The 144,179-nt window shown below is 42.9% G+C and overlaps 2 protein-coding genes across 3 annotated transcripts; one reads left to right on the plus strand and one right to left on the minus strand.

The window, feature by feature from the left end:
- Positions 1-3,948: 3,948 nt before the first annotated feature.
- LOC110488886 (protocadherin Fat 4) lies at positions 3,949-104,081 on the minus strand. Its single transcript, XM_021561327.3, has 17 exons — positions 98,358-104,081; positions 46,762-46,893; positions 41,366-41,627; positions 40,244-40,594; positions 37,858-38,780; positions 32,966-33,140; positions 22,804-22,984; positions 21,703-21,953; positions 17,119-21,465; positions 15,536-15,640; positions 14,945-15,252; positions 12,655-12,740; positions 11,802-11,981; positions 11,331-11,455; positions 10,969-11,186; positions 8,817-9,078; positions 3,949-7,087 (listed from the first exon to the last, which is right to left on the minus strand). The coding sequence occupies exons 1-17, from the start codon at positions 103,461-103,463 to the stop codon at positions 5,184-5,186; spliced, it is 14,916 nt and encodes a 4,971-aa protein (XP_021417002.2). The 5' UTR covers positions 103,464-104,081; the 3' UTR covers positions 3,949-5,183.
- On the plus strand, positions 48,857-52,597 carry LOC149978297 (uncharacterized). Of its 2 annotated transcripts, XR_016486301.1 has the most exons (4): positions 48,857-48,996; positions 49,585-49,771; positions 49,896-50,092; positions 50,204-52,597. XR_016486301.1 is itself a non-coding variant. In XM_090198442.1 (3 exons), exons 1-3 carry the CDS (start codon positions 48,987-48,989, stop codon positions 50,283-50,285), a joined length of 600 nt encoding a protein of 199 aa, XP_090054568.1. In that variant the 5' UTR covers positions 48,857-48,986; the 3' UTR covers positions 50,286-52,597. The 2 variants fall into 2 exon arrangements, 1 of the variants encoding a protein (XP_090054568.1); XM_090198442.1 differs by having other exon boundaries at positions 49,585-50,092.
- Positions 104,082-144,179: the final 40,098 nt, after the last annotated feature.

A 144,179-nucleotide genomic window follows, 5' to 3' on the forward strand; every position in this document is an offset into this window, starting at 1 on the left:
TCAAGGACATCAACCACCCGAGCCACTGCCTGTTCACCCCGCTATCATCCAGAAGGCGAGGTCAGTACAGGTGCATCAAAGCTGGGACCGAGAGACTGAAAAACAGCTTCTATCTCAAGGCCATCAGACTGTTAAACAGCCACCACTAACATTGAGTGGCTGCTGCCAACACACTGACACTGACTCAACTCCAGCCACTTGAATAATGGGAATTGATGGGAAATGATGTAAATATATCACTAGCCACTTTAAACAATGCTACCTTATATAATGTTACTTACCCTACATTATTCATCTCATATGCATATGTATATACTGTACTCTATATCATCGACTGTATTCTTATGTAATACATGTAACACTAGCCACTTTAACTATGCCACTTTGTTTACATACTCATCTCATATGTATATACTGTACTCGATACCATCTACTGTATCTTGCCTATGCTGCTCTGTACCATCACTCACTTCATATATCCTTATGTACATATTCTTTATCCCCTTACACTGTGTACAAGACAGTAGTTTTGGAATTGTTAGTTAGATTACTTGTTATTACTGCATTGTCGGAACTAGAAGCACAAGCATTTCGCTACACTCGCATTAACATCTGCTAACCATGTGTATGTGACAACTAAAATTTATTTGATTTTTGGAAAAATAACGTTCCCAAAGTAAACGGGATATTTTGTCAGGACAAGATGCTAGAATATGCATAGAATTGACAGCTTAGGATAGAAAACACTCTAAAGTTTCCAAAACTGTAAAAATATTGTCTGTGAGTATAACAGAACTGATATTGAAGGCGAAAGCCTGAGAAAAATCCAATCCGGAAGTTCCTCATGTTTTGAAAGCTCTGCGTTCCAATGCGTCCCTATTGAGCAGTGAATGGGCTATCAACCAGATTACTTTTTCTACGTATTCCCCAAGGTGTCTACAGCATTGTGACAGTTTTATGCCTTTATGTTGAAGAATACCCGTAAGCGGCTACATTGTGTAAGTGGTCACCTGATGGATCTCAGAGTGATTCCCGCGTAAAATACAGAGGTAGCCATTTTTCCAATCGGTCCTACTGAAAAACCAATTGTCCCGGTGGATATATTATCGAATAGATATTTGAAAAACACCTTGAGGATTGATTATAAACAACGTTTGCCATGTTTCTGTCGATATTATGGAGCTAATTTGTAATATTTTTCGGCGTTGTCGTGACCGCAATTTCCGGTCGATTTCTCAGCCAAATGTGAAGAACAAACGGAGCTATTTCGCCTACAAAAATAATATTTTATTAAAAAAAAAATTGAAAAAAAGAACATTGGCTATCTAACTGGGAGTCTCGTGAGTGAAAACATCCGAAGCTCATCAAAGGTAAACAATTTAATTTGATTGCTGCTAGCTGGACATAATGCTATGCTAGGCTATCGATAAACTTACACAAATGCTTGTCTTGCTTTGGCTGTAAAGCATATTTTAAAAATCTGAGATGACAGGGTGATTAACAAAAGGCTAAGTCGGTGTCTCAATATATTTCACTTGTGATTTTCATGAATAGGAAAATGTTCTAGTAATATTTATGTCCGTTGCGTTATGCTAATTAGTGTCAGTCGATGATTACGCTCCCGCATCCGGGATGGGGTGTCACTAGAGTAACGTACTTTGGTGCAAAGTGCAAATCAATCCCAGAACAACATCAAAGGACCTTGTGAAGATGCTGGAGGAAACAGGTACAAAAGTATCTATATCCACAGTAAAACGAGTCCTATATTGACTTAACCTGAAAGGCCGCTCAGCAAAGAAGAAGCCACTCCTCCAAAACCGCCATAAAAAAAGAGACTAGAAATGTCCTCTGGTCTGATGAAACAAAAATAGAACTGCTTGGCCATAATGACCATCATTATGTTCGGAGGAAAAATGGGGAGGCCTACAAGCCGAAAAACACCATCCCAACCGTGAAGCAGGGGTGGCAGCATCATGTTGTGGGGGTGCTTTGCTGCAGGAGGGACTGATGCACTTCACAAAATAGATGGCATCATGAGGATGGAAAATTATGTGGATACATTGAAGCAACATCTCAAGACATCAGTCAGGAAGTTAAAGCTTGGTCGCAAATGGGTCTTTCAAATGGACAATGACCTCAAACATACTCCCAAAGTTGTGGGAAAATGGCTTAAGGACTACAAAGTCAAGGTATTGGAGTGGCCATCACAAAGCCCTGACCTCAATCCTATAGAATATGTGTGGGCAAAACTGAAAAAAGTGTGTGCGAGCAAGGAGGCCTGCAAACCTGACTCAGTTACACCAGCTCTGTCAGGAGGAATTGGGCCAAAATTCACCCAACTTATTGTGGGAAGCTTGTGGAAGGCTACCCAAGTTAAACAATTTAACGGCAATGTACCAAATACTAATTGAGTGTATGTAAACCTCTGACCCACTGGGAATGTGATGAAAGATAATAAAGCTGAAATAAATCATTCTCTCTACTATTATTCTGACATATCACATTCTTCAAATAAAGTGGTGATCCTAACTGACCTAAGACAGGGAATTGTTACTAGGATAAAATGTCAGGAATTGTGAAAAACTGAGTTTAAATGTATTTGGCTAAGGTGTATGTAAACTTCCGACTTCACCTGTACATGGGAAATTGCCTCTAGTCTTGTTGGCGTCTCCGTCATTATCACTTGCTTGGAAAACAACTACTTCCAATTTCAACTTTGTTAACTTCATGTGGTGAATGTTGATAAAGTAGTCACACTGCACTGCTAAATTTACATTGTTAATCATGTGAAGTCATTCTAGACTATGAGTGTTGTCCATTTTCCGCTATTGAAATAACATGAACTGTATATATATGGTAACCAGCTAATGTAAATTATTACAAAAAGACAATGCTTCTTGGGCAAATATATCTACTTTATATAGTAGGACAATGCTCCCTTTATGAAGCAGCCTTGTCTCCAGGGATGGACTGGGACCAGAAATCTAACACACCGGACCATTTTTCCCCCTCACCGGCTATTTTGTTTCCTTGAGGCCCTCATGATTAGCAAGATTATGATTTTGCACACCAACATTTAAAAAAAAAGTTAGGCCCACTAAGGAAAAAGAAATACCATCCCATCTGGCATTTGCTGGTATTTATATTTGCCATCCGCCCCTGTCTGTCTCCCTCTCACCTATGGGGGTATGTCTCCCTTTCTAATTCACATTTAGTTAGAGGGGAGTGCATGCTATGCAATCTTCGACTCCTCTCTCGGTTTCATTTTGATACCCTGCCATGCCAATCTCACACAGCAAAGCGAGAAGGCTGCTGTGAGGTTTATTTGAATTCATCTTCTCTTGTGTTTACACGAGGTCCTTTTTCACTTACTATCATTATCCTTATGAGTGTTATTATTTCAGCATCGGCATGGTACAGCATTCCCAAGCAGTCTACGTCAACATTGGTCTCGGCAGGACAGAACCTCTCCAGGAGTCCACAGTAATCTACCAGATTTGGGTTGTCACTCTTCGCTTGGTTCATGGCTCCCCCCTCTCTCTCTCTCTCTCTCTCTCTCTCTTCGTGGCCCCTCTCTCTCGATGACGGAGAAGATAAGCATGTTACATACCAGATCACCAGGCTACAAAAAAATTGTTCTACTCAATAAGCCAGATGTAAATAATTGTTGAAAGCAATAGAGGGCCCTGCGTCGCTGAGTCCGCTGGATGTTGTGCTTGGCTGCCAGCACTGTGGCTCAGTTTCATTTAGGTCCTCAATGGCCTTTTAAAATGTTTTGTTCAATTCAGCACATGCTTTATTTAAACTCTACTCACAACAGTCTTAGAGTCCTTAGAGTATAAAATACCATACCACCCACATTAATGAGCTGCAATCTGAGCTCAAAAGGTGCCCCCCCCCCACAGGATTGCAGTGAGATTGCTTACCACATGACATGCTCACTTTGTATTGAAAGATACCTTTAAATAAATACGTTTTATTCTGTTATTGGCTTTTTACATGTACAAAGCGTAAAGTGTGTTATAGTTTTATCAAAAGTGGGAAAATACTGACGTTACATATGTAATAAATGTAAAAGATAAGTCTTCAATCTTACTTTCCCTGAAAGTAAGAACACACTTCAGCATGTGAAAATATCCATAAAACCCCATCTTAAGTCATTTAAGTTAATAAACAGTACAAAAAGTAGAAACCATACATTTAAAAATAATGCACAAAAACACTGACAACGATGACATCCATGATTTCCCATGAAAACAGAAAAATATACACAAGTTCATAGTCGTAGGTGGGTGGGGTTCACGTCATGACGGGATGGATCAGCTATCATCGGCCGAACCTTTTGGCTGGTCAAATAACACTCAGGCTCGGGGGATTGTGACCCAGACTATTCATCACAGAACCTTCCCTTCCCAACCCCGCCAACAGAAACAATAGTATCCTCAGCATCCTTAAATGTCTGTAAGGCAGGGACTTGATTAATCCTAGCTCTTGGAGTGCTTAGCCAGTCATCTGAGAGAACACATACAGCCAGAGAGCGGTTATCGTGCTTGGGTCATAACACTGGCAGGCCTCGATTACCGTGCAAGCAAAGTGGTGTGCTCATTTTTACACGAGGGCTGTATCTGGATGCCTAGAGGTGCAGTAGAATCATACACAAATGCTTCCTTTTAAAACATTTGAAATGGGACAAAGAAGACACAGGCCGGGGTTTCTATTGCTATGGCCTTTGGAAATTCTCTTGCGAGTGTTTCAACGCTATCGCTCATCTTATCTTTCACTGGTGAATGTGACAGACGTTTCGCAAAGGAGCGGCATTATTGGTAATACAGACCAGCTACATTTGATGAAGATCAAATTTAGCTTTGCAGTCATCAAATTTAATTCAGACCCAGGATTTTTGTTCCAACCATTCAGTGTTAATGTATAACACATAATGAGAACGCAGAGATGATTGTACAATTAGAGGTCTGGAAAGGACTGGTATACTCTTCCAAGGGGCTAACTCCATTAGAAGTAATATTACAGGTGTCATTTTCTGCTTTACTGCATTGAAGGTTGTCTTATTTCCACAAAGAAATTAGCGGAGACGGCTAGCCCAATGTGCTCTGCTTCTTATCTACATCGTCTTAGTTTCTCTTTTAGAGAACATACCATACTGTACAGGATTGTAATAAATAGTCTCATACATATTGCTCGGCCTCCCCTTCGTTCAGAATGGTCACTGACCCATCCCCACTGTTCATCTCAATGTTCATCTCAATGTTCATCTCTTTCGCTGCTGCGTTCTCCGGCAGCAGGGCCAGGTCCTTGAACACATCTACGTAATGGCCGAAGCCTGGGCCCCAGTTCAACAGGTTGTCCCAGTTGAAGCCCCCGGCTTGCTGGCCCAGTTTATGGGGCAAAGTGTAGTGGTCTGTCATCGGCGCCTGTGCAGCGGGCCCGCCCTCGGTCCGCCGGCTGGAGTAGCGCCTCTGCTTGAGCCGCCCGCCGTAGTCCTCATCGTCGGCGTCTGACTCGTTGACCTGCGACAGCTTGGGCACCCTGGAGCTGTAGGCCACGGGCTTCTCCCGGTCGTACTCCATCTCTGAGCAGGTGAAGGAGTCGTGGGAGTCGCTCTCAGATGATGACTCCGGGGCAGGGATGCCATCGGCTGGGTTGCGCACCCGTGACAGGGGCCTCCGGCAGTCCTCTTCAGACGAGGAGCGGCCGTGGTCGGCGCTGCAGATGCTGGGGTTGCGGGGCCGCGGCGTGTTGAGCCGCTCCACCTCCTCAATGGACAGCCCCACGGGGGGCCCCGTCTCCAGGGGGATCTGCTCGATGGGCTGCTTGAGCCGGCTGCCTGGCCTGGAGCTGTGGCCCCCCATAGTCTGGGGGCTCTTGCTGCGTCGGCCCAGCCGGTTGCCGTAGTTGAACATGGCTCCCTGTTGGCTCATCTCATTGTGGTGCAAGTCCAGGGGGCTGCCATCCCTGCGGGCCAGGTTAAGCTCTCTGGTGGGGGTGTTGCGGTAGAAGGACGAGGGCTTGGTGAAGGGGGCCGGGCTGTGCCTGGAGAGGGGGTTGGGCGTGGGGCAGGCTGAGTGGCTGAGAGGGGTGGACCTCAGGGCCTGGCTGTACTGGGGCTGGTAGGTGTAGCTGGTGGCCCCCAATGGCAGGGGAGACTGTCTGGCAAAGCCCAGAGGGCTGTGTCTCTGGATGGAGAACTTGGGCGTGTGGCTGCGGAACTGCTTGTAATGCTGGATGATGTCGGCGTCGGATGGGGCAATGCTGCTGGCGTTGTCTATGTCATAGTGTTCCATGTCTGCCTCAGGCATCTGGCAGGGGGCACAGGGGGCGCTGGGGATGGTCTCATTGTTGTGGGGAATGTCCGTCTCGTCGTATATGAGGTAGGGGTTTTCCCTCTCGATGATGTCAGGCTTGGGGTTCCCCTCAGGCTGCTTCCTCACCGTCATTTCATCACCGTACGGAGGGATGTTATCTGGGTCGTCAAAGGCCACGTTCTCACTCCCTTTTTTCTTCTTCTTCTTCTTCTCCTTAGGCTGCTTCTCCTCCTTTGGCACTTTGGTCTTGTTGCGGCCCTTGCAGTGGTTGCAGAGGATCAGACTGAGCACCACCAGGGCCAGGGCTGTGGCACAGCTTCCCACAATGGCTGGCACTGCCCAGATGGGCAAGGTAAGCTCCTTGGCTGTGGGGCTCGGGCTGCAGATGAAGCCGCCATTGTTGGCCGTCTTGCAGAGGGTGCCCTGAGGGCATTGAACCCCCAGGCACGCCACCAGGGTCTCGCAGGTCTTGCCAGTGTAGAACTCAGAGCAGACGCAGGTGTAACTAGAGCGGGGGCCAGGGACGCAGCTCCCTCGGTTCTGGCAAGGGCTGGAGGCGCATTCGCCGGGCGGGAGGCACTGGTAGGTGTACCACTGGTTGACGCACATCAGGCCATCCCAGCAAGGGCTGCTCTCACACAGGTTGGGCCCTCTGCAGCCAATCTTAACGGCTGAGCTGGTCTTGGAGATGGTGACAGCGCTGTGATCTCCACTGAATGGTAGATTCTCCCCATTGTACTTCACATAGGCCAGGCAGCCGTCAAAGCCTGCAGGAAGAATAGGAAGAGGTGTTCAGTAAACAGGAAGTAGTCCTGGACGGTTATTAAGACAACACAGTGGCCTGGAAGATCATAATTTCCGAATGGCACAAGTTTGATCGCTTTTCAGAATTTGCAATGAGGCTTGGATTGCCTACTTGTAATTAACAGGAACTGAAAGCTATAATCAGAACTGGGGGAATTTTGTCGACTATTGGTTCAGCATCGATTAAAATCTCAATGAATTTTCTCATGTAACATACCTCGACAAATCACATTCTCAAATGGGTAAATTCTGAGACAAACCAATATGATTATTTACTAAAACATGGGAAGTTGATGCCAGACAATCTACCTTCAGACCTTATATCGCTTCAAGACATCCATGTGGAAGAAATGTTTTGGTGACCAATTCAAACCTTTGCTTTCATATTGCCTCACAATGTCCCTCACAGATGTAAACATGGTTATTGAATTTATTACAATATAAATGTAAACTGTTTTGTCCTATTCATTATAATCTTACTAGTTGAATGCACACAGCTGCTTCGATACGCATATTGAGCGAGGGTCAGGTCTTATTTGGTGCAGGCGTGGAAACCGGGACCAGATTATCAGTGTGCTAGGCAAGGCAGCCTGCAATAGATCTGCGTGTTCAGAGCGTGTTTATTTTTAAATATATCCTGGACCTTGCTGTGTGAAAGAGGCCAACAAATCATTCAAATTGCTAATTTTTTACCATATTAGTCCAGTCCATAGTATTAAGTCATTTTCTTTCCCCTAAAAGTCAGACATTTTACAGCGGTGTATCCCTCCTTCTGGAAGCCCTCCCGTTCACCCTATCCAAACTATTTTCAAGTCAGAGTTGAGGACATTTGATACGTGATTTAGGCCTACCCAAAGCCGAGGTTCCAGAGCAAAGAGATTAAAACATGAAAGCATCAAAGGCGGGGCTCCCCCACCTAATTAAACTAGTTTCACATTAGTTATTGTCTAGAAATGATCCGTCAAAGAGAGCAACATTAACTCTCTTCCACTGTAAATATTTCACAGTCAAATATGTGTCCAATGTCAAAAACACAATTTACACTATCTCCAGTCAGCAGGACTGGAACACCACCTAATATGGTCAACAGAAGACCTTTTATTCAGTGAAAAAGGTATCTACCATTCACATACTACACTGTGTACAAAACATGTCTTTCCATGACAGACTGACAAGGTGAAGGCTATGATCCTTATTGATGTCACTTGTTAAATCCACTTCAATCAGTGTATATGAAGGGGAGGAGCAGGTTAAAGAAGGATTTTTAAGCCGTGAGACAATTGAGACATGGATTGTGTATGTGTGCAGTTCAGAGGGATAACGTGCAAGACAAAAAATACAAGTGCCTTTGAACTGGCTATGGTATTAAGTGTCAGGCGCACAAGTTTGAGTGTGTCAAGAACTGCAACCCTGCTGGGTTTTTCACACTCAACAGTTTCCTGTGTGTTTCAAGAATGGTCCACCACCCAAGACATCCAGCCAACTTGACACAACTGTGGAAAGCATTGGAGTCAACATGGGCCAGCATCCCTGTGGAACTCTTTCGACACCTTGTACAGTCCATGCCCCGATGCATTGAGGTTGTTCTGAGGGCAAATGGGGGGGGGTTCCAACTCAACTCGGAAGGTGTTCCTAATGTTTTGTGCACTCAGTGTATGACAATAACAGCAACTTCACATTTCACCAAATCACCTGATGCAATTTTCTGCTGGGTGGGGCCAGAGGGGACACCACCGAGGGACATGGTCAGGACATTAAGACCCCCAAAGTCCTGTGTGGGGTGCTGGATGAGCTTGAGGAGGGCTCCGTCCACGTGAAGGGAGGTGGCTGAGCCGTTTTTGAAAATCTGCAGGACGTGCCACTGGCCATCTGATAGGACCATCTCCCCCAGGGTCCTCTCCACCTTGCCTCCCACGCCCGCGTCAGAGATGTAGTGGACATTGCCATTTTTTAACTGGGGGGAAAGAGACAGAGATGAAGTTAGATGGATGGATGGATAGATACACATGTGGACAGATGGACGGACACAGACGGGCGGACACAGACACACGGACGCAGACAGATGGACGCAGACAGACAGATGCAGACGGGCGGACAGACATAGATACTGTATTGTATATGTTTGTTGAGAAGGAGAGCTCGGAGAAATGGATAAGCATGATTATATGATTATATGCTCAGGCTCTGATAATTCTCAACTCTGGGATGTTGTTGATGTTTCATTTCAGTTGGAGAGTTGTTCTTGTTTTTGGAATTTTATTTACAGTATCGTTACTGTAACAGGTAGGAGAGTTGATTGAAAACACATGTTCCTTTACAATAATGACTGTTGCAGTTAGGTTTGCAAAGGCAAGGTGTATTACTGGAAACATTAGAAGTTTACCAGTAAACTACCAGAATTGTGGTGTCTTTCAAGGATTTTACGTAATCTATCACAAGACATCTAGTGGCCCTTTTGGGTACTTCAGATTATCACAGGTGTCCCCAATAATCTGTGTCCCTCTGTGTGACCTTATCATGTAAAATATATGAAATAATTAAATAATACAAAATAGAATGACAAAGCTGTATAACATTATCTTATATATAAACCATCAACTTAGTGAATACCATTGGAATGAGGGTTTTAGCATGAAATGTCCTTTATAAAAATTGTTTTCCTAACTTTTATTCATTTTACTTATGTCAATATGTATTTGCAATGTTTTCGCATCAAACTGGCGGTAGTTGTGAAACAAGTCAATATTTGGAAATGAATACCCTGACTTGGTGATTTTTTCATTAAATAGGCTATTTCCTCTGCAACCATATGGTCTATCTACTAGAAACAACATGGACAGACATAGAATAAATGAAGACTATATATAAATACATATACATGTTTATTTGAAGTTATTCGAAATTACGATAGATGTCCATTGATTTGCTGTTAATTACCAAAGTCACTGAAGAGTCCAGGTAACTTTGGTAAACGACCAGTCACTTTGCAACCCTTGTTGCAGTGCAGAGGAAAGTGTTGCATGTGCCAAATACCAGTAAACCGGACTGATATTATTATTATGATCGTGTTATGTTATGTATGCAGGACCAGTTAATACTTTTACTTTCACTATGCATAAACTATATCCATACGCAATAGAGTTCATTCTTTAAAAGTAATGAACCAATATGACTTTCTCTTACAAAATGAATGTGTGCCAGGCATTGTGTATGGTCATCTCATACATTTCAGGAGGAATTGATTTTAAAGGTTCACGACAAAATCTGGAAAAGGAAAAAAATCCCGCGAGCCAAAAAACACAGGAAAAGAGATCTGGAGAACCAATTAAACTTATCTCTTTTACATGATTTATACTCCTGTACAAATTATTCTCATTTTCTAGGGTCACGCAGTACATTCAATATTGTTCTTTGGGCTGTATAGTAGTAGTGGTAGGGGGGATTCTGGGGGGCTGCTCTGCAATGGAAAACAACCAGAGAGACCCTCTGTGTCCTGGAGGAAAGGAAGGCCCTTGGGCAGCTGCCCCGAATCACTCAGAGCCTTGAAGTTTATTGCAGCAGATTGAAGGAGCGTATGGAGCGTATATATATGGGTAATGAGAGGAGGTGATGAAGACAGGTCCCCTTATAGCTTTGACTCAGGGATGGGGAGCTAAGGGAGGACTGTGTGTATGTGTGACATGTTTACGTGTGGATCTCAGGATGACGACCAAGTAGCAAATGGAGAAATTGACAAATATACTAACATGCCTGTATGTACGTTCACTTGTGCCTCCGGATGCTTTGGGAACAGCAGACACATTCTAGCATGTCTCTGGCATCGCTCCGTGGAGCCTTCCTTTACCTTGATGGTGGTGTAGTTGCTGCTCTCCTGGACATGGAGTAGGGTGCCACTCTTGCTGCGGGTGCGGAACTTGACCTCAAGGCTGCTGGGCCCAGAGAGGTCAGAGGGCAAGCCCATGAGGCTCTGGCGTAGCAGGACGTCCCGTTTGGGGCTCTGGCGCATGGCGTAGTCAAGCCGACCAGTCCCGTCCAGCGAGAGAGCCGTGTCGGCCGTGATGTCTATGAAAGAATGAAAAGCACAAGTCAGGGTAAATCAAAGGAAATGATACAATCTGCATCTGAGTGATGGTCAAATTCACAAGAAGTGTATGACTCAGACTGCAAGCACAGTCAGCCAAAACTCCCCTTCAAAGGGATTCTTACATTTCTCACAGTTTTTGCCGGTGAAGCCTTCCATGCATTTGCACTGCTGCCAGGACCAGTAGTCAATACAGGTGCCCCCGTGTCTGCAGGTGTTGGCTGTGCAGGCTCCCTCCAGTCTGGGACATCTACGGACAGACAGACAAGTCAGCCCCCATGGTGGACAGCGGGCCCTCTATAGGACCCGACAGATGCAACTCCTCCAATACAAAAACCATAAAAGACCCAGGGAATTAGCATATTAAAAGATCTGTCCTCGCCACTATTCACAACAAACTAAAAGAAAAAATCTCCATTCTACTATTAAAAAAAAACTGTACGTCTGCTATTTATATCAAAGATGGCTTTTCAGCGGTTCTTGAGGGTTGAGAGCTACAGAGAATGACCAGATATCGTGCTGGGAGAGTTTGGGGGTTAGGGGGTTGAGTAGGATGGAAGGATGTAGGAAAGAAAGAGGTAGGGAGAGAGCTAAACCTGTCAAGGATGCCATGGGATGCCAGGGCCTGACTGGGCTCCAGTGGGCGGCCGTTGACGGCGAACTCCATGATGCAGCCCACAAAGTCGTGTGTGGCGACCTGGCCACGGCGATGAAGGACGGGCTCTATTGACCTGACACCTCCCACCGAGAGACGGTTGGGCCCAACGTCCAGGATCCTGCGAGGAGGAGAAGGGGAAGCCGCTGGGGGTCAGCGCCTCTCACAACAACATGGCCCTACAGGGGTCCGGGCCCTCCGCAAATAAACTGCAGCAGACCCTCCTCATCTGCCAGATCACTCACTCAGACAGTCTCACACACAGTTCTCCCCCTATGGATTCAGACAGCTTTTCACTCTGGGCCTCTCACAATGCTAAACGATACATGTGATGTCCATGTATGTGTTTACAGACACTATGGTTTACACAAGCCAACGTGGATATGCAAGGGTTCATTGAGAACAGTCGACATGATGGATGGGTCCACAGACTGTTCCATTAGCAGAGACATGAGATATTGTTGTATTGTTGATATTTTCAACTTCCCAGAATGACAACCAATAGTGACCGATGAGGAAGTTTGTATAAATTGAAAGTGGCCAGAAAGAGCTACTCTGACAGTAAACAGCTTCAAATGGCATTATGTTTTTTTTTTCTCTCAAGGAATTATATTTATTTACTACAGTATATCATGGAAATAAAGTGCTATTTGCATCTGGAAATAAATGCTTCCCTTATTTATACCCAAAGTCTCTTCTACCGAATTGAGCCTTTCACTACGTAGTTGACCGCTGGGTGTACGTTGCCAGGATGGACTGTGTGGTAAGCTCTATGCAACGTTATGCGTTCTTACCAGTCAGTATGGACAGCCACGTTGCTCACAGCACAGTAGCCTGGCTCCTGATCGTCCCCACACAGGTCGACTGTCAGGGACGCAGCCTGAATGACGAGAGGAGCAGAGACACGGTCACGCACATGTTATTCTGCTTTGACTGTACAGCACACATACAACACAAAACAAATTACCACACACGTTGCACCTTCCTGATGGTTGTACCAGCACAGACAGTAATATCTTACTCAGATGAGCACTCCAGTTTGCAGGAAGACAGACAGACAACAGTAAATACAACTACATGACTGATTTTGTAAGTTACAATTCATGTTATTTTCGATAGCATACTGTATTTGAAACCGTCATTATGAAGACGCAGTAGACCTACATGGAAATCTAAAATTCCCTAAGATATGACCTTTACCGTTAGCCAAGGCTAATAATTGTTCTACTTTCTCTTTAATTCTGTGGTCTCTGAAGCTTGACTGAGGTGAAAAAACGAGGTGGCAGGAGAAATGAAAAGTGTGTGAACGTGTTGAAAAACCATGACAGCATGCTCCACATACACCAAGATCTTAGGTAAACACGGAGCGGCCTCCTCGGAACGTGAGCACAAATCATCCAAGAGATGCCAGAGAGCGTGACTCCACCATCCCTTCCTGCGCTAATTGCTAACACAGAAACGTACAATTTCCAATGCAAAAAAACAACAATGGAAAAAAATATTCATTTGTCTCAGGGCTTTGTCGCTGTTGCTGAAGGGCAAGAGCTACCCTTCGGCGCCAGATGGGCATTTTATTAATGCTTTTCTCTCAGATCAAAGCCCATGCAGCCAAACCACAGCCTACACACACTGTCAAGTGTCTCACATGACTGGCGAAGGGTTTTCTGGAGGAAACACCCTCTGAAAATGGATATAAAATGTGACAAAAGACCAGGAGCATTGTTTCTGTTTGTTTAACTTTCAGGTTACAGGGTAAACACCGCAGATTAGTGATGTCACAACATAAGAGGGCGGAAAAGTGTCACTGGAGAGCATCCTTTTCCAACGACCAACCCTCTCTGCTATTGTCTTCCATTCGCCATGATTATTTACGTGAGAAAGTCAGGTTCAAGACTCGTTGAGGATGAAAACAGAACGTGGATGCTGAAGGGTGCGACTAGTTGTAAATTATTTATGTGAGGCCTAAAACCACTCACAATGGGAAGGAATAGGATATAAGGCAAAAATAACCTTGAGAAGAACATTACAACAAATGTTGAAGTTAAATTGCAAATGACTGTATTACAAATGTAAGCTGCATTAGTGTTCTAAGTGGTCATACTCATAACTATTGCTGTTATAATATAGAGTATAGACAATATAAATGATGCTTGCTGTGGTGCAGCTTTCAGTTGGGTGAACTAGAATATGATTTAAATATAAACAACAGTGTCCTTGACTCTCTCAGTGTGTCCTACATTACTAGGACTATGACTGGTGTCTGGTTATCACATCTGCTCAGAATCCAAAAGTGGAGGAACTGAAAAATGCCCTTCACAGGCATAGCCGCGGGAAGTAGGGGTGCTGCAGCACCCCCTGACATATCGGAGAAAAAATACTCGTCAGCAGAGCAGAAAAATAGATAATACGCTCTGTTTTCGTTCTTATAGCTCGGTTAAGAACCTCAACATCGTAATTCCTCAACCTACACATCGCATTTCTCACTACACGTTGAGCACCTGTCTATCCTGTCACTCTCTCAAAGCTGACAATTTACTGATTTTGCCAGTTTCCTATGAAATCCCTGTGCATGATGGGAAATTACAAATCTGAAGTCCGGCAGGAGACTTATACAACTTTGGACAGGCTAGTAATTTTTTTTGCCCAACCACTGAACAACTGGCAGAGAAACAACTAGATTTGGAGCAAATAGAAGGAATTTCAGAGTCTGAGGCTATTTTGGAGGCCATATTGTAAATCACAACAAGCAATCAAATATAATTACAACTATGAAAACTATATGCAGAACTACCAGTGTGTGGGCAGTTTAATTATCATCTCACGGTGCAAAAAAAAAAAGAATATGAGGCCAAATTTGGACGCTGCTCTCAGCTATAAAAACCCAGGAGGTCATAACTGCTATTGAAACATAAACTTCTATATAGGCCTACATGTGGGGGCTTTAGAATGCTACTCTACATTTGTGCAATTATAGGTCCATAAAACCATTGACTTCAAACCAAATATATTTTCCAACTGTTTATGGTGCAAAACAAATAAAATCAGCTTGGTAATAAAGTCATATGTAACAAAAATGCTTCTCACCATTCCAGCTCTCCTTGCGATGACTGTGTGGAACTGTCCATCTGAAACTTTTATCATGGTGATTAGTTTATAGGTCCCGCTTCCCAAGTTAAACGAGAAGCGCATCCGTCCCTCAAAGATCTCCAGAGCCAGGAATTCCGCCTTGTCTCCGGTCTGGTTGTCATGGTTGTACATGAGGAGAGCGTTGCTCTTTAGTGTGGCGAACTTGATGTAGATGTAGTTGTTGTTGGGATCCAGGCTCGGAAACTCCATGTAGGAAAGCTCCTCAAAGCCGTAGCTGTTGAGTTCACAGTGTTTTCCAAAGACCCCTGAGGAGGAAAGGAATGAAAAAAATGAAACAGGGATGTCATGAATAATTCATCATACTGCATCTACAAAATCAGCACACAGCTGGGAATCTGTTGTCATCCGCTATCATAGACTAACCATAAGGGTATCATGCTTAGAAGAGAGAAACAGTTACACAACATACAGTATGTGAATAAATGTGACATGGAGACATGCTATCCACAGTGTCATGCTATCCCCAGTAATTTTGCCAATCGAGATAGTTTTCAATCACGTAGCAGTTTCCTCTAAGTTAATACTTACCAAATGGACAATGACAGTTATACCCATCCACTCTGTTCTGGCAGGAGCCGCCATTAAAACATGGGTTACACTCACAGTGATTGATGATGGAATCACACGTTTTTCCTGGGTTCACAAAACAACACAAATTAAAATGAACGAGGTGGGAAGACGTGGGGGCAAACACAGGAAGATGTGGGGGAAAACACAGTTCATGTTGTTTTTCTTCCTGTGGCACCCTGTCACTGATGCTTAAAACCACAGAGGGTCTACGCCATAGTTTCCCAAAATCAGTCCTGGTGCCCCCCGCTTGGTGCACGTGTTGGTTTTTGCCCTAGCGAAGCTAATTCAAATAATCAAAGCTTGATGAGGGGTTGGCTATTTAAATCAGCTGTGTAGGGCTAGGGCAAAAACCAAGACATGCACCCAGGGAGGGCCCCAGGACCGAGTTTGGGAAACCCTGATCCTAGGCTATTGTAATCTTATAAGAGTTTCTTCGAAACTTGCATGTGTGAAAAAGTACAAAAATATATAGAGATTTTAGAACTGTAGACTTCATTGGATCTCTGAAGCCAATGAACTAAAATATGATGAAAATGTGATGAATAACATAAGATAGTACGATAACAGACAGAACAAGGTATGCAAGGGGCGACACTGACAATGGCCTGCAGCTTTATGTATTTCTAAGCATTTTTAAGACTCCTGTACCATTAGAAAAATTATTTCACCACAACCAGGCATGGAAAATGGGAAGTATGGAGTTCAACGGGAGGGCATGCAAACTTCTGTAAGTCAAAAGGTGCAGTTCTTCAGGGGGGCCAGTTGTCTCGATGAAACGACAAGGTGTGTGGTCATTTGTTATGGTCATAATCAAAAAAGACAGTAATGACTGGTACTGAGGCAACATGTCTGCTGGTGATCATTGGAAATGTCTATCAGCCAATACAGCCAGCAGCTGATCAAACAGACATGATTCAAACTACTGTTCTCATTTATGCTTCTCCATGTGCACTCCCTTCATTAAGAGTAATATTTATCACATCATCAAATTCAAGTAGGGAGGGAGTGATTTACACAAAAAATAGAGTGGCTAATTATCTATAGTTCACTCAAGAAAAAATTTATCTTTAAGGATCTGGAAGGATCAATCTTTAATACATCCTAAACCTCTCAATGTTTGAACAAAAGAAAGATGAGCAGAGCCCTAAATATCAAAAAATATGCTTAAGTACTGTAGAAAGAAAGGCATGCAGAGGAATATGAGACTATATGAGACTAGTGAACTGTGTACAGTCCACAGTAAGGCCCTTTCTGGGGTCAGTTTCGCATCATCCTTTTTATTAAAGTAAACATGACAAGCTGATATGCATCAAAGCTGATACCCCCCAACTTGTAATCGTAAAACCAAACAGTTTTGGGTTTTTGGCAGTCAAGCCTGTATGCTAGGGTTACAACACCTCTTGCATTCGTTTGGAGGCAAATATTGTACTTGGACAAAAAAGTGTGAGTCATGTGCAGTGTGTGTATACTTGAGCCTAGCTGAACATCTGTGGTTGTGTTGCTCATAAAATCTAAATGGCTCCTAAGGCGGTGTACGGTACCTGCAAAGCCAGATTTGCAGAGGCAGTTGAATCCACCGGGGTAATTCTGGCACAGCGCTCCGTTCTTGCAGGGGTTGGAGAGGCATTCGTTGACGTCCCTCTCGCAGGCCATGCCTGTGAATCCCTCTGGGCAGGTGCAGGAGAATCCTCCCACCAGGTTGTGGCAGGTCCCGCCGTTATGGCACGGAGACGGCAGGCACTCGTCTATATCCATCTCACACAGCGCCCCTGCGTACCCTGGTCTGCAACTGCAGGCGTAGGGCTGATGGGGGTGGTTGGAGACAAGGATCACCGGGACACTATCCTCTGTCTTCATATCTGGCCCCACGCTAAGGCGCCTCTTGCAGCTGCCCCCATTTTGGCATGGGTTACGTGTGCAAGGGTCGTGATCCACTGAGTCTATCTGTACACCACTCTGCCTGTGCAGAACATCTTTAATGCTCTGAAAGAAGGTGGCAACTCCACTGGGGTTGACATACTGTCCGTGGCTTCGCTTTATGGCAGCCATTAGGAATGTTTGGTTGTTGAGTTCAAAGGCGCCATACAGTTGTACTCCAGTGCCAAGCCCTGCCAGCTGTGAGTTTGCGATACGGACAAAGCTAAGGTAGTGATTGGTGAGGAAGGTGGTAACCCCCTGGGTACGGAGGCGAATCAGGATACTATTGTCCACAGTGGCATTGGTGAACCCCACGAAGAAGACCCGGACGTTACTACTGACAGAGCCGTGGACCCCATCACTACTTCGGACAGCTAATTCGAATGTTCCGTCTGTTGAGCGGGCCTTTGAGTTGAGGTCACAGGTGCCTGTTGGGATGGTAAACAGACTGGATGAAGGAGGGGTCAAGGAGCAGTGGAAGCTGTCCTGGATGTCTGGGTCTTGGGGCTTCACAACCCCAAGGGATCCTCCGGGGAACATGTTTCCGAAATAGTGGATGAAGATCTCCACGGAGCGTGGCTCTGATGGGTTATCATTCTGATCGTTTACTTTTACGTGGACTGTTCCAGTTGAGGACATCTGAGGGACACCGGAGTCCTTAATCACCACAGAGAGGTAAAAGTCGCTGATCTGCTCCCTGTCAATCTCTCGATTGGTGGTCAGCACTCCAGTGGGGCTGAGGCTGAAGTAATTACTGGCTGAGCCCGAGATGAGCAGACTGTATGAGAATGGACCTTGATTGGGTGACAGGTCTGGGTCGGTTGAAGTAAGAGTTGCGACATCTGTCCCAGCTCGTTGGTTCTCCATGACTTCTGCACTCACCGTCTTCAGAGTAGGACCGTTATCATTAATGTCCTCCAGATTCACAACCAGGGTGGCACTTCCAGTTGCGGAGGGTGAGCCAGAGTCCACAGCTAGCAGAGTCAGGCTGAACACAGGAGTGGTTTCCCTGTCCAGCTCAGCTGCTACAGACACTTGGCCAGTCTGGGGGTTGATAGTGAAGACATTTTTCTCTAAATCTGAGGCTATGGAGTAGGAGAATCTGCTCCAGCTTGGGACAGAGTCAGAGTCTTGGGCACTAACGAAGGTGACCAGACCGCCAGGGGATAGACCCTCACTGATCTGAACATTATACAGTTCCTGGCTGAAAACAGGAGGATCATTGGCATCCAGGATTGTGATATTCACAAAGACCTCGTCAATATCAGCCCCACGGATGCTTCCCGCATTCTTCGCCAGGACTTTGAGTGAGATCTTTTCCTCTTTCTCACGATCGAGGGGGCCTGTGACGTGGATCTGTCCTGTTTTCCTGTTGATGCCGAAGCCCTTTCTTCTGCTCTTCCCGAAAATTAGGTAGTAAACCACTCCGTCATCCCCTTGGTCACGGTCACTGGCGAACACCTCTCCCACCACTGTGCCTGTTGGAGCTGCTTCAGAGATTTCGAAGTAATACTGCTTCGAGACAAAGCGGGGAACGTATTCATTGGCTCCCTTGAGCTGAATGTTGACATTGGCAAAACTACAGCGCTCCTCGTCTGGGACATTGAAGGCCTTCACTGTTAAGTGGTAGACCTGCTTAGCCTCGTAATCCAGGAAACCCTGGGTGGTGATTACGCCTGTGTTTGGATCAATTACAAAGAGGTCGCTGTCTGACGACTGAATCACGTAAGCCATGACAGCATTCGGCCCTGAATCTCTGTCTGTGGCATTCATTTTCACCACCATTGTGCCACTGGGAACGTTCTCCTGTACCACAGGGAAATACTCATCAGGTTCAAATATAGGTGGGTTGTCGTTCACATCGGTCACATGGATTGTGACCATGACGTAGCTGGTCTTTGCAATCCATCCCCCGTCGTTGGCTGTCACTCTGAGTTCATGCTTTTGCTTTTCCTCAAAGTCCAGATGATTGGCCAGAGATAGGACTCCTGTTTTACTGTTCACGGTAAACAGGCCCTTGTCATTACCTGTGGTGATGTTGTATGTGATAAGCCCGTTCATCTCTTTGTCCTTGTCCCTGGCAGAGAGCGTCCTGATGGCTGTCCCCACGGCAAGGCTCTCAGGTATGGTAGCTGTGACTTGGCTTTGGGAGAACTCTGGTGTGTGGTGGTTCTCCTCAGTGACTGCCACTTTCACAGTGGTTCTAGCACTCAGAGGGGGGTTCCCTTTGTCTCTGGCTGTAACATCCATGAGGAACACCTTGTTCATATCTGAGGTGAGTGAGGAGGTGACTGCGACCCATCCACTCTGTTTATCCAGCTTGAACTTGCTAGTGCTATTCCCTCCTGATATTATATAATCCACCTCAGAATTGAGGCCAAAATCTTTAAGGTCAAGAGCTATGACCCTGATAAGTTTGGTGCCAACTTTGACGCTTTTCGTGACAGGGGTAAAGTAGCTAGAGGATTCAAACTTGGGTGGATTGTCATTACTATCTACTATGTTTACAATGACTGTAGTTTCACTCATCAATGGCTTGGTCGCACGGTCTGAAGCAGTAATGATGAAACTGTGCCGATTTATGTTTATGTTGCTGCCAGTTGAGTTTTGATATTTTAAATGCTGCTTGATAAAGATTTCTCCCGAGCTTGAATTGATCCTGAAATATTCTGACTGGGACCTGATGAAATAGAATATTTTGCCATTGACACCTTCGTCGGGGTCAGTCGCAGACACCTGAGTAACGAGTGACCCCACCTCTGTAAGCTCAGGGTAGTCCAGGTAGTAAGATGGCCGACTGAATCGGGGGGCATTATCATTTACATCCGTTACAAATATTGTGACATCCGTGCTAACTGTCCAGCCAGAGTCATGGGCAGAAACTTTGGCAATGTAATGGCCAGTGTCCTCCCTATTGAGTGGTCTACTGATAGTTATGTCTCCAGTACTTGGATTGATAGTGAACGGTAGACTTTGGTCTGTGATTGAATATTTGCTTATGGCATTAGCACCTGTGTCCTCGTCTGTGGTTGTAACCCTGGTGACAGTGTAACCCACTGGGGCGTTTTCGGGCACTGTGGCGCTAAAGATCTTAGAGAACCTGGGAGCGTTATCATTCACATCTAATACATTGATCAGGACTTTCACAGCTGTGCTTTTGGGAGAATTGCCACGGTCGGTGGCCTTCACTTTGAGGGCATATTGAGCTAGTTTTTCCCTGTCAAGAGGCCTGGTCGTTCGGATTTCACCAGTGGCCCGGTTGATGCTGAAGCTGTTCTCCTTGTTGCCGTCGATAATGGCATATTCCAGCTGACCGTTAGGGCCGCTGTCCTGATCCATGGCAGAGACCATGAGCACCCGCTGAGGGGACAGGTTCTCCAGTATATCTGCATGGAATGGTTCCCTGTCAAATACAGGGTGGTTGTCATTTACGTCCAGCACTGTGATCTCCACTTTCTCATAGGAGGAATGGGGGGGGAATCCTTGGTCCCTGGCCTCAACCCAGAGCACATATTTCTGAATGTGTTCAAAGTCCAGTGAATGTTTGATTGACAGCTCTCCAGTCAACTGGTCAATGTGAAAGGCATTATCCAGGTTTCCACTGGCGATGTAGTATGATAGGGCCCCACCACGTGTAGAGGCCCCGGTCACTGTGGTAACGATCGTGTTTGTGGGTTGGCTCTCTGGGAATGTGAAAGTAGTATGCTTCAGCTTGATGACAGGGAAGTCTCCCCCGGTCACAAACCGGACGGTCACAGTGGTCGAGTCTGTTTTGGGATTGGTTCCTCCGTCTTTCACTCGGACAGTGAGGGTAACCTCCGAGCTGCCTGTCAACCTCTCATTGGCTGTTATGGCTCCTCTTACGGGGTCAATCTTGAACTTCTCGGAGTTGCGGCCAGTTAGAGAGTAGTGGAGCTGAGCATTGAGTCCAGCGTCCTCATCTGTCACCGTCACAGCGAATACCAAGTTGCCTGAAAATGAGAATGAGTGGACGAAATTAGACAAAATACCTCATAATAACTACTATAAGTACAACAGATATTCACTTCATCATCAATATTTTTCACAAAAGTAATAATTTCATAGGGGTTCATACACAGTACACTTTAATTATATAATCATATATTGTACTGTGTAAGCATGATATAATCCGATATAGAAGAACATTAATATTTGACATTAAGATGAATTTATCAAACTGAACCCACCTGCAGTGGTGAAGGCGGGGATGTGTGTGACGTAGGGGTGGTGGTGGAAGCGGGGAGGGTTGTCGTTGATGTCAGCTACCACCACTGACACAGTGGCAGAGCTGGACATGCCCAGGGGCTGCCCCCCGTCTGTGGCCACAACTAGGAGCTGGTAGTTGGCTCTGGCCTCCCGGTCCAGTAGGGAGCTGGTGATGATCTGGCCTGTACCTGGGTTGATGGAAAACTGACCGTTGCCTCCAGTCAAGCTGTAACTGTAGGGACACACAGAAGAGGACATGTGGAGGACACAGCTTTAAAGAGGCAGAGAGCACATTTAACAGAGAAACGCACATCTAATGTAACTTCCTTGCTGTTTCTTTGGTTTGAAGAAAGCACCATCTATCAAAGCATTACCCAATTCTTAAGGTATCCATCTTAATATTCTATCCAAGTTGGTCCTTCCATTTTCTCTTGTATTTTTTCATTCTCACAGAGGCTTCTAATTCAAGCTGCTCTCTGCTGAAGTTCAGGGTTGGAGACACCCCGGAATTATTTGTGACCAAAGAGCCATACTTTTTTGGTTTCCAAAAGAGGATAGTGTTTCACTCAAGTTTTCAGAAGTTTCCAGTAAGTCGCAGACACAAACATATACTGACATCTACATGTACACAAGAGCACATATTTTGAAAAGGCTTCCTAGAAAAGCATTTCCCCTGAAACTGGTGACAAATTATGGAATAAAGTGTGAACACAGGCGGAACACAGACTTTTTATTCGGACAACAAACAAGCAAACTGTCTAAGTAAAAAAGCCCAAGTTAATGGGCTGTGAGAATGGAAACTAATAACTGATGGCAACTGGTTCTGATTTCCAGTAAGGCCTAGAACCTGTGGAACCCCCGATACTACTTCTGTCATAGCCAATTAACATCGTCATTACAATGTTTTGGGAAAGTGGGGCAAGTTGCCTTACCCACATGCGCCTCCCCATTGGGGGTACCGGGTCGAGGGGAGGGTGAACAAGCGGGGGTCTGATCTGAGTAAAATGTCCAACTTGGGGTAACAGGAGCCCGCCTATGACCCTAGGGACGGAGTGGGGTGGGCATCTGGCTCTGGAATGTACCTTATGATACCGTTGAGGCCCACGTCTGCGTCGGAACTGTTAACCAGGAGCAAGTCAGTGCCGGTGGGGGCGTCCTCTGCAATGGTGGTGTGGAAGGTGGACGAGGTGAACACAGGGACGTTGTCGTTGACGTCATCTACCAAGACGGTGACCGTACCCGTTCCACTCAGGGGAGGAGAGCCTGGTCATAAAAGGGGGAGGAAAAAAGACAAAAAGGGAATGAGAGGATATCAAAGGAACACGAGAAAACTCTATTTGAAATACCTAAGGCAGTTCCATATGAGCACAGTTAGAATATCATTTTGTGTGAAAGATGAGTTATTGTGCGGGTTTATCGTTTACATGCTGAAGCAATTTATATCCTTGCAGGGACTGCACCACAAGATCCCTGCATTCAATCCAGCAAACGTCTTCGGTCACCACCAGTCCTGCTTTCTGAGCCATGCTGCCACATCAACACACAACACGTCAAAAGACATCAATAGCTCTGAAACAGAATCTTTAGAACGTGTCCTTCCCTGGGTCTTGGACATCATAGATGTAATCTGGTTGCTGAGGTACCGGTATCTATTTTGAGGCAAGCAGCACTCAGTGAGTTACTTTGTGGAAATCGAGAGAACAGAACATTCTATTTTCAGCAAAAATCTAGCCGTTCCTTCGCCAAGCGAGTGACGAAATAAGGCACTCCGGGCCCTGAGGGATGGATTTAAATCAATAGTAGATTAAAACCAACTGCAAAGCAGAAACACAGAGAGGTTCAAACATCTGCTGGCTCAAGTTGCCCCTTCACAAACTTCTCTTTAGATGGCCTGTTAATGTAAAGTGTTACCAATGAACTTGTGGCTAATATGCAGCTGTATATTCAGCTGTTAACGTCAAATAATTGAACCTTGTGCAAAGGTACGGATTAATAATACAATAATAAAAGAAACATTTGGAAAGAGGCCATGAATAATCTCTCTTGATCTGGAGCCTGTGCATAATCAAAACATACAGAAACTCCAGAATGTAATGCAGGGGGACAATATGGAGCATATCCCTTAGAGCCAGAAGGGCTCTCTTGATGTGTAAAGATCATGTTCATTAATAACACATGCTCATAAGCTCTTTGCCGCATAACTAATGCTTATCTGCTCATTTGGATGACAAAGGGATTATGGTCCAGGGAAGAGTCTTATATTTATTGAATGAGTGGAGGGGTGATGGCACATCTGCAAGAAATCCTTCTCAAATACTTATGTTAAATGAAATAACTTAATCTAATACCTGCAGATTTAGCTAAATCCTTCATACATTCAGCTGCTATGATCAGCACAGCAGTTGTTAGCACAAACACACTGCAAATTGCTACAAACACCCCGAACCAAAAAAAATGCATTCCAGTGCAAAATAAATGATAACATACACAGCGAAAAAGTCAACAGTTTTATCCCAAAGTACCAGGCACAGAAACCGCAAACTATACTGGTGAGTCATTACAAGGATGAGTCATTCGTTGCTTTGCCTCAAGAAAAGTTGCTAATTTTCACAATTGTATGTTTATTAGCAACTCTAGGCTTTGTTAGACTTTGAAAAGCGCATATGACAAGGTCATTTACGATCATGCAGTACATAATTTCAAGCAAGGTGTTTCAAAGTAGAAAATAGGGCAGCCTTGACTTACGAATTTGCTCATTCAAAAGCAATACAATTTTTAAGACCCCCCCCAAATTAAATGCATGGAACACTGAATACTATAAATAGCATTAAGTTGGATTGTCATCATTAAATTACATAACCAGTGGCACCAGTATCAGCACATATGAGTCAGAAAACTGCTTAGTAGTGGTCCGATGTGATTTACATGTCGGTCTCTGTGCTTAGTGTCATCACCCATACAAGCGTGCGACGTGACGGGATTGACAAGATTGAGTCATTGTTTCACGGGTTGTTATGGAAGCAGATTAAATGGCTGCCACTCTACAACTGATCCTCTTAATCCATGTCAGGAGGTGTCTGCATCGGTTTAAGGTAGGGAACGCCGAGCCACTGTTTCCGGGCAAGCTCTGTTTGGCAGACAACAACTCGTAAGAGCCCTGCAATGTTGCCGGCTAAGGATGTTCTGGTCTGCAACTCCTTGACCGATTAGAGTCTTTTAAAACCAATTGACTTTGTCTGCGACAGTCATTAACTCAGTGGAGCATAGATATCTGTTGAATTTATCTAGAAGTGATTCAATTAAAAACACCCTTGTTGACAGCCATGGTTCATTTGAGGTATTTTCCACATCTTTCTGTGTGGATTAGTCTCACACCATCCTTCTCTCTCCACAGTCTACTTCTTAACATCCCAGGGATCATTGCTAGCACATAACAATAGTTTCTTCATTTTGACCTGCTGTGTGTCCATAATGTGTACATAGTTCTGAAGATCTCTTACTACATTCTGTGGGCTCACAGATTCAGTCATCATGGAATAAAATACTGTGTGCAAATACAAGTATGCAAAGTATGGTGCTGATGCATAGTTTTGGTTAGGAGAAAACATTCCATGACTGCTTCTGTGACATTGAATACGGGAGGAAGAGAGCATAGCTACCACCCACACCAATATATAAGTTCCCACCCATATTGATAACAAGACAAGTTGAAGAATGTGACTGTGAATGGAGGGATAAAACAGTGAGAAGGTGTCGCTGTTTCAATAGGATGCTCTCTCCAAAAAAACTGCTGTTGAAAATGCCAGCATCTCATCCAAACAGTCTGCACTGGAATCTGGCAACCAAAGTATCAAGGTCAACAATTTTGCCGACTTGAATGGTGAACGTTTCCACCACTTGTGACCAATGGCTTGAGCCTGGGTAGATATGGCAGAACTAGGCATACAGTAGGTTTGGCTGCAAGCAAACCTTGTCTGGCCTGCAGATATATGACAAATTACATCATCGTGCCATGGAAAGAGAGCTGGTGGAAAATTATACTGGGACGTCTGCAGCACCGGTGGTGGTGCCATTCATTGTGGTTATAAAGTATTGTTTCCATAGACAAAACGTGTTCCCAGAGAGCTCTTTCTTCCTGCTGCACCAGCAGTTCTGTGTATTTGACACTATTTACGAGCTAGTATGAAACCGCATCATGTTTTTTAGTGCCATCTCCGGTGATACTCCAGAGTAGGGCCAAACTTCATTACATCCACTGGAAAAAAGGCTTAAATATGATTTAAAAAATGACTTATTAACTTAAGATTCAACTAAAAAGACTAGGCTGAAATCAACCTTCTGAACCTTGTTTACTATACTTGAGGAGCTGGAAATGTCAGATATCAACTCTGCTCTATTGGACTTGAGTTAGCCTCATTAGCATCATTTTACACCGGGGTTAATCTAAGAAAAAAAATTGCTATCTAGAATCTTGAAGGGTTCTTCGGCTTAGCCAATAGGATAACCCTTTGAAGAACCCTTTTTGGTTCCAGGTAGAACCCTTTTGCGTTCAATGCAGAATCCTTTCTACAGAGGGTTCTACATCGAACCCAAAAGGGTTCAACCTAGAACCAAAAAGGATTTTCCTATGGGGACAGCCGAAGAACCCTTTTGGAACCCTTTTTTCTAAGAGTGTAGGAAAGCTGCTCTGACCTGACAATCCTGTCTTGACGATTACACTTTTATAGATCAGTATTTACCTCACACCGGGACATATCAACAACACCGCTCACATCTTTGGGAGACACATTGTATATAATACTTGGGGGACTTTGCTGTGATTCTAAAATGTTTTGCCAGCAAACACCACTCAATGTTTGGCGACATGTGTATATAAAGTGTATATATTTAATAAAAATATGTCTTGGAGATTACAACATGAAGAAATGGGGTTTGGTCACAAGAAATGTGCTCTTTCAATCAGAAAATATTTTATCTCATGGTACCTTGTTTCCAAGACAAGGATTGCCCCGAGACTCCTAGTGGTGTCAGCAAGCTGTGCAATAGTGTTGCTACATGCTAAGCCCAAGCTAAGTCCTGACTAGAGACCTGTCTCCACAGTTCACTTTTTATTTCCAAGACTACAGGCTGATGGTATTCAGATAACCGTGTAGATTTCATCGGCAGCCATTACAGTACGGGATAAATAAGACAATGATAGAGACATTGAGTCATCATAGCCCATTTCACACGCAGAAACACAACACCTCAGATAAATACTTTAAGCACTAACGCAGTATGAGGATCCCTCACCACCTTAATTCAATCAGAAAAGCAATACCAATTTAAGCATGATTCATTCCCCCTAGGCTCGCTCAATGACAATTCGGCCAGCTGAGACCAAAACATAACTGTATTTGATATTTCTAAATTATACCGAAGAGACTGGAGTGGTCGTGAGAAGAACAATGTTCAATTCCTTCCTAATATGCAATTATTGCATTTAAGCCTATGCGCCTAAAATGTTTGTTATTGGTGGGATCAAATGAGCGAATGGGAGAACCCTAAATAACCCTAAGTGTCAGCGTCCAAAATAACAAGCCCTGAAGACTCACTGGGAGTGCTGTGTTCCATCTGCGTTGCCTGCTCTGGCTTAAACACACACTGACAGCTTTCCCTGTAAGCCGGCCTTAAGCCCTCCCCAGTAAGCATTGTCTAGCATAAACATATGGCCGAGTCTAAGCACCTTATTAGTGTACATTACCAGAGGACAAATCATATTAGCCCTGTAAAAGGTGGCATGGGCCATCCTTTCAGAGCTGGAGGGGGTACAAAAGACATATAATTACAATTAAACTATCTGAAGCTGGTTGGTGAGCATATGCCACACACTGAGATTTGTGCAGGGAGTTGAAAGGCAGGAAATGGCTGCACCCCCCTGAGGAAGGTTGTTGTATCCTCCAGGGATTGGCCAGTCTGAGCAGTGGTAAGAGCTGGGTTTGGGTGTCTTACTGACTCTGGGGATAATCTCTGCCTTCAAAATCATTGAGTGATCTCTCATTGAACACCCTGGTTCATCAGAACAATAGCATCGTTGTCCAAACTCTAGGGTTCATTAAAGTTGGAAGCCCCAGACAGGTTGACTTAGGAAGAAGGATGGATGTGTACATTTATCTGACAGCCATCTGTAGCTGGGAGTTTAAGGCTAAACTGTTAATTACGCTTTATGGACAGCGGCTAGATTGTGTTCTTTTGGGAAGGCATAAATAAAACACATCATTACTCACAGTGAATTGGCCGCCATCTCGCCCGACATTGACATTTTTCTCTTCCTGAGAACCTGTTGCTTTGCGACCAAAGCTCCTTTTAATGTGCCCGCTCCAACACGCCTGAATGGGGATGGTGAAGCTGTGTTTGTCGGGTGCGAGCTATCCCACTGCTGGGTTTGCCAAATGTAACAAAGTAAACAGGGCTTTTTCTCACACTTAATGAGCGAGATAATATAAAAGGATATTCCCAGCTATACACAACAGACCACTCCCCGTTTCAAAACCCTATTTCTAATAATACAGCAATCTCAGAAGTATTCATCAAATGATACCTGGAATGTTACAGACCTTTCAGTTATTTATGGAGTGCTGTATCTGAATGGTTAGACATATTTTTCCCCCATTATGTTATGAATAGGGGTTGGCGGTTTGCAGACAGACAGGAAAAGTCCATTCATAGACAAACTGCCATTTTCTCCTACTGCAGGACACGTACTGGGAGTTTATGAAGTGATTTGCCTCTTGTGCTTTTATTACCATGACGCTTTTCATTTGCTGAACTGTTCAATGGTTTTGACATTGTTGTCGCCCAGTAGGCCCACAGGTCTTTTAAATGACATGTTTTTCTGCTGTTTCCAAAAGTGAAAAAGAGTAACCACTGAAGAGTCGTCTATGCCGTTAGTTTTCAATGCCCATGGAGTACGACTTAGAAGACACTATTGGAATTATTGTGGCGGAAAATCGCCTATTTGAGATGAACTGTGTTGTGTGTTAGTGGCGTGATCATGGTTGGGAAGACCGCATCAGAGTCACAGAGAGCCACGGTTTTTAAAACGTGGATCTCCTGGCTGCCGCAAAGCACTAATCATCCAACCCACGCCACCTCTTTAAAACACTTATTAGACACTAAAGCTATTTACACAAACATTATGTTCCCGCAATTGTTAAGCGGACCAGAAACCAGGAGTGGAAAAAGAGGCATAGGAAAATAAAACGTCCTGCAAGACCACATTGTTACTGCGCCGGTTTTTAAGAGTTGATCTAGAATGTTACAGGTCTGTTAAAGTTCATTTGAGGAACCTGATATTTTATTTGGCCTCGTCTTGTGTTGCCACTAGTCTGCCTTGGAGAGGACTTCAGAAATGGACCCCATTAAATATTTATTGTGGCTTTGGACAATGATTTGGCAAGGTCCCATCTATGCTTTTACAACACGTATCAGTAATTCTCCAAACTTTGTTAGCTTCACTTTCCATTGAAATCATTCTACTGAGCTAAGTACTAAAGCACAGTAGGGGCGAGGTGAGACATCTCTCAAAAACCTCTTTAAAAAGCAATAGTTATAATTCAAGACAAAGATCATCTTTAAGATGACCATTCGTTCCTAACAGGGATAAATCCTACGCTGGAAATACTTAAGAAACCTAGGAGGTTTTCAGACCAGATTCATAAAAGATCCTGCATTCAAATGGGACGTTCATTACAATCCTTTATCTGCTAAGCGGTCGTTTAGACCTGAAAGGGAGAAAGTACACACACTTTGACCCTATGGCGAGATGTGAAAGAGGGGATTTCTATGCGATGGTAAGCGCCGCCATAGGCATGGGCTGGGGGATTTACTGTGTCCTCCTCTTTAATAAATGGGACCAAACGTGGTGCATGTCAATGTTCCTCCGGAGACGTTCTCACCACACGCACGTGACCTAGACAATGGAGACATTCTACAGTATGAGAGTGAGCACAACCTGTTAACGTTCAATGTCATCTAGCATCACACAAAGGCAGTCGTCTATCGTGCATTATAATTGTGCTATAAGCATTCACAACAAAGAGTGGCTCCCAAGACAGCCTAAATGAATGCAGGTATAATGCCTTCAGGTTGCATCAACAGTTAGTGTAGTAACTTGACAAGGAATGTCCACATGCATTTCTATATTACTTTTCATTATTTCCAACCTAAGAAATAAAAGGTGTACAGCCATGTACAAACGGTACAAACACAGCAAAGTGATACAGCGAACTCAACATGTGATAGAGTCGCCTTGTACAGATCTGTCTCCGGGTGATGACCTCATCACGGTCAATGCCAATAATAACCATGCACACATGAATAGCAATCCTACTATACTGCAGGTAAGTACAATACATATTCAATGTAATTATATAGTGTCCACACTATAACACTTCTCCCCCCACTGTAAGGAAAGAACATAAGGTTCACCAGTAAAGCACATCAGTGTTTTATTTTCTCTTCTTCACAACACTTCTGCTAGTGTTACTGTAAATGTAAAACAATCAAAACAATCTGAGTTAATACATGAACTGCACTGTAAACATGTGGACTAACATCTCAAATTCCTGTTTTGGTGAGAAGCAACTCTGTGAAAGTTAACGATGCACACTCAAGGTTAGCTGCTACTATAACTTACCAATATGTCATACAGAAAATGTGTTTTTTCAAACTGTGGTGGCTGAGTAAAACAGTTCCAGTATCACTCATTGCCAACATATTGTAGCGTGTGTGTGTGTCCAATGTCTATTGTATGTGTGTGTATGTGTTCAGATTTTTTATTGTCCTACATTTTTCTATGAGGGGGTTAACTTGTACTGGTATGTAGCTAGGCAGTGGGCTACAAATCTGATTTTCCTTCAGTTGATGCCAGATGTTTGATGTTAAACCCCATATAGCTATTACAGTTGCCTGGGACTCCACAGTCCTGTTATCTTTCTCTCTTGGTCACACTTTTCCCTCAGAAATTATGCCAACAACTTTCCACTGCAAGGGGATCTGATCTTCAAGTTTCCTTTCAACAAGCCTCCTTGTAAAACACCTTTATGCAACTTGTATTTGTGCCACATTTCGGGCCAGAGCGCAGAGTTCCAAACATTGACAGGAGTGTGCCAAACTCCCTGTTCCCCAGCCAGAAAGCGTTATGAGAACCAGGACCAGAGAGCTCTTCTGTTTCCATACATTTCATGACAGATTCCACTCAACAGAGTTGGCCCTGAAATTCCACTCAGCCACCGGTTAATGAGTTTACCTTCGTTGAAACCCTCAGACAGACTCTGAAAGAGTGTCAGCCACAAGACAGAGGAGCAAAACAAACCCTGAAGTGGAATTCCTTCCATGATCCACACATCAACCATATTTTAACTACACATAACTAATCATAGGCCTACTTTATGTCACCCAAAGGAATCATCAATTAGACACGACAGCTCGTTCTGAATTCTGCAATTAAAACACTTTCCAAAACTACTGTAATTAACTTTTTGAGAAGTGGTCTTGCAGTAAACAAAGAGTTAAAATGAACATATTCAACATCTACCTTAAAGATGTCCTGCCAGATAGTAAATGGGGTAACCATTTCCCTCCCTATCTTAACCTCAGCCTCAACAGGGTAATTTCGACTGTACTATGATCATGGGTTTTTCAATTTTCTACTCAAATCCCTCTTTTTGCATTTTCATTGGTAAAACTTGCAAAATGTTCTATCAAAATATTTTGCATTTGTTGACAGGGCTTCAAGCAATGGCATACTTTTGGAGCAGATATCAAAAGGAACACAATAATTGTCATAATTGGTTTAGAATGGTGTAGTTAATCATGATCTGAATCTCTGAATTTGAGCCTATTGTAAGTAATAAATCAAACAAAATAAGTATAGTTGTGTCACATTTCATGGCTTTGTCACTGCCATAGTTTTAAAAGACAAGTGCAGAGGCAGTACTTTTGACTGGATATTAAAGTTATAGATTGTGCCTTTAAATCCTTTGCACATGTCCAAAACAAACACTGGGGCAAGATGCCACCCAGGGTCTGACACAATACACCTTTGAGACATTGCAAAGAGGGAAGCCCCGACTATAATCCATTATCCTAATGCACACTAGCCAACATTATAGCACACTACAGAGAGTGAATCTCTTTACTGTAAAATTTCTCACCAAAGTCAATGCCAAGTCAAAAATACCCATCATTACTACTGGTCACATGGTCAGTCCAGGAATTAAACAGAACCACCCTTTCACCATGACGGCCATGCCAGAGTAGACCAAAGAAACATATACTTAACTTACATACCATGTGATTTGGCTGGGACGAGGATACGCATGTACTCGCTTAACTGCATATTTACTGACCTCTATGGAATAACAACCTAACCTTTTATCTGGATAAAACAAGCTCCACCACTGTATCCAAACAAACAGAGAAGGGCCCTATGAAATGCTGCAACAAGGTTTCCTGGGATATACTTAAAAAGCCTTAGTGCTGGGAATTACCCGGGACCTTACAATATCATATTATCATCATACCTAGGTGCCGGTACGATATGTATTGTGATTCTGTATGTATTGAGATTCGATACAGTCATTTTATTGCAATTCGATGTTCCAATTTATTGCGATTAGATGTATTGCCCACCATATGTCTGCTGCAGAGAGTCAAGAGAGAGCATGAGAAAATGAGTTTTGATCAGTCATGGAAATAAAGGTGCTGGAAACAAATTGGCTCCCTATTTAAAAAGAAGCTGGAGAACAAGCGATGAAAGAAAAACACTGGAGTTTCGGTGCAGGTACAGACAACTAGCTGTCGAAACTATACGATTTATCGTCAAAGATAATACCCCTATATTGACATTTGCATGACAAAACAATGCATAGCTTACAGTGTGAAATAAGAATGAACTCCATGATTTGTTGAAATAGTTGCTTTGTGTTAAGATACTTGGGTCTACGTCCATGTGATGTAACACAGACGCATCCTACGGAGCATCGCTCTTCCTTCGCCAGATATTAGCTCTCTCTCTCTCTCTTCAAGGAGATGATAGACACTAAGTTGAACATGTCGAATATGGTAGACACAGGTGTGCCACTTCGAACACCAATGGACGACGACACGTAATAAAACAGTCGCTGTCCATCTTCATGCTGTCGTGTCAAAATGCTAGAAACACTTGAAGATTATAAATTGACCGCTCTCAGCTGTTCTTACCGGAGTCGGTTGCCGTGATGACGAGGGTGTAGTTCCCCTGAGCCTCGCGGTCCATGGTCTGGGTGAGGATCAGCTGACCATTGGACGACAGACTGAAGGCTCCTTCTTCGTTCCCACCGCTCAGCATGTAACTCAGCTGGCCATTGGAACCCAGATCATCATCCCTGGCCATAACCTAGAGAGCGCAAAGATGAGACGGATAAGTCAGAGTGAAGCACTCCTTATGACTCTGAGGCTATCCTAATATGGACACAATAAAAATAGATTTTCTCAGAGATCAGAAAAATGTAAGACTGTAACATCTGTCTGGGAGGACAGACATTACTGAAAATATGGCAAAAAAAATAGATCTGATAGATATGATATTGGTCTTTTCCTAACCTCCTCTCCAGATGCTGTAAGGTTGGGCATAAATCTTCAGACCAAAAGGACTCATTTGAGAGTGCCAGTCAGTGGTGGAAAAAAAATGAAATTGTTATACTTGAGTAAAAGTAAAGATACCTTAATAGAAAATGACTCAAGTAAAAGTGACTCAAGTAAAAGTCACCCAGTAAAATACTACTTGAGTGAAAATCTATAAATATTTGGTTTTAAATATACTTAAGTAACAAAAGTACATAGAATTGCCAAAATGTTCTTAAGTATCAAAACTAAAAGTGTAAACCATTTAACATTTCTTAAATTAAGCAAACCATACGACACAATTTTCATTACATTTTTTTATTGACGGATAACCAGAGTCACACTCCAGCATGAAGCATTTGTGTTTATTCCGCCAGATCAGATCTAGTAGGGATGACCAGGGATGTTATTAAGTGTGTGAATTTGACAATTTTTGTATCAAAATGTAATGAGTACTTTTTGGTGTCAGGGAAATGTATGTAGTAAAAAATACATTATTTTCTTTAGGAATGTAGTGAAGTAAAAGTAAAAGTTGGCAAAAATATAAATAGTAAAGTAAAGTACAGATACCCCAAAAAACTACTTAAGTAGTGCTTTAAAGTATTTCTACTTAAGTACTTTACACCACTGGTGCCAGTGCATTATGGGCTCTGTCTTTAATGCCCGCCGGGGCACAGATAGAGGGCCAAATCAGGTTGGCACAGGGACAATGTTCTTGTGTGGCGACCCACTGCCGCTGGAGCCGTTTCCACACAGCTGCAAAATAATTTCCTTGTAGGAACAGTATACAGACAAGCTGCACTGTGTGTGTCTGCTCACCGCAGTGGAGACAGGTCCTTTGTGTGTCTGCTTACTGCAGTGAGACAGGTTCTTTGTATGTCTGCTCACCGCAGTGGAGACAGGTCATTTGTGTGTCTGCTAACCTCAGTGGAGACAGGTCCTTTGTGTGTCTGCTCACCGCAGTGGAGACAGGTCCTTTGTGTGTCTGCTCACCGCAGTGAGACAGGTCCTTTGTGTGTCTGCTAACCGCAGTGGAGACAGGTCCTTTGTGTGTCTGCTAACCGCAGTGGAGACAGGTCCTTTGTGTGTCTGCTCGCTGCAGTGGCGACAGGTTCTTTGTATGTCTGCCCGCTGCAGTGGAGACAGGTCCTTTGTATGTCTGCTCGCTGCAGTGAGACAGGTTCTTTGTATGTCTGCCCGCTGCAGTGGAGACAGTTCCTTTGTATGTCTGCTCGCTGCAGTGGAGACAGGTTCTTTGTATGTCTGCCCGCTGCAGTGGAGACAGGTCCTTTGTATGTGTGCCTGCTGCAGTGGAGACAGGTCCTTTGTATGTCTCCTCGCTGCAGTGGAGACAGGTCCTTTGTATGTCTGCCTGCTGCAGTGGAGACAGGTCCTTTGTATGTCTGCTCGCTGCAGTGGAGACAGGTCCTTTGTGTGTCTGCTCGCTGCAGTGGAGACAGGTCCTTTGTATGTCTGCTCGCTGCAGTGGAGACAGGTCCTTTGTGTGTCTGCTCGCTGCAGTGGAGACAGGTCCTTTGTGTGTCTGCTCGCTGCAGTGGAGACAGGTCCTTTGTATGTCTGCTCACTGCAGTGAGACAGGTTCTTTGCATGTCTGCTCACCGCAGTGGAGACAGGTCATTTGTGTGTCTGCTAACCGCAGTGGAGACAGGTCCTTTGTGTGTCTGCTCACTGCAGTGAGACAGGTTCTTTGTATGTCTGCTCACCGCAGTGGAGACAGGTAATTTGTGTGTCTGCTCGCTGCAGTGCCGACAGGTCCTTTGTATGTCTGCTAACCGCAGTGGAGACAGGTCCTTTGTATGTCTCCTCGCTGCAGTGGAGACAGGTCCTTTGTATGTCTGCTCGCTGCAGTGGGGACAGGTCCTTTGTGTGTCTGCTCGCTGCAGTGGAGACAGGTCCTTTGTATGTCTGCCCGCTGCAGTGGAGACAGGTCCTTTGGATGTCACTTCGCTGCAGTGGAGACAGGTCCTTTGAATGTCTCCTCGCTGCAGTGGAGACAGGTCCTTTGTATGTCTGCTCACTGCAGTGGAGACAGGTCCTTTGTATGTCTGCTCACTGCAGTGGAGACAGGTCCTTTGTATGTCTGCCCGCTGCAGTGGAGACAGGTCCTTTGTATGTCTGCCCGCTGCAGTGGAGACAGGTCCTTTGAATGTCTGCTCGCTGCAGTGGAGAAAGGTCCTTTGTATGTCTGCCCGCTGCAGTGGAGACAGGTCCTTTGTATGTCTCCTCACTGCAGTGAGACAGGTTCTTTGTGTGTCTGCTCACTGCAGTGGAGACAGGTCCTTTGTGTGTCTGCTCGCTGCAGTGAGACAGGTCCTTTGTGTGTCTGCTCGCTGCAGTGGAGACAGGTCCTTTGTGTGTCTGCTCGCTGCAGTGGAGACAGGTTCTTTGTGTGTCTGCTCGCTGCAGTGGAGACAGGTCCTTTGTGTGTCTGCTCGCTGCAGTGAGACAGGTCCTTTGTGTGTCTGCTCGCTGCAGTGAAGACAGGTCCTTCGTGTGTCTGCTCGCTGCAGTGGAGACAGGTCCTTTGTGTGTCTGCTCGCTGCAGTGGAGACAGGTCCTTTGTGTGTTTGCTCTGCAGTGGAGACAGGTCCTTTGTGTGTCTGGAGTGGAGACAGGTCATTTCTGTGTCTGCAGTGGAGACAGGTAATTTCTGTGTCTACAGTGGAGACAGGTCCTTTGTGGTTTTGCTCTGCAGTGGAGACAGGTCCTTTGTGTTTTTGCTCTGCATTGGAGACAGGTCCTTTGTGTGTTTTCTTTGCAGTGGAGACAGGTCCTTTGTGTGTCTGCACGCTGCAGTAGAGACAGGTCCATTGTGTGTTTTCTCTGCATTGGAGACAGGTCCTTTGTGTGTCTGACCTGCAGTGGAGACAGGTCATTTGTGTGTCTGCTCTCCAGTGGAGACAGGTCCTTTGTGTGTCTGCATGCTGCAGTAGAGACAGGTCCTTTGTGTGTTTTCTCTGCATTGGAGACAGGTCCTTTGTGTGTCTGATCTGCAGTGGAGATAGGTCCTTTGTGTGTCTACTCCACAGGGGAGACACGTTCTTTGTGTGTCTGCAGTGGAGACAGGTTCTTTGTGTATTTGCTCTGCAGTGGAGACAGGTTTTTTGTGTGTCTGATCTTGTAAGAACTGAAGCTGGAGATGAGAAGCAGGAACGGAGAGTTGAACATTTAATTTAGCACAGACATGGAACAGGACAGGAACAGCATCTGAACCGGGTAATACAAAGGCATACAACAATCAATGCTGAAGTGGGGAACAGAGCTGAGGAACAGACAGATATAGGGAAGGAAATAACACAGGAGATTGAGTCCAGGTGAGTGCACTGAATCGCTGATGGGCGTGATGAGGGAAGCAGGTGTGCGTAATGATGGTGACAGGAATGCGTAATGCAGGGCAGTCCGGCGCCCTCGAGCGCCAGGGAGGGAGAGCGGGAGCAGGCGTGACAGTACCCGCGCCACCCGGCGTCCCACCTGGACTAGCCTGACGGGCCTGCCGAGGCATAGGCACTGGACCAGCCGGCTGGGGCGTAGAAACCCGACGAACCAGCAGACGCGTAGGAGCCTGGCGTACCGGCTGAGGCACGGGAGCCTGACAATCCAGTCGAGGCGTGGGAGCCTGACGAAATAAGACAGGTGATTGAGTCCAGGTGAGTGCAATGAATCGCTGATGCGCGTGACGAGGGAAGCTGGTGCGCGTAATGATGGTGGCAGGAGTGCATAATGCAGGGCAGCCCGGCGCCTTCGAGCGCCAGGGAGGGAGAGCAGGAGCAGGTGTGACAGATCTACAGTGGAGACAGGTCCTTTGTGTGTCTGCTCTGCAGTGGAGACAGGTTCTATGTGTGTCTGCTCGCTGCAGTAGAGAGGTCCTTTCTCATTCACTTCAATTTGATACTTTGGATTGTAATACCTCAAAGAAATGTTCAAAATAAATATTTTTTTATCTAAAAAAGAGTGAAACAAGCAGTACTCATTGCTATCATTCTTTATCTTTTTAATTGCCTATTTTCTATGCTAATTCGCAAAATCAAGACCACCATGCTTGATGTTTATTTATTTATTTATTATTTATTTAACTAGGAAAGTCCGTTAAGGACAATTTCTTATTTTTAATGACGGCCTAGGAACAGTGGGTTAACTGCCTTGTTCAGGGCTAGAATGACAGATTTGTACCTTGTCAGCTCGGGGATTTGATCTGCAACCTTTCGGTTTCTAGTCCAACGCTCTAACCACTAGGCTACCTGCCACTCCGCAAGTATGTACGGTATGTAAAGTTTGTAAACTGATACCATACATACTTAATGGCTTAATATTCCTAGAAATTAAGTTAAGCCATTAGCTTGTTGAAGGTCTAAAGCTTGGCATATGAATTGGTGCTTTGTTTATGACACTTAAATTCCCAGTGCAGAAATGTCAATAATGTTTGACCATGATTGTCTAGAATGACTAACAAAGTGAAAGATCTCACTGACCTGTAGTATGTTGCTGGGGAGACTCCCCGCGTTCTCCTGAACGTTCACAGAGTAGGGAGAGAGCTCGTACACCGGCAGGCAATCGTTCACATCCAACAGCACAATGTTGACTGTGGCGCGGTCCACCCTCGAGCTGCTTCCGCGGTCGGCAGCCTGGACCACCAACGAATAAGACGTCCGCACCTCTCGGTCCAGCTGCTTGGCCACCGAGATCCATCCGGTGACCGAGTCAATCCTGAAATCAGATTTGATGTTACCCCCAGCGATGGAGAAACGGATCTGCCCGTTGGTTCCCTCATCAGCGTCGCTGGCAAACACCTGGATGACATCGGAGCCCGTCAGCGTGTCCTCCTCAATCTCGATGTCGTAGATGTTCTGCGAGAAACTGGGTGTATTATCGTTGACGTCCAGCACCAGCATCGTGACATCCATGGCTGAAGACAGCGGCGGCTCGCCCTTATCCTTGGCCACCAAAGTCAATGTATAATTGGACATCTCCTCCCGGTCCAGTTCGCCCACCAGCCTCACATCTCCATCGATAGTTCCTATGCTGAACTTGTTCCCAAAGGGGCTTTTCAGAGAGTACTCCACGTAGCTGTTGGGCCCACTGTCTGCATCAATGGCCTGGGCCGTGAAGACCACCGTGTCCACTGGAGTATTCTCCTGGATATAGGTCCTCTTCTGGGAGGTGAAGGTTGGCGGGCAGTCGTTGACGTCCAACAGGATGATGGACACCTGGGCCGTGCTGGTGTAGCGAGTCATGGGGGCGAGGGCCAGGTCGTGGACAATGACCACCAGGTTGTAGAAGGACTGGGCCTCCCGGTCCAAGGCCTTTCTGGTCTGGAGTACCCCAGCTTTGGTAATGTCAAACTGGCTCTGAGGATCTCCCGATGCGATGGAGTAGAGTAGCTGGGCATTCGGACCTGGAAGACAAGCCATAGCAATAGATTTGTTGTTGGTTACCTTGCGTTAGTTGCTTGTACTAGAAAATGTGAAGCTCTGAAGAAGCTTTGTGTGCTTGCTTCAGCTGTTTGTTATGGTAGGGGGTAGTTACAGTATAATGGCTCTTTCTGTTTCAAGTCGAGAAGTATTCATCTGGAAGGGGTAGGATTAGATTACCTTAAAATATCCCAGAGAACATGTCATGTGATATACTGCACTGTACCTTAAACACATTAAACACAGCGTAGATAATTTGGACTGATGCCAGGTTGTTTAGATATGACTGTTAGATACTGTATGTCTGAATTATAATGTTATATTCGCTATCAACATGCATTTCCACATATTGCCTTAATGTCTTCACAAAGACAACTGTCTCAGCTGCCTTCCACTTTCTTCCTCCAAACGGAGGATGCCTTTATGCAGGGTAATCAATCCTTTTCAAAAGAGAAATCGCACAGCAACTTAAAATCACCTCCTTTACTGATTCTACAATTTGGGGATTTCCCTCACAATCGAAACACTAATTTCAATGAAATAACTAACTGCAGAAACCGTGCAAATGCAAACTATTAAACCTTGAAATCTAGCTTAATCCTTGTTCCTCACCTGGAGCCAGGGGAAAAATAGCTTAAATTTTGCGTCTGTACTTCAAGTCATGGGGGTATTCATGTGGAAAGCGGCCCAGCACCTTCCCACACTACAGACGTTATTACTGAACACAGGTGACCCCTTATCAAAAAGGCCAAGTCTACTTCTATCCTTAGGTTACAACCACATCTACAGGGGTCAAGGGTTGAGCAACTTCTGTGAGTGCTACCAATAATGATTAGTGTGGAGGGACGGGGGGGAGCTGAGAGAACATTGAGATAACACAGAGAGATCGTTGAGAGAACGTTGAGATCACAGAGAGAGAACGTTGTGAGAACGTCAAGATTGCACAGAGAGAACTTTGAGATCACAGAGAGAGAACAGTGACTGACTATCGACAGTGAGGGTCAATGAGAGCAAGAAGAAGCTTGACGTTGGGAGACACAAGACAGGCTTCTGCCCCAGGAATGTGGGTCACAGTAACAGCATTAGGCCTGGTATGGTCAGAGCGGTAATTGCAGTCAGAAAGGGATGGCAGAGCTGTTATAACAGCATGAAGCAGTCTAAGGTAACCACCTGAAATTGATAAGTACCTCAAGCCTAGTGGACCGTATTTCACAACATGATTCCAATGTGACAGGAATGACAAATGGAAAATAAATATATGGCTTAATATTATGTTTAGCTAACTGCCTTCACTACATGATCATTACAGGTCATAGAACAATAGTTATGGGCCATGCTATATTGACCATGTTCCATGTGCATTTTTCATGAACCATCCGTTTACGTCATTGGTGTGGCAGATTATTCTATTATGGAAATCAGCAACTGACAGAAGGGACATACATACCATCATCTGCATCACTGGCCCCTACAGTGATGATACTGGAGCCAGGGGGGAGGCTCTCGGTGACCGAAGTGCTGTAGGAGGTGGCATTGAAGATGGGAGGGTTGTCGTTGACGTCCAGGACGTTGAAGTAAACCCTGACTGAACTGGCCTGACCACCGCCGTCCTGGGCCCTCCCGGTCAGGATGTAGTACTGCTGGGATTCATAGTCCAGGGGCCGCGTGACGTTGAAGACCCCCGTGACGGGGTTGAGCAGGAAGGTCTCGTCTTCGTCGTCCTCCTCCAGGGAGTACGTGATCTCGCCGTTCATCCCCGAGTCCGAGTCACTAGCCAGGATTGCCGCCACAATGGAGCCTGACAAGTCAAGAAGCAGACAGTCAGACAGTGAGGGTTTGAGAGGGTTTTTGGATTGTTGGATTGGGATTCCCTCACGTCTACCTACCAACTCATTCAACTGCCATAGAAAACAAATATAACACATTTCATATTTCCAAGTACCACAGTTTAATGAACAGATTCAATGTCCCAGTAACACTTTATTTTAATGGTTTGTAATAAACCATTTATAAGGAATATATAAATTGTCTGTTCACCATTTATTATTAATTACTCCCAAAATTAATAAACCATTTACTAATCATTATTAAAGTATTTTTGCAGTCCCTAATCTAAAGTGATTGCCATTTATAATGTAGAAATACTTTAAATGTTTTGAGTGACTAGTGTAATTTCTCACAAAAAGATGGGTATGCCATTGGTAGACATTCCTGCAGTACCTCATAATAGAACAAGCACACAACAAAGGATGTTTAACGAACTATATATACATATGTGAATATCTAACATTTACAAATATGGGAATAATGATTCATAAACAGTGAAAAAAATGTATTGTAAATGCCTTATAAATGGTTTATTATGGACCCTTAAAATAAACTGTTACAATCTTTGTTGACTTAGCTAACGAGCAAAACGTCTGCATTAAAAGCCTTTAAGATATAGATAGACTACATTCACGTGGAATGGCATAAACTTTAGCAGAAATTAATTTGGAACTTTCACACTGAGTAAGCATGAAAGAACCTGGCAGTTACAAGCAACGCCATGTGACAGTAAGCCTTTTACCTGATGTCATATCCTCGGGAATGTCGAAGGAGTACGTTCCACGGGAGAATTTAGGCGTGTGATCATTGACGTCACTGACAGTGATGTTCAGCCTCATATCTGAGGATTGCTTTCCATCGTCAGCTCGGACCAGCAGGGAGTACTTGGAGCGACGTTCCCGGTCCAGTCTCTTGGTGGCGATCAGGTCCCCTGATTCTGGGTCGATCCGGAAACTGTCATCGGCACCGCTGATAATGGTGTAGGTCACCAGTGCATTAGGACCCTGAAGAAATACAAATGGCTATAATTGGTTATTTCTAACGGCAGAAAGATTCAGTATCGATTTTTTATTATGAGGCTTTATTTAATAACCTCTATAGGATCAGTGGGTCCCCCGCGGGACGGTTGAGCTAACGTAGGGTAATGTGATTAACATGAGGTTGTAAGTAACAAGAACATTTCCCAGGACATAAACATATCTGAAATTGGCAGAAAGCTTACAATCTTGTTATTTTAACTACATTGTCCAATTTACAGTAGTTATTACAGTATTAGTATTACAGTATTAGTAGTTATTACAGTAATTACAGTATTATTATTACAGTGAAAGAATATCATGCTATTGTTTGAGGAGAGTGCACAGTTGTGAACTTGAAAATCTATTAATAAACCAATTAGGCACATTTGGGCAGTCTTGATGCAAAATTTTCAACATAAATGCAATGGTTCATTGGATCAGTCTAAAACCTTGCACATACACTGCTGTCATCTAGTGGCCAAAATCTAAATTGCGCCTGTGCTGGAATAATTATCTTGCATTTCAAAGATGATGGTACAAAAGTTTTATTTTTAAACATTATTTTTCTTTGTATTATCTTTTACCACATTTAATGTGTTATATTTTCCTACGTTAATTTAACATTTCCACAAACTGTTTCACTTTGAAAGTGTTTCCTTTCAAATTGTATCAAGAATATGCATATCCTTGCTTCAGGTCCTGAGCTACAGGCAGAGACTGTGATGTTTAACATAGGTTAAGGATTATGGTTAGTCAAAGTCCTGAAGGGGGAGAGACGGACATCATACTACTTTCTTTGTGAGAGTGAAATTCATGTTCACATCCACCCACTGCGTGCGTTCACACTTTTATCAAATACCTTATTCTAGGGCTAATAGATTAGACATTTTTATATTACAAATCTCAATGAGTGAAATATATCGCAAATGCATCACTTAGCAAGCTCCCCTCAGAATAGAATGGTCATGTGGGTGAAAAGAAAAACTCACAGGAGCTGAATGGCAGTATTCTCTTGGGCCTTTCTCTTGGTCTTTGAACTGTGGAGCTATAGAGTTCCTCTATAAACGCAACTAATAGATCCCATGATACCTTGGACAAGTACAACCCAGTACACATGTGAAAGCCATAGTGGTCCTTTGCAATTGGAGTAGAGGACTGGACGTGGTATGACAACTGAATAACAGTGGCGACAGATTTGAACATTTATGTTTGTGCTGAGCACAATACCAGAGCAGATGACTCTCTCCTGATGTCTGATGCTAAGTGAGGGAAAAAAGTAAATTTCAAAAGCTACTACTTTTCAACAGAGGAATTATGTTTTGACTTGTCAAAAGCTAAAAACATCTTTCATTTCAGGGTGATTTCAAGGGTACTTTTGATCTTGACAAGATACAATAAAATGGAGTTGATGCAATAAAATAAAGTTGATGTATCTCCCATTTAGTAAGTAGTAATAGTTTATTGCTAGTTTATCAAGGACAAAAACCTCATCATTATGAGTTACCCCCATTGCAATTCCAGAGAGCCCATTCTCCTTCCCAGACCTACAGAGTGGTACATTTTTTTGTGAGAGGTCAGATTGAGGCTGTGTTCATCTAACAGGCCCTTGTCATCAATTCGAATGCTGGATCTGGGATTCCCATCAGCCACCTGGGCTGCAAACTGGAACCAGACACCCTTCGTCTGCTAATTAATTCTCTGATAGGGTTCAAAATGAGAGAGGAGGAAAGGGAAAAAGAGGGGGATGGGAGAGGAAGGATTAGAGGGTTAAAAAAGAGGTGGAGGAGTGAGGAAAGAGGGGGAGTGGAGGGGAGAGGAAGGAGTAGGGGCTTAAAAAAGAGGTGGAGGAGTGGGGAAAGAGGGGGAGTGGAGGGGAGTGGAGGGGAGAGGAAGGAGTAGGGGGTTAAAAAAGAGGTGGAGGAGTGAGGAAAGAGGGGGAGTGGAGAGGAGAGGAAGGAGTAGGGGGTTAAAAAAGAAGTGGAGGAGTGGAGGGGAGAGGAAGGAGTAGGGGGTTAAAAAAAGAAGTGGAGGAGTGGGTAAAGAGGTGAGCGGAGGGGAGTGGAAGGAGTAGGGGGTTAAAAAAGAGGTGGATGAGTGGGTAAAGAGGTGAGTGGAGGGGAGAGGGTAGGGGGTTAAAAAAGAGGTGGAGGAGTGAGGAAAGAGGGAGAGTGGAGGGGAGAGGAAGGAGTAGGGGGTTAAAAAAGAGGTGGAGGAGTGGGTAAAGAGGTGAGTGGAGAGGAGAGGGTAGGGGGTTAAAACAGAGGTGGAGGAGTGGGGGAAGAGGGTGAGTGGAGGGGAGAGAGTAGGGGGTTAAAACAGAGGTGGAGGAGTGGGGGAAGAGGGTGAGTGGAGGGGAGAGAGTAGGGGGATTAAAAGGAGAGAAGAGGAACTGGGTCCATCGTCTCCCGCTGACACTGACCATTCCCCTGACCTCCCCTTGTAAAAAGACTGACTAGTTTACAGCCGTCCCAAGGCACAGAGGGAAGAAAGAGGGGGGTGGGGGGCAACAAATTAAAGAGCAGGATTCCCGGGCCAGACTTGGGCATAAGGAAACTAATTTAGCAGATGAGTTGCAGCAGCAGCGCGGGGTGAGGAGAGAGACTCCTAGAGCTGTCAAGAAGCAGCCTAGTCCTGAAACAAGATTAGGCCGTGTGAGCCAATCACAAGACAGGTGTTAAAAGTCCAATCACAGCAACGTGTTGAGAGGTGATGTGTACTAATGCTTCTATTTACAATCCATCAATCTAAACTGATACAGTCATTTAAGAACTAGATTTGTAGGTGATGCACAGTACCAAAAGAAGGAACTTTCAAAGTTATGCTCCCCCTAGGACTGTTGATTTAGTAAATGACTGTGTATTCACATGTGAGGTAAATACACAGTCATTTACTAGGCTTTAGTAACTGTCTTGTAGGAACTAGCTTCAGTCACGCACATTTGCATTTTCAGCAGTCTTTTTGGCTGTTACGTTGTTATTTTGCTTCTTTAGCACCCAGTGTTCTAGATACTTTTCTTAGTTAGGCTTGCTATGGGTACCTGCATATTTTCCACTCTGTGTCAGAATGCTAATAAAACGAGAATGTTCTCTCCAAAAATACAAAAAGTGCAGCTTTTTTTTCGATTCTTTCAAATAATCAGGTGAGAACCATTTTCTACAAAAGAGGCCTTCATAACAGGAGAGAGCAAAGCTTTAATCTTTTTCTTTTCCAAACTGAATGCAACCGCTCCCTTCGTTTCGGGAGTAGCGAAAAACGGATGCATAGAAACAGCATTTTAATATGCTCACACATGACTCCCATATGTAGCACTGTTAAATTGGGTGGGATTCAGCCAGTTAGCTGGCCAACAGCTTGCCACGCCAGGTTACGGTTCCGTGGATCACATGGGGAGTTCTGAAAAGGGCCTGAATGCATTCCATACGCTTAGTGCCAGCGCAACCTGTGCTTCCTGCGTTAGGATGTGGGCAGAAATTAGCCGACTTTATCTGGAGTTCAGTTTAATGATCATATCTGAGTGCAACTACTTTGTCCGAGGCTGCGTCCCAATACTCTAAACAAGAGCCTTTTCCAACTATAATTTCCTTCATGACCAATAATAGGTAAAATGACTGGATAGGTTTCATCATATTGCTTTCCACTTTCAGGTACTTTTGGATCAGTGGTCATGAAGGAGAGGAGGCAAGGGAAGGCAGCTATTTGATACTACTGGAACACAGCTCAAGTCTTTCTTCCCTTTGATTTTGACTATGAGGAAAAAGTGATAAAGAAAATAACGGAAACCGTCCAAGTCCATTTCATTTAAAATCCTTGAAGATCAGAGCTCCGAGTTCAAGTTCACTTGAGTCCAAGAGAAGTTACTCAAATGTCCTTAAAACGCCCTATTAGTCAAAATATTGACCTGACTCCAGGATTTACAGTCAATGTTCAATTCCGAATACAATGACCATTCCAGAAATGGACTGTGCATGATTTTTCTCACATTCTAACTGGCGAGGTTGGTGAGGTAACAGCTGTGTAATAAAAATGTGTGGCCTCATAAGTTAACGTTAAGTATGAGTGCATATTCTCTCACACACTAATCCCTCCTCACAATGGCCCCAGTTCTTTCCATTCAGATCCCCTGTCTCATTGGCAGGGCCAAGGAACCGCAGGCCTTGGAGATGCTGGGAGGACCTGATTTTCGCTCAGTGCTGGATTTTATGTCCACATCCTGCCTAAGCTGCGAAAGATGGAGCCTTTTTCTAATCAAGGGTGAAGTCAGTGATGTAATGTGAACTACAGAGGCCCGCAGAGGGACAATCTGCCTGGCGCGAGGAGTCAATTGTTAGCTGCTCTCCTCAGGGCTCGGTGACACCTGTGGCCCCTAGCCATCTCATGTAACGTCAAAAACACGTGATCACTGGGGACAGTGTGTGTCTGTGTGTGTGAGCAAGAAAAAGTGCTGTAATTTCTCCAACTACAAGTTGTGGTCACTGGTGTACCAGACAACCTCAAGGAGTGAGGGTGCACGAGCACTGGAGGCCCATGCGCCCATCATCGGTTGTCCAATTTTTGACAGTAACCCTCCAAAAAGTCATTCATAAACCTTTTTCATTTCCATATGTACTAGGATTCTAGTGTTTGTTTCTTGGGCTTCAGGAATGTGACTGATCAAACTGCATTACACGAGTGGCTGTGGTCGGATACTTGGTAAAATAATTGCAGAGCGCATTAATTGGACGGAATTCTTATTTAATTTTTGGGATATTGGAAACTACGTTTCTACCTGCAGCCACTTTAAGAAATCCCTAAACAGAGGCTCACATCTGCTCATTTCCAGATTTTCATTTCCAAGTTCCTATATGCAGATAAGAGCAATGCAGTATATTTAGGAGGTTGAACGCTTTACATTTAAGTGCGGCACCAGATCTAGTCAAGATGTACATAAAAAAAAACATCAATTTTGATGGTAACACAGATAACGACGGTATGCCTTGTACATTTACTTTTTGTAATGGCTGCCTTTTGGCTGATCCTTCCCTCTAGCATGGGGGACGGGGACGGGGGAGTTATCTGCCAGAGTTCCATTCAAATAGGCAGAAGACAGAATATAGAAAAGACCAATCCGTGGAGACTTTACCTCATCTGCGTCTGTGGCTGTTAGCTGCATTATCTTGAAGCCATCACTGATGTTCTCTTCGATGGTCACGTCAAGAAGATCGTTCGGGAAAACAGGTGGGTTGTCGTTGACGTCCTGGAGCGTAATTTCCACCTGGAGAGAAAGAAAAACACCACCATTTCCATGAAAACAGTGCCAAACTATGCCTGCTATAGCCGTTAGGTTCACTGCGAAACGTCCTGCTCACATTTCTGACAGATATGCGCCCAGCAGGGACAAGTGATCATTCTTCCACTCTTCATAAAACTGCAGAGGGCTGAGGAGAGGAGAGTTACTGAAATGTCAAGTGTTTCAAATTCACGTTCTGAATAGTCTTATTTTGATGTCAAGTGTAGAGATCAATGGTAGTTTGATGCCAAATGTAGAGTGTAGTTATCAATGCATTAGACTGGGACAGTTCCGTCGAGAGGGAGCTGCTTTATGGTTTTACACACACGTCTGCACAGTGTACAGACAGTATTCAACTACTGCCTGGAGATACACACTTCTTATTAGTGTTTTACACAACCCAAAACCATTCTGTGGTATCTTTAGCATAATGAAAGAGAGAGGTGAAGGGAGAGAGAGCGAGAGAAAGATAGAGATATTATGGTGTCAAATTGTGTCGAGCCCATAAATATTAAATTTCCACTCATACTCCACAATCCAATCTCATCCCCTAACCCAAATATGCATTTCAATGCCAGTAAACAGTGTTCACTTTGAATCATAACAGACATTTCCGTTTGCATTCTTTGTTTATTGCTTCTATAAATATGGAAAAGTCGGGTTTGAATTCTCCAGTGTTGCCAAATCCATTAATGTTGACAGTGATTATGGTAATTATTTGCCTCTATGCAGTCTTATTCAGTCCTACAGTTGAATCTGCCGCTGTGCGGGTTGATGTGTGTTGCTGAGGCGCAATAGGCCCCAAAAACAATATATATACACCTTTTGGATCATTTGTATATTGATATTGTGCTGCTAGATATTACTGCTCTGTTGGAGATAGAAAAGTAAGGATTGAGATATTACTGCACTTTTGGAGCTAGAAACATAATCCTTTACATATTACTGCATTGCTGGAGCAAGAAACATCGGGCTGTCCCAACAAAAAATGATCTTACTCGATCGAGAGTCGTGGGTTCTTTCGACGAATCGATTGGTAACATTTTTTAAACATGTCTTTTTCCATATATAGACTATATGTAGGTTACTGAGGTTGTCTGATGCTTTAAGCATTGCGATTAAAAATTAAGACACAAATTACCAAAGAGGGAGCCAGAGATCAATATAGTCTAGCCAGAAGAAAAAACCCTCCTCCTCCCGCTGTGCGCTGCTGCTGGCCTTCACAGATTCTGACACTAAACTCCTGAAGTTGCCAGTAATAGGCTACACCAGCAGTCGACAACCTTTTCGATTTGGAGTGCCAAGTTATCATACCATTTCTACTGATCTGCGTGCCAGTTATGATTTTCATATGAATATTTTCATGGAACAGTTTCATTTCATTTATGTCTTCATATCTCAAAATAATTTAGAATAGTCTTCATATGTGACCCAATTCAGGAAACTAGGCGTATGTCGCAAATCACGACTTCACAGGAGCACCTTTTGAACGTAAAAAATATATTTTTATGAAAATGCTTTTTTTGGCAGAAATGCCTTCTTGAACATGTGAACTTTCATGTGCCTTAATATCAAAGGTGTATGTCATCTGTAAATACAAATTGTTAAATTATTAAATTGTGAGCCTAATTGGTTTAGCCAAAGAAAAAGTCAGCAACCTTCCCGCTAGCCATGATTGGCTGAGATAATGATTGGGCTGGACATGCCGAGAGATGAGTTTGGATTGGTCTGCGGTGTTGCATCTTGTGTCTATAAAATGAGCTGCTCGTAATGCGTAAATAATCCTTTCTACTGCAGTTTTCTTGAAAGATATGTTAGCCATGGACAACTGCAAATATGTTGCTACTGCTCTCAATAACATTGCTTCCCTGAATTTACAAGGCGCTATCGACCAAGGTCAGTGGGAATAAGTTGTGATGGACTACTTTCTGGATGACGAACATGCCATGCAATGCTGACTCTCTCATTTTATAACGAATCAGTGGAACATAACGGGCCAAACAAGCTGTGCAAACTAAACAGAAACAACACAGGATGTCTTATAAAAGGGGTGGCAGTCTGCCGTGAAGCTTTCATCCATGTATACAGGTAAGAATCTAAAGCTAAAGCTTGCTGTTAGCTAGCCAGCTAGAGTTTGATGGTTGGCTTGCTAACTAAAAATGAACCTAACGTTATTTGGTTAACTTTAGTTTGCTATGACAATCCGTTTATATTGTTAGTAACGTTACTCTATGGATTGGGATTATAGTTAATTTTTTAGCTTGCTAGCTAACGTTAACATGACATGTCTAAACAAAAGATCCCAAGTTAAAGCTTGCTGTTAGCTAGCTAATTTTAGCTGAGGTTAGGTGGCTGGCTTGCTAGCTAACATTAACTTATGTGAATGAAGTGTGTGTAACGTTAGCAATGTTTTCTCAGAATTCCATTTCGCATTGCTAGATATAGCCTAATGTTAGCTGGCTAACATTGAACTTATTGGTTAACTTTAGCTAGCTATGACAATTGGTTTGTATTGCTAGTTAAAGCTTGCTATTAGCTAGTCAGCTGACGTTAGATGGCTGGCTAGCTACAGTAGCTAACACTACCTGAATGAACTGTGTGTAGTGATGTTATCTCTGCCATTTCGCATCTATTGTATAATAAATCTGAAATGTTTATGTGGAATTTGTCTTTCAGCATTAATCAGTAAAACACGCCTGACTAATCCACCAGTCATGCAGTCATCAAAAAGAGAGCTGGCCCAAGCAAGCAAAGGCAGCAGCGCAGTCATCAACTACATGCACCCTTTCTTCACCAACTACGGAGTTGGGAAAACACATGTGGACCTGAAATGTGATAACTTCAGTGGCCAAAACAAGAACAGGTTTGTGCTCTGGTATTGTGCCTGGTGGAACATGTACAAGCTACACCACAATCTGGACTTTCACTTCCTGATCACAGGCCACACAAAGTTTGCCACTGACTTGTGCTTCAATCTCATCAAGCAGCGCTTCAGACAGACCAGAGTGAACACTTTATCTGAGATTGCTGGTGTTGTGAAGGACAGCACTGTGACAGGGGTCAATATCCCAGAGCTGGTTGGACTGGAGGATGGTATGGTGCTGGTGGAAAGCTATGGCTGGCAACAACACCTGACTCCGTACTTCAGGCCGCTGGCACAGAACAAGCAGTACCAGCACTTCAGGTAAAAAATTATTATTTGTATGAGGTTATTCTTATCTAAACTTGGGAGGTGAATTGATGTGGTGCAGGGCTGTAATGTCTTCTGATTTTTTTGTTATTCCCTGTTTTACAGCTTTGATGCTCTGGAGCCGGGTGCTGTCTCCAAGGAGCGTTCGGACTGTCGGGACCAGGTTTCAGCTGCTGCGCAATGCTGACATCCTTCTTTCCATAGATGGTCTGCCAGTAAAAGCTCCACCTGGACTGGACACAGCTAGACAACATCTTTTTGACAAGATCAGGGAGATTTGCGACAAAGAGGCTATGGACATCACATGCCCTGCACCAAAGTCAAGGGCAGGACAGAAAAAGTCTCTCCGAATATAGATTCCTTAGTTCATGCGTGATTTGGACGGTCCAGTCATATGTTGCTGCAATTGTTTTGTGTTATCCTGCTGCTCAGCCACTTTACCCCTGATTACATGTGCATTTGAAGTCGGAAGTTTACAAACACTTAGGTTGGAGTTATTAAAACTCGTTTTTCAACCACTCCACAAATTTTGTATTAACAAACTATAGTCTTGGCAAGTCGGTTAGGACATGTACTTTGTGCATGACACAAGTAATTTTTCCAACAATTTTTTACAAACAGATTATTTCACTTCTAATTCACTGTATCACAATTCCAGTGGGTCAGAAGTTTACAAACACTAATTTGATTGTGCCTTTAAACAGCCTTGAAAATTCCAGAAAATGATGTCATGGCTTTAGAAGCTTCTGATAGGCTAATTGACATCATTTGAGTCAATTTGAAGTGTACCTGTGGATATATTTCAAGACCTCAAACTCAGTGCCTCTTTGTTTGACATCATGGGAAAATCAAAAGAAATAAGCCAAGACCTCAGAAAATTTTTTTCCAATTTCCAAATGCCTGAATGTACCACATCCATCTGTACAAACAATAGTACGCAAGTATGAACACCATGGGACCACACAGCCATCCTTCCACTCAGGAAGGAGACGCGTTCTGTCTCCTAGTGATGAACGTACTGTGGTGCAAAAAGTGCAAATCAATCCCAGAACAACAGCAAAGGACCATGTGAAGATGCTGGAGGAAACGGGTACAAATGTATCTATATCCACAGTAAAACGAGTCCTATATCGACATAACCTGAAAGGCCGCTCAGCAAAGAAGAAGCCACTGCTCCAAAACCGCCATAAAAAAGCCAGACTACGGTATGCAACTGCACATGGGGACAAAGATTGTACTTTTTGCTTTTTGGAGAAATGTCCTCTGGTCTGATGAAACAAAAATAGAACTGTTTGGCCATAATGACCATCGTTATGTTTGGAGGAAAAAGGGGGAGGCTTGCCAGCCGAAGAACACCATCCCAACCCGTGAAGAACAGGGGTGGCAGCATCATGTTGTGGGGGTGCTTTGCTGCATGAGGGCCTGGTGCACTTCACCAAATAGATGGCTACATGAGGCAGGAAAATTATGTGAAAATATTGAAGCAACATCTCAAGACATCAGTCAGGAAGTTAAAGCTTGGTCGCAAATGGGTCTTCCAAATGGACAATGACCCTAAGCATACTTCCAAAGTTGTGGCAAAATGGCTTAAGGACAACAAAGTCAAGGTATTCAAGTGGTCATCACAAAGCCCTGACCTCAATCCTATTGGACATTTGTGGGCAGAACTCAAAAAGCTTGTGCGAGCAAGGAGGCCTACAAACCTGACTCAGTTACACCAGCTCTGTCAGGAGGAATGGGCTCTGTCAGGAGGAAGCTTGTGGAAGGCTACCCAAAACAGTTGACGCAACAATTTAAAGGCAATGCTACCAAAAACTTCTGACCCACTGGGAATGTGATGAAATAAATAAAAGGTGAAATAAATCACTCTCTACTATTATTCTGACATTTCACATTCTTAAAATAAAGTGGTGATCCTAACTGACCTAAAACAGAGCATTTTTACTAGGATTAAATTTCAGGAATTGTGAAAAACTGAGTTGAAATGTAGTTGGCTAAGGTGTATGTAAACTTCCGACTTCAACTGTAGATGTGTACCTCACTCAGGTTTCAACTCAGGTTGCATGGCCTTAACTTATGTATGGAATACTATGTGATAGGTGTGTGTGTAACAGTATATAAAGTATGCTAATGTGCTGGTGTGAAGGCATTTGGGCAGTGGTGTAAAGTACTTAAGTAAAAATACTTTAAAGTACCACTTAAGTTGTTTTATGTGGTATCTGTACATTACTTTACTAAATATATGTTTGGCAACTTTTACTTCACTACATTCGTAAAGAAAATAATGTACTTTTTACTCCATACGTTTTCCTTGACACCCAAAAGTACTTGTTACATTTTGACATGAAAATTGTCCAATTCAAACACTTCTCAAGACAACTTCCCTGGTCATCCCTACTGCCTCTGATCTGGCAGACTCACTAAATACAAATGCTTCATTTGTAAATCATGTCTGAGTGTTTTAAGTGTGATCTGTCAATAAAAATAATACAATTGTGCCGTCTGGTTTGCTTAATAATAAGGAAGTTGAAATGGTTTATATTTTTACCTTTGATACCGAAGTACATTGTGCCCCTGGCTATCCGTCAAATTATTATACTTTTTTTATATACAATTTTAAATACAGTTTAATATAAGGAATTTGACATTATTTATACTTTTACTCAAGTATGACAATGTAGTACTTTTTCCACCACTGGATGTGGCTGGGGGTTATAGCAATTCTTTCACATGATCCATCAATTTAGACAAGTGTATCTGGGTAAGCATCATCTAATATCTAATATTTATCAAATATTTGTATCTGGACACTTCTGTTTACCTGGAATGTTTCCTTATTGTAGGCTACTACCACTTTCAGTCTTTAGCACATGACCTCATGTGAATCCTTAAAGAGATGGGTGGGGCTGGCTTAAGAGGGTGTGAACAATGCTGAATGGGTGTAGACAAAGTAGAGCTCTCTAGTAGGTACCAAAACATTCAAAGGCCCTTTTCTCAAACGTGAGTTTACAAACGTATCAACTTTCAAAGCATAATTACTTTCCCATTGTTCCTCAAAAATGCAGTGTATGATATACAATTTTGTAGCTATGAGTCTCTACTTTGATCCAGTGTAAAAAACAGAAATTCTAATTTTGCTACATAAGAATGAATCCAGGTGGTGAGTCACATATTTCAAAATCAATGTCATGTGGTTAATCAAAATTATATCTAAATGAAAATGATACAAATCTAAAAGTAATTTCTATTGCCATTGCCAATACGTAAAAAATAGCCTACATAAAGCCAACAAATAAAAACATTGCAGCGCGCAAGTAAAAAATATGATACAAATCAATATCCTATAAATCATATTGGCTCTGCATGGCCAGTCTGCAAGGAACTTGAAACATTGTATCAACTATTAACTTGGGTCAGGCCTGAAGCCTGTGCTAGCAAACTTGCAACATTGTATAAAATATGCTGGGTCCTCAAGAGTTTCCTGTACCAGTGAGCTCCGGAAGAGACAGACACAGCTGTAGGCTATTTGCACAAGGGATAAGAAGTAATCAGGCAGGCCTTTTTTTATGACATTTCCACCGGATCAGAGCATGACATTTTTTCCTCTTTCATGCTGAGTGGTTATCGAAAGGGAGAGAGCTGGAAAGATTTTTCAAATAGACACATTTCTAAGCCTACATTCGTGCAAAGGCCAGGTAGGCCTAGTTCTATGCGTAATCAGGTGCATGTCCTTACTCAAGATTGGCAGGAGCGCTCCAAACAAAAGACAATGAATAAATTGAAAATGGAATGAAATAAATCAAAAGTTATTCCTCACAAGTGTAGCCCAGGTTGTGCGCTCTGTCCATTCCTACACTAAAAACGGTAAGACTGTAATAATTAATATATTGAATGCATTAACAGAAATGATCGTCACCAAACAAACATTGGTTTGGAATGGTGGGCCATTCCTGTGGCCTCCGCAATGTATTAGTCGACTCAGACAGGCATGAGTCAAACAGGTGTCTCGTGTGCCACACATATATATATATATATATTTGACACTGGTTGCCAAAACAGCCTATCGACCAAACAATCGTCCAGTCGACTAAATAGGGCCAGCCCTAGTACGCGACCAACTTTGCATCACGTCCACGAACCGAAGTTTCCCCCACAGGCATTTACTATGCAGACAATTGGCTTCAAGGCCGCAGGACCACCAAGAGGGGGGAGATACAGGAGTCTATTCATGCCTGCCATTGACAGGAAAAACAGACCTCACGTGCTCCTGCAAATCCACTCTAAAACAAGCCGCATGCAGGATCTACGAGTAAATGCCACCCTCCAGACCCTTTTCAAGAGCTGCAGCTCATTACAGATGACCCAGTTTGAAAAGCTTTAAGACGCCTGGACAGAGAAGGGCTTAACATATTGAATTGAGATCCTTCTCATTGATGACTTGAGCACTATCATTGCTTTGCTATAACTATTTTCATTCACACATTCCAAAGCCAGATGAAAATTGGATTTGTAAGTCTGAATCTTTACTAACGCTGTCCAAAACCAAGAGCAGTCTTGAAAAGACTATGATTACAACGTGTCTCCACGCTGACCGCTTATTAATCTGATTCTGAATCAGAGTTTTTGGACTGTTCAGTGGTCTCTGTCTGGGATGAGGATGTGGTGGATCTGACCTTGGGTCCAGATAATTGGAGAACAAGACTTAACGCGGGGGCCTCGCCGGCCATCATGGCTGGGGCGCCATTTACAAGGTAAAAACAAGACGGGAGACGACATCACTTGCAGAGCCGAGGGACTCGGCAAAGTCAACAAACAATGTATATTTATCTTCCAACCCATGTCCTCTTGACGTGTAAAAATGCAAGGTCCAGTTCAGAGGAGTGAACTAATTAGAGAAGATGTGCGGTTATGAGAAATAATTATAGTTTACATTACCCAAGCTCCCCTGGGTGAGAGATATCAAAGACGCTTTGGTGAAAAATTCATCGGAGGAAGATGAAGCGAGGTCTGGAGGGAGGAAGGAGTTGTTTCGTTCCCCTGCTCAAACCTGTCACTCAGGCCCAGACGCCCCGGTGTGATACAGGTGAAACACATAGTTTTACAGGGGAAAAGATTGTGTTTCAGGCCACTACTATTTCGAGTTGCAGCTGCTAACTGGCTGCTATTCTCCATTATTTATGCCTGCCATGAATGATTCACAGGCCGAGCCACTCCTGAATGCTGTTGATTATGATACCTTAAGTGGCCGAGGACAATTTGCCAGGGTCTACGCCCGTCTAAGCCTGCAACTTGGACAGATGATTTCTTATCCAACAGGAATTGTTCACACAGTCTAGTCGGTCAAATCGATAAATCAAGGGCACATATTTCTTAACACAGTGAGGTGGTTTCCTATTCCTCTAGATGATTCATAAAATCCTCCATGTACCATTCCATTCAACCTTCTGGCCAAACATTCTAGCCCTTAGCCAATTATGAGAGAAGAATTGCACACACTTCATCCATTGAGCTACTAGGAACCTTGCGGGATTTAAACACTTCATAAGCTCAATTTGCAGTCTCAACAAGCCATATCTTCAAGCAAAAAAAGGCTGAGACTGCAGACACTGAACGGTTTCACTCCCTCTCACTAACAGTAACAAAATGTACTGAAACAGCCACTCCATCCTGGTGCGCTTGAGCCGTGTGGTGCACGGTGAGGAGAAACACAGGACCTGGTTTCCATGGTATAGGCATCGCCTGCATCCCTGAGAGCACACTACATTTCCCTTCTAATCATCCTCATATTGTAAAAGGTGGAACCACTGGGAGTGATTCACACACACTCTCCCCCCATCATACCTGCAGCCGTGCCAAGATGACTGCACAGAGATGGGGGGACGGGGGACGGGACGGGGGACGGGACGGGGGACGGGGGGGGTCATGGAGGAAAGACATTACCCCCTATAGTCAGTACACATATTTTGTGAGTTAGTGAGTCAGTCAGTTTTCTACCAGTGGAAGGGGCCGCTAATGAATTAACTCAATGCTGGTCTGCATTAAAGATGAGTAATAAGCTACACATCAGTTACTCCTACTCATTACTGTGATCGCAAAGACTCCACCTGAAAAGAGTAAAAGAAACATCAGCAAGGTAACGTCTTTCTTTTCTAACACTATAACTTCTGATGCAACATGTTGGAAAGCCAAGTCTGGTTCAATTGATCATAAAAACTGACAGGGGAAAGGGGTGTGTCTCGTGTGGAGAATAATCCTTTCAAAATGATTACAGGTCTCATTAGACATTGTTGACAGCTTGAGGTGAAAGTTCTTAGAAGTATCGACTTCCAGCACATCATTTTTTGTCCTTTTGAAAATTGAATAATTCCATTCTACATAACCCAAAAATTATTTTGTAGCAGTAGTGTACTTGGAACTAATGTGCCGAAAACCTGGATCACCAGGGCTATTTCACTGTAACACTTCATCATAGCACCAGGCCAAAATCATGAGCAGTTAAAAGACATTACTCAGACGTTGGCTTTGAATAAAATAAAGGGTACAAAGAATGTTTGTATCGCCAGAAAATGAACTCGATATTAAAACCTTTAAAACGTGTTGATTCTATAAAAAATTTTAAAAAATAAAAAATGTTGGCGGAGGCCGACTGCACTATTTGTTTTCAGTGAAATTACGTTCATCTGCTGTTATGTTTGGCCAATAATTCAATAGGGCCTTGAGGTAGCTGGAGTATGGACAGAGAGCATGTTGGGAAAGAGAGGAAATGGAGCCATCACTGGAGCATCTCACATTCACTTCTGACTTCCAAGCACTAAGGAATGGATGCAATCCGTAGCGACGAAGATCACCGTTTTTGCGTGGTTGAAATGTAAAGGTCATTTTCAATTTACTGTGAATGCAGGTAATATCTCGGCGCTATGGACTGAATCCACCTTCTTACTACCCATTACTAAGGTCAGCCAGGACACTTATAAAAAATAAACATCTTGTATCATAGCGCCTCTCCTCTTTCAAGAGATTTAATTTAACTGTACTGTAAGAATATTAATATGTATATAGGAATAGTGTGTAAATAGTATTTTTGTTGTCTCTTGGTGTCTTCCTAATGTAACTGCATTTATTATTTTCAAAGTAATGTCATTTTAAATGTAATGCAATAACTCTTATTTAATTATTTTTCTTCTTCAATTTAATGTAATATGTTATGTTGTTTTTGTCTATAACTATTCTGTACTTTGTCAGGTATTTGTACATTTTATGTGGACCCCAGGGAGAGTAGCTGCTGCATGTGCAGTAGCTAATGGGGATCCTAATAACTAAACTTGAATGAATAAAGATGGTCATTTCATACAATGAACACACCTTCCATGGTTCTAAGCAACCCTATGCATTAGTGAGATCATACCCTTCCATGAGATTCAGTAGTATTTAAGAGGCACTGTATTGTTTGAAGGGCTCTGTCATCTTCCTGACTCTGGGAATGGATGGCCGACCCTCTAGAAAACCCCAGGCCCGGTGTCTGTGTTTGCATTGCTTAATCTGAAAAGCGTATGTCATGAACCATGCACGTCTGATGAATGCCCTGCTATAGCTCAGAGAATGTAAAGGCGAACTGGGGTGATATAACGGCACATTCAACATTATTTATTTCCTGTGGCTCCTGAGACTTGCAGACAAAGACCATCTTTATTTCACTTTATCTTCACTCTCGCTCCCCATCTCTCTCTCTCTCTCCCTCCATTTCTCCTTTACTCATTTCACTGTTTAGATATAACGTCAGCGATTTTTTGGGCCCCAGATTTATGGCCATGGCGGCTTAGGATCCGGCGAGTTCCGAGGGTCAAGCACAACTCCAAGTGCCATTCCAGGCTTCGTTTTTAAGAGCAAAAGGAAACATAAGCATATAATAAAGGTGACGGCTCAGGTATAAATTATCTTATCCTCCTGCTTTTTACACATACGCAATCACGACTGGCTTGATTTGTCAAACAAAAGCCCCCGCCACGATCAATCTTCCTGACCGCAGCCGGCGGCGTGTGCTCCAGAGATGGGAATTGGACTGTGCCAGGACTGGGAATGTACACGGGAAAAGCTAGACAAAGCTGGAACGCCGCCAGACCCCAACACACAGTGCTGGGGAGAAGTCAGAATACGGTCCTATCCCCCGAGCTTCCAAATCTTCTCCAGCCGGAAAAAAATCCACGGAGAGAGAAAACTAAACAAAACAAGAGTGCCTGCAAACGATCACAAAGCACCTCGTTCTTATGTAACCAACGAGTGGTGGAGAGACAATGCCGGACAAGTGGCTTTAATAAAGAGGATCACCGTCCTCTCAGAGGAGCACTTCAGCAACTGTTAAAAGATAGTTTGTCTACAGTCGGCCCTCCAAACCCCCTGCAGCCTCTGCCAAGCAAGGTTCCCTCAATGTGTTTAGGAGGTATATATAATCCTAAACTAATAACCCATAGTCTTTTTGGACCGGGGTATTGTTTCATAGAGTTTCTGGGCTCGTTGTCGAGTACTCCCCACATAAAGACTTGAAACAAATCATGATGAATTGTCGTTTTTAATGGTCCAAGGTCTTGCATTATCCAGAATGTGAATGCAGCACTGCTATTTTTCTCCATAAACAGTCATATTTCTTCTATATTGTTGGTACCAGGGAGAGTTTAGTGGAAAGTTTAATTAGTAGTTGAACTATATCAGAGCTAACGAAACAGACGAGAGACAAAGTTTACCTCTACTTGAGGCCCCAGCCCACTACAAAGCTATCCTCAAAACCACCATAGCCTAAAAACTACATATCCCAACGAAAAAAGGTTAGAGAAATTTAAGAACATCAAAATAAGCGCACCTTATTTCTCACCAAGAGAGAACGATAAGGTAAAAAACTAAAACAGGATTTGCAAAAATTCTGCTTTGAAGTTTACAAAAACACACTTCCTTGGGCTTCTGACAAAATGGAAATGGACTGCTATGGGAGAACATCTCCATCTCCATCTTGGAGCTACGAGCCCTGCGTGAGCCTATGGCGTCAGAACTACAGTTTATTCACTATCACCATCCACTATCGCATTCAAACCACATTGAGCATGCAGGAAAGAAATAGGGGGAATAAAACACTATGCTAATTGCTCATTAAAAAATATTGACAAAAATTCAACTCAACCATTTCAACCAACTCAACCATTTCCTACCACTGCCTGCTGTTAACCCTCGAAAACTGATGAAGAAAAAATGACAGAGTACAGTACAAATGTCTTTCCCATTGCCAACTGATAGTGATTCAGAGTCATCATAAATACTGGAAGATAATACTGAGTGCCCCTGCATGCAGTTTCAAGTTCAACCCAGGGGATTTCAACAAGACAACTACTAAATCTAAGGGATACAGATACAAGGCATGTCTCTTTCAAGCCAAAGTCAGTCTCCAAGACTTCTGGAAGGAGAAGGCTTTAAAGACTATTCCGGCATCCATTTAATAGTCGCTGTCCGCAAGTGATTGATGCGTAAGATTTTCAGAAGCAGGGAGCAGAAAAGGCACTGGCGATATGCTCGTCTGGAGTTGGCCAAACTATGCATGGAAGACAGTCATATCTGCAGAGGCTGCTCATTTATTTTCAGTGATGTACATCACGTTAAACTATTATGGAAGCTAAGAAATTGTCATTAAAAAGTGAGGGCCCTGATGTGGCTTCGAGGGCATCAGGGGAGGCAAGAGCTGACCACATGCCTGACCACATGACCTCTCCTCAGTCCACTAACAGAACATGATTGGGAAGGTTAAAAATTAGGAGGGATTGGGTGGGAGGAAGGAGGAAGGAGGAGGGAGGAGGGATTGGGGTTGGAGGAAGGAGGAGGGATTGGGGTTGGACGAAGGATACTGAAATCTTGTGTGCATTTTATTCTACAAGGGTGAATGGAGGGTAGTGTGTGTGTGCGTGCATGTTTGCGTGTGTACCCTCCGGCTCGTGCGTGACTGTGGGTGTGTGTGTATGTGTGTGTGCGTGCGTGCGTGTGTGTGTGTGGAGTGATTAAATCTAAAACAGGACAAACTCTGTGTGAGAACAGCTCTGGGCACCCCCTGCAGCCTCTGTTCATGTGAAAACCCCTGAAAACAGTAACAATGGGAAGAGTGAACAGAGAAAGACAGCGAGAGGGAGGAGTGAGGGAAAAAAAAGAGAGAGAGGGAGAGAGAAAGAGAGCCCAGCGGCCAGTACCTAATCAGGAATGGTTGTGCATGCCGGCGACTCTCCAAGCTCCCTGACTGTTTAACAGCCTTCGAGGGAACTCGGAAGGAGCAGATATGCTCTGGCCAACAGTCGCTCCAGGATCGCTGCAAGAACACAAACATGCATATCGCAAACCACAATCACACTTGTATGTGTTTACTAGTCACTAACAGGTTGCCGAGTTCACTTTTTTTCAGTCCCAGAGTTGTTGAAATGTAGTTCCGAGAGACTTGCTGCTAGCTTTTTGGTAAAGAAACTGAAGTACACAGCGTTCATCTGTGACAGTATTATCATACACTCCACTAGTATTGTACAGAAGTAACAAGACTAGGATGGTTATTCATTTGAGTTGAAAGAATTAGCCTAGCATATGTGCAATGGCGTTTTAGATTTCATTAAGGGACCTTAGTCTACTACTGCAACTACTACTGAAGAGCTAGCGTGAGTTAAACACTGCTTCAATCATACAATTACATTTGGTCATTCCTGATCCAAAGAATAACCCTTTTTTTTCCCTCCGTAACCATGCAGCTATTTCTCATTTTGCGTCCCATACATCTGCGTCGGTCATTTAGGAACCTGACAGGAACCGTTTGGCAAGATGGCCTGATCCGAAGACATTTTGAGGGGCAACAAAAAAAACATTCAGAGAAATGTTGATGCATTAAACATGAGACACATTTTTTTTTTAAAGAGTTCTGCCAAAGAACTTGACAATAAGGGACAGTTTCCCCCCTACAGAGGCCATTCGTAGCAACAGACTGGTGCTGGAGCTAGCCTCTCCTCTCCACTGAGCAGCCTGCTTTTCAACCACCCTCAAAAAGAGTTTAATGTTTAGTGTTCACTCGTGAAGATGGGCTCTCTCTGTTTCTTTTATAAAGACATGATGCACATCTTCCACATACTGACACTTTCCATCCCTTCTAAGTATGTTATTCTGAGTAACCTTCCTTTGAAGAGATCTCCTCTTGATTTACTGTCTGTAGCATGAAGGGCTCACTGTCCCAATAGCATAGATGAATGATGTACAAGGTGTCCTGTTGGAACCTCTCAAATGGGTCATTATAATTGCTGTCTCTTCAGCAAGAACAAACATGTCAGACTCAGTTCGCACCAGTTTCCAATCATTTTCAAACCAGAAGTGTTGGATTATTTTAGTTAGTATTAGTTAGCATGTTTAGTTTGGCACATGCTGAATTGGTGACTAGAGCAGTTGGGTCTTCCCTTTGTGCCTGTCTGAGGAACAAAAAGGAAATGTTTCAAAAAGATCCAGCTTCAGAGCCACCTTGTTTTTTCTCGTGGCGCGCTTGACTGCAGCCGAAAAGGCTTCAAAACAATCCGTCTCAATTCCCATTCAAGAAACTTATATAGACGATTAATTGTGAACTCATGAACCCACAGAACGAGCTATTGGGTATGAAGCCACTCATACGTCCCTACTGAGGATTTAGCTAGCTACTGCTCTCCTCTCTCTGTCTTTGCTATCATCCATAACATCTATGGGCTTTCTGGGGATTTTGGGGTCACAGGGTCAGAAGAGCATTGGCATTGTGGGAGCTCCTGGATACTTGGGGGTCATGACCCCAGTTTAGCACAACACTATCATTTGTTAGTTGACCTTTACTGCAAACCCTGACATCTATTTTACATCCATTCCTCCATTCTCCAGTTTTCTAGAAGGTTTAGGAAAGGAGAATGGGGGGACTGGCTCTGTTGTTCATTTGAATTGCTATTCACCAAAACCATCCCCCTTTTATTACACAAGTAGACAAACTGTACAAAATAAAAAGTTTGTGGTTTACAGAGAATTTGAGCATAAATACTCAGACAACATTCCAACTGTCTCTCTGGTGACTGTAGTGGGAAGGCTAATCCAGCACTGTAAATTAAGTCCGTCACAATAAATACAGTTGTGTTTATTAATGAAGGAATTGTTTAGTCTGGCAAAAAATACTGAAAGTCATTGGGATATGCAATCCAAGATACACAGAAAGCAAATGTACACGCCCACAAACACACAACTAAATGGACCGTGGTCATTTACTTATTAATTTAACATTTACTCAACCTTCGTGACAGTACACACACAAAAATGACCAATTAATGTCTATCCCCAACCTTTGTGAGATACTATATGTTTTCTCTCCGGTCTTAAGATGAGTCAAATAAAGCATTGGTCTTTAGGGGCTGGCAAAAGGCAGGGTTATTCTCCACATTATTTACTGTCAAAGAAACAATCAGGTATTTAAGATGCCGTGAGAAAACTCAAAATCCGAGATGGCTGCCATTCTGTTCATGTCACGTTACAACCATGACTGTATTGACATAAAAATAACGAATACTTTTGCAACAAATAACACTACATTCTATCTATTTAACCCAACGTTCTAGACACTAAGTTGCAAACACACTTTATTCATTCAACTAAACGCACACAAAAACATGTTTGGTTTAATCCGATCGTCTGGTCGATGTCAATCAGTGGAGGACAGAGGATTTAAGAAGGGCTGCGCTGGGGTAAAAGGGCTTACAATGTCACATATGATCTAGTCAAAGACAGGAGCAGCCACCACTTCCACCTCCCCCAGACCGCGGCACGCAAAGCTCGAAACCACCACTTGGCACTGGCCAGAGAGGAAGGGAGGGAGAGAGATAGGGGAGAGAGGCAGACAGAGGCAGAGAAAGAGAGAGGGAAAGAGAGGGGAGAGAGGGTGAGAGAGGCCAAGAGACACATTCAATTGATCCTCCTCTTTAGTCTCCTAGCTTCCTTTCTCTTTCCTTCTCCCCTGCTCTCATCCTTTCTCTTTCCTTCTCCCCTGCTCTCCTCCTTTCTCTTTCCCCCTCCTCTTCCCTCCTGATTTCTCTCTTCTCCTCTTCTGCCCTTTAATTATTTCTTGTCCTTTCTACTTTTGTCTCCTCAAACTCTCTCTTCTACTTTCTACTTTCGATTAGTCTTTTCCTCTCAGCTGTTCCCTCCTCTCCTTTATTTATTTTCTATTTATTTCACCTTTATTTAACCAGTTAGTTGAGAACAAGTTCTCATTTGCAACTGCGACCTGGCCAAGATAAAGCGTAGCAATTCGACACATACAACAACACAGAGTTACACATGGAATAAACAAAACATACAGTTAATAATACAGTAGAACAAAAGAAAACAAAAAGTCTATATACAGTAAGTGCAAAAGAGGTAAGTTAAGTAAATAAATAGGCCATGGTGGCGAAGTAATTAGAATATAGCAATTAAACACTGGAATGGTAGATCGGCAGAAGATGAATGTGCAGGTAGAGATACTGGGGTGCAAAGGAGCAAAATAAATAAATAAATACCAGTATGGGGATGAGGTAGGTAGATGGGCTGTTTACAGATAGGCTAAGTACAGGTGCGGTGATCTATAAACTGCTCTGACAGCTGGTGCTTAAAGCTAGTGAGGGAGATGTGAGTCTCCAGCTTTTTGCGATTCGTTCAAGTCATGGGCAGCAGAGAACTGGAAGGAAAGACAACTAAAGGAGGAATTGGCTTTGGGGGTGATCAGTGAGATATACCTGCTGGAGCGCGTGCTACGAGTGGGTGCTGCTATGGTGACCAGTGAGCTGAGATAAGGCGGGGCTTTACCTAGCAGAGACTTGTAGATAACCTGTAGCCAGTGGGTTTGGCGACAAGTATGAAGCGAGGGCCAACCAACGAGAGCGTACAGGTCGCAATGGTGGGTAGTGTATGGGGCTTTGGTGACAAAACGGATGGCACTGTGATAGACTGCATCCAGTTTGTTGATTAGAGTGTTGGAGGCTATTTTATAGATGACATCACCGAAGTCGAGGATCGGTAGGATGGTCAGTTTTACGAGGGTATGTTTGGCAGCATGAGTGAAGGATGCTTTGTTGTGATATAGGAAGACGATTCTATATTTAATTTTGGATTGGAGATGCTTAATGTGAGTCTGGAAGGAGAGTTTACAGTCTAACCAGACACCCAGGTATTTGTAGTTGTCCACGCATTCTAAGTCAGAGCCGTCCAGAGTAGTGATGCTGGACGGGCGAGCAGGTGCGGACAGCGATCGATTGAAAAGCATGCATTTAGTTTTACTTGTGTTTAAGAGCAGTTGGAGGCCACGGAAGTAGAGTTGTATGGCATTGAAGCTCATCTGGAGGTTAGTTAACAGTGTCCAAGGAGGGGCCAGAAGTAGACAGAATGGTGTTGTCTGCATAGAGGTGGATCAGAGAATCACCAGCAGCAAGAGCAACATCATTGATGTATACAGAAATTAAAGTCGGCCCGAGAAGTGAACCCTGTGGCACACCCATAGAGACCCGTTAAGGGTTCTCTCTTCCTAATTACTCTTCCACTCACCCCTTTCCCTTCTTTAGCCCTCTACTAATTTCCACTGTAGTTGATATCTTCTTTCTTGTGGGATATCCCTAGCACAAGCTTTATGATGGTAATGTTGGGCCTGGTTCTTTACACCTTTGTTTAACAATAGAACTGGCCAAGCATCAAAATAACATTGAAGGTGATTAATGACGTCCGTTGACAAGACTTTTGCATAATTTAACGACAATATATTATTACGAAGGTTTTCATACTAAATGTACTCTTGAAAGTAATCTTGTTTGACATTTTGCATTTCATATTTGATGCCTAAAATGTTTTCTTTCTCTGAAAGCTTCTGTAGCTCTTGGCTCTTTGCAATACCTTGACACAAACTCATTAAACAGTATACTGTTCAATTAAATGGCAAGTTACTACAGTAATCCACTGAATGAAATCACTAATCCAGATTAATCCAATTCCATTCCCTGTCAGACAGCCAGGGAATGGAATTGTCTAAAGCACTCGCTTTGAAAGCTGCATACATCGGATACTTTTGGCTAAGGGTCAAACGAGTTCATAGGAAATAGACACCACAACATGGATGGTCTTTTCACAGTGTGAGAGCACTGAGGTTTGTCATAATCCCATTCAACAATTGTTTGTTGGGCATAAATGCATAGTGTGTGAAAAGTTCTGTGTGTAAAATTTGACTGTGTTCCTTCATGACTGAATATCTATTAGTGATACTACATTAACATTGTTGGATTGATAGCTGTTGTCACCGACACTGCCAAAATGCGGTATCAGTTTCATAGGCCAAGACTGCTGTCACTCTCTCTTAAACACACATGAACGGACACACACACAGGCACACACAAACAACCTCACTAAGAGACACATGCTGACCTTAAACACACAATGCTGCCTTACATTAAAAAAATATATGTCTCAGTGAAAATTACGGGTTTATGTCATTTCTGTCGATGGATGGAGCACGAACATTGGACATCAGGAGAAGCTGACACCATGTCCTTTGGATTAAAAACTGTGTGATTAAAACATGTGGTGAATGCATCAAATACAATTGAAGTCGGAAGTTTACATACACCTTAGCCAACTGCATTTAAACTCAGTTCCTGAAATTTAATCCTAGTAAAAATTCCCCGTCTTAGGTCAGTTAGGATCACCAATTTATTTTAAGAATGTGAAATGTCAGAATAATAGTAGAGAGAATGATTTATTTCAGCTTTAATTTCTTTCATCACATTCCCAGTGGGTCAGAAGTTTACATACACTCAATTAGTATTTGGTAGCATTGCCTTTAAATTGTTTAACTTGGGTCAAACGTTTTGGGTAGCCTTCCACAAGCTTCCCACAATAAGTTTGGGTGAATTGTGGCCCATTCCTCCTGACAGAGCTGGTGTAACTGAGTCAGGTTTGTAGGCCACCTTGCTCGCTCACGCTTTTTTAGTTCTGCCCACAAATGTCCTATAGGATTGAGGTCAGGGCTTTGGGATGGCCACTTGAATACCTTAACTTTGTTGTCCTTAAGCCATTTTGCAGCAACTTTGAAGGTATGTTGGGGTCATTGTCCATTTGGAACATACATTTGCGACCAAGCTTTAACTTCCTGACTGATATCTTGAGATGTTGCTTCAATATATGCACATCATTTTCCATCCTCATGAAGCCATCTATTTTGTGAAGTGCACCAGTCTCTCCTGCAGCAAAGCATCCCACAACATGATGCTGCCACCCCCATGCTTCACGGTTGGGATGGTGTTCTTTGGCTGGCAAGCCTCCCCCTTTACCCTCCTAACATAATGATGGTCATTATGGTCAAATAGTTCTATTTTTGTTTCATCAGACCAGAGGACATTTCTCCAAAAAGTTCAATCTTTGTCCCCATGTGCAGTTGCAAACCGTAGTCTGGCTTTTTTATGGCAGTTTTGGAGCAGTGGCTTCTTCCTTGCTAAGCGGCCTTTCAGGTTATGTCGATATAGGACTTGTTTTACTGTGGATATAGATACTTTGTACCTGTTTCCTCCAGCATCTTCACAAGGTCCTTTGCTGTTGTTCTGGGATTGATTTGCACTTTTCGCACCAAAGTATGTTCATCTCTAGGAGACAGAACGAGTATGACGGCTGAGTGGTCCCATTGTGTTTTTACTTGAGTACTATTGTTTGTACAGATGAACGTGGTACCTTCAGGCATTTGGAAATTGCTCCCAAGGATGAACCAGACTTGTGGAGGTCTGCAAGTTCTTGGCTGATTTCTTTAGATTTTCCCATGATGTCAAGCAAAGAGGCACTGAGTTTGAAGGTAGGCCTTGAAATACATCCACAGGTACACATCCAATTGACTCAAATGATGTCAATTAGCATATCAGAAGCTTCTAAAGCCATGACATCATTTTCTGGAGTTTTCAAGGCTGTTAAAAGGCAGTCAACTTAGTGTATGTAAACTTCTGACCCACTGGAATTGTGATTAGAGGTCGACCGATTATGATTTTTCGACGCCGATACCGATACCGATTATTGGATGACCAAAAGGCCGATATCGATTAATCGGACAATTTATTTTTCTTTTTTTGTAATAATGACATTTACAACAATAATGAATGAACACTATTTGGTTTAAATAATGCAAAAACAAAGTGTTGGAGAAGAAAGTAAAAGTGCAACATGTGCCATGTAAGTTCCTTGCTTAGAACATGAGAATATATGAAAGCTGGTGGTTCCTTTTAAAATGAGTCTTCAATATTCCTAGATAAGAAGTTTTAGGTTGTAGTTATTATAGGAATTATATGACTATTTCTCTCTATACGATTTGTATTTCATATACCTTTGACTATTGGATGTTCTTATAGGCACTTTAGTATTGCCAGTGTAACAGTATAGCTTCCGTCCCTCTCTTCGCGCTACTTTGAAGGTGGCTCTTCAAAGTATTAACTTAAGGGGGCTGAATAATTTTGCACGCCCAATTTTTCAGTTTTTGATTTGTTAAAAAAGTTTGAAATATCCAATAAATGTTGTTCCACTTCATGATTGTGTCCCACTTGTTGTTGATTCTTCACAAAAAAATACAGTTTTATATCTTTATGTTTGAAGCCTGAAATGTGGCAAAAGGTCGCAAAGTTCAAGGGGGCCGAATACTTTCGCAAGGCACTGTACTTTGAACCTATTCCAAACTGCAGAGAGAGACCAATGGAGGACAGTTAGGGGAAGATGGTCTTAAAACAATAGCTGTATCTGTTGAAATGTCATTGTGGAGCTTTTCACATCCACTCCAGACTAATTTGTGGTAATTGACAGATCAGGAGGTGAAAAAGTGTTGTCGGTTGGACACGGAGGATAACACTTCACATACTGGATCGCCACTCCCTCTCTGCGCTCCGCTGAACGTTTTCAGGTGGGATGCTAACATTTATCCAACTGGGTCTTTGCTTTCGTAGAAGGGTCGTGAGGAAGGAACAACGTAGTGAGCCAGCTGTGTTTGGAGAAGGAAACCATTTTTTGAAACCGGGAGTGATATATGGCGCATCTCCACTCTAACCAGGGTCCAGCAAGCTCACGTTGTCTCATCAGCACTGCTCGCCGAGATCCATTACTTTCCCATCCAAGACAGATACTCCGTCTGAACGGAGGCCTCCCTCTACAATTAGTGCATTAGCAGCTGGGAAGAGCATTAAGACTGCACTCGGTATTCACGCCTTCTTCTGTGTTTAGAATAGACTCAACACCGCTAGAAACTCTGGCAAACTAATGAATTGTGTCACTGCCAACGGAGACATGTCATTGGGACACAATGGAGCGAGGGAAGGAAGGAGAATAGTTATGGTGATGTCACCTACTGTATGGGGTGGAAAGGGCTGGGAAATGATATTAAGCTGTGTCGCATTTGCAGATCTTCATTATAGTTTGGCCATGGTAAATACTGTGAAAGAAGAGATCGTGACCTTTGTCTTTGGCCAATCAATCATTTGCTTGACTAAATTCCATCACTATCCATTGTGGTCTCTATCCAATGTGCAATAGAACACAGCTGTGAATATATGCCAAAGATGAGAAACGTTCATACCTCAAAGTTATGCTTGGCTTGTTTAAGGTACAACTTCTGTCCAATGCTGTACTTGTTACACATCCAAAAAACAACATCAATTTACCATTGAGGCAGTGATGGGAATGGTGAGAATCCTTTGTAATCTAGAAATGCTTTCTCAACTGTCCAAATTACCATTCTGTAAGATAACACAGAAGTTGGATCGCTCAACACGATTCTCCCACCTAATATGAGTTCTCAGTCTAGAAGTCTGTATTATCTCTGATTCTTTCCCCCAGGTCCACTCCCTATTGTTTACAGGTGCAATTCCTCTTATATAAGTCAAAACGAGGGCAAAAGTATATACACACATTCTAAAAACGTTGGCTCGGAAACATGCAAGGTGGTAGATATGTTTTGAAGAGGTCGCTCTAGACTCTGTAAGTTGAAAAAGGTTAGATAAACAGGGAGCTTGTCCACGAACATTTCCCACAGTGGAGCCATCGCGACTGAGAACGCGACAGGACGAGGAGTCGTTTTTTTGACGGAGTTTAGGCCATTATATTATTTATTTTTCCCAGCGAAGGGTTCTTTCTCTCTTAAACTACAGACTCCCCTTGTTGTTATTCTCGGCGAACACTGCTGGTCTGGCAATCGAAAAGAGTGATGCTATTTTCTGTTGAACATTTTCTCCCTCTTTTCTTAGTTATTTTTCTCTCCTTCTATTCCTGAAACAGTATACAGTGAATACGTTGATTCTTTGGTCAAGAGTGGGCTCAAATCTAAGGCCTGTAATCAGTTCTCCAAACCCTCTCCGCCTCCGCTTTGCCAGCAGCGACTGTTTATTTCGAGCTTGATGACATTGTCCAACGTTGCTTCATGTTTAAGTATGAAACATTAGGCCTCTCAAAAACCTTTTGCGTTTCGTATTATGATTAGAATGCCGAACCGAGCGAGCCTGCTCGCTGTTCACTACATTTAGAGTAAGATAAATACAGAGAGAAGAATTCACTCGCTTCTGCCAGTTAATCAAGGAGGGTATACCCATTTGTCTGAGTGTGGGGATTCCAAATTACAGGGTATTTATTATGTATTGGACATTTTAAACACGTCCACAAGGGTAACACTCGGTGTGCGCGTTACGCACTACACCGTCCATAACCTCTGACATGAAAACAAATGGAACAATTAAACCACTGTTGATGCTAATTAAAGCAATGCTGTATCCAAATCTGGAGAATAAACAGGGTTAAGTCTGATTTAGTTCATGTGGTAAACCAACTGCAGCCTGAGATTGTGGGCTTCACTATACATTCTCCCTGGCGTCTTTGTTATTTCAGGGGTACCCATGATGACTATGTTGACACTACAGTATATAACTACGTGACCCCATTTTATAGCCAAATTAGGACAAACTTAATCACATCAAACTTAATCACAGTGGATTAAACAATCGACAATGTGCAATGCAGCCTCCTATCAAAAACATCTAGACCACGCCTTGAGATATGTGCATTATTCCACGACAACGGTATGAGTCTATGGAAGTCCTAAAACAAGAGTCACCACGGAGACAGAGGAGTGGGTGTGGAAATACAACGGCTGGGATTGTTGTAAATGTTGCAGCACGGCCAGGTTTCCTGTTATTTGTTTTGTAGTAAATGCTGATTCCCTCCAGGGGATTAGACTGACCCTGCATGTCTGACACCAGTCACCTTCCCCCGAGCTTTACTGGGAGGAGTGTAGTAGTAGAAATATGTGTACGGGGGTATGCAGGGCTCGGAGTAAATCTAACAAAAAAAAGATATACAAATCTGCTCTCCTTCATCAAAACTTAATAGTCCGGGACATTCCTTGCTCCATTATCTGGTTCCAAAAGTTCTGTTACTTCTCAACAGAGGGAGAGGGAGAGAGAGACAGAGGGTGAGGGTGAACAAAGAGAGAGAGAGAGCAGGCAGGCAGGTCCAGAGCAGACTCTGTGGCGTGAGTTTTATTGTCTAACTACTTCATTGTAAATAACAGGCCCAGGGATGTGAGCGGCCATTCATTCTCCAGACAGGGTGATTAATCCATGCTGGGACTTTGGGAGTGAGAGAGGCCTTTCTCCTCCATCCCTCTCTCTCTCTCCCTCCCTCCCTCTCTCCATCTCTCTATCTTCCCTGTGCAGATCCTAATTGGCTAATTTCATAAACTCTCTTTGTAAAAAGGCCCTGCTTTGGCGAGGGTTTTGAGGGAAGGGGAAGCATTGCAACCTGCAGTTCCTTGGTTCTTTGTTGGAGCGGGGGGAGTCAGACAGAGACCACGGGGGAGCCTGGAGAGAAACAGAGAGGATATAATAGCCAGAGTTTAGTTTCACAGGCCAGATGGGGAAGAGTTTGAGCTGGTCACTTCCAGTGCTTTGTCCAGGGGCAAGACCCCATTGCCTTACATGTCATTTCAGCCTGAGGTGGCACCGTGGGCTCCAGGGAGTGGGTTGGATGGAAAGATATGACTCTGCATGGAAAAGTACAGTTGTTTTGGTAATTTTTGGAGTGCATAGCCTTTGTTTGGTATCATACCCAGTTATATTAGAGTCTGAATATTTACTTGGTATCAGATCAAGCAAGCTATTCCTTCCATATGGGTACTGGAAGTAAGAGTTCATTTTCTTGAAATAACTCATGATTAACAAACCATGGCTGTACAGTGTAGCACGAAGGCAATCCTTCTACGATATATAATTGCTTGCGCGCCTTAGAAATTGGTGCAGTTAGACAGCCGCACGTCTACATCGGTTACTTCACCCTGCTAAGAGACGCTGCCACGATACGTGGCACTCTCATAAAGGAAGCATAATTGAAACCTTATCATGGCTGGCGATCAGCGTCTGAAACTTGCCTTAAGTGTTTTCCCTTACTAGAGCCGAACCGCTCTGAGCCTCAAACAATGTTTCCACACCTCGCCATGGCAGAGTGGACTGTACATGCGTGTGTCTGGTCCAGAGCGAGATACCAATCGAGCATTTCGTCCCGTGCGGCAGCTGTAACATTGTTTCCCCTCCCTCAACCTTGTGATTATTTATTTATTTTTGCTTGCACGGTATCTGCTTTACGAGGCGAATTCCAGCCTTTGTACGTTGGAGGGCCGTCACAGTCGAAAACGGGAGATAAACCCAAAGTATAAACAGGCTCCCATTAGGCTCTGGCGGCCAACCAGCATTACCTCAAAGGGATCTGTGTTATCAGTCCAGCGCCTGGATCTACACTGGACTGATTCACTGCAGGACTTCTGTTCTGTTACGCCTTGCCTTGAGGCAGGCCATCATCAGCCGTAGTCTCAGCCTCTCAGGCTAATCCATCTTCATAAAAATGACATTTTACCAAAATAAAAAAATGAGGTGGCAGAATTGCCTTGAGCCATGTGTTCTTTCAAACACCACATTGATGCTTTTTGTTTGTGTGCAAGACACAGACTGCATTAAATCAGCTAAATATGAACCTTCTATAACATAAACAGGTTGTGGCAGTATTCCTAACATGTTTTTATCTTCTAATAGTTTAATAAAATACTCTATTAAGGCCTTGACACATAGGATCCCAGGTATGGGTATTGATGGCCACACTACATCAACCAGGTCTGTGGCAGGCTCTACACGGCTAGCGTAATCCATCAGCATCACCGGACCCGTTTACAGTTCTATAAAAGTGTCCCTCTGTCTTTGGCTGTCTGTAAATCAGGTGTCTAGGACTCCAGCTCATAAGTAACAAAAAATGAAGTAAATGAAGAAAGCAAGATGGCCATAAAAAGAGAATAATGTGCCATGGGAACATCTCCTACAAGGCCTGGCTAGTTTTCATTCTCCTAGCCTCACAACAGCATCTTAAATGTATCATTGAGAGTCATGGGCATAAGGTTTGCAGTTGTTTTGACTAGGACCATAAGATGCTTGGATTGTGGTCCAGTGTGCCACAGAACCATATGTACACAAAAATAACCAGAACCGTAAAACAACATTTGAGCATGAACACTTGGTGAACTGCAAAAGAAGTTGTGCGAAATGGGCTGTGAACGGCTGAAAAATAGAAACACACTCTCACATCTGTGACTTCTTTCATCTTGGCTCACCATGCCGTTGGCCATGACCACTGTTCGCATTAGCATTTAGATTTGACTCCGCCCCCGTTTTATTTTTGCTTATTGAGAACCGCTTATCAGTTGCAGTTCCCGACCCAGCATAAATCCTGAGGATTAAGGGACTTTAAAAAAGTTTTGGGTTGGAAAAAAAATCAGATAGGATGAAAAGAAGTTGGGGGCCCATAGAAATCCTAAGGAAGTGGCACTTTTTTGTTGCTCAGGGGTAGGAAGTTCCCAGATCCGCCACTTCATTAATTCATGCTATTTAACAAGCAGGATTGAGGGGGCTTCTTCGGCCCCCTTCACACTGGAACCAACAACAGTGCCATCAGTAACTGACAACCCCCTGGGCGGCGTAGCTATGGCCTCTGGGGTCCATGCTGCAAACACAGCCCCGGGAAGCAGAACCTTTGCATTCAAGAGTTCAGCCATTATTTGTCATCCCTGTTCCCCTACCCAATCACAGGCCCCGGGGAGGAGGATAGAATCCTCTGTTTTCTATTAGGGGTGCTTGTCAGCAGAATCAGTATGCTCATCCATAACTTCTAACACTCTTGCTGACGAGAGCGGCGGTGGGAAGGGATGGGCGTGGTGCGTGAGACGGTCTGGGAGGCAGACGAGAAGTGTCAGAGCAAGAGAGAGGAGAAATGACAATATTCCTCTTTCACTAAAGACAAACCATTTAAATGCATTGTTTTTTGTAAGAAAATGTACCAAAAATGTATCACACATCCTCTAAGCCTTTCCTGACAACCAGACAAGTGGAAACATGACTACAAACGTGTGTTTAGGTCAGGGGACTCCAACAGGTCAATCACCAACTACCAGGAACTACCAGGAGCTACCAGGCACTACCAGGAACTACCAGGAGCTACCAGGAGCTACCAGGAGCTACCAGGAACTACCAGGAACTACAAGGAGCTCGCCGAACACCTATGAGTAACACGTCAAACAATTCTGAAAGTACATGCAATTTACATGTGATCCATTGCAAACTGTCATAAACATAAAGCTCCCAGCTAATACACGCAACATTGACATTAAGCAACCCGTGGTTAGCCACTATTGGCTTAAAAAGCCAAACCTAACACAATATCTGCCAATTCATTTCCAGCAATATTGCCCCTTTCGGTCTGTGTGGTGTGGGCGTTTGTCTATTACTCCATGTGTAGCCGGTCATTTGTGAACTAACTGCTTTTTTAAAACAGCACCGATTTGGTGAAGGTCAGGAACCGAATCACATATGTGAAAGAGCTGTTCATTTGGCTCCCTGATTTGCATACTTTTACTATTGCTTTTAAAGCTCCAGACAACGATTATCTGCAGATAAACTATAAAAACATTCTCTGAAGATGGTAATTCCTCAGTGCAGGAACAATATAGTGAGCCTCATTCAGTCTGCATTTTTTGGGGGAGGTCATCTAAACATTTGTTCAGGAAATGTTTGTTTTTTAAACTTACATTTCACAATCTGACATAATGGTAGGCAACGTTTTAGGCTTTATGCTATTATTTTCTTTAAATTAAGGTTTTAGGTTCATTTCTAAGCATTACTGAACTTAGAGCTGTTTGGGACTTACAGGCTCTTATAGGTGAACCGACAAAAGATCTGGCTCACAGAAAAGACTCGGAATGCGCATCACTAGTAGCCAGTTGATGTGATAACCGGCTTGTGGGTTGACAGAAATACTTTCTCCAAAACCTTCTCAATCAAATGTTAACTGTAAAGTAGGCTTACCTGGCAGAAGTATACCATGAGTAAGTATATCATTTGTATCTATTATTTGTTATTTGCAAACTTTGCCATGAAATAAGCAGCAGCAGTACAGTACCATCAGTAGACCGGCACATTAGATGGCACACAAGATGCGCAATTAAGTTTTCTTCCAGACCTAAAAAATGTGTCTTTAGATGTGATTTATGCATTGATATCAACTCAGAACATCCACTTTTGTTGTTTCTCTATGAACAATTGTCATTTTGAGAAAACCCCCAAAAATCTAAACCAAAGAAAATCATGTACCTATTTGAAAGTTAGAAAGGAAAGAGTAGCTGGCGACATGTTTCCTATTTTAAAAAGCAGTTATCATGCTAGAAAGACATGGGGGAAAAGACTGGTCAGAGAGTTACTCCCCAGAGACTGAACCAAGGGATCACCATGAAAGTAACGTTAGAAGGGCACTTCACATGGCTGTTGTACGCCAGGTTTACCAGGGGTTTGAGCTCAATGCCGCAGACTTACACAAATACCCTGAGCATGCATTACGCCTGTGACCGATCCTCTTGCACATTCAGTCAACATTTTTACAAATCTAATTACTATCTTGAAAGAATGTTACCCACAATTCCAGGAAACATCCCTAAGGCCTAAGAGCATATCGCTCATGGTGACTCCAAGTGTTGAAAAGGGGGGGCTTACGATATGAACCCTCACACCCGATTTCAATATCTTATTCCACAACCCCCCTTCTTACATAACACTCCACAATCTATGACTAAGGTGACTGAAAGGAAACAGAGCATATATCGGTTATCATAGTGAATGGACATTATCTATTGTGCTTGGGTTATCTGTTATGGAGAGAAAAGGAGTGAGAGGAACATGAATAAAGTCTTCACACAGCTCATTAACCCAAATGCCATTCGTCTCCCGGGGGCGAGAGGAGAGGAGCAGAGGGGTCTGTCCTTTAATTACTAATATAGTTATTAAGGGGTGCCAACGGGGGACCACCGGGGCAGGATCATCCCTGCATTATCACAGTTGCCTTTCAAGGCCGTGGAAATCCTCTAAAGCGATGGCTCAGTGTCAGTAGGGGTTTTTATCATCTTTGCACCAGCGGGCCCCCGGGTGGATCCCACCCATACCCCATAGGACCCCCTCCCTGCTGTCTTACAAGCACGCCATACACACACACAAACACACGTCATTCACACACACATCCTACACACGCACACGCACAAACACACGTCATACAAACACATTCATGTTGCGCATGCATCATACAAACATACGCATCACACACATACAGTACCAGTCAAAAGTTCAGACACACCTACTCGTTCAAGGGTTTTTCTTCTTCTACATTGTAAAATAATAGTGACTACATCAAAACTATGAAAACGTCCGATCTGGTTTGCGCTTAGTGGGACTATCATTTGTTTTCAACAGGAAAATGACCCAGCACACCTCCACGCTATGTAAAGGCTATTTGACCAAGAAGGAGAGTGATGAAGTGCTGCATGAGATGACCTGGCCCCAACAATCACCCGAACTCAACCCAATTGAGATAGTTTGGGATGATTTGGACCGCAGAGTGAAGGAAAAGCAAAGCTGTCAAGGAAAAGGGTGGCTACTTTGAAGAATCTCAAATATAAAATATATTTTGATTTGTTTAACACTTATTTGGTCACTACATGATTTCACATGTGTTATTTCATAGTTTTGACATCTTCACTATTATTCTACAACTTTTGACTGGTACTGTATACTGTCGTAAAGTACACAATGGTCGCCACAGAGGGAGGGTCCAATGTGGTTGTGTAAGTACCTATAGTATCTGTATGATCAGGAGACTGAAGGAAGAGCACTGTCCCTCTATCTTTGTGGTGAAAGTGTGTCTGCGATGGGTTGGGGGTGTTTAGTCCAGAAGATAATCACCATACGCGTTCTCGGAAAACGGCTGGACCATCAAAGGACAGTGTAAACAAAACTTAATTTGTCTTTGGTCGAAATAATGATGCAATTTCGTTTAAGAGCGATCATCCATCTCCATCCTTTAGAGATGAGTGTATCAAAAGTACTGTTTATTCTGAAATATACACAGAATTGAAATGGAAACGCTGGCGATTAATACATACATTTTCCCCTCTATGTAAACCTTCTCCCAATTCCCAAGAGCTAAGTGCACCGTCACATACATCAAAAAGACTACGCCATTTCGATCTTGGGCTTCTCTTCTTTGCCATGTCTCAGTTTGAAACATTTCCCAGGATGGATACATCCTTTCTGAATGAGGTAATGAGCATTAGGGTTAGACTGCCGCACGGCAACCACAACCTCCTTCTCCTTTTTCCCCCTTCGGCTGATGATTTAAACACACAGGGATGAAGCTGAGCATTTTTTCCTTAGCCAAACAAGGGGAAATGCCTGGGAATTACCTGTTGGACCCGAGAGATCTTGGCGAGCCCATGCCAGGGCACAGGGGCCATGATGCAGAACGTTCACTTTAACAGACAAAAAGAGAGAGGCTAGGGAGTGGCCTCCAGGGAAAAAGTCGCTAATTAATTCCACTTAGCTCAATTGTGTCCGGTTTTCAGTGCTTATTGAATGACAGAAGCGTCCCATGATGACAGTGTTAAGACATCTTCGTCTTCGCTACACAATACGCTTAAAGTATTGTAAACATGATGCTGTAGACACAGTAAATAAAATTGACACTATAGCTACAAATTGGCAGGGAGGAGTTTTTCTGACCCAGTCCTGACAACAATGATTTAAGTGAAAAGAAAGGAGCCCTTAACACAGTCACATCTGATTGCAAGCGTCGCTCAGCAGGGTCGAGTTAACCATCAAAATGGTTCAATGACTTTTAATGCCAATGCTTTGCCAGGAATGACAGCAGCACTCAATAATTGTTAAAAAAGGAAAGCGGAAATCCTGCAAAACACAACACACAGTTGAGCTGTTGTCTATGGGCAGTAAAAATAAATCTTGAAAAATTGTTCGAATTTCAACTGCAGTTGCACAGATGTGTTACACTTCCATGACTCAATTCTCTCTCTCTGGCCTTATTGTCCGTTTGACTCATGATGATGATGATAATGAATAGTGGAAAAGAATGGCCAAGTTTCCCTTTGAAGGCTACCAAAAAAATACCTGCTAACACATCATCTGGGCCGTCCCAGGCTATGCCACTAGTGCAGCGCCTGAGCACAGAGCTGGCCTCTGTACTTACTCAAGCAGCTCCGGCTCGTCTAACTCCCATCAGATACTGGGAAAGGAGAGCAAAAAAAGCAGGCTAGACTCACAGACTCACGGCCTGGCTGGCAAACCTGTCACCATTCAGGACATCCAAATTGTCCACGGAGATAAAACAGCTACAAAAACAACCCAGCAGTGACTTCATACCCAGAGAGGATGGGGAGAAAGAAAGGTGATCTTCGATTAATGGAATATGATAAGGAGAGAGTAAGAATGTTTACCAAAACTGGCCTCAATGATAACTCAAAAGGGGTTGGAGGTTTAGCGTTAATGGTATTATCCAAAACAGAGTTTCTTTTTTCCAAGTAATGGACAGAGCGAGCAGAGCAAAGGTGGCAGGTAAGATGACTCCCTCGTGTCCTGGAAAGTTTCACTTCTTCCATGGAAGTTTGGGTCTGACCCATTTTTACCGTCTCCCTCGGACCGCTTGATTCATTCTGCTTTTGTCCCCCCTCCTTGGAGGGTTTAACCTTAGGTCACCACCAACTTCTTAATCAGCCCAGCACATGACCAGCCCTCTCAATCCTTACATAGCAGAGGGAAGCACACCCTGATACAGTATATTAGGATAAAGAGCTCATGACCAAATAGAGAGAACTATATCCCCATATGAAAGCCAGGACTGATACATCAATGGGGGGCGCAAAACACTTCTCCAGAAAATCCACACTTCAAAAGAACCCCTGTCTTAGACAGAGTGGGAGTGAGGGGTGGAAGTAGGGGGAAGTAGGGGGGTGATGTGTGTGTGTGTGTGTGTGTGTGATTACGGGGACCCAAGATGTATGAAATAGCATGTGGTGTGTTCTCTCCAAACATTATTGCTCTTTAAACATTTTACTTTTTTCAGTGGCCTCTAATTACTATCAGTTGGCTCGTAATAACTTTAACCAAATGAGTGAAAGGGAAGCAAGGGAATAGGGTCTGTGTTGATTAGTTGTCAGGGGGAAGAGCGGTTTCCTCGGTTGGCCAGAGCACTAAAAAAGGTCAAAGGGTGTACCTAGAGGTCGGAAGCCCAATGGGTCAGAGTTCAACCCACACTGTCGTGGTTCTTTCCCCCCATCCCAAGAAAATCCCACCTCCAAAAAATGTAATCATGTGATTTCTCCTCATCCCTTATCATCTCTTATAATCTCATAACTCTTCCTGTTTGTTTACTGTCCCACCAATCTTCTAGTCCTTGTATGACCAGAACACATATGCAGCATGTGAGATTAGAAGCCAAACACATCACAGGATAATGTCATTATTGAGTACAAAACTATTAAGTTACTGAGCAACTCCTTACAATTGTATAGAGTTTCTAAACCGTGACCTAAGCGACTTTGAGCGCGGTAAGATCGCCGGTATGATCGCCGGTGCAAGGCGCGCCGGTTCCAGTATCTCAGAAATGGCCGGCCTCCTGGGCATTTCACGCACGACTGTGTCTAGGGTTCCCCGGATGGTGCGACAAACAAAAAAATCCAGTCAGCAGCAGTCCTGTGCGTTAAAACAGCTTCTTGATGAGAGAGGTTGAAGGAGAATGGCAAAAATTGTGCAGGCTAACAAGTCGGACCACAAACAGACAAATAACGGCACTGTACAACAGTGGTTTGCAGAACAGCATCTCAGAACGCACAACTTGTCTGTTCAGAGGGGTTGGGTTAAATGCATCCAGTTGTACAACTGACTAGATATCGCTCTTTCCTTTCCTTTTCCTTGTCACGGATGGGCTATTGCAGCAGACGATCACACCAGGTTCCACTCTTATCAGCTACAAACATCACCTGGTCCGACGAATCCCGGTTCCTGTTGCGTCATGCTCGTGGCAGAGTCAGGATTTGGTGGAAGCAGCATGAGTTCATTGCCCCATCATGCCTGGTGTCAACGGTACAGGCTGGTGGCGGTGGTGTAATGTTGTGGGGAATGTTTTCCTTGCACACATTAGGTCCCTTGATTCCAATTGAACAACGTTTGAATGCCACACCTTGTAGAATCCATTCCTCTACGAATTCAGGCTGTTCTGGAGGCAAAGGAGGGTTCGACCCGGAACTAAATGGGTGTACCTAATAAACCGGCAACTGAGTGTATATTATAGAATATATCTAACTCTTATCCATTTATCAGAAAAATATACTTCATAATTCATTGGTGTTTTGAAAGCATCAAAACATCAACTAGATAATATTCCATCCCTCAGAAGTCCTGGCCCACATCCCATAGCCAACCAACGTTTTCATCCAGGGAAAACAGAGCTAACACTTAACTTCAAAGACTGGCCTGATAAGCCTGAACTGATAACCCTCACCCAGACTACTGAACTACAGCCATGGTGAGTGGGGGGCCAACTGTTTCTCTGTAACAGTAAGTTACTGGAAACTACTGCCGATATTTGAGAGAAAGGAGTACAGCTACACATACTACATGTCCAGCCTGAGAACCATACAGGTTCATTAAAGAAGTCCCCTATAAATGAGGACGGTAAACAACCTCTGCACTCGGTGTCAGGGAGAGAGACTGCAACACCTTTGCAGACACTTGACAGAGTGAAAAAGGGGGGAGAAGGTTAGGGGAGTGGAAGGGAAGAGGAGGAGAGTAGCACTTCAGCCGAATGGGAGACACAAGCCCCGGCAGCAGTCAGAAGCGGGGACACAGGGTCTACTGTTCCCATTGAGTGCTTTGTCTCTGGGCCTCTCTTGTTTTTCCTCAGCAAACCATGGTACAATGAAGGCGGCATGCTCCACTCCCCTCTCCGAGGCTGTCAATACTGGACCTATCAGGATCTGAATGGCCGAACCAGCCTTCCCATGAAAATCAAGTCAATGACCTGCGTCCCCGCTCCCCTTGTGAAGTGGGTGACTGAGGGGTTTTCTCACGTGTTTGGGGGCAGTTCGCCCAGCCCTGCGGCCCAATATAAAATGCATTAATTCCTTCTCTGTGAGCTCTCCGTAAATTATTTGATTGTGGCTGATTCGACATAGTTTTCCTGGCTTCCCTAGAAGAGGAAAACAAAATGCAGGGAATGTTAAGACAATTTTCAACCACACATTAACTTCAGCCTTATGACCCAATCAAGTGGAAGAGACAGCTTTTGTCTACCTATGCCCATCCAAGGAAAGTGCAACAGCGAAAGAAAAAAGGAAAATAAATGTAAAGATTTTGCCAAGCTTTTGTCACGCTTTAAGGGCTGGTTTAGTCAATTGCTGTCAGATCAAGAAGACAGAAAGAAAAACAGCCGCGGTTGCCTTATATAATAAACACTATCTCTCGCAGCCAAGTCGGGAGAGTCCCAATACACAGAATTACACAGTTACTTTTAAAGGATTTGCATTTAAAAGATGGCCTAGAGGCCTGAATGCAGGTCATTTCACGGTGACCATAGAAACAGTAGAAAAGATGGAAAATTCAGTCCACTAAACTTTAAACAGCTTTAATAAAGTGTCACTAATCAGAAGTGAAAGACACAGGGTTTTAGTGTTTGGGCAAACTTACAGAAAAACTCTGAAAACGCTTAATGACCTGCTAAGAGCATTACTTTGAAAAGCCATGTCATTCAATACATTCAATACAAATCGACTTCTGACATTTCCTAACAACTTTAAAGAGGCTTCAAGCTCATTCTACAACAATGTTTCATTTCCGGTCGATATTATCACATATTGCAAATAAAACACGTCATTGAATTTGGTGAAAAACAAGCAGGAATACTGATTTCTATAACTGGAAAAAAATGAATGACATATCAATACCTAATCCTGCTACTAATTTACAGATTGTCGATAACTGATTCTAAAACATTCTGGCATTTTTTGCCCAAAGAAATCTCTGGATCCTAAGCAGAAAATGGCTACCATCACAGCGTTTAATGGGATAAAACTCAAAGCATAATCCCTGGCTAACAATAGTGATGTTTCAAAGGACTCCTGTGAGTCCCGTTTGGTGTCTGCCAGGACGGCCGGCGTTTTACAACCACCGGCGGGGCTATGTAATCTCCTCTCAATGGCCTACGAGCCACAGACCCGGAGAGGAGACCTCCAGATGAGGCTCTATCCTTCCATCTCTCCATCCATCCATCCATCCGATCAGCAAATCCCCAGCGACGGCGAGCCAGCCTCATTTCCATCCAACTCTGATGGAGGTCTAGTAATCGCAAAGAATGAAACCAGACTGCGGAATAGACTATTATGAAGATATGGAGAGAGAGGGCGGGGGTTGAGGGGGAGGATGAATCCAAGTTGGTGCGAAGGAACAAGAGCTTCTGATCTTCACTGCTTGTGCTAATCATACCACCCTAAATGAATCATCCTGGGAGTATTTTTCTTAGCGCTGATTTAGGTAAGAAATTAATTAAAGTGATACTCGAATTGATGTATGCAGAGTGGAAAAACAACAACAACAACGACGGGATAATGATCCGAGAGGCTAATTTATGTCATAATGATATGAATGGGACATCAGATGACTGGCACGCTTAATGAGCATGGAAAATAGGGCTTTTTGAAGACTAGAGGATCTTAAATGGGGTGGAAGGGTGCTATCCACTGCTTGTTCTTTTCATAATTTGTTCATAATTTATACTTAGCCAAGCATTGTAGTAGCCTACATCACAACAGAGTTGCGTACAGAATGCTTTCCATGTCATAATTCCTTTCAATGTTATATTCAGTAGCCTAAGTGAATGGGGGGAAAACATCAAGACAACAGCATAGTCAAAACCATATGTCCAAGATTAACACTAATAAACATTTCCTTCTTAATTTTGCAAATCTTAGAGGCAAACAAGTTTATACAAATCCAGATTTTAAGAAGCACCACAGTCACCATGGCCCTAATGCCAAACAGTACAGTGTCTGCAAAGCTGCTATGAAACCTAATGCAGCGGTCAGACAGGCCATTTGACGGTCAGAGGAAAGAAATGGCCTTCTCTGATTGACTCCATATGACCAATAATGTCAAGACATCAAGCAAGGGCAACCACTTTTTGGCTTACTTACTAGTATCTTGACAGTAGGATGGTATATGATCTTGGTGAATAGAGATTAGGTTTCAAAGACAAATCTGAATCTGTTTACTATTATAGCCAGGCCTCATACTCAGCCAATGAAGACAGCCAATGAATATGAATGATATATGGAATAGTGTGATCTCTGCACCAAGGAAGGTCTGGGGCTAACTTTTGGATAACTTGCCTTTCACCACGTCTGTGCTATTTGACCTAGCACTAACACACATTTTCCTATTATTAAAGGAGCATTATGTAACTTTTTGGGCGACCCAACCAAATTCACATAGAAATGTGAGTTATATATCTGTCCTGCTTTTTGAAAGGTAGTCTAAGAAGTGGTTGATCTGTTCTGTGCATGTTATTTCTATGCTTCCCGTTCTTAAGTTTAATTTTTGCATCTTTTACTTTCGGCTTTGTTCACCAGCTTCAAACAGCTGAAAATACAATATCTTTGGTTATGGAAAATATATTTCACAGCGGTTTTGATTGTACAATGATTCTCTACATGCTACTTGCTTGTTTTGTAACATAAACTGAAATTAGGCGAACTATTAGAGTTTTTCCAACCAGGAAATGGCAGAGCGATTTCTACATATTGCACCTTTAATCTACAGAATGTACAAATAATTGTAATGCTTTAAGTTGTCGGATTTTCAGAATATAATTGTTATAGGTGTGAAGACTTAGACTCAGCAAAAAAAGAAACGTCCTCTCACCGTCAACTGCGTTTATTTTTATCAAACTTAACATGTGTAAATATTTGTATGAACATAACAAGATACAACAACTGAGACATAAACTGAACAGGTTCCACAAACATGTGACTAATATAAATGAAATAATGTGTCCCTAAACAAAGGGGGGTCAAAATCAAATGTAACAGTCAGCATCTGGTGTGGCCACCAGCTGCATTAAGTTCTGCAGTGCATCTCCTCCTCATGGACTGCACCAAATTTGCCAGCTCTTGCAGTGAGATGTTACCCCACTCTTCCACCAAGGTACCTGCAAGTTCCTGGACATTTCTGGGGGGAATGGCCCTAGCCGTCACCCTCCGATCCAACAGGTCCCAGACGTGCTCAATGGGATTGAGATCCGGGCTCTTCGCTGGCCATGGCAAAACACTGACATTCCTGTCTTGCAAGAAATCACGCACAGAACGAGCAGTATGGCTGGTGGCATTGTCATGCTGGAGGGTCATTTCAGGATGAGCCTGCAGGAAGGGTACCACATGAGGGAGGAGGATGTCTTCCATGTAACGCACAGCGTTGAGATTGCCTGCAATGACAACAAGCTCAGTTCGATTATGCTGTGACACACTGTCCCAGATCATGACGGACCCTCCACCTCCAAATCGATCCAGACTACAGGCCTCGGTGTAACGTTCATTCCTTTGACAATAAACGCGAATCCGACCATCACCCCTGGTGAGACAAAACCGCGACTCATCATTGAAGAGCACTTTTTGCCGGTCCTGTCTGGTCCAGGACGGTGGGTGTGTGCCCATAGACAACGTTGTTGCCGGTGATGTCTGGTGAGGACCTGCCTTACTACAACAGGCCTCTCAGCCTATTGCGGACAGTCTGAGCGCTGATGGAGGGATTGTGCATTCCTGATGTAACTCGGGCAGTTGTTGTTGCCATCCAGGTGTGATGTTCGGATGTACCGATCCTGTGCAGGTGTTGTTACACGTGGTCTGCCACTGCGAGGACGATGAGCTGTCCGTCCTGTCTCCCTGTAGTGCTGTCTTAGGCGTCTCACAGTACGGACATTGTAATTTATTGCCCTGGCCACATCTGCAGTCCTCATGCCTCCTTGCAGCATGCCTAAGGCATATTCACGCAGATGAGCAGGGACCCTGGGCATATCTTTCTTTTGGTGTTTTTCAGAGTCAGTAGAAAGGCCTCTTTAGTGTCCTAAGTTTTCATAAATGTGACCTTAATTGCCTACCGTCTATAAGCTGTTAGTGTCTTAACGACCGTTCCACAGGTGCATGTTCATTAATTGTTTATGGTTCATTGAACAAGCATGGGAAACAGTGTTTAAACCCTTTACAATGAAGATCTGTGAAGTTATTTGGATTTTTACGAATTATCTTTGAAAGACAGGTTCCTGAAAAAGGGACGTTTCTTTATTTGCTGAGTTTATGAAGGTGTATTGCCTGTGACTTTACGAAATCAAAATGGAACTTAAACTGAATAATGTTGAGCCCAGAACCTGGGCCTGAGTAGAATCATAATGTGATGTGCGTATGACAACATTGCTTGCTCTATGGGCAACCAATCAGAAACAAAAGGAGCGCACAGAGCTGTTTTATGGGCCGGCCTGCAGTGAGGCATGATGGGAAGTAATAACCACATCATTATTAACAGCGTGTCAGCCTTGTCACACGTCAGACGCATAAAGACACCATGGGGAGATCAGGCTCTGGTCTGCCAGTCTCCAGCACTGTTGGGCCCTGTCACACACACACAGCTGGCACAGTGGTTCAGCTGCCAAGGGACATTGCTTCCGCTAATGCTGCAGGCTCTGCCAAGGCAAGCCAAATGTCACTACATTCACTAGCAACCTGACCCTTTGCAGTGTGAATGTTCATCACCTTCCCTCACAGAATTTAACGCGTTATCAAGCCAAGAGGGAGGCGACAAAGGCCTTTATCTCATTTATGTTTTGCTAGAATCATATTAATGACATTGACATTTTTATGTATTCCATTTCATGCCAATACTCAGAATGGAGACTAGACTGCAATGGGAGTATGTGTCTGTATATAAGGTAGGGGAACAGGTCGGACAAGGACATCCCATCCTTTAGAAAGGAGTTCTGCCTGATTTCATCAATCACCTGGCTCCAATGGAGGGGCAGCGACAGAATGATAACACAGACCGAATGCACCGGGACTTGTATCCCCCACTTGTAGGTTTCTGCTCTGTGTTCTACCACAGTGCAAGTCCAGAAAGTTAGGACCAACAGCACAGACCACATAAGTAGTATGTGGTCACTTTCAATGTATGATTACAGTGCATGATGTCCAGGGAAACTACTCCCAATGTATGATTACAGTGATGTCCAGGGAAACTACTCCCAATGTATGATTACAGTGATGTCCAGGGAAACTACTCCCAATGTATGATTACAGTGATGTCCAGGGAAACTACTCCAAATGTATGATCACAGTGATGTCCAGGGAAACTACTCCCAATGTATGATCACAGTGATGTCCAGGGAAACTACTCCCAATGTATGATTACAGTGATGTCCAGGGAAACTACTCCCAATGTATGATTACAGTGATGTCCAGGGAAACTACTCCCAATGTATGATTACAGTGCATGATGTCCAGGGAAACTATTCCCAATGTATGATTACAGTGCATGATGTCCATGGAAACGAATTCCATTAAGAGCTAACTTCATTAGGAAGTTCCTATCAACAGGGGAGATATCAGAACACAATGCTTCAGCCAGTATATTTCGCCTGTTGGACATTGCATGCTCCTTTGGCCAACAAAATAAGGCATTCTTGAGTTAACAACCTGTTAAGTGTGATAAACATACCTGCATTCGCACGCTTTCGCACACACACACACACACACACACACACACACACACACACACACACACACACACACGCACACGCACACACACCATAGGAATCAGATACAATACAGCTGGTCTAACTAGGCCACTCCAGCAATAGGAAAAGTTGAGGAGGGAAAAAAAAATAGCACAATGTCAACGTGTGTAATCGAAAGCAGAGGAACTGTTTCTGTGTCCCAACATACAGAGCACAAACAGTAAAAAGTTTCCCTTTGCTCCTTGTGATATCGTCTGGTTTAATAAAAGCATAACTTTTGCCTGACAACAAAGCTCAGAGAGAGCTGCTTAGGTACCCAATCAGGAATGAGAGCCTGAGTCACGTTGGCTGGCCCCAACCTTGCTGCCCCGAAAAAAGTGCTTCACCCAGATGTTTTCAATTAGGCAGCCTTTCCAGAGGGGGGAGAAAAAGGCTGCACTCACCAAAATGGCCGAGAGGAGAGCTCTGTTTCTCACTCAAACTGGAGATGTCAGTTGTTAGAATTGTGTAAACAAAAGTGTTGTTTTGTTATTAAGGCAAGGTTTATTTGTTGCCATGCGAATTCAATCCATTTGTTTTGAGTCTTAAATAGTCTTAACTCCATTTTTCACTGTAAATCGTGTGGCCATCCTCTTAAAATCTTCTTTAGAAACTCTTGGAGAGTACAAACTTGTTTTGGGAGAAAAGTCTTTTGAAAAATATCTCATGAGCCAAAGTTGTCTGCTTGATTCAGCTCACTTTTAATATAGCATAATATGGTCTATCTTTAGTGAGCATTACTTCTGTCATATGAAAAGGCCAACATATTTTCAAGAGCAGTTCCTCTTTTATCAATTGCCAAACATGCCATAACTATTCAGTTACACGCTGGTGTGCATGTATAATGAAAGCTAATAAAAAGTGAATTTAGAGAGATGCTTCAAAGCACACATGCCCCCCCCACACACACACACACACATTACTCCATACATAATTTTTAAATAAACACCTGCCAACACTGTAAAAACAGGTAAAGCTTAAATCACCCTTCACCGTCAAAACCTTCTGACACAGCCAGGATACAGTAGACTGCCCTGCACCTTTTTCCCCTCTTGATGGAAAACCTCTAAAATAAGAGAGAAGACAACAATAACATGAACATTCTTCTCTGAAACCAGTCTCTCTCTCTCCTTGTCTCCAGGCCTGATGCTGCTGAAGCTCACTCTGGCCCTCTCCCACAGCTCAAACCTCAATCCCCCCTCCTCCTCTCCACCTCCCTCCTTTCTCTCCATCTCTCTCCGCTCCTAAATTATCTGTCTGCCTGCGGGAGATAGCCTTCCTGGGACAGGAAGGCTATCAACTGCAGGCTGAAAGAAAAGAGGAGGGGGTTTAGACTTTGAAAAAAACTCACATCCTCTTTCCCCCCTCTCGTTTGATGTCACAGGGGTGGTGGCGTGACTTAATGGCACCTGGAAGGTGCTGATGATATAGGGTCTGGGAATCGAGATCCCTAAAAGTACAGGAGCGTTTTTCTTTCAATTTGAAATGGAGATGCAGTGTAGTTTTGTCCAGAGAAAACAATGGAGGCCCAGGGGGAGGTGTGTGTGTGTGTGTGTGTGTGTTGCAGTGTCAGTCACGTGTAGAACAAATCATTCTGTGGCTGGGATCAATTATTACTGCATTGAAAATGAGCCTAAATCCACCCCTCCCACCCCCCCTCACACACACACACACACACATCTCTCCCCAATCTCCCTTGCACACTCTCTTTCTCGAACTACTAACTTTTTACTAGTCCAAGTAGTGGAATCTTGTTTTGCTGGAATTGGACCAGATTTACTGCAACATTTCCTTTACAGACCAGTCAAGCTAAGTGGACTCGAGCAGCATAGCTATTACAATAACCACACTGTAGATGACTACATTACTATCCTGTTGCCACACAATGATAACGTGAGTGTAACGTTAAATAACAGTAGACAGTAAACAACACCCGAAGACACAGTTTATCAGCTTGAACCCGTTTCTATACCGGCTGGGCGCTAACAAAAGGTTACACCTACACCAGTTAGCCAATCATAGACATTCCTATTTCAAAGTTACCCAGTAAGCCCATGGCCCTGTTGCTGTTTGATCATTTGTTCCATAGACCAAAACAGCAGGACATTCCCAGTGGACCTGATACTCTGTGCTCAGACCACGCGTGCTGAAAAGACCAGGAATGACCTGCAAAATGAGGCGAAACAACCAAAATTCACAGAGGTCAAACTAAAGTCCATGCGAGCACTTTGGAGCGCGCACACACCTCTCGCCACATTCATTTATTATTCCAACGGGAAACCTGTGCTCTCTTTGGAAGACGACCGAGTCAAATGGAGGGGCGGGATGAGGCAGCCGACCAAGCAGACCGCTTAAAGACCGTTTTGAAACATATGGTCAGTCTGTGGTCTGAGGCTGACCCTTTGTTGACATTAGTCAACCTAATGTAGTGCTTATAGCATTTATGTTCAATGGCATCTCTATTCTATTAATAAAACTACTGTATTGATGTGTGCTAAATATGCGTTTGATCGCATATTTTGTCGGCACATTTTATGGTGTATATACAGTACAGGGGGGGGAGGGGGGGGACTTAGCAACACATGGCCTGGATAAGGACCTACAGCCTTGTTTTCAACATGAGCCTTCATCGTTGCTAAACAAACGCTCATTGTGAGCGACGATTGCCGCTAGCTTTGAAACCGGGAGAGATAGAGAGAAAGTTTAACAAGTAAACAGAGACAGCTTAGTGTGGCTTCTGTGTTGTGGGGACATGCCCCACAATGCTATCACTGGAACAGCATTGCTATTGGAACAGTCACAGTAATTATTCCAGGGGGAATGCTTTAGAGTGGTAGCATGACAACTGGAGTGTTGATTTCTTGGCATGGAAGATAATATGTATGAACTTGAACACGATACTTGACCTCCTGCCCTGTAATCCACCTATTAAACAAAACACTGAAAACAAAATAATAGGGCAGCTGTATGTGTGTGTGTGTGTGTGTGTGTGTGTGTGTGTGTGTGTGTGTGTGTGTGTGTGTGTGTGTGTGTGTGTGTGTGTGGTGTTTTTTTCTCCCTGCATGCCTGTGAGGAGGGGTTTATAGTTTGTGTCTCGTAAAAGACAGGTACTTAGAGAGAGTCTCCTGTTTGTCTCAACTTTGACCTCAGAGAGGACCACCTACATGGGACGACCAGCATACGCATCAACTCCATGAAGGCTGTGAGAACCCTGGCGATGACCATTACAAAACACATATCCAGCCAATTTACCCAGTGAATTTACTGTCTCGCTTGCCTCAGAAACCCTTCATCCCCCATACCAACAACCATATCATATGGTACCAGGGCAGCGCAGCCCTCACTCTACCTTGTTGACCTGCCTGTAGAGGTTTTACGTTTCATAGTGCTTTTCTATCTACACTACATTAAGCACTCCACCCGCTACTAATGCCCTAATCACATTTCCTCACGGTTCAAGTCTGAGGAGTTTATTGGACCTGGGGTTCAAACAGTAGTTGTTTTCTTTCAAATACTTTGAGCATTTGATTGAGCTGAATCAAGCACAGCTACAGTATTTGAAATGAACTAAAGACTATTAGAACCCAGGTCTGGTTTAAGTGTGCTGGACTGACACCAGGCATGTTAAAAGACATTCAAGGTTGATTCGCAGTCTATTTCATGTCCAGTAAGCATGCTTCTAACTGCGTGGCTACATTAATAAACAGTCTGTTTTTCCAACTGTTTCGAAGTATACAAGACGATAGAGGGTTATTGTCTGGACAAAATGTTTCTTGCAAAGGAGAGGGGGAATAAAGAAAAAGAAAATGTGAGGAAGAGAAAGATGGGAGAGAGATAATGAAGAAAGGGGGTCAACTCCACTGTCCTGAGTAAAATAAACACTAATAAGAGCCGTCTATCTAGCCTAGCCATCTGCATTCCCCTGTTGCTATGTCCAGAACACCAGTCCACCAGAACACCAGGCCACCAGGCAGAATGCTGATGCCCCCCTCCTCAGTTTGTGAGATGATCCGAAACGTATCCCAAGTCTTTTTTTTCTCCACTCCAACTCCCACTTCCCTATTCCTCCGTCAATGAGGAGGGGGTCCCATACACAACCCTAAATCTGTCATTGAATGACGCTGGCACAGACAAAAAAATAACAAAGCCCACTGAACCAGTGCCAGAGCGGAGCAACACTATATCTGTGAAGGCAAAACAAAGGAAGGACTGTTGCGGTCGGCAGTGTTTATTTCCAGAAGGAACAATGCTTTCGGCAGGGCAAGAAGTGATGTAGCACTTCAGGCTCTCTCCTAAAAGATCCTTTATTCATTTTCACAATGAGCAAAAGAAAACAATTCAGGCTGGAGCTGGAGGGAGTGGGCTTGAAAGTGTGAGAGTGGAGAGAGAGCGAGAAGGGCAGAGAGTGAAAATAACAGAAAGACAGAGAGACGTAGAGAGAGAGAGAGAGAAAGAGAGAAAGAGAGAGAGAGAGAGAGAGAAAGACGGCCAGACAACCTGACCAATATTGACTGAAGGGTCGAGCGATAAACCGGGTTGTTACAACATGTTCTGAAACAAGATTGTTACAATATGTTCTAAAGCAGGATGTTACAACATGTTCTAAAGCAGGTTGTTACAACATGTTCTAAAGCAGGTCGTTACAACATGTTCTAAAGCAGGTTATTAGAACATGTTCTAAAGCAGGTTGTTACAACATGTTCTAAAGCAGGTCGTTACAACATGTTCTAAAGCTGGTTGTTAAAACATGTTCTAAAGCAGTTCATTACAACATGTTCTAAAGCAGGTTGTTACAACGTGTTCTAAAGCAGGTCGTTACAACATGTTCTAAAGCAGGTCGTTACAACATGTTCTAAAGCAGGTTGTTACAACATGTTCTAATGCAGGTCATTACAACATGTTCTAAAGCAGGTCGTTACAACATGTTCTAAAGCAGTTCATTACAACATGTTCTAAAGCAGGTCGTTACAACATGTTCTAAAGCAGTTCATTACAACATGTTCTAAAGCAGGTCGTTACAACATGTTCTAAAGCAGTTCATTACAACATGTTCTAAAGCAGGTTGTTACAACATGTTCTAAAGCAGGTTGTTACAACATGTTCTAATGCAGGTCATTACAACATGTTCTAAAGCAGGTCGTTACAACATGTTCTAAAGCAGGATGTTACAACATGTTCTAAAGCCGGTTGTTAAAACATGTTCTAAAGCAGGTCGTTACAACATGTTCTAAAGCAGTTCATTACAACATGTTCTTAAGCAGGTCGTTACAACCTGTTCTAAAGCAGGTCGTTACAACATGTTCTAAAGCAGGTCGTTACAACACGTTCTAAAGCAGGTCGTTACAACACGTTCTAAAGCAGGTCGTTACAACATGTTCTAAAGCAGGCCGTTACAACATGTTCTAAAGCAGGTTATTAGAACATGTTCTAAAGCAGGTTGTTACAACATGTTCTAAAGCAGGTTGTTACAACATGTTCTAAAGCAGGTAATTTCAACATGTTCTAAAGCAGGTTATTAGAACATGTTCTAAAGCAGGTTGTTACAACATGTTCTAAAGCAGGTCGTTGCAACATGTTCTAAAGCAGGTTATTAGAACATGTTCTAAAGCAGGTTGTTACAACATGTTCTAAAGCAGGTTGTTACAACATGTTCTAAAGCAGGTCGTTACAACATGTTCTAAAGCAGGTTATTAGAACATGTTCTAAAGCAGGTTGTTACAACATGTTCTAAAGCTGGTTGTTACAACATGTTCTAAAGCAGGTTGTTACAACATGTTCTAAAGCAGGTTATTAGAACATGTTCTAAAGCAGGATGTTACAACATGTTCTAAAGCAGGTCGTTACATGTTCTAAAGAAGGTCATTACAACATGTTCTAAAGCAGGTTATTAGAACATGTTCTAAAGCAGGTTGTTACAACATGTTCTAAAGCAGGTCGTTACAACATGTTCTAAAGCAGGTCGTTACAACATGTTCTAAAGCAGGTTGTTACAACATGTTCTAAAGCAGGTTGTTACAACATGTTCTAATGCAGGTCATTACAACATGTTCTAAAGCAGGTCGTTACAACATGTACTAAAGCAGTTCATTACAACATGTTCTAAAGCAGGTCGTTACAACATGTTCTAAAGCAGGTCATTACAACATGTTCTAAAGCAGGTCGTTACAATACATTCTAAAGCAGGTCGTTACAACACGTTCTAAAGCAGGTCGTTACAACATGTTCTAAAGCAGGTCGTTACAACATGTTCTAAAGCAGGTTATTAGAACATGTTCTAAAGCAGGTTGTTACAACATGTTCTAAAGCAGGTCATTTCAACATGTTCTAAAGCAGGTTATTAGAACATGTTCTAAAGCAGGTTGTTACAACATGTTCTAAAGCAGGTCGTTACAATATGTTCTAAAGCAGGTTATTAGAACATGTTCTAAAGCAGGTTGTTACAACATGTTCTAAAGCAGGTTGTTACAACATGTTCTAAAGCAGGTCGTTACAATATGTTCTAAAGCAGGTCGTTACAACACATTCTAAAGCAGGTCGTTACAACACGTTCTAAAGCAGGTCGTTACAACATGTTCCAAAGCAGGTCGTTACAACATGTTCTAAAGCAGGATGTTACAACATGTTCTAAAGCAGGTTGTTAAAACATGTTCTAAAGCAGGTCGTTACAACATGTTCTAAAGCAGGTTGTTACAACATGTTCTAAAGCAGGTTGTTACAACATGTTCTAATGCAGGTCATTACAACATGTTCTAAAGCAGGTTGTTACAACATGTTCTAAAGCAGGATGTTACAACATGTTCTAAAGCAGGTTGTTAAAACATGTTCTAAAGCAGGTCGTTACAACATGTTCTAAAGCAGGTCATTACAACATGTTCTAAAGCAGTTCATTACAACATGTTCTAAAGCAGGTCGTTACAACATGTTCTAAAGCAGTTCATTACAACATGTTCTAAAGCAGGTCGTTACAACATGTTCTAAAGCAGGTCATTACAACATGTTCTAAAGCAGGTCGTTACAACACGTTCTAAAGCAGGTCGTTACAACACGTTCTAAAGCAGGTCGTTACAACATGTTCTAAAGCAGGTCGTTACAACATGTTCTAACGCAGGTTATTAGAACATGTTCTAAAGCAGGTTGTTACAACATGTTCTAAAGCAGGTCATTTCAACATGTTCTAAAGCAGGTTATTAGAACATGTTCTAAAGCAGGTCGTTACAACATGTTCTAAAGCAGGTTATTAGAACATGTTCTAAAGCAGGTTGTTACAACATGTTCTAAAGCAGGTTGTTACAACATGTTCTAAAGCAGGTCGTTACAACATGTTCTAAAGCAGGATGTTACAACATGTTCTAAAGCAGGTTGTTAAAACATGTTCTAAAGCAGGTCGTTACAACATGTTCTAAAGCAGTTCATTACAACATGTTCTAAAGCAGGTCGTTACAACATGTTCTAAAGCAGGTCATTACAACACGTTCTAAAGCAGGTCGTTACAACACGTTCTAAAGCAGGTCGTTACAACATGTTCTAAAGCAGGTCGTTACAACACGTTCTAAAGCAGGCCGTTACAACATGTTCTAAAGCAGGTTATTAGAACATGTTCTAAAGCAGGTTGTTACAACATGTTCTAAAGCAGGTAATTTCAACATGTTCTAAAGCAGGTTATTAGAACATGTTCTAAAGCAGGTTGTTACAACATGTTCTAAAGCAGGTCGTTACAACATGTTCTAAAGCAGGTTATTAGAACATGTTCTAAAGCAGGTTGTTACAACATGTTCTAAAGCTGGTTGTTACAACATGTTCTAAAGCAGGTTGTTACAACATGTTCTAAAGCAGGTTATTAGAACATGTTCTAAAGCAGGATGTTACAACATGTTCTAATGTAGGTCATTACAACATGTTCTAAAGCAGGTCATTACAACGTGTTATAAAGCAGGATGTTACAACATGTTCTAAAGCAGGTCGTTAAAACATGTTCTAAAGCAGGTCGTTACAACATGTTCTAAAGCAGGTCATTACAACATGTTCTAAAGCAGTTCATTACAACATGTTCTAAAGCAGGTCGTTACAACATGTTCTAAAGCAGTTCATTACAACATGTTATAAAGCAGGTTGTTACAACATGTTCTAAAGCAGGTTGTTACAACATGTTCTAAAGCAGGTCGTTACAACATGTTCTAAAGCAGGAAGTTACAACATGTTCTAAAGCAGGTCGTTAAAACATGTTCTAAAGCAGGTCATTACAACATGTTCTAAAGCAGTTCATTACAACATGTTCTAAAGCAGGATGTTACAACAAGTTCTAAAGCAGGTCGTTACAACATGTTCTAAAGCAGGTCGTTACAACATCTTCTAAAGCAGGTTATTAGAACATGTTCTAAAGCAGGTTGTTACAACACGTTCTAAAGCAGGTCGTTACAACATGTTCTAAAGCAGGTCGTTACAACACGTTCTAAAGCAGGCCGTTACAACATGTTCTAAAGCAGGTTATTAGAACATGTTCTAAAGCAGGTTGTTACAACATGTTCTAAAGCAGGTAATTTCAACATGTTCTAAAGCAGGTTATTAGAACATGTTCTAAAGCAGGTTGTTACAACATGTTCTAAAGCAGGTCGTTACAACATGTTCTAAAGCAGGTTATTAGAACATGTTCTAAAGCAGGTTGTTACAACATGTTCTAAAGCTGGTTGTTACAACATGTTCTAAAGCAGGTTGTTACAACATGTTCTAAAGCAGGTTATTAGAACATGTTCTAAAGCAGGATGTTACAACATGTTCTAATGTAGGTCATTACAACATGTTCTAAAGCAGGTCATTACAACGTGTTATAAAGCAGGATGTTACAACATGTTCTAAAGCAGGTCGTTAAAACATGTTCTAAAGCAGGTCGTTACAACATGTTCTAAAGCAGGTCATTACAACATGTTCTAAAGCAGTTCATTACAACATGTTCTAAAGCAGGTCGTTACAACATGTTCTAAAGCAGTTCATTACAACATGTTATAAAGCAGGTTGTTACAACATGTTCTAAAGCAGGTTGTTACAACATGTTCTAAAGCAGGTCGTTACAACATGTTCTAAAGCAGGAAGTTACAACATGTTCTAAAGCAGGTCGTTAAAACATGTTCTAAAGCAGGTCATTACAACATGTTCTAAAGCAGTTCATTACAACATGTTCTAAAGCAGGATGTTACAACAAGTTCTAAAGCAGGTCGTTACAACATGTTCTAAAGCAGGTCGTTACAACATCTTCTAAAGCAGGTTATTAGAACATGTTCTAAAGCAGGTTGTTACAACATGTTCTAAAGCAGGTTGTTACAACATGTTCTAAAGCAGGTCGTTACAACATGTTCTAAAGCAGGTTATTAGAACATGTTCTAAAGCAGTTCATTACAACATGTTCTAAAGCAGGTCGTTACAACATGTTCTAAAGCAGGATGTTACAACATGTTCTAAAGCAGGTTGTTAAAACATGTTCTAAAGCAGGTCGTTACAACATGTTCTAAAGCAGGTCATTACAACATGTTCTAAAGCAGTTCATTACAACATGTTCTAAAGCAGGTCGTTACAACATTTTCTAAAGCAGTTCATTACAACATGTTCTAAAGCAGGTCGTTACAACATGTTCTAAAGCAGGTCATTACAACACGTTCTAAAGCAGGTCGTTACAACACGTTCTAAAGCAGGTCGTTACAACATGTTCTAAAGCAGGTCGTTACAACATGTTCTAAAGCAGGTCTTTACAACATGTTCTAAAGCAGTTCATTACAACATGTTCTAAAGCAGGTCGTTACAACATATTCTAAAGCAGGTTGTTACATCATGTTCTAATGCAGGTCGTTACAACATGTTCTAAAGCAGGTTGTTACAGCATGTTCTAAAGCAGGTGCTATCAAATCAAACTCTGAATCCCAAATGATGGAAAAAAAACAAATCAACAAACAATGTCAATTATACTCACTTAATCTGATACCAAGAGGCATGTTCAAAACAAGTCAGCGGCAACTTCTGTTTCATAGCAAGCTCAGCGCTATGTCAGGTTGTTTATGATACCAATCATTGAGACGGCATACTGAGCTGAATTCTTTCTTCTAGTCTATCCAAAACATTGTGCACAGTGCAAAGCACAAGAACAGCAGCTGTCAAAGTGTTTTCAACAATCAATATGACTACTTCTAAAAGGCTAATGGATTTAAAGCTGAGAAAGTGAAAGCGTTTCCCTCTTTAGGGACCTTAAAAGTTACGTTTTGATTGGAAATGTATCCGTCTAAGCCCAAAACCTTAGCCTGCCATACGTCCCACCACTGAGCAGTACAGTACCTGAGACTACCTTCAAGTAGGGCATATCCAAAAGGCCACTATCACCCACATGAAAGGTAGTTTAAAACCATCAAAGAGCTATTACACTTCAGAAGTAACAATAAAGAGAGTGCCTATACAGTTATGGGGTATGTTTAAGTCATCTCTCAGAGGACAGAAAAAGTATAAAACGTCACTGGACTTTGAGAACAGGGTTTGTACATGGAAAACCTAAGAAATATGTTAAGCATTATTTCTCTGATCGACTGCAGAGTTTTCAAACGAAGAGATTAGTATCTGTGGTGGGGCAGGCAAAACGGGAGAGCATTTGATATCCCCTTTTGACCAAACTAACATTAAGTTAAATGACTTAACGCCATTTTGCCAAATCTGTGATTTTAATCATATTTGAGTTTGCCTCCAAATACCCGATTATTGTATTGGATTTCAATTTCAGTTTTTGTAATGGTTGAAGTGGTATCCACAAAAACTGTCAAAGCATCCGATTACTGTCATACTGTTAGAGCGTTTCAGGATAGGCCCTTTGCAAGCAACTTCCAATAATAAAAAACACATTTTCTTGAAGGAAGCAGCAGTGAAATCTTTTCTGGTTGCGCTCAGAAAACTCCCAATTTATAAATGCGTATCATCAAGCCTGTAATAACATGAAATTCTAGGTTCCAGTTGAAATTTCCAATACACATATATAGCATATAGAATCACATGTTTTAGATCTGAGGAGTGGCTAGGGCTTAACCACCCAAAGCTGGGTTTACAGTTTCAGCACTGCACTTCAGAGGATTTAACTCCACCCCCAAGGGAAGAGGTGCATCACATAATGCAAACTGAATAGAGAGCTTAAGTTTCAGTCTTCGAGATTTCTTCCCCTTCTTCTCTCCCCGAAAATCTTTTCACACTCTTAGGAGGTCATGCAATTTTAACGGTCACATATTGCCTGTAGAGCCCGGCCCAGTGGTGGAGGAGAGTACCACAGGAACACCCTTAAACTAAAACAGCCTCAGGTTTAAAACTCTGTGATATTGGCCGGATATAGTCTACCTGCACTAACTCATCATGATATTTTCTTTGTGTGTTCCATTACTACCTATAGAAACCTGGAACAATTCATCATGGATCTTTATCATATGAAGCAACCCAGGACGATAATGCCTGCGAAAGAGAAAAAGTGCTACGTTTCGATTTGTGTAGTTCTTATTCACTGATAAGAATATCCAAGTTCATAACAGCATGAGCACAGCAGAAACACAGGATACGAGGCACTCATTTCCCCTTCCCAGAAAACACAGACAAATGCTAGAAGGATTGTTATGGCCAGTCCTTTTTGGGAACTGGAACAATACAGTTATCTTGCCAAAAACCAAGGCCTACTTACTCATGTCCAAGGCAATTTAGATTTTATGTAACACAGGACTTTTAGCAATATATTTAAAAAAGGAATGTAATTAATGTGCATACGAATGCACTAGGTATACCTGTTTTATGTGCGACTTGGATATTTTCCTTTCACTCCCAGGTTTTCCAGTCGAAACCTTGATCTCATTTCATTTAATCCCACTAAACGACTTCAACGGCTGTACGGGTTCCAATTATGCTGTCTGGAAGCCATCGACCACAATGTGAAGAAGCCATTGCCCTCCAAAAAGAGAAGAGAAATAAACGCACTACTAACCTCAGCCCTCTGCGTCCTGGGATGACTGGCGTCCGTCTCGATGGCGTACACATCCACCAGGTAGAGGTCAGAGCCCTGTTCCCGGTCCAGTTCGGCTGCGGTCTGGATCACTCCAGTATGGCGGCCTATGGTGAACAGGCGTCCCATGGCCTTGCTGCCGCTGCGGACTGACACAATGAAAAATTCCACCTTGGTGGCTGAGCCTCTGGGGCTGGAGGCATCCAGGGAGATGACGTTGGTGCCCGGTGGTTGGCCCTCCTTCAGGATGGTGATGTATTTGGGCTGGGAGAAGACGGGCCCATCGGCGCCCTGGAGGATTATGGCGAGCTCGGTCCTGGAGGTCTTCCTGTCCGAGCCATGGTCGGTGGCCGACACGGTCAGGCTGTAGATGAGGCGAGACGGCACCAGCTGTGAGGCCAAGCGGATATCCCCGCTGTAGCGGTCCATGATGAACGTGTCCGAGTCCCCCTTCACCAGCTCGTACTCCACCTCGCCGTTGGAGCCCTCGTCAGGATCGAACGCCACCACCGTCGTGAGGATGGAGCCAATGACTATGGTGGATTCCGCAACCAGAGCATTCTGGGAAACAAACGTGGGGACATTGTCATTCAGGTCCGTCACCCATATTGTGACATTTTTCAAGGCAAAGCGCCGGAATTCCACAGGAACTGCCTGGTCAGTGGCTTTAACTGTCAACTCAAAGAGATTGGAGAACTCTCTGTCAATCTCCTTGTTTGTGAATATGAGCCCACTGCTGGAGTCAATGCTGAAGTGACCTCCCCTGGGTGTCTGTTGAACTATGGAGTATTCCAGCTGTCCGTTAATGTCTGCATCCGTGTCATGAGCAGTGATTGTCATTACTGATGCAGAGAGGGGCATATTTTCAGGAATGGATTTAAAAATGTCACCAGGGGTAAATATAGGAGGATTGTCATTGAAATCTCTGACATGAATGACCACAGGAATTGTTGAGGACCTTGGTGGTCTCCCATTGTCCTTTGCAGTGATGTTCAGTTTGTAAAAAGACTGAGTTTCAAAATCCATCTTTTTTACTAGGAAGATGCTCCCTGTGTTGGGGCTAATGCTAAATGTCCCGTGGTTGTTTGTGGCTGTGATGCTGTATGTTATGTCTGTGTTATGACCCGAATCAGAGTCCGTGGCTGTCACTGAGGCCACCAGCTCTCCAATCCTCATATTCTCCAGAACATCCACAGATATGGCAGATTTGGGGAAGGAGGGGGAGTTATCATTCTCATCCTGTATGCTAATGCTGAGCATACAGGACGAGGAGAGGGGCACAGCTCCAGAATCAACAGCAATCATTTTTAACGAGTAGGAGGATGTCACCTCATAGTCCAGCTTTCCCACTAGTGTGACCTGTCCTGAGCTGCTGTCGATGGTGAACTGGCTCTCCTCGTTGCCCTCCTTTATGTGATAGTGGACCAGTCCGTTTTTGCTCTCATCCACATCGACGGCAGACACCCTCAGCAGCTGCGTCATGTTCTGGGCCGACTCGGAGATGGAGGCCTGGTAAATGTCTTTGGTGAACTTGGGCGGGTTGTCATTGATGTCTTGGATGTAAACCTGCACTTTAGCCTGGTCTCTCAGAGGCTTGGGGAGCCCCTGGTCTGAGGAAACTACTGTAAAGCTGAACACCGCTGCGCCTCTCTGTCTCATTAGTGACTCACGGTCCAACTGCAGAGTACTGGTCAACTCCCCCGTGATGGCGTTCAGCTCAAAGTTGGGCTGTTGAGTCTCAAACGTGTACCTGACCTCACTATTGGGGCCAAAGTCCTTATCCACTGCAAACACTCGCCCTACCAGCGACCCTCTCTTCTGCTCTTCCTCAAAGTGGAACACATAATTAGTGCTGTTAAAGAGGGGGCGATTGTCATTCACGTCGTCCAGAATTACACTGACATTGACACTGGCACTTAGTGGCTCCACTGCCCTGTCTGTGGCCACCAGCACTAAGTTATATCTGTCCTGGACTTCTCTGTCTAGCTCAGCCTTAATATACAACTGCCCGTCTGGAAAGATCCCAAATACGTTGGCTGTGTTCCCGTCAACTATGTCATACATAACCTCCCCATTCAGGCCTGAGTCTTTGTCGGTGGCTTCCACCTTAAAAAAGCGACTGTTGACTGGTTCAGACTCTAAAATAATGACCTCGTAGGAGAGCTGATCAAACATGGGAGAGTTGTCATTGACGTCGTACACGCTGACTGTTAACATTAGAGTGGAAGTGAGCAGGGGGACCCCCATATCAGAGGCCAGGACCTCCACCTGGTAGGAGCTGGTGGTGAGCTCCAGCGGCCCTGTCAGTGTGATAAGCCCATGTTTCTCATGGATGTGGAACAGGCCTTTGGGGTTCTGCTTGAGGCTATAGACCACCATGCCATTGGTGCCCTCGTCAGGGTCGGCAGCTTTAGCTTGGAATATCAGATGCCCTGTGCGCCAGTTCTCCACTGCACTGACGTGCTCGGTGGTGTGGATAAAATGGGGTGCGTTATCATTTAAATCCTTCACTGTGATGTTGACGAGGGCTTCGCCTGTTACCTCACCACCTCTGGCTATGACTTTGAGTTGATAGAAAGGCTGCTCCTCTCTGTCTATCTGACTGGATGCTTTGATTTGACCTGTTGCACTACTGACAGTAAACAGCCCCCTCTGGTCCCCTGAGGTGATTAAATATGTGATATTTGTATTCAGATCGACAGTGGTGGCAGATACAGTGCCAATAACTGTGCCAATGCCCACATTTTCAAACATGACAAAACTGTAGGCGTTCTGACTAAAGGTAGGGGGGTTGTCCTGTGTGTCTATGACATTAATGGTGACGATGGCCTGGGTGTGTGAACGGAGGTCTCTACCATCTGCTGCTGTCACCTGCAGCTGGTAGGCGGTCTTCTCCTCTCTATCCAGCGGCACCAGGGTGGTGATTTTGCCTGAGTTACTATTAATGTGAAATTTAGATGTGTCTCCAGCAGATATGATATACTTCACTGTGCCATTTCCCCCCAGGTCAGGGTCCGTGGCTAATGCAGTGGTTATGAACGAGCCAGAGGGTTCATTCTCTTTGACATTGGCAAAGTACTGGACTGGGTAGAAGACTGGCCTATTGTCATTGATATCACTCAGAGTTACGTTTACTTTACCAATGGAGTGGAGAGGGGGACAACCGGAGTCTGTCGCCTGGATGTAAAGTAAATAACTCCCTTGGTCCTCCCTGTCCAGTTCTGTGGCTGTGCTTAACCTGCCTGATACAACTTCCAGGCGGAACAACTCTTGTACACTAGACGGGGTCTCCGGGTCAAAAGAGAACCGGATAGTTCCATTGGCTCCAAGGTCATCATCTGAGGCTGACAGCACTAGGAGCTCAGCACCGGCTGGAGAGTGCTCCACCAGGGACACATGATATGTGCTCTGTGTAAATGTGGGCACTTGGTCATTCACGTCAGTTATGTTGACTATCAATTTAGTGTAGGAGATTTTGGGTTGCAACCCCTGGTCTTTGGCACTGATGTTGAGCACTATTTCAGATGCTACTTCCCTATCCAACAAAGCGGCGCTGGTAACCAGACCACTGTTTTCACTGATGGCAAACCAGCCCAAACCGTTTCCAGACACCAGGGAGTAGCGAAGGTTGGCATTTTGCCCGGAGTCGCCATCTGTTGCAGAGACCCCTTTAATGTAGCTGCCTTTTGGAATGTCTTCACTGATATCTACTCTGTACATGACTTCCTGGAATATGGGTGGGTGGTCATTGATATCATTCACAAAAATAACCAGGCTGGCAAAAGAGGACCTGGCCATGGGTTTGCCATTGTCTGATACCGACACAGTCAGGTTGTAGGAGGAAATGCGCTCTCTGTCTAGAACACTAGCCACTTTGATCAAGCTTAGGTTGGGAACTGGGGAAGTGTGCACTTCAAAGTGTCTCTGTTCATTGCCCCCCAATATTGAGACAGATATATTACCATTAGCTGTGGGAGAGTCGGAATCTGAGACTGTCAATAAGGCTACCACTGTACCAATCTGAGCATTTTCATCAACAGAGGCAAACTTAGATGTGGTGGGGAAATATCTAAACTTCACAACTGGGTCATTATCATTGACATCCAGTAGTTTGATAGTGGCCTCTGACCTACCTGACAGAGAAGGTACACCGTTGTCCATAGCATGAATAGTCATAGAGTATTCTTTCTTACTCTCATAATCCAAACGTTCTTTTATAACGATGGTACCTGCTTTAGGATCGATTTGAAAAGGTGTTCCCTCGTCTAAAAAGTACCTGATGTCTGCATTAGCTCCCTCGTCTTGGTCTGATGCTGTTATCTGCAGAACACTAGAACCCACTGCCGTATCTTCAAAAACATTTGTTTGATATTGGTCATGATCAAACATAGGGGGGTTGTCATTGATATCTTGAATAGTTACATTTACTTGCAGGTACCCAAACTTCTTAGGGTCTCCTTTGTCCTCCACTTCAATCAAGAGTTGGTAGAAGGGAGTGATTTCCCTGTCCAAGCCTCCAGTTGAAACGAGGTGACAGAATGCCCCCTCTCCACTAGGATTCACTGTAATATCCAAACGGAATTTCCTTTGCTCGTTGCCATTCACTATTCTGTAGGTGGTGTGATCCACTCCATTACTCCCAATGTCAGAATCTGTAGCCGTGTCCAGAATCACTTGTCTGCCACTGCTGGCGTCTTCTTTAAACGAAACTACAATTGATGCGTCGGGAAACACTGGCGAATTATCATTTATATCCAGTACAACAATCCTAACTTCGGTAGGATAGGTAGGTTGGCTGGAGAGGACCACCACATTGATGACATTACTTTGCAAAATCTCCCTGTCAATCACAGAGGAGGTGTAAATGACTCCAGTGGTGCCATTAATTGCAAAAAGTTTGTGGTTTTCACTGAAGCGATAGGTGAAGCTGGGTCTCGTCTCTATCGTCCCCACATAGGTACCAAACGGTTGCTCCTCCAATACCTGAAACTCTTGACGAACTTGGCTGGATGAAGAATATTGCGACAGAGTCCATAGCATCAATAAAATCAAATGGAACCGGCCTAAGTCCCTACCTGTGAGCGCCATGGTCGAAATCCAAGTCCACCTTTATTATAAAAAGTCCATGCCGAAGATGCATCAACTTTATTCGAGTTTGGCCAACGCTAAAGCATTGTATTCCAAAAGTGCGCGACACACTGTGGTAATTCCAGAAATTATACGGATATTTCCACTGAAGTATTTTCTCCCGTATCTAGATGTAGTAATTGAATCCTTGGGATGCAATGAATCCGTGGTGCTCAGACTTCCCTTGCTTGTCAATTAAGTTTCGCCACTACTCCCCTGTAGCAGAACGCATCGTATGTGAGCGGCAATGCATGATGGTTTATATGCGCAATACACTTACGGATGAATAGGAACTACAAAAGTGAAAAATACATGCCAATATTAATTCCTCTCCGTTGTCAAAAGTGTATCCAAAAGTTAAAAGTGATTAAATAATTGCTTTAATAGAATATGGAAAGCAAGGCACAAATACTCTCAGTTGTACCAATATAATGTCCCGCGGAATAACGGTGCAGAAGCTTCAGACATCATACACGCTTAGGTACCTACTAACTTAGAACAAAACTCGAGTTAGACAAACTCCCTCCCACCTGTGATCCCATTGGACAACTGTGCTCCTGCTCGCCCTCCTTGCCTTTCCTTTCTATTGTAAACCGGAGCCCTTGTCGTGGCTTGTGGAGGACAACGTCAATCAAATTAAAGAAATATCTTTATGGCATGAGAGACATGTAATGAGTGTACCGTTAGTTTGTAACAAATATAGCTTATTAGGTTACAATATGGAATGCACTGATCTACCTAAACCACACAGGTTGATTAGAAAAGTATCTAGTATTAATCTCCAAGTGGAAGTCTACCAATTGCATTTATCATATAGTCACACATTTAAAAATATATATATGTTACCCAATGTATCTTGTTACTCCTAATGTAAAAATGCAAAACAAGATTGCAATTTGGAAATATACAGAGAGTATCATGTGTCTTCTTATGAGGAGGGATAGTTTACATATAAGTATGTACCTCCATCTAGTGTCTTAATTAAATCATCAAGCAGCAAGAAGGTACAATTATATTCCACCTATGTTTGATAGAAGGCAACATGCAGCGAAAATATCGCACATACTGTAGTTTACTAACGGTCCAATAATATTCTTAAGTGACTGAATAGATTACTCCAAATACCTAAATGACTCCAATATGTTAGTAGTATGTAACATTAAACATTTTAACTTTCAATTGGCTTGTCATGTGACTTTAAATATATACAGTACCAGTCAAAAGTTTGGACACCCCTTACTCATTCAAGGGTTTTTCTTTATTTTCACTATTATCTACGTTGTAGAATAATAGCGAAGACATTAAAACTATGAAAAAACACATAAGGAATCAAGTACTGTAGTAACCAAAAAAGTGTTAAACAAATCAAAATATATTTTATATTTGAGATTCTTCAAAGTTGCCACCCTTTTCCTTGATGACAGCTTTGCACACTCTTGGCATTCTCTCAACCAGCTTCATGAAGTAGTCACCTGGAATGCATTTCAATTAACAGGTATGTCTTATTAAAAGTTAATTTGTGGAATTTCGTTCCTTCTTAATGCGTTTAAGCCAATCAGTTGTGTTGTGACAAGGTAGGGTGGTATACAGAAGCCCTATTTGGTAAAATACCACATACCACAATACCACAAGTTTCTTCAAGTGCATTCGCATAAACCATCCAGCACTATGATGAAACTGGCTCTCATCAGGACCACCACAGGAAAGGAAGACCCAGAGTTACCTCTGCTGCAGAGGATAAGTTCATTAGAGTTTCCTACCTCAGAAATTGCAGCCCAAAGAAATGCTTCACAGAGTTCAAGTAACAGACACATCTCAACTGTTCAGAGGAGACTGTGTGAATCAGGCCATGGTTGAATGGCTGCAAATAAACCACTACTAAAGGACACCAATAACAGGAAGAGACTTGCTTGGGCCAAGAAACACGAGCAATGGACATTAGACTGTCAGTGATTTGTTTGGAATTCAAGGCACACTTAGCAAGCATGGCTACCACAGCATTCTGCAGCTATATGCCATCCCATCTAGTTTGCGCTTAGTGGGACTATCATTTGTTTTCAACAGGACAGTGACTCAACACACCTCCAGGCTGTGAAAGGGCTATTTGACCAAAATGGAGAGTGATGGTGTGCTGCATCAGATTGTAACGACCGTTGGTGGAAGAAGGTGAGGACCAAGATGCAGCGTGGTAAGTTTTCATCATTATTTTAATAAACTGAACACTAAATAAAAGAAGGAACAAAATAAACAACCGAAACATCTCCGCCAGGTGCAAAACACACTAAACAGAAAATAACTACCCACAAACCAGGAAAACAGGCTGCCTAAGTATGGTTCTCAATCAGAGACAACGATTGACAGCTGCCTCTGATTGGGAACCATACCAGGCCAAAACCAGAAATACAAAACATAGAACAAAAACATAGAATGCCCACCCCAACTCACACCCTGACCAAACTAAAATAGAGACATAAAAAAGGAACTAAGGTCAGGATGTGACACAGATGACCTGGCCTCCACAATCACCTGACCTCAACCCAATTGAGATGGTTTGGGATGAGTTGGACTGCAGAGTGAAGGAATAGCAGCCAACAAGTGCTCAGCATATGTGGAAACTCTTTCAAGACTGTTGGAAAAGCATTCCAGGTGAAGATGGTTGAGAGAATGCTAAGAGTGTGCAAAGCTGTCATCAAGGCAAAGAGTGGCTATGAAGAATCTCAAATATAAAATAGATTTTGATTTGTTAAACACTTTTTTGGTTACTACATGATTAGATATGTTATTTCATAGTTTTGATGTCGTCACTATTATTCTACAAATTAGAATATAGTAAAAAATAAAGCAAAACCCTGGAATGAGTAGGTGTGTTCAAACTTTTGATCCATAACAGTGTCTGTTAAATTGTAGCACTCATATGTGACCATTTGCGCAGTGAGGTCTTGATCAGTACATAGATGTGCTGGAGAATCGAAGAGGACATGACTCAACCATACTAATTGAATTACAAATGGGATCGTTGGCACAGACTGCATGGACTGACAGCCAATGCACGCACCCATTCAGTGTTCCAGTAGCCTACCAGACAGAGACAGAACGTATCAAAGCAGATTAGCTTCCCACACTGTCTTTCCATACTGACAGCCAGCCATTTAAACTGATTATGCAATGCCTGAAGCTTGCAGGATGCTTTTAACATCAAAAAGTATCACTGTTATTGTGTTTGTGCTATTTTTTTAAGAACTTGGACTGATGTCTTCATGAGCTATTTCAAAGTTGACGGTTTTCAATCCAGATGACTATTTTCCCCAAGTCTTACCTCTTGTAACAATCAGCTTGGATCTCAAACTAACCATTTTAAAGTTCAAGGAAATACTTTGTTAATATGAGTGCAACAAAAACAAAACAGACTTAACTGTTATGAAGTGAGCAAAATAAGCATAGTGTCACAATATCAGAGTTTCAAACTAAATAAAAGTTATTATCACAAATTCAATCCCAACCAAAAGGCTTCATGTCCAACTAAATAAGGAAGTCCAAAATCCAATCAATCAGAGTTCGGAGAGCAGAGATGCTAGGCTATCGCCATCTTTGATTTGTCAGTGCAAATAATGCATGCAGGCGGATACAGTACAGTACATCACATAAACAGTTTGAAAATCAAACATCACATAGGGAGGTTTATTCTTGCCTTGTATATGTGTGTATGTGCCTGTCACCTAACATTTGTGGCAGTATCACACTCTTTTGCCCTCAGTCACTGTAGTCATGGGGTTTCTGTTATTGAGCAGTGAATTTGGGTTCTTTATCTTTTACATCTCAATGTGAACAGTATGTATTTTTTTTAAGCAGGGACAATGTAACCTTATCACAGTGACCATTTGTTTGATAGCTATGGCTCTTGCATCTAAGCACATCACCACCACACTTGTAGACTTCTGAAAACAGATGTTTCTCTACCTATCGTCTCAGAATCACAAGTGAAATCCCTTGATCTGATTACCTTGTTGGACCCCCTCAAGGACTGGAACATTGTAGCCTGTTTCCTTTTAAAAACACATGAGCAAAACCCTGCAGGACATGTACTCGTAAAATCTGTCAACATACAGTAAAGTCGAGGCCCAATAATAAAGATCAAATTCAGCAGTCAATGAGAGGATGAAGGAGTGCCATAATCCAAAACAGACCTGATGTGCCTCATTGGAAAGTTTTACTGTCATCAGCCGACAGAATGGGACTGAAAGGCGAAGCGTTAACTCAATGGGAGAAGGACGCATACGGTAGGAACATAATGTTAATAAAAGTCTAGTCATTATTTGAATTCAAATGAGTGGAACATAGTTTCAGGGCTTCCTTTCACCTCAATCTTCAAGTAAACAGTGGGTAAATCTGTCGTTGTACAGTAGAATAATTTATTTGAGTGTTCAAGCAAGGGCAGAATAAGTTCAAGTGAAAGTCACAAAAGGTTATTGTACAACCAGGAAGCACGAGCCTGTGAAACAACAGTCCCCTTTTTCAAATAACCAGTGTGTGAACGGCCAGGCATTAACGCTGACAGTGGATCTATTGCGTGTCTGTATTTGTTTAACATGCCTCCAGGTTTTAAATTGTCGTCCATGATTTCTCAGGGATTTTCCCTGGACCCCTTATTGCTAAGTAAGATGTAAAGGCCTCCTGTTACCCAACATACTCTATTTTTCCCGTGGTGTACAACTATGAATTTCCATCTCCCTGGCCAGTTGTGCTTAGCAGGTCTCAGCACCGGGATATAAATATCAATCAGCCAACTCGTTAGAATACATCTGTGTTGCAGGTACAAGAGATCATTTGTATTTTTTGGAGGAAAACCAGAATATTGTGGTCACATTTTCTTGAAATATCCCACTTGTGTAGTCTAACATTACACAGACATTTTATATTTGAACTGGAAGTGACTGGGCGTGAGGAGATGTGGATAGCACTAGAGAGTGTTTTGCATGAACCTAAGTGTCCATCCATAAATAAATGTTATTCATTAAATCCATGCACCAAAACCTGTCCCTATGTCGGCATTTGCCCACCAGATGTCGCCATTGTATCACCATACAAAACAAGGTCATACTCAAACAATACTGGAGAAGAGGAGTGCTTGTAAAGTTTTTTTTTTATCGTTACCAGGCCTCCATCCATGCACAGAAATATAATTTAAACCATTGTTCCATTGACAAGAATGATCATATTTCAAGATAAGATAATGATTCGACAGATCACATTCGTTTATCCCTTTGAAAACAATCGGAAACTTTAAACCCAGCGCAGAGGAGTTAGGACAGTGACAAATTGCAGCAAGTGGAGTATGGTTCTGTTCATTAGGTCTGTATCCATTTCACACTCGCGTTGGGGGTGGATAATATGGATTCCTTAGATGTCCTTTCAAACGTCAGACCCCGAGTAGAACCTCAGTTAAAATCCCTGAGATGCAGTGTGACGATAGCTTTAACCACGGTCACATTCAAGTATCTCATGCGTGCAGCTCCTGTGACCACGCAAAGGGACTTGAGATGGATAGGCATATTACAGAGAGAAGAAGAAGAGTGACGTTTCAAAAGGAAGCTCACAGTAGATGCTATAAAAGGGAACCGGTGCATAGAGAAACAGTGATGTGCACACTATATAATGCTCGTAGAGTAGATAGTGTATGAAGTTTGCCGCCACAGTTATGATCAGCATGATCATGATGGTTTTGTGTATTCACTTTTGTTTGAAGGTAGTATCTTCAACTTGAATCAGTTCTTGGCGATTTTGAGCGATTGCAGAAGACGTATAAATCATTTTTTAAAGAATATTCTTTTCAATCTGTAAGTACGTTTGAGGCTTCGTCGCAGCTCGTCAATTATTTAGGAATGCAAAGTTGTGCTTGGTGTCATAAACCACCACCCTTCCCTTCCACAACCATAAAATGTTGATGTGAAGAAAACTGCAGTGGACCTGTTGTATGCCACGTCAAGGGCATCGTTTTACAAGCCATAAAGACATTCCATTAAGCAGGAATTGCGGTTAGGGTTTTTATTCGGGCTGTTTAATGACACATACACATTGATGATTGGAATCTTCACGCTGCATTTGGATTCTGCTTGAAATGTGGAGTTATAGGTTCGAAGGAGGTGCAGTGTATAAGGCTGAGGCTGAGCAATTATGTCTACAATTAGGCTGATGAATATCGAAGCACATCAACTCTGATGTTTACAGCATTGTTAATTACCATTAATTAATGACAGTGAGCTTGAGATATTTAATTCTTACCCAGATGGACGAGCAACATCATGCAGCACTGTTGTGTTGGCATCAATATTTCCACCTTTTCAGCATTAAAATGTGAAATTCGTATTTTTCTATGTGGGTGTTATGCCGGTTAAAGGGCTTCACATAATTAAAATATTGCCTCATATTACTTGTGCTAAATTCTATTCCACCATTTTTGCTTTCGTAACATTTCACAGTTCTCAATCACCCAAACAAATGCATTCCACATTTCTTAAGGAGGTTTGTGATATCTTTGACAATATTACATCCATGGAAATGTTGTGCCCAAGAGCCTTATTTTAATGTTCTGACTGTGGGGGCAAGCATATAAGTCTCCTAGGAAAGAACAATACTGTCTTCTCTGATTCAGTGATCACATATCCTGCCTGGTGGCGGATTGAAAAAGTGTTGGGCTAAGGACCGATCCCTGAGGCACTCCATTAAACCAAGTTTAACTGTGGAAACATTTTTTGAGTTTCACCGGTGTCAAATGTACTTCAACCAATAAGGTGCTTGAGGTAAAAGAAAAAGGTCAAGATAAAAGAAAAGGGACATTCCACCTCAATCCCCCAAACTTTAAAATCACAGCTGGAATAAAAATCAATGAATTAGATCAAATTTGTCATGCTACTGTACAAAGCAAAACAAATATCACATTTCTGGTCGATAAGCCAATAATAATAATGTCTGGACGAAACCTTTTTTTTACCCATATGAGAAGGGAACAGGAGTTTCAGTGAGTCCAGGAAGTGGGTCCAGGAGTTTGGCAAGCGCATGCAGAGTTCCATTGAGGTTGGGAGATGTTCTGTATTTTCCGACCCCTGGCTAATGTGTCCAGCCTGCTCTGTGGTGGGAGTGTGATTTCCACTTCAGATGACAAACTTGTGCATGTGAACTCCCTTATGTGCTCCTTGTCATGTTTCTAATTAAATGCATACTCTACAGAAGTCACTGGGTTCGGGGCAATAATGGCCTCTGTGCGAGGGCCCTCTCCTCTTCAGCTTCACTTTATGTTTGTCGGCATAGTGACAAAACCCCTGGACGTGCTTAACATTGATGTGCACAGAATCTTTCTCCACGACTACAGAAAAACTACAGTAGAAACTGCACAGTGGCGCTATAATGGTGAATTCTTAGATTAACAACCTCATGTCTATTCTGAACTAAATGACTGACAGACTGACTTCACTAGCTAATGGAGAACACTGTGACTCAGAACAGGTTCAGAAGGTGAATGTGGGTGAATATAATTCAACGCTTATGACAGTCCATTTTGTTTATTTTTTGGAAAACAGATAACGATTTGAGGAGAACTTTCCACACGTCTGTGAAAGATATTAATTTGGTTTGGAGGCAATAATGTGCAATTCTCACACCATAACGCAGATCTGTATCATGTAACAAATCCTGTTTTATCTCTGACATTCCTTGGAAAAACATCCTCTCCCCAAAATGGGATTCAATGTCACTGTACAAACACGAAACCCTCTACTCGCTTGAACGCATTGCTTGTCTCTTTGATCAAAGGTGTAGAACGTCTTTCCTTGAGAGTGTATCTCCAGTGCCATCCATCACGCCCAACAACGGAAAAACAGCTGTGCTCTATCAGATGCTTGTTCGCACCTCAGTGATGTATCAAAATATCTTAACTTGCTAGAGTATTGTTATAGTACATGTAAATAAAGCTCATGCTGCTTTCATGTCCGCCGTCAATAGTACTATTAATTTCACTACGCACACACCCTTCTCCAGAGTGACTTACAGCAGGAGGTGTATACATTTTCATACTGGTCCCCCGTGGGAATTGAACCCACTACCTTGGTGTTGCAAGTGCCATGCTCTACCAACTGAGCTACATTAGACACTATTGTATGTACAGTATTATTGGTCTTGTGCGTCTTTGAGAATCATCCACATAGAGATGTGTAGGTGCAGTACTGTGTGTATTATGTGTGTTTTATGCACTGTGGGGAAATAGGAATAACATTTTGAGCTATTGTTCTGGAAACAAGGATGGAGACTCAGTAAATGATCTATTGTTTCTCTATACACAAGCAGGGGCCGTTTATCAAACTTGTTTTGATGGACTTGGGTTTGTGTTGTCAACTGAGCAAAATGGTCTCTGGCCAAGGCATTCGGGGAGGCCTGAATATGCTTAGGTGGCACAAAAGCAATTTGAGCTGATTATGGTGCCGCTGTGAGATGCCAAGGGGATTTTATGATATCATAAGTGTTAATTGTGGCAGCATTAACAAAATGCGGTAAAGTATTTGCTTTAGTGTGTTTGCAATTGTCCATGTTAGCCATTTAATACCCAGCAAAATAACCCCAAATACATGAGGGGCTAGCATTATATATCGGTGTAATATAGTATGTGAAATATGCAATTGCCGTAATATGTAATCATAAAATCATTTATTAGGTTGTTATACGTTTATTAGGTTGGTAGCTTGATACTTATAGTCATCCACATATGGATTTTAACAAATGCAATTTCAATCTGACACTACACAAATCAACAGGTTAAAATTATTTCCTTTACAACATACTTTCTGATACAGTGTTGTTGGCATTCTAAAATGAGGTTTGACTACAGAATTTGCTTTTGGGAGTCAATTATTGACTTAATCACTGTTTAAGTGACTATGTTGAACTCATAGCATTGTTTTCTTCACTCTGTGAAAGTCTGTTATGTCTGTTATTATCAAGATGGTTTACTTCAGCGAAACACAGTTGGATTGTGACTTTTCAATTACAGAGAACACCCAGCTAGCATATTTGGTTTCTTGGAAGTTGTGGGAACGTATGTTTTTGGTATTGTATTAGGATCCCCATTAGCTGTTGCAAAAGCAGCAGCTACTCTTCCTGGGGTCCACACAAAACATGAAACATGACATAATACAGAACATTAAAATTAGACAAGAACAGCTCAAGGACAGAACTACATAAAAAAATGTTTTACAGGCACATGTAGCCTACATATCAATACATACACACAAACTATCTAGGTCAAACGGGGAGAGGCGTTGTGCCATGAAGTGTTGCTTTATCTGTTTTTTGAACCCAGGTTTGCTGTTTATTTGAGCAATATGAGATGGAATGGAGTTCCATGCAATAAGGGCTATATATAATACCGTCTGCTTTCTTGAATTTGTTCTGGATTTGGGGACTGTGAAAAGACCCCTGGTGTCAGAGCTGTGTGTAAGTTGACTATGCAAACAATTTGGGATTTTCAACACATTAATGTTTCTTATAAAAAATAAGTGCCCTTAGTCAAAAGAGACTGGCATGCATAGTATTTACATCAGCCCTCTGATTAAAATGAAGAGCAAGACGTGGCACTCTGTTCTGGGCCAGCTGCAGCTTAACGAGGTCTTTCCTTGCAGCACTGGACCACGCAACTGGACAATAATAGAGATTAGACAACACTACCTGCAGAACTTGCTTTTTGGAGTTTGGCGTCAAAAAAGCAGAGTGTCTCTTTATTACGGACAGACCTCTCCCCATTTTACTACCACTTAATATACAGTTGAAGTGGGAAGTTTACATACACTTAGGTTGGAGTCATTAAAACTCGTTTTTCAACCACTCCACAAATGTCTTGTTCACAAACTATAGTTTTGGCAAGTCGGTTAGGACATCTACTTTGTGCATGACACAAGTAATTCTTCCAACAATTGTTTACAGACAGATTATTTCACTCATCACAATTCCAGTGGGTCAGAAGTTTACATACACTAAGTTGACTGTGCCTTTAAACAGCTTGGAAAATTCCAGAAAATGATGTCATGGCTTTTAGAAGCTTCTGATAGGCTAATTGACAGCATTTGAGTCAATTGCAGGTGTACCTGTGGATGTGTTTCAAGGCCTACCTTCAAACTTGGTGCCTCTTTGCTTGACATCATGGGAAAATCAAAAGAAATCAGCCAAGATCTCAGAATAAAAATGTAAACCTCCACAAGTCTGGTTCATCCTTGGGAGAAATTTCCAAACGCCTGAATGTATCACGTTCATCTTTACAAACAATAGTATGAAAGTATAAACACCATTGGACCACGCAGCCATCGTACCGCTCAGGAAGGAGACGTGTTCTGTCTCCTAGCGATTAACGTACTTTGGTGCGAAAAGTGCAAATCAATCCCAGAACAACAGCAAAGGACCTTGTGAAGATGCTGGAGGAAACAGGTACAAAAATATCTATATCCGCAGTAAAACGAGACCTACATCGACATAACCTGAAAGGCCGCTCAGCAAGGAAGAAGCCACTGCTCCAAATCCGCCATAAAAAAGCCAGACTACAGTTTGCAACTGCACAAGGTTTGGAAGAAAAAGGGAGAGGCTTGCAAGCCGAAGAACACCGTGAAGCAGGGGGGTGGCAGCATCATGTTGTGGGGGTGCTTTGCTGCAGGAGGGACTGGTGTGCGTCACAAAATAGACGGTATCATGAGACAGGAAAATGATGTGGATATATTGAAGCAACATCTCAAAACATCAGTCAGGAAGTTAAAGCTTGGTCGCAAATTGTTCTTCCAAATGGACAATGACCCCAAGCATACTTCCAAAGATGTGGCAAAATGGCTTAAGGACAGCAAAGTCAATGTATTGGATTGGCCATCACAAAGCCCTGACCTCAACCCTATAGAAAATGTGTGTGCAGAACTGAAAAAGCGTGTGCGAGCAAGGAGGCTTACAAACCTGATTCAGTTACACCAGCTCTGTCTGGAGGAATGGGCCACAATTCACCCAACTTATTATGGGAAGCTTGTGGTAGGCTACCCAAAATGTTTGACCCAAGTTAAACAATTTAAAGGCAATGCTACCAAATACTAATTGAGTGTATGTCAACTTATGACTCACTGGGAATGTGATGAAAGAAATAAAAGCTGAAATAAATCATTCTCTCTACTATTATTCTGACATTTCACATTCTTGAAATAAATTGGTGATCCTAACTGACCTAAGACAGGGAATGTTTTCAAGGATTAAATGTCAGCAATTGTCAGCAACTGAGTTTAAATGTATTTGACTAAGGTGTATGTAAACTTCCAATTTCAACTGTATATGTTTTGATCATGACAGTTTACAATCTAAGGTAACGCCAAATAATTTAGTTTCCTCAACTTGTTCAACAGCCACGCCGTTGCTTACCAGATTCAGTTGAGGATTAGAATTTAGGGAATGACTTGTAACAAATACAATGCACTTAGTTTTAGAGATGTTCAGGACCAGTTTATTAGAGCGTTGGGCCAGTATCTGAAAGGTTGCTTGATCGAATCCCCGAGCTAGCAAGGTGCATTTAGATTAACACGAATTTAAGCTTTCTGTCCATATAAGACATGTCTATGTCCTGGAGGGTTTGCTGTTATTCTAGTCACAATAGCGCATGTTAGCATGTTAGAAGTCTGTAATTCTGCCCCTGAGCAAGGCAGTGGATGTCGATTATGGCAGCCCCCCGCACCTCTCTGATTCAGATCCCGTAGGATCGGTGTCCCTATACCGGGACAGTTGTTGCTAACATGCGCTATTGTGACTAGAATAACAGCAAACCCTCCAGGACATAGACATGTCTTATATGGACAGAAAGCTTAAATTCGTGTTAATCTAACTGCACTGTCCAATTTACAGGGGAAAGGGGAAAGGGGGATACCTAGTCAGTTGTACAACTGAATGCATTCAAAATAAATGTCTCTTCAGCATTTAAATGTGCTGAGAATGTTCCAAAGGCAAGCAACTATCCTTCACCATTCCCAGAACATTGTGGGACGGTTGTATGCAAATTAACTTTAAGACAATCACGCTCTCACCAAGCTCTAAGAAATATATGGTTCTCAGAACGTTATGTGCTAGCTGGGTATAGTTCATGATTGTGTAAAATAGAGGCATTCAGGCCATCAGCCAAGCAGCACATTTTGCCTCTGTGAAATGACTCACAATTAGGTTCATTGAGCCAACTGTCAGCAAGGCAAATCAGTCTTCTTTACTAATTAAGGGAGAGACTTCCCCATTGTTTACACAATACATGATAAAGTATTCAGGAACAGTGGCTCCTTTGAATAGCGGGAAAGTGTTCTTTCATCCCTAAGGCCATCATGCGGGTCCTTAGGCATCAAAATGTGTCAGAGCTTTTTGATGCAGGACTCAGAAAGACAAGTCACCTGCATCTTTCATGTTGTCGAGGAGAGCAATGAGAGACGGGAGTTGTCTAAAGTGTGTAAGACTGACTTGCAGTTGGTGCTGTGTGTGTGTGTTTGCCATCCCTCCGCGACTAAGATAGCCCAAGGTCATCTGGCCGCCCAGGTGAGCAGGGTGGTTACGCGAGGAGGAGAGAGGGGAGGCTGGGTCGGCCTGTCGGATTACCTTACTGAGGTTTTCTTTGTGTGCATGACCCGGGTTAGCTGGGATTCAGGGGTCAATCAAAGCCTGTCTCACCGCAACTGGAATGTGGTAAACAAGACTGCGTGGTATCGGGAACCCGGTGTAGATAGCATTCCTGCAGTCAGCGCAACAATGTCACACCTCTGCATTTCTGCTAGCATGGCAGCAACACCTGAGGTTGAGAGAGAAAACGCAGCCCGTCTATTTAGTGGCTAATGAAATGCCAGGTACATATACCCAGAGGCAGCGTGAACTGAGGCAATTATTCAGATATCGAATAGTGTACCTTGTATCCTGCTTATGTTCCTTTTTAACATCCTCAAATACTGGATACTATTCAATCAAACACATTTACCAGGTGTAGGGGCTAAAAATGATATTCCTTCAGCACTACAGATGGACTTTATGATTGACTCCCTTCTGTTTTACACAGACTATTTACAGTGCCTTGCGAAAGTATTCGGCCCCCTTGAACTTTGCGACCTTTTGCCACATTTCAGGCTTCAAACATAAAGATATAAAACTGTATTTTTTTGTGAAGAATCAACAACAAGTGGGACACAATCATGAAGTGGAACGACATTTATTGGATATTTCACACTTTTTTAACAAATCAAAAACTGAAAAATTTGGCGTGCAAAATTATTCAGCCCCCTTAAGTTAATACTTTGTAGCGCCACCTTTTGCTGCGATTGCAGCTGTAAGTCGCTTGGGGTATGTCTCTATCAGTTTTGCACATCGAGAGACTGAAATTTTTTCCCATTCCTCCTTGCAAAACAGCTCGAGCTCAGTGAGGTTGGATGGAGAGCATTTGTGAACAGCAGTTTTCAGTTCTTTCCACAGATTCTCGATTGGATTCAGGTCTGGACTTTGACTTGGCCATTCTAACACCTGGATATGTTTATTTTTGAACCATTTCATTGTAGATTTTGCTTTATGTTTTGGATCATTGTCTTGTTGGAAGACAAATCTCCGTCCCAGTCTCAGGTCTATTGCAGACTCCATCAGGTTTTCTTCCAGAATGGTCCTGTATTTGGCTCCATCCATCTTCCCATCAATTTTAACCATCTTCCCTGTCCCTGCAGAAGAAAAACAGGCCATAACCATGATGCTGCCACCACCATGTTTGACAGTGGGGATGGTGTGTTCAGCTGTGTTGCTTTTACACCAAACATAACGTTTTGCATTGTTGCCAAAAAGTTCAATTTTGGTTTCATCTGACCAGAGCACCTTCTTCCACATGTTTGGTGTGTCTCCCAGGTGGCTTGTGGCAAACTTTAAACAACACTTTTTATGGATATCTTTAAGAAATGGTTTTCTTCTTGCCACTCTTCCATAAAGGCCAGATGTGTGCAATATACGACTGATTGTTGTCCTATGGACAGAGTTCATCCAGAGTGATCATGGGCCTCTTGGCTGCATCTCTGATCAGTCTTCTCCTTGTATGAGCTGAAAGTTTAGAGGGACGGCCAGGTCTTGGTAGATTTGCAGTGGTCTGATACTCCTTCCATTTCAATATTATCGCTTTCACAGTGCTCCTTGGGATGTTTAAAGCTTGGGAAATCTTTTTGTATCCAAATCCAGCTTTAAACGTCTTCATAACAGTATCTCGGACCTGCCTTGTCTGTTCCTTGTTCTTCATGATGCTCTCTGCGCTTTTAACGGACCTCTGAGACTATCACAGTGCAGGTGCATTCATACAGAGACTTGATTACACACAGGTGGATTGTATTTATCATCATTAGTCATTTAGGTCAACATTGGATCATTCAGAGATCCTCACTGAACTTCTGGAGAGAGTTTGCTGCACTGAAGGTAAAGGTGCTGAATAATTTTGCACGCCCAATTTTTCAGTTTTTTATTTGTTAAAAAAGTTAGAAATATCCAATAAATGTCGTTCCACTTCATGATTGTGTCCTACTTGTTGTTGATTCTTCAAAAGGTCGCAAAGTTCAAGGGGGCTGAATACTTTCGCAAGGCACTGTATTTGTTCATTACCCGATTAGTACAATTTCACATTTGTATTGTGCAGCCCACAATACAGGCTACATTGTACAGTGTTAGCAATCACAAATCCTTACGCGCTCATTTGAAAACACAGCACATAAATGCCCTTTGTCTCTAAACTCACTTTATGTCGAGGGTTCAGATTCAAGCCTACTCAAACAGCTGCCAAAAGCATTCCACTTCCAGAGTGAGTGGGAGTGGTTTGAATGCAGTGGACAGTGTGTGTGTGTGTGTGTTTTTTTTTGGGGGGGGGGGGGGGGGGGGGGGGTTGACTAGGATAACACAGCGCCCTCTTATTTCTCTCTTGCTGTGTTTCTCTGTAGACACTGTGTCAGTTTGTATATGCAAAGTCTTCAACTGCTGCGTATAGAAAGATTCATAATTCATCTATTCATGACAAGAACAGTGCATTGTCCATCCAGTACTCAGCAGCACGTACCCCAGGCAAAACAGCTGCTCAAACATTTCACTTCTTTCATCAGCACCTAATGGCATTAGATTTTTCATCTTCGGTCCTCTCGCAAGATGGATGTCGCACACCTGTTAGTCTAGACGTGCAAACAGCTGGGTTAATTCTATCAGAACGTCATTGCAAAACAAGAATTTGTTCTTAACTGACTTGCCTAGTAAAATAAAGGTTAAATAAAATACTTTTTGTTTTAAACAGCCCATTTCATAATTGACACTTAGTTTTAACACCAACTGTCTTGTCAAGGAGTCGATTCCCAGGGAATAAAATCACTAAGGATACTGTACACAATACTATGATGTTTAGGCCTTCTCTTGCTTCTGTACCAATGCGAGATATCTCCTTTGACCCATCCTCTACTATTCCAGTTGATAAACCTGACAGTGAGATCACTTTAGCTAATTTAACCAGCTATCCCTAGCGGTACACACCTAGAAACAAATCCTGTAAGACATTAATACAGACAGGCATTTTGTTTTTCTCTCATCCGACCTGGCTGACACCAATCTCAATTACTTTAGCATGCATCGAATCTCTCCAAACAGTTATTTAATTAGCTAAAATGTCTCATCTGTCACAACAAAAAGTTCAGACAGTCCATGTCAACCCACTGCTCCCTGGGTCTATCTTGCCTTAAAGACACCCTTTAAGTGCTTATTGAAGAGGATCAATAGATAAGTGCAGCAGAAGCAGCTGCCAGGATAGACCGCCCTCCTTGCTCTCATCAAGGAGGGAGAAAATCAAAACACCAACTGCCGAGAGTCCCATTACAGTTCCGTTGGTTGGATAACCATTTTACAATCCCAGTAATGTTGACAAATGTTGCTTTATTTTCATTTCTTTCCTCATCATCATGCACCAGCCATCCACCTCAATCATCAACCATACCTGCTATGTTGGGGTTGCAGAGTTGTATCACATTTTTAGGTTGAAACATACTTAAAATAAATGTGCAGAGCATGTAGAATCATGATGATATGATACTTGGCAACTGAGAGCTAATTGAAACTGATGTTGACGTTTGCCAGTCTTTTACGGCTGATCCATATTTCAAAGTGCAGCTGCCCTCAGTGTCCCTTACCTTACCACCTTACCATGAGAACAACTCAGATGTTCTAGAAGCTCAGTCAGAGCCGGCCCTAGCCACTAAGCGACCGCTTAGAGCCCCGCAGCAACTAGGCGGCCCACGACCCCAAAAAATAGGAACTCAGTGTTGGTCTCAACTTACTGTTGAGAGTTAGAAAAGTGGAATAAGTAGAATAAGTAGAATACACAAAGTGGAATTTGGTCATGTGGTTGTCCATCTGCATTTTTTCTTGTTTTGTCAATCACTGACAATCACTCAATTAGCCCATGTCAGCTTACATTGTTTATATTGTTAAGTTAGTCTAGCCAGCAATCTAAACTTGTAATAATCATGGTCGAATTAGCGACTGGGTATGTAGGACAAATGCCCTGGTGCCCTGGCCTCCAGGGGGACCCCATTGACTTTGTTAGTCACTCTCACACAGATTCAGTACCAGTCAAAAGTTTGGATACACCAACTCATTCAAGGGTTTTTATTTATTTTTTTACTATTTTCTACATTGTAGAATAATAGTGAAGACATCAAAACTATGAAATAACACATATGGAATCATGTAGTAACCAAACAAGTGTTAAACAAATCAAATATTTTATATTTGAGATTCTTCAAAGTAGCCACATTTTGCCTTGATGACAGCTTTATCTGTGTGAGAGTGACAACATGTATGTGTTATTTCATAGTTATGATGTCTTCACTATTATTCTACAATGTAGTCATTGCAAAATGTGTACAATTGCAGGAAATTAACTGTAAAACTACAACAACAAAAAATCTCTGCAGTCAAGAGGGGGCCCACTAAAATGTTTTGCCTGCGAGTTGCCCCACCCTCCCCCAATTACTTTTTCAGCTCAGTGTGTGAAGAACACAGGGGGTTTAGAATGAGCTGTTGTTAATTTAATTTAATAATCATAAGATATATTCACTATATTTACTTAACAAACATGAATTATACTTGGTGACTGCACGTACAGTACAGACACATTGTACTGACTCGCTCCGCAGTGGTTGGGAAAGTGTATGGGGGCTGAACGCGCAGCGACCCAGACCCCGTTGCTCTCGGAGATCACGCCTACTGACTCAAGGTAGCCGGGGAATAGGAAGGGCAATGATAATGATGATGCTGACAATGATGTTTCCAGTACCTCTATAATGAATTGCTCTGCTGTAAACCTATGCTTAAAAAATTATACAAATATAAGTCTTTTCTTTTTAAAGAATAATGCCCAAAACAATGGTACTGGCCTGATTTCCACAGAGCACAACTGGTGATGTCTTCCCTTTCTGAGAAGGTCCTTTATTTCCCAGAGGAAGGCTGCTATTTGCTCTGTGCTTATGGGGGTAGGGACGAGGAGAGGCTACAGATGAGGGATTTAATGGAGTAGATCTGTTTCTCTCTCAAAGGAACTGTATGTCTGATATGTTTACGTTCAGCCTTCTAAACAGGCGAAGGGGTTTTGACTCCAGAGCTGTAGATCCATTTAGTTGAGGACACGTTTCTTCTTCGAGCAATGAGAATTGTTTGTCAAATATATTCAATCTCTATGTTGACGAAGTAGTAATTCATGACACTATAAGAAATAAGTCATCGAGCACTAAAATGGCTGGTTTTGAAAATTCCGTTTTGTGTTCCAGTGAATTCTGTTAAAGTGAATGGTTCCTATGCACCCCAACGAAGGGGAGTTGAAGCGGTATACTAAGTGGCGTAGCATGATGAAACAAATGTCAATAATCAGGTGCTGTAGCCACCGAAGCAGGTGACACCTCAACATCTGAACAGAGGTCGAACAGAGGTTGAATAGATCATTGCGGGAAAAGGACAGCTGTGCACACCTGTTTGTGCCGTGGATGTAATTAGCTGAATAAAGATCCAACATGTGACACATACCGTAGAATCAAAGAAGGTTAATACACAGCATGTGATATTTGATCATGTAAGGATTTCAGATTTATATGTTCTCACGATCAGTTGGCTTTGTGGGTTGTTTTATTGCTGTGAGACTATAACACAATAGCTAGTAACATGGACAATTCATCACATCAGGGAAATTAGATCACAACAGGGAAATTCCATTAAGCAAACCTCTTAAGAGTACAGTGCCTGATTTCAGGCACTAGATTTCCTGGTGATAAAATGTTTACATTACTTATTTTATTCAGTTCTCAATGTTTTTGTCAAAATACAAAAAGAGGCTTCTCTGTCGAATAACACTTACATTATTGGGGTGGTGGTGGCTTGTGATTTGGGTGGGGTGGTGGTGGTCTGTGTTTTAGGTGGGGTGGTTGTGGCCTGTGTTTTGGGTGGGGTGGTGGTGGTCTGTGTTTTAGGTGGGGTGGTTGTGGCCTGTGTTTTGGGTGGGTTGGTGGTGGGTGGCCTGTGTTTTGGGTAGGGTGATGGTGGCCTGTTTTTTGGGTGGGGTGGTGGAGGCCTGTGTTTTAGGTGGGGTGGTGGTGGTCTGTGTTTTAGGTGGGGTGGTGGTGGCCTGTGTTTTGGGTGGTTGGTGGTGGTCTGTGTTTTAGGTGGGGTGGTGGTGGCCTGTGTTTTGGGTGGGTTGGTGGTGGGTGGCCTGTGTTTTGGGTAGGGTGATGGTGGCCTGTGTTTTGGGTGGGGGTGGCCTGTGTGTGGTTATCCCTGACAGGGCACCTCATCTGTTGATGGGGCCTACTCATTCCCCAAGAGTGTTAAATAAACTCAGCAACAACAAAAAAAACGTCCTCTCACGGTCAACTGTGTTTATTTTCAGCAAACTTAACATGTGTAAATATGTCCACAGACATGTGCCTAACAGAAATGGAATAATGTGTCCCTGAACAAAGAGAGGGTCAGTCCTGTCTGGTCCAGCGATGGTGGGTTTGTGCCCATAGGCGACGTTGTTGACATTGACGTCTGGTGAGGACCTGCCTTACAACAGGCCTACAAGCCCTCAGTCCAGCCTCTCACAGCCTATTGCTGACAATCTGAGCAGTGATGGAGGAATTGTGTGTTCCTGGTGTAACTCGGGCAGTTGTTGTTGCCATCCTGTACCTGTTCCGCAGGTGTGATGTTCGGATGTACCGATCCTGTGCAGGTGTTACACGTGGTCTGCCACTGTGAGGACGATAAGCTGTCCGTCCTGTCTCCCTGGAGCGCTATCTTAGGCGTCTCACAGTACGGACATTGCAATTTATTGCCCTGGCCACATCCGCAGTCCTCATGCCTCCTTGCAGCATGCCTAAGGCACGTTCACGCAGATGAGCAGGGACCCTGGGTATCTTTCTCTTGGTGTTTTTCAGAGTCAGTAGAAAGGCCTCTTTAGTGTCCTAAGTTTTCATAACTGTGACCTTAATTGCCTACCGTCTGTAAGCTGTTAGTGTCTTAACGACCGTTCCACAGGTGCATGTTCATTAATTGTTTATGGTTCATTGAATGAGCATGGGAAACAGTGTTTAAACACTTCACAATGAAGATCTGTGGATTCTTATGAATTATCTTTGAAAGACAGGGTCCTGAAAAAGGGACGTTTATATTTTTGCTGAGTTTACATGCCAACTCATGTGATATTAGTCAGATTGAACAGCCCTGAAAGCACAGTGTGATTATGCTCAAATCAGATCAAGGAGTGATGGTTTTGTTGGGCAAAACAGCATGGGGACTTTTACAGCATAACTGCTGTATGCATTTGCTCTGGTTGTCTTCAGTATCTGCTGTGGATTATCTGCTGTGCCAACTACTGCTAAATTATTCTCAGTCTATAACCTTCCTCCCTGGCACAATATTGGGTTAAAGCTCTCCTATGGTAAATTCAATGATGCGCATAATGCGGTACCTTAGCCCTTCAAACACCCCATTTCCATCAACTGATGATATCGTTAAAAGTTATTGTACCTCAGTGCACAATTGATTGACTTTGGCAGCCATAGAAACTTCCTGAAGTTAATGCCCTGTTTAGAGTGGAGATGGGCTCTCCCACCAGAGTCTCAACTGCAGGACTTTGAACCTTGGCACATTCTCTTTGAAAGAGGGTCATGCCAAGTCGTGCTGACCTCCACATCTTTATTAATGTTTCTCTTGATAGTCAGGAGCAGGGCAACTTCATTTAGCTAATGCGCAAATTTAATTCAAATGTATCTCTCCAAGTAACTGATTTAAAAGGAACTTAACTGTTAACCTGGTCAGGAGAAGTCTAGCCAGTCTGACCTACCTCAAGTGTCCAACAAGTCACAGGCTCAAGACGGCCGACGAAGGACAGTGTGGTAGCTAGTGGCTCAGTAGTATCTTTATGCAGCCATGCAGGACAACTGTGACCACTTTCACCCAGCCCAAAATATATAATCTAATTGTGGGGCCATGAATAAGGAGGGTGACGTTGCTAAGTGGCCAGGAGTAGCTGATGGAGATAAGGGGAAATAGCCAACGCTCAGCCTGTCACAGCATGCCGCCCACATTAATTAGCCTGTATAACTCACAGCTGATCTGACACAGCTGCCTAATTTACGGGTGGCTTGACAAAAGCACTAGAAAAAACAGACGATCCACGATCGAACCTCTTTGTTATGCTACTGTTTTTCCTCGCCACCTGAATTTTGGCTGGTTGTGATGAGATATATACAGTGCCTTGCGAAAGTATTCGGCCCCCTTGAACTTTGCGACCTTTTGCCACATTTCAGGCTTCAAACATAAAGATATAAAACTGTATTTTTTTGTGAAGAATCAACAACAAGTGGGACACAATCATGAAGTGGAACGACATTTATTGGATATTTCAAACTTTTTTAACAAATCAAAAACTGAAAAATTGGGCGTGCAAAATTATTCAGCCCCTTTACTTTCAGTGCAGCAAACTCTCTCCAGAAGTTCAGTGAGGATCTCTGAATGATCCAATGTTGACCTAAATGACTAACGATGATAAATACAATCCATCTGTGTGTAATCAAGTCTCCGTATAAATGCACCTGCACTGTGATAGTCTCAGAGGTCCGTTAAAAGCGCAGAGAGCATCATGAAGAACAAGGAACACACCAGGCAGGTCCGAGATACTGTTGTGAAGAAGTTTAAAGCCGGATTTGGATACAAAAAGATTTCCCAAGCTTTAAACATCCCAAGGAGCACTGTGCAAGCGATAATATTGAAATGGAAGGAGTATCAGACCACTGCAAATCTACCAAGACCTGGCCGTCCCTCTAAACTTTCAGCTCATACAAGGAGAAGACTGATCAGAGATGCAGCCAAGCGGCCCATGATCACTCTGGATGAACTGCAGAGATCTACAGCTGAGGTGGGAGACTCTGTCCATAGGACAACAATCAGTCGTATATTGCACAAATCTGGCCTTTATGGAAGAGTGGCAAGAAGAAAGCCATTTCTTAAAGATATCCATAAAAAGTGTCGTTTAAAGTTTGCCACAAGCCACCTGGGAGACACACCAAACATGTGGAAGAAGGTGCTCTGGTCAGATGAAACCAAAATTGAACTTTTTGGCAACAATGCAAAACGTTATGTTTGGCGTAAAAGCAACACAGCTGAACACACCATCCCCACTGTCAAACATGGTGGTGGCAGCATCATGGTTTGGGCCTGCTTTTCTTCAGCAGGGACAGGGAAGATGGTTAAAATTGATGGGAAGATGGATGGAGCCAAATACAGGACCATTCTGGAAGAAAACCTGATGGAGTCTGCAAAAGACCTGAGACTGGGACGGAGATTTGTCTTCCAACAAGACAATGATCCAAAACATAAAGCAAAATCTACAATGGAATGGTTCAAAAATAAACATATCCAGGTGTTAGAATGGCCAAGTCAAAGTCCAGACCTGAATCCAATCGAGAATCTGTGGAAAGAACTGAAAACTGCTGTTCACAAATGCTCTCCATCCAACCTCACTGAGCTCGAGCTGTTTTGCAAGGAGGAATGGGAAAAAATTTCAGTCTCTCGATATGCAAAACTGATAGAGACATACCCCAAGCGACTTACAGCTGTAATTGCAGCAAAAGGTGGCGCTACAAAGTATTAACTTAAGGGGGCTGAATAATTTTGCACGCCCAATTTTTCAGTTTTTGATTTGTTAAAAAAGTTTGAAATATCCAATAAATGTCGTTCCACTTCATGATTGTGTCCCACTTGTTGTTGATTCTTCACAAAAAAATACAGTTTTATATCTTTATGTTTGAAGCCTGAAATGTGGCAAAAGTTCGCAAAGTTCAAGGGGGCCGAATACTTTCGCAAGGCACTGTATACACTGTTTCCCTCTTCCTCCTGGTCTCATAGGACATCGAGAGACTCATTCATTTTGCAAGACTAATGCATTTAAGAACACATTCTGTTACAACTAGGAATCTTTCATTTCCTTAGCAAAATTATTAAAGTGTCAAACAGATTAATAAATAATGGCAAGTGTCCATTCCCCTTAAGCCAGTGGCTGTGTGTCAATCTCAACCTTGAGATGAGAACATATAGACCCCAGAGAAGGCACAAAGGGGGTCGATATAATTTTTTGGCAGCCCTCCTGTGTAAACCCAAAAGGATCCTCCGTATTCATCATGGTGATTATGGGCTGACCTCCTCCGTTAATTCTGCAATATACACCTACCACAGAGGAGTGTAAGCAAACTTGACACCCAGCCAATTACGTCTCTCCGAGGTGAGGGAGAGGTTATCGGTGGGGTGTTAGGGAGGTTGCAGATGCCAGCGGTGTGATCCCAGCTGGATCAAATCACTGTTTGCTGGGACAGGCCACGTTAATAAGATTGCTAACATCTTGCACCAGCAATCTAGTTTGAGAGGAAAAGCCTTATGGTTCCGTTACAGAGAATTACACAGCATGAAGCAGCTGCCATGTGTAATGAACACTCAGGGAGATAAAGGTGTAGATTCACTTGCAGAACACTGCAGGTGTTTATTTTGCCTTTACAGAAAGCATGGTCACAGGCAGGCAATGGTCATACACAGGTAGGCAGACATGCAGGTGAATCAAAACTGGGACTGAAGGCTATAACTGGTTCTCACAAACGAGCTAGGAAAAGGCTTAGTAGAGTCAAAACGAACAATACCTCACAAAGGCAAAAACAGAATGAACTGAACTAAATAAGGAGCTGATGAGACCAGGTGAGTAACAAACACAGGTGAAAACAATGAACAAAAATGAAAGACAGAGCTATGTTCAAGAACACAACAAAACAGAACACAAGGTTGACTAAGAAAATAAATATAGAACCTTACACCATGAATCAAATTGACTAACCAATAGTTTATTTAGAAGTACCATATATAAAGAAGGATTAAGGTTCTGTTTGTTTTCCACAATCACCTTAGACTTATCTGTGCGAACGTACAAAGAGTGACCAATTCAATTAAATGTCAAAGAAAAATGTTAATCCTTTGACCCTGAGTCCCCTGTAGAGTTTAGCCTGTGAATGATAATTATATCCAATTAAAACATAGCGGAGATTCCTAAATCGGTGAGTTAGGCCAGGCTCCTCATTTCGAGCCTTTGATATGCAGACCAGGATTAAATTGCCATTTTGAAGATACTAAACAACTCAATTAAAACCGCCAGACCCCGTCAGCGAGTGCAGAGATGGAATTCAATCGAATGAGCGCACCAGGTCTGGCCTTGATAACGCACTGAGTGAGATGTATATTCATCTCTCCAGTACGTGCCTGGTCCTGTTGTGTCTGAGTCTGGTTCATCCATGATGGAGGAGGGTATTACAAGAGCTCATCAGAGAGCAGCAGGTCTAGCTTCTAGAATACAGACCCTGTTCCCTTAGTATTCCAATGGCTTTTCACTAGATGCTGTTAACTTCATGGCTCATTAGAAATGGAAATAATGTGTATTCCATAGATCAAGCGGCATGTATTACCATTTGGCCATTTGTGTATGATTGAGAATGTGAGGTTTTTTTTGTATGTCATCGGAACATTGGGATTCTAGGATGTTCATTTGATAAATGTCCTGGGCTCAGTTTTTCAAAAGTGATCTATATTTCACCTATCAAACAGGTTTAATAAATAAAAATAGAAGAGGATTCCCCACTCAAGTTAATGATTTGTCCATTCTATTCATTCCATTTCTATGCATTTAATCCCATCGGATAAGCGAAATCCAGATAGATAACTTTTGAAAAACTGGGCCCTGGAGTGGTTTTCTGAGAAGAATTGGATCCGTTTGAGGTGGAAAATATGAAATCTAGACATGAAGAATTTTTTGGTCCCAGGTGAGACTAAATGTATTTTGACAATGACACATCTAGTCTGTGTATCATAAGATGTATAGCAGGGTGTCTGAAACAAGCCCTGGATCCTGCTAGTGTTATGTTTTTACAACCTGAGGCAGTGTTGATATGGAGAATCAAACTAACTTCCTGTATTGGAAGCCAGCCATTGGCTGTAGACAATGTGTTCAAGATCATCACCATTACATGTGTGAGCTATAACACATCTCATCTACACTGATTTACTCAGCTTCAAATTAATCAACATCAGTTATGCCACAAAATTTGCTCTGGGATCCTTCCATGTCTAACTAAATTCCCCTTTTTTCAATGCGCCACTTAGCAAAGGACTCTAACAGAACAGAAGCTTAAGTAACCATAAAACAGGAAATATAATTGATTGGCACTGTTGATGGAGAATAGTCCGTGCAAAAAGCATGGTGTGAACAACAGCTGTGGGAGACACAATGACCTATTCAATCAAAACCTATGTCCAGGTTCACTGGGGTTGGACAAGATTAGTCTTGCTCTGTGAATCCGTTGAAAGTAGAACTTGTCGTTAGTTTAACACAGTAAGCACCGTTTTATTATCAAATGAATTCCAACATTCATTATTTTAGTAGAAAAAAAGAACGAAAGGGAATGCTGCTGGGATACAACAGTAGAACTCTGTGGGTATAAGGAGCTCTCTGGTGAAAGGGTTAAACGGTCTTTTAAAAAAATGACCAACGAACTCTTCATATAATTAGTTTAAATGCCTTTAAGTTATTTAATGTTCAATAGAACAAAAACACTGACGCATTTCGGCAGCATGGCCTTGGTCAGGGAGTACAAAGAGGATTGTTATAGTTCTTATAGTCTATTTGTTTTTCTTAGCTTTTTGCATTATCCATAGGAAATTCTGTAAATGGTTTAAGTTAAGTAGGTTCCCTTTTGCAACATGTGTCATAAACGGTTTTATCAGTGAGTGGCACCTGATGTTCTCTTAGGGTAGCAGATGCATGAAGAGTTTTGTCTTCTTGTAGATAGAATCTGAACCCCTGTAGTCAAAACAAACATTGTGCTGAGACAAATACACGGTTGAATGGCAATGCTCAGAGGATTCAGCATGACTGGTAGCCAACAAAGATTTCAGTCACTATGAAATACTCTGACATTTTAATGTTATGCAGGGTTATTGTGTTATTGAGACGGCCATACATACACCATAGCATATTATTGGGTGGCTGGGAGAGGGAGTTTGACTATTTCAGGGGCCTTGTGTAAGTCTCTGCTTTTATATCAGGAAAACTGGTTGGGAAGCAGTCAGTTGAAGTTGCATTGCGAAGACAAAATGTTGATCTTATGGGAGAAAATGTGGCTTTTAAAGCAGAGAAGAGCAATAATTATATTTGCTGAGTAGAAGCTGTGTTTTGATGCAATTTCAGTACATTCCCCATTCAGTCAGTTTGGGTGGTTCTTACAGTATGGTCAACATTTATTCTGCCTGGGCGATCATGGCCTAAAGATGCATCTAAAGTAGAAACAGCATAGGCTGTGATCATACATTACCAGGCATGGAAATGTAGATCACTCAGCTCATAACCATAAGTATGAGATAATTGATCATTTCAATAAGCATTTTTCTACAGCTGGCCATGCTTTCCACCTGGCTACCCCTACCTCGGTCAACAGCCCTGCACCCCCCCAAAGCAACTTGCCCAAGTCTCCCCCATTTCTCCTTCACCCAAATCCAGATAGCTGATGTTCTGAATGAGCTGCAAAATCTGGACCCCTACAAATCAGCCATGCTAGACAATCTGGACCTTCTCTTTCTAAAATAACTATAACAATCCTCTTTGTACTCCCTGACCAAGGCCATGCTGCCGAAACGCGTCAGTGTTTTTAACTTTTTGTTCTGATGAACATTACATAACTTAAAGTCTAAAATGATCTAGAATCACTCTGGGAGCCATCAGGTGACCAGTTGCGCAATGTAGCCGCTTACGGGTATTCTTCAACATAAATGCATAAAACTACGTCACAATGCTGTAGACACCTTGGGGAATACGGAGAAAAAGTAATCTGGTTGATAGCCCATTCACTGCTCAATAGGGACGCATTGGAACGCAGAGCTTTCAAAAGATGAGTCACTTCCGGATTAGATTTTTCTCAGGCTTTCGCCTGCAATATCAGTTCTGTTGTACTCACAGAAAATATTTTTACAGTTTTGGAAACTTTAGAGTGTTTTCTATCCTAAGCTGTCTATTATATGCATATTCTAGCATCTTGTCCTGACAAAATATCCTGTTTACTACGGGAACGTTATTTTTCCAAAAATGAAAATACTGCCCCCTAGTCACAAAAAAAGTCTAAAATGACCTTGAAATTGTTGCAGCCCCTATTACTAGCCTGTTCAACCTCTCTTTCGTATCGTCTGAGATCCCCAAAGATTGGAAATCTGACGCGGTCATCCCCCTCTTCAAAGTGGGAGAACCTCTAGACCCAAACTGCTACAGACCTATATCTATCCTACCCTACCTTTCTAAGGTCTTCGAAAGCCAAGCTAACAAACAGATCACCGACCATTTTGAATCCGACCGTACCTTCTCCGCTATGCAATCTGGTTTCAGAGCTGGTCATGGGTGCACCTCAGCCACACTCAAGGTCCTAAACGATATCATAACCGCCATCGATAAGAGACAATACTGTGCAGCTGTATTTATCGACCTGACCAAGGCTTTGAACTCTGTCAATCACCACATTCTTATCGGCAGACTGAACAGCCTTGGTTTCTCTAATGACTGCCTCGCCTGGTACACCAACTACTTCTCAGACAGGGTTCAGTGTGTCAAATCGGAGGGCCTGTTGTCCGAACCTCTGGCAGTCTCTATGGGGTTGCCACAGGGTTCAATCCTCGGGCTGACTCTTTTCTCTGTATACATCAATGATGTCACCCTTGCTGCTGGTGATTCTCTGATCCACCTCTACACAGACGACACCATTCTGTATACGTCTGGCCCTTCTTTGGACACTTTGCTAACTAACCTCCAGATGAGCTTCAATGTCATACAACACTTCTTCTGTGGCCTCCAACTGCTCTTAAATGCAAGTAAAACTAAATGCATACTCTTCAACCGATCGCTGCCCACACCTGCCTGCCCGTCCAGCATCACTACTTTGGACGGTTCTGACTTAGAATATGTGGACAACTACAAATACCTAGGTGACTGGTTAGACTGTAAACTCTCCTTCCAGACTCACATTAAGCATCAACAATCCAAAATGTAATCTATAATTGGGTTCCTATTTTGCAACAAAGCATCCTTCACTCATGCTGCCAAACATACCCTTGTAAAACTGACTATTCTACCGATCCTTGACTTTGGCAATGTCATTTACAAAATAGCCTCCAACACTCTACTCAGCAAATTAGATCCAGTCTATCACAGTGCCATCCATTTTGTCACCAAAGCCCCATATACTACCCACCACTGCGACCTGTATGCTCTCGTTGGCTGGCCCTCGCTACATATTCATCGCCAAACCCACTGGCTCCAGGTCATCTATAAAAGTCTTTGCTAGGTAAATCCCTGCCTTATCTCAGCTCTCTGGTCACCATAGCAGCACCCACCCAAAGCACGCACTCAAGCAGGTATATTTCATTAGTCGCCCCCAAAGCCAATTCCTCCTTTGGCTGCCTTTCCTTCCAGCTCTCTGCTGCCAATGACAGGAACGAACTGCAAAAATCACTGAAGCTGGAGAATCATATCTCCCTCACTAGCTTTAAGCACTAGCTGTCAGAGGAGCTCACAGATCACTGCACCTGCACAAAGCCCATCTGTAAATAGCCCATCCAACTACCTCATCCCCATACTGTTATTTATTTCATTTATTTTACTCCTTTGCACCCCAGTATCTCTTCTTGCACATTCATCTTCTGCATATCTATTACTCCCATGTCTAATTGCTATATTGTAATTATTTCACCACTATGGCCTATTTATTGCCTTACCTCCCTTATCCTACCACATTTGCACAGACTGTATTATTCTATTGTATTATTGACTGTATGTTTGTTTATTCCATGTGTAATTCTGTGTTGTTGTTTGTGTCACACTGCTTTGCTTTATCTTGGCCAGGTTGCAGTTGTAAATGAGAACTTGTTCTCAACTAGCCTAACTGGTTAAATAAAAGTGAAATAAAAAATAAAAAAGTAAACTTCAAACAGTCCTGACCCACCATGTTCATTTGAACAGTACACAATTTTCAATCTTTATTTAGATTTGAAACACCAAATAATAAAAAGCCTCAAATGTTTTATTTTACCATAACTTTTAGATTATTTTTTATCGAAGCCTGATGTCTGAGGATGTCCGAATATGGATGCTTTGATCCACACGGACATGAGTGGGCGAGACGGGTGAACTACAGAAAGAGATTATGCGATTGGACACACACCGGCATTGTTGATACTCTAAAGCTAACTTACGGTGCCTTCGGAAAGTATTCAGACGCCTTGAAGCTTGGCACACCTGTATATTGTGAGGTTCTTCCATTCTTCTCTGCATATCCTCTCAAGCTCTGTCAGGTTGGATGTGGAGCATTGCTGCACAGCTATTTTCAGGTCTCTTCAGAGATGTTCGATTGGGTTCAAGTCCGGGCTCAGGCTGGGCCAATCAAGGACCCTTGTCCCGAAGCCACTACTGCATTGTCTTGGCTGTGTGCTTAGGGTCATTGTCCTGTTGGAAGGTGAACCTTTGCCCCCGTTCTGAGGTCCTGAGTGCTCTGGAGCAGGTTTTCATCAAGGATCTCTCTGTACTTTGATCTGTTCTTTGCCTCAATCTTGACTAGTCTCCCAGTCCCTGCCGCTGAAAAACATCCCAACAGTATGCTGCTGCCAGCACCAGGCAGCATTAAAGCTCTGTCAGAGTGACCATCAGGTTCTTGGTCACCTCCCTGACCAAGGCCTTTCTCCCCCGATTGCTCAGTTTGTCTGGGCAGCCAGCTCCAGTAAGAGTCTTGGTGGTTCCAAACGTCTTCCATTTAAGAATGATGGAGGCCACTGGGGACCGTCAATGCTGCATAATTTTTTTGGTATCCTTCACCATGTCTGTGCCATGACACAATCCTGTCTCAGAGCTCTACGGACAATTGCTTTGACCTCATGGCTTGGTTTTTGCTCTGACATGCACTGTCAACTATGGGACCTTGTATAGACAGGTGTGTGCCTTTCCAAATCATGTCCAATCTATTGAATTTACCACAGGTGGACTCCAATCAAGTTGTAGAAACATCTCATGGATGATCAATGGAAACAGGATTCACCTAAGCTCAATTTCAGAGTCTCATAGCAAAGGGTCTGAATACTAAAGTAAATAAGGTATTTAATACATTTACGAAATTTCTAAAAACCTGTTTTCGCGTTGTCGTCATGGGGTATTGTGTGTAGACTGCTGAGGAGAATGTTTTATTTAATCAATTTTAGAATAAGGCTGTAACATAACAAAATGTGGAAAAAGAGTTGGGGTCTGAATACTTTCCGAAGGCATTGTATATGTCCAAAAATGGATGTAGTAACTGCAGAATGCCCCTTTAAATGCAAGCCTGTCCCTTACTTTCAGGTGAAAATAAAAATGCTGCCCATATGTTGTATTATGCTACGTGAAGCTTTGACCTTACTCAACATGTAAATATATACTGAACAAAAATATAAACACAACATGCAACAATTTCATTGATTTTACTAAGTTACAGTTCATATGAGGAAATCAGTCAATTAAAATAAATTCATTAGGCCCTAATTTATGCATTTCAAATGACTGGGAATACAGATATGCCTCTGTTGGCCACAGATATCTTAAAAAAAAAAAAAAGGCCTCACAATGGGTCTCAGCATCTCATCATGGTATTTTTGTGAATTCAAATTATACCATCGATAAAATGCAAATGTGTTCGTTGTCTGTAGATTAGGCATGCCCATACCATAACCCCACCATAGGGCACTCTGTTCACAACATTTATCTCAGCAAACCGCCCGCCCACATGACGCCATACATGTGGTCTGTGGTTGTGAGGATGTAGCATGTACTGCAAATTCTCAAAAAAAAATTGAAGGTGGCTTAAGGTAGAGAAATGAACATTCAATCCTATGGCAACAGGTCTGGTGGACATTCCTGCAGTCAGCATGCCAATTGCACACTCCTTCAAAACTTGAGACATCTGTGGCATTGTGTTATGTGACAAAACTGCACATTTTAGAGCAGACTTGTATTATCCCCAGCACAAGGTGCACCTGTGTAATGATCATGCTGTTTAATCCACTTCTTTATATGCCACACCTGTCAGGTGGATGGATTATATTGGCAAAGGAGAAATGCTCACTAAAAGGGATGTAAACACATTTGTGCATAACATTTAATAGAAATAACCCTTTTGTGCGAACAGCAAATTTCTGGTCTATTATATTTCAGCTCATGAAACATGGGACCAACACTTTACATGTTGCATTCATATTTTTATTCAGTGTAGTATGTTCAGACATTTTTCTTTTAGAGGCTAACATTGAGAGACATATGCTTTTCTTTCTCTCTCTGAACAACCTCTGATTGAGAAGGCATCTGTTGCGTTTCTCAGGGGCACTATCAGTAGATCTGAACTAGCTAACCCCTGTCTACAACCAAGTCCTTCTAATCGAGAATGTGTCAGCTGGCGGACCTCTACGGCTCTCCAATTCACAGCACAATGCTTACCTCTATTAGGAAGTTTTGTTTGTCGCTCACTGCAGCCAGGCTTGTTTGACAGTGACACCCACTAACTAACTTCTGATGGCAGAGGTTTATGAACTTCTGGAACCAATTAGACATGCCAGAATTTGACATGAACAGATATTGTAAGGCTTGTGCAAATGTTGATGAAAGAGAAACACCAAGATGGATTTGCTATGACTCTGGCTTATAGTACTGTCCTAAAAAATACACTTGGAGATGCATCATTTCAGATTTTGGACTACACCAAAAACATTACTTCTGCCTGAAAGCCAGACCAGTGTATTCCAGAAATGTCATTTATAAAATGTGTTGCTTCCTGTTGCCCTACTTTTGTCTACTGTCCGAAATAGTGAAATGACAGAACACTCGCTTGCACAGACACACACACACACACACACACACACACACACACACACACACACACACACACACACACACACACACACACACACACACACACACACACACACACACACACACACACACACACACACACACACACACACACACAGGAACAGGAACAGGAACAGGATGGGGTCTGATTCAGGGCTGGATGGAGAGAGGCAAACTCCAGGGCTGCAGTATACTGAGGATTCAGTGGAAACCTAATTACTTTTGTCTGTGGGAGATGGACGCCTTTGGCTCGTCAGCAGAATAGCAGACGAGATTTAGGGCCCTCAACAGCGCTGGGCGACACTGCTGCAAGGCAGGCTGGGAAGGACGGCTGCAGACTGCTCAGACGACCACTGACAGGGCTCTGCTCTCATTATACAGTCTCTATTAGTGGGCCAATGACACGTTTCATTGCTGTCTACAGTTGACGGGCATGTTTCCAGAGGCCACCCAAAGGCTAGTTATAGATACTGTATATAAATACTGTATATGAGTTTTGAAGTGGGACACAGATAACATTAATGCAAACCTTTTTAGAAAACAAAATCTTTATATGCACGCTTGCAACACAGGGGACAGTCTCAGGTGCAGTCTGGCCTATTGTACTACCAGCGGGCGAGTGTGTTTACATAAAGACAGCTGATTTCAGTGATGCCTCCAAGACACCTCGGGGTCACTCACTGCTTTGTTTGTTGTGACAGCAGCAGCCTGTGCGCAGTGTGCGTGTGCGTGTGCGTGTGTGTGTGTGTGTGTGTGTGTGTGTGTGTGTGTGTGTGTGTGTGTGTGTGTGTGTGTGTGTGTGTGTGTGTGTGTGTGTGTGTGTGCACGTGTTAAATTGTATGTCTGTTATCTTTGGGCTGCAGACGTGAGGCTTTTTAATGTATCTATTTTTTCCAAACTTTCTCTTAAATTTGCCAAAGAGCAAGTCCTCTCACTGGTCAATGGAACATGTCTCAGAATGACTTATCTGTCAATCAGTCTACTCTCCCACCCCAAATGCCTAACATTCTCAGACAAACTCACTTCTGCTAATGTTCAAATGGTCTCATAATCCACCATGGGTAGCCTGACTAATGGCTGCCTGTGGTGAATAAACATCAGCATGTCATCTGGACTTTATAAATAACGCATTTTCTCAAAACATGGTTTGGTAAAAAAAAGATTATAACCTCATAACATTGATGAGGTAGAGTGCTAGATATGCTTCTTATCATCCAGGGTGTTTTCTCATATCAGTAGGCGTACTGTAAAGTAAACAAAACGTGGCAACAGACAAAATAAATGTGAAGGAAAAAGATTTCTAACCTCGACGGGAGCACCCAGGCAACCCTGAGGCTACTATCAACGCTTTGCTACGGAGTTGCAAAGAAAAAGCCATATCTCAGACTGGCCAATAAAAAGAAAAGATTAAAATGGGCAAAAGAACACAGACACTGGACAGAGGAACTCTGCCTAGAAGGCCAGCATCCCAGAGTCACGTTGAGACTGGTGTTTTGCGAGTATTATTTCATGAAGCTGCCAGTTGAGGACTTGTGATGTGTCTGTTTCTCAAACTAGACCTTCTAATGTACTTGTCCTCTTGCTCAGTTGTTCACCGGGGCCTCCCACTCCTCTTTCCATTCTGGTTAGAGACAGTTTGAGCTGTTCTGGGAAGGGAGTAGGACACAGCGTTGTACGGGATTTTCAGTTTCTTGGCCATTTCTCGCATGGAATAGCCTTCATTTCTCAGAACAAGAATAGACTGACGAGTTTCAGAAGAAATGTATTTGTTTCTGGCCATTTTGAGCCTGTAATCGAACCCACAAGTGTTGATGCTCCAGATACTCAACTAGTCTAAAGAAGGCCAGTTTTAGTGTTTCCTGTATCAGCACAACAGTTTTCAGCTGTGCTAACATAATTGCAAAAGGGTTTTCTAATGATCAATTAGCCTTTTAAAATGCTAAACTTGGATTAGCTAAAACAACGTGCCATTGGAACACAGGAGTGATGGTTGCTGATAATGGTTCTCTGTACATCTATGTAGATATTCCATTAAATATCATCAATTTCCAGCTACAATATGAATTTACAACATTAACTATGTCTACACTATATTTCTGATAAATTTGATGCTATTTGAATGGACAAAAAAGTACCTTTTCTTTCAAAATCAAGGACATTTTTAAGTGACCCCAAACTTTTGAATGGTACTGTATATATATTATGTATGTATGTATGTATGTATGTATGTATGTATGTATGTATGTATGTATGTATATATAAATATATATATTACCAGGACTTGTACTCTGAGCATGCGCTGACCAACTGGCAAGTGTCTTCAATGACATTTTCAACCTCTCCCTGTCTGAGTCTGTAATACCTACATGTTTCAAGCAGACCACCATAGTCCCTGAGCCCAAGAACACTAAGGTAACCTGCCTTATTGACTACCGACCGGTAGCATTCACATCTGTAGCCATGAAATCCTTTGAAAGGCTGGTCATGGCTCACATCAACACCATTATCCCAGAAACTCTAGACCCACTCCAATTTGCATACCGCACCAACAGATCCACAGATTACGCAATCTCTATTGCACTCCACATTGTCCTTTCACAACTGGACAAAAGGAAATCCTATGTGAGAATGCTATTAATTTACTACAGCTCAGCGTTCAACACCATAGTGCCCTCGAAGCTCATCACTAAGCTAAGGACCCTGGGACTAACACCTCCCTCTGCAACTGGATCCTGGACTTCCTGAAGTGCCATCCCCAGGTGGTAAGAGTAGGTAACAACACATCCGCCACGCTGATCCTCAACACGGTACCCCTCAGGGGTGTGTGCTCAGTCCCCTCCTGTACTCCTTGTTCACTCATGACTGCATGGCCAGGCACGACTCCAACACCATTATTAAGTTAGCTGATGACACAACAGTGGTAGGCCTAATCACCGACAACGATGAGACAGCCTGTAGGGGGGAGGTCAGAGATCTGACCATGTGGTGCAAGGACAACAACCTCTCCCTCAACGTGATCAAGACAAAGGAAATTATTGTGGACTACAGGAAAAGGAGGACCGAGCACGCCCCCATTCTCATCGACGGGGCTGTAGTGGAGCAGGTTGAGAGCTTCAAGATCCTTGGCATCCACATCACCAACAATCAAACATGGTCCTATTCCCCCTCAGGAAACTTAACAGATTTGGCATGGGTCCTCAGATCCTCAAAAGGTTTTACAGATGCACTATCGACAGCATCCTGACAGGTTGCATCACTGCCTGGTATGGCAACTGCTCTGCCTCCGACCGCAAGGCACTACAGAGGGTAGTGCGTACGGCCCAGTACATCACTGCGGCCAAGATTCCTGCCATCCAGGACCTCTATACCAGCCGGTGTCAGAGGAAGGCCCTAAAATTGTTGAAGACTCCAGAACCCTAGTTGTAGACTGTTCTCTCTTCTACCGCACGGCAAGCGGTACCGGAGCGCCAAGTCTAGGTCCAAGAGGCTTCTAAACAGCTTGTACCCTCAAGCCATAAGACTCCTGAACAGCTAATCAAATGGCTACCCAGAGTATTTTTATTGCCCCAATTACTTCGACACCTGTGCCCCCGCACATTGACTCTGTACCGGTACCCACTGCATATAGCCCCGCTATTATTATTTACTGCTGTCCTCTACTTATTTGTTATTTTTCTCATACTTTTTTTGGGGGGGGGGGGTATTTTCTTAAAACTGCATTGTTGGCTAAGGGCTTGTAATTAAGCATTTCACTGTAAGGTGTTGTATTCGACGCATGTGACAAACACCATTTGATTTGAGTTGATTTGATTTTGATATACACTACCGTTCAAAAGTTTGGGGCCACTTAGATATTTGATCCTGTAGGAAATTATATTATATTGACTATATTTCCTATTCATTTTTCAACTCATTTCATGTATGTTTTCATGGAAAACAATGACATTTCTAAAAAGGGTAGCAAGAATATACATATCCTTGCTTCAGGTCCTGAGCTACAGGCAGCCATTTCGGTATGTCGTTTTAGGCAACAACAGAAAATTGAAAAAAAAGGGTCAGATCCTTAAGAGGTCACCCTCTTTTCACCCTCTTTTCACCCTCTTTTCCCTTTTAACGAGCAGGAGAAAATGTTTGAATAGTCTTGCAAGTCTGGCATCACATCCCTCATAGACCCCCATTGGTGAGATTTACAAGCCATATGTTCTCTTTCTTCCACCCATGCAGCACAGCCATACGACTGGCTTCCATATATTTCCGGACAGCCTCTTCAGATGGCCCAGAGAACAACATATATCTAGGATCTCACTTCCTCTGACAATACCAAGCCTGCCTTCCATTTAGTCATGTTATGTTCCATTGCTTTGAGACCTCCCTGGTCCTTGTCCTCCTCCCCCACTCAAAATGGACTGTTCGTATAACTGAGGAGGATCAGTTTTGCATTAAGTCTAAAATAAATCATATTAACACATAACAGAAGCGTGTTTTACATGGTGAATATTGTTTCGTTCAAGTACATAAAATCCAAATGTACATTATTCCGGAGCAAGAAAAACATCTGAATCCACACTTTCACTCTAACAAATGGAGACGGTTTAACAACATGACATGGCTATCTGGACGTGAAGCGAGCAAACGTGCTCTCGTCCATTTGTCAACAGACTGTTCTTGACTCCAGTGTACAGAGTAGAGGGGTATTGTGCCAGGGACAGATGGGTAGCCTACATTGTGAATGCAGTTCGCATCTGCTGAGATACAGTATATTGTCATGAATGCGTGCCATTGTATGTTCGGGCTAAGTGTAGAAAAAAAAAATGAATGGCCTAAGCCCTATGCCAACAACTACTGTTTATATGCAACAGTGCATTCAGAATATTCAAGATTGCCAGCTGTGTTTCTTTAGCTTTATCGATGACAGAGAACCATAAAAGGCCTGTGAGGGAGATGATAATGTTGGTATTCCCTGAACAGATGGCATTCTTGCCAAACACACAATTTCCAGCCGCACCTGGTAAGACTTCAGACAGAGCCCAGTTTAGGCAGTAATTGCATAGTGGGTAAGGGAAAGGAAATGCCACCCTGTGAATGGCTACCTTAAGAGAGTCTGACAATGTACTCTCCTCAGCAATACTGAAGCCACAGTGAAGTTATGATGAAACATGGTTAACGAGAGAGAGAAGTATTAGGCATTGTGTATTTCTGAAAACACCGACAACACTAGCGCAGAGTCTTGGAATCGAGATGGTAGAATTATGCTATTCATAACCGTTAGTGTACTGTAAGTAATATAAGACAAATCTAGAATAAGTATTTTTGTAGTTGAAGTGCCATAATCACAACATTGAAAATATGAATCTAAACATTTCCCATATTGTCTACAGTATGAGTTTAATGACTGCATTTGCTATGCTCTACTGACCAAGTGCTGAAGTTTCACTGCAAATGGAAGGCAATGGTTGTTAAACTATCAGATTAGTCATAGATTCTGGAAAACATATTAAGACTTCTGGAATTGTGGCAACCTTTGACCTGCACACACTTGGTATCTCTCCAGTCACCATGAAACAGATATCCCTGATGGCATCTCTCCAATCACCATGATACAGATATCCCCGACGGCATCTCTCCAATCACCATGATACAGATATCCCCGACGGCATTTCTCCAATCACCATGATACAGATATCCCCGACGGTATCTCTCCAATCACCATGATACAGATATCCCCGACGGCATTTCTCCAATCACCATGATACAGATATCCCCGACGGTATCTCTCCAATCACCATGATACAGATATCCCCGACGGTATCTCTCCAATCACCATGATACAGATATCCCCGACGGCATTTCTCCAATCACCATGATACAGATATCCCCGACGGTATCTCTCCAATCACCATGATACAGATATCCCCGACGGCATTTCTCCAATCACCATGATACAGATATCCCGATGGCATCTCTCCAATCACCATGATACAGATATCCCCGACGGTATCTCTCCAATCACCATGATACAGATATCCTCGACGGCATCTCTCCAATCACCATGATACAGATATCCCCAACGGCATCTCTCCAATCACCATGATACAGATATCCCCGACGGCATTTCTCCAGTCACCATGAAACAGATATCCCCGACGGCATCTCTCCAATCACCATGATACAGATATCCCCGACGGCATCTCTCCAATCACCATGATACAGATATCCCTGATGGCATCTCTCCAATCACCATGATACAGATATCCCCGACGGCATCTCTCCAGTCATTACTGACCTTGAAAGTCACTCAAGCTAATTAGACAAATGCAATAGACTTTAAAACTAATGTCGCCTGTCTTCACACATTTACTAATTTTCTTTCTTATAATGAAGGTCCTTTACAGTGTCCTTTTCCTTTTTAAAAGGCATTAAAAATTAAGAAATAGGAAAACTAAGAAATAGGCAGCAAAGAAAGAGGCACCTAAAGATAGAAAAACTAAGAAATAGGAAAGTAAAAAAATAGGCAGCTAGAAATAGGAATGCAAAAAAATAGGAAAACTAATAAATAGGCAGATAAAAAAAATAGGCAGCAAAGAAATAGGCAGCTAAAAGATAGGAAAACTAAGAAATAGTTAGCTAAGAAATAGGAAAGATAAAATATAGGCAGTTAAGAAATAGGCAGTTAAGAAATAGGAAAGCAAAAAAATAGGCAGCTAAGAAATAGGCGGCTAAGAAATAGGGCAGCTAAAAAATAGGCAACTAAGAAATAGGCAGCTAAGAAATAGGCAGCTAGAAATAGGCAGCTATGAAATAGGCAGCTAAATAGGCAGTTTTGCAGTGTAGCAAAACAACAGACAGCCATGTCACCTCCAGGCCAGTTGGAGGTCACTGCAAGGGGAAGGAAGTGGGACTGTCCGGACGGAAGAGCAGCTAAGGTATCAATGCACCAATCTACCTCTTATCGTCAAATAACTTCTGCAGTTCTAAGAGTTGTAATAAAATTACGTATTATATCTGGGTATATCTGGGGTACCGATACCCAAATACTTGCCTCGATGTCCTCAGTACTGCTGGTTTTAATTTATCCTATATCATGAATGGGACAGAAAGTCTACTCTCAATCCCTGAGTAGTGGGAAAGGATGCAAACCAGCAGCGCTGCAGACTGTGTGGCCCAAATGATTGTTACAGAAATTATCATAATGCATTTCAAAATTACTAGTAATACATTATTACTTACTGGTTAGTTTTTTGGCCAACATAGGTCTCCACCCGCACCTTTTTGGCCTCTATTCATATCCATTTTACAACTAGACTGTTTTACATATTCTCACCACTACATAAACGACTTCTAGTCCTTTGGGAAATGTGAGGAACCAGACTGGTGTCACATACCATGCAAACAATGGTAACATGGTGTGGTGGAGGACCAAGAGTTTATGCTCTTGGTATGAGGTCATCACTCCGCACCCAGAGAGAATGCACGAGGTCATCACTCCACACCGACAAGCCGTGCTCTTTACTTGTGAACATACTTTGTCTCAAGTGACTCGCTAGCAAAGACAGTGGATAAATGAAGAGTTCACTCAGGCCATTTTCCTTTTTTTAATGGTCAGTGCTGGTCTACGTAAGTGGGTGTCTCCCATAGACACCAATGCAATAGCAGCTGGGTCTAGTCTACTTAGATCATTGACTTTCATTGAACCAGAAAAAAACAGCGAGTGTGGCGTCTCGCTTCCTCTTCCGTCTCTGTCAATAGTGCGCCATGATGAGTCATGGCACAACATATTTCTCCTCCACAGGCGCTCGTATCTCATCGTTTTGATAAGAGGGAAAGTAGGAAATAAAGAGAAGAGTGAAACGTGTAGCCTTGGATGAGCCAGTTACGTAAGCGAAACGCTGAGAGACAAAGCTGTTCTTTTTTCAAAGGAGTCCTTCAGAGACACATAGACACAGACATCTAATACTCTCATGAGTATCCACCGCAGTCTGGGGGCTTATCACAAGTCCTTTGATTCCACCAAGACTTCATCAATTATTTAAGTCTGTATTGTTTTACAATGCTCACGATTCAATGTCCATGTCCTAGATTTCTGAAGACTACATGTTATTGTTTCATGTTTTATATTGTTATTTTAGAATTAATAATTCAGTACTCAAGAGGTTATGAATTTACAATGAGAATTTGGGTATGGAATTTGGGAACAGTGCTGCAATAGAATCTCAATAAAAAGTGGTTTTGCTTGTTATGAGGGTGCCTTCCCATGTTGACTCATACAACTCTAGCTCTAAACTCAATGATATAGCCTATGTGAATACCATAACTTATGTCTCATAGGGAAATAGTAAGAATGATGGCAGACTGCATAAACTTGTAACAGTCCTTTTAAAACCACACTTCATTAAAAGCATCCATTAAAAGCGTTACCTCAGAGAATGAATCTACTATACATTGTCCACTCTGGGATGCATTACATTTAATGCCCCCCTTAAATATTTTAAAATGTATCCTTTGTTGAAGTGCTCACTGATCTGAATGTGGATGGTTAGTGTAGTTTCCATTCTCTTTCTTTGACCAATCAAACCTTGTCAGATCAGTAATTACTCCAAGTAAGGGACAAAGAGTGGATGCATTTTGTATATAGTAAACATGGCCTTTGCATGACAAATATAGCAATGTTGGGAATTCACAGGATCTTTAGCATCGATAGTGGGAGATGTAGCCTGAAGGCACAGGGAGAGAGAGAGAGAGAGAGAGAGAGAGAGAGAGAGAGAGAGAGAGAGAGAGAGAGACAGAGAGAGAGAAGACTTCCCCCTTTAGTAATGCATCAATCTTGTGCCAGTTTTCCATCGACAGCCAACACACACTCTCACTCCAGGGATATTAATATTTCAGAGAGTAGTTGTTGTTAGTTCCAGTCTGCTGGACAACATTGTACAAAGAGTGTCAACTTGGCCCCAGAGCTGTGTGAATCTGTCTTATAAAGTGATTGACAGCATTATTTTCCAATCAACAACTTCTTTGGAGTAGGTGGTAGTTATTTATTTTCGGAGGCCAAAAAACTGCAAGGAACAAAAGCTTATTTTCCATGAGAAAACTAAACCCACTCCAGGTAGACAGATGACATATGACATTTACACTAT

The sequence above is a fragment of the Oncorhynchus mykiss genome, chromosome 14, assembly GCF_057628025.1.
Source record: "Oncorhynchus mykiss isolate SJ-2025 chromosome 14, ASM5762802v1, whole genome shotgun sequence".
Taxonomy (NCBI): domain Eukaryota; kingdom Metazoa; phylum Chordata; class Actinopteri; order Salmoniformes; family Salmonidae; genus Oncorhynchus; species Oncorhynchus mykiss.

Bases quoted from the DNA above. Each gene is read 5' to 3' on its own strand.
- LOC149978297 (XM_090198442.1), top strand. The intron at 50,093-50,203 runs GTAAAAAATTAT...CCTGTTTTACAG, and splicing joins AAGCAGTACCAGCACTTCAG to CTTTGATGCTCTGGAGCCGG.
- LOC110488886 (XM_021561327.3), bottom strand. From the start codon at position 103,463: ATGGCGCTCACAGGTAGGGACTTAGGCCGGTTCCATTTGATTTTATTG. The intron at 11,456-11,801 runs GTTTAGCTCTCT...GTCTGTCCGTAG, and splicing joins TCCCATGGCATCCTTGACAG to ATGTCCCAGACTGGAGGGAG. The intron at 7,088-8,816 runs GTGATTTGGTGA...TTCTTCCTGCAG, and splicing joins CCAGCAGAAAATTGCATCAG to GCTTTGACGGCTGCCTGGCC.